Source organism: Drosophila tropicalis, unplaced genomic scaffold (genome assembly GCF_018151085.1).
Source record: "Drosophila tropicalis isolate 14030-0801.00 unplaced genomic scaffold, ASM1815108v1 contig_443, whole genome shotgun sequence".
NCBI lineage: Eukaryota > Metazoa > Arthropoda > Insecta > Diptera > Drosophilidae > Drosophila > Drosophila tropicalis.
This window is the reverse complement of record NW_027172907.1, coordinates 4,300,978-4,433,987: the sequence shown is the minus strand read 5'-3', so window position 1 is coordinate 4,433,987 and position 133,010 is coordinate 4,300,978. Positions and strand designations below refer to the sequence as shown.

The 133,010-nt window shown below is 35.5% G+C and overlaps 8 protein-coding genes and 2 pseudogenes across 10 annotated transcripts; 2 read left to right on the top strand and 8 right to left on the bottom strand.

The window, feature by feature from the left end:
* The first annotated feature begins 17,488 nt into the window (after nt 1-17,488).
* LOC137574211 (mitochondrial import receptor subunit TOM7 homolog pseudogene) lies at nt 17,489-18,004 on the top strand (annotated as a pseudogene).
* Nucleotides 18,005-18,447: 443 nt separating this feature from the next.
* On the bottom strand, nt 18,448-20,450 carry Act79B (Actin 79B). Its single transcript, XM_068286553.1, has 3 exons — nt 20,369-20,450; nt 19,295-20,245; nt 18,448-19,210 (listed from the first exon to the last, which is right to left on the bottom strand). The coding sequence occupies exons 2-3, from the start codon at nt 20,217-20,219 to the stop codon at nt 19,005-19,007; spliced, it is 1,131 nt and encodes a 376-aa protein (XP_068142654.1). The 5' UTR covers nt 20,220-20,245; nt 20,369-20,450; the 3' UTR covers nt 18,448-19,004.
* Nucleotides 20,451-24,164: 3,714 nt separating this feature from the next.
* P5CS (Delta[1]-pyrroline-5-carboxylate synthase) lies at nt 24,165-39,188 on the bottom strand. Its single transcript, XM_068285846.1, has 12 exons — nt 38,967-39,188; nt 32,950-33,114; nt 32,292-32,432; nt 32,042-32,149; nt 31,769-31,936; nt 31,481-31,669; nt 31,120-31,315; nt 29,682-29,923; nt 26,406-26,663; nt 26,112-26,337; nt 25,176-25,454; nt 24,165-24,518 (listed from the first exon to the last, which is right to left on the bottom strand). The coding sequence occupies exons 1-12, from the start codon at nt 39,063-39,065 to the stop codon at nt 24,256-24,258; spliced, it is 2,334 nt and encodes a 777-aa protein (XP_068141947.1). The 5' UTR covers nt 39,066-39,188; the 3' UTR covers nt 24,165-24,255.
* A 5,289-nt stretch (nt 39,189-44,477) lies between these two features.
* On the bottom strand, nt 44,478-52,680 carry Chs2 (Chitin synthase 2). The gene is given in 13 exon segments (XM_068286248.1): nt 44,478-44,696; nt 44,699-45,807; nt 45,867-47,034; nt 47,036-47,097; nt 47,916-48,165; nt 50,575-51,129; nt 51,204-51,379; nt 51,452-51,658; nt 51,799-51,925; nt 52,050-52,219; nt 52,314-52,350; nt 52,352-52,553; nt 52,630-52,680. Coding segments are annotated over 13 exon segments (4,206 nt in total). The 5' UTR covers nt 52,680; the 3' UTR covers nt 44,478-44,603.
* A 793-nt stretch (nt 52,681-53,473) lies between these two features.
* LOC137573815 (organic cation transporter protein-like) lies at nt 53,474-56,123 on the bottom strand (annotated as a pseudogene).
* A 2,313-nt stretch (nt 56,124-58,436) lies between these two features.
* LOC137574139 (organic cation transporter protein-like) lies at nt 58,437-60,782 on the bottom strand. The gene is made up of 6 exons (XM_068286278.1): nt 60,541-60,782; nt 60,219-60,477; nt 60,049-60,152; nt 59,206-59,984; nt 58,955-59,136; nt 58,437-58,879 (listed from the first exon to the last, which is right to left on the bottom strand). Exons 1-6 carry the CDS (start codon nt 60,747-60,749, stop codon nt 58,658-58,660), a joined length of 1,755 nt encoding a protein of 584 aa, XP_068142379.1. The 5' UTR covers nt 60,750-60,782; the 3' UTR covers nt 58,437-58,657.
* A 569-nt stretch (nt 60,783-61,351) lies between these two features.
* On the bottom strand, nt 61,352-68,874 carry LOC137573839 (uncharacterized). The gene is given in 8 exon segments (XM_068285893.1): nt 61,352-62,253; nt 62,318-62,411; nt 62,477-63,965; nt 64,030-64,461; nt 64,536-66,558; nt 66,629-66,756; nt 66,758-66,969; nt 68,689-68,874. Coding segments are annotated over 7 exon segments (4,704 nt in total). The 5' UTR covers nt 66,955-66,969; nt 68,689-68,874; the 3' UTR covers nt 61,352-61,912.
* Nucleotides 68,875-69,111: 237 nt separating this feature from the next.
* PolH (DNA polymerase eta) lies at nt 69,112-71,994 on the top strand. Its single transcript, XM_068286232.1, is given in 4 exon segments — nt 69,112-69,606; nt 69,673-70,169; nt 70,228-71,102; nt 71,105-71,994. Coding segments are annotated over 4 exon segments (2,583 nt in total). The 5' UTR covers nt 69,112-69,171; the 3' UTR covers nt 71,881-71,994.
* SLC22A (SLC22A family member) lies at nt 71,983-75,984 on the bottom strand. Its single transcript, XM_068286233.1, is given in 6 exon segments — nt 71,983-72,137; nt 72,139-72,285; nt 72,348-73,299; nt 73,709-73,812; nt 75,204-75,429; nt 75,499-75,984. Coding segments are annotated over 6 exon segments (1,707 nt in total). The 5' UTR covers nt 75,738-75,984; the 3' UTR covers nt 71,983-72,098.
* A 5,775-nt stretch (nt 75,985-81,759) lies between these two features.
* Nucleotides 81,760-119,955, bottom strand: mub (poly(rC)-binding protein mub). 3 transcript variants are annotated; one of them, XM_068286573.1, is made up of 10 exons: nt 119,058-119,955; nt 106,462-106,518; nt 106,270-106,386; nt 105,842-105,935; nt 105,597-105,760; nt 105,416-105,535; nt 101,663-101,803; nt 97,913-97,997; nt 97,519-97,801; nt 81,760-91,573 (listed from the first exon to the last, which is right to left on the bottom strand). In XM_068286573.1, exons 1-10 carry the CDS (start codon nt 119,154-119,156, stop codon nt 91,489-91,491), a joined length of 1,245 nt encoding a protein of 414 aa, XP_068142674.1. In that variant the 5' UTR covers nt 119,157-119,955; the 3' UTR covers nt 81,760-91,488. The 3 variants fall into 3 exon arrangements, with proteins under 3 accessions (XP_068142674.1, XP_068142675.1, XP_068142676.1); XM_068286574.1 differs by lacking the exon at nt 101,663-101,803; XM_068286575.1 differs by lacking the exon at nt 101,663-101,803 and having other exon boundaries at nt 105,842-105,923.
* Between the last annotated feature and the right edge of the window lie 13,055 nt (nt 119,956-133,010).

Below are 133,010 nucleotides of genomic sequence, written 5' to 3'. Positions count from 1 at the left end.
TAAAAGCAGCACTGCGCAAAGAATTTGGTTCGAAACGATCAGCAGCTGAGATTCATAGAATATTATCGCAACGTTCTCAGAAAAGAGAGGAGACTTTGCATGAATATTTGTATGCGTTAATGGAAATTGCCAAACCAGTGAATTTGGACGATGAGAGCTTGATAGAATACTTTGTAAAGGGCATTCCAGACTCACAAGTAAATAAAGCTATTCTATTTCAAGCCAGGAATCTACAAGAACTGAAGTTTCAAATAGAAACGTATCAGAAAGTTCGTGTTTCACACAAGTCGTTAAACAAGTTTGAGGCTCAGTCAGGAGGAAAGATTAATCAGGGTAAAATAATTGATACATCTAAGAATCGGAAATGCTATAGTTGCGGTGATACATCACATATCAGACGAGACTGTCCGAAGAACGACCAAAAGTGTTTCAAATGTGGTAAAGTAGGACATCGAATGGCACAGTGCAAACTAGAAAATCCAATTAAATACGAGAGAAATACAAACGTGGTAGAAAATGAAGATGTAGTAATACAGCCGTCAAGCGAATTTACTCCGTCAGGGTTAGAACTTAAAAACATCGTATATTCTAACGTTATATTTAAAGGACTCGTAGATACTGGCGCTGGATTATGTCTTATGCGAAGAAATATTTATTTTATGATTGGATCGAAACCGTTATTAGGCGGAGCTAGACACTTAACAGGAATTGGCGACAGTAAAGTGTTGACTTTCGGTAGTTTTATCATACCAGTGAAAGTGGATGGTTTAGTTATGAACATAGAATTCCATGTAGTGCCAGATCAGGATATAAGTTTTGATGCTATACTGGGTCGAACGATATTGAACACTGTCAATATAAATGTAACAGCAAATGGATCTAGGTTTGCTATGCGCAACGATATAGAAGTTTGTCACACCCATAGTATGTCGAAGAGAGAACAAAATGAGTCAGATATTCAGTGGGCAGGAGATATTGGAAATATCTTCATCACAAATATTGAAGACAGGGATAAGAGTCCAGACATAAATCTTTCGCATTTAAACCATTTGATAAAAGGGGAAGTAGAGAAATTAATTCGGAACTACCAGCCAAAAAGAAATGCAAACGCACCAGTAAGCATGAAAATTATATTGAGCGACGAAATACCTGTGTATCAGCACCCGAGGCGTTTAGCCCTTTGTGATCAGGAAATTGTTGATAAACAAATTCAAGAATGGCTAGCAGAGAAAATAATTAAAACCAGTACTTCTGAGTACGCGTCGCCAGTTGTCTTAGTCTCGAAAAAGAATGGTCAAAAGCGTTTATGCTGTGACTACAGGAAATTAAACGAAAAGATTCTTCGTGATAACTTTCCCATGGCTCATATGGACAGCGTTTTAGAAAAGTTGCAAGGTGCCAATATGTTTTCAACTTTAGACTTAACAAACGGATTTTTCCATGTACCGGTAGTAGAAAGCTCTCAGAAATACACTTCTTTTGTTACTCAGAGTGGACAATATGAATTCCTGTATGTCCCTTTTGGTATTTCAAATTCACCAGCTGTATTTACAAGATTCATAATGGTTGTGTTACGAGATTTGATTAAAGCAAACGATTGTGTAGTATACATGGACGACATCATCATTCCAAGTACAGGTATCGATGATGGGTTGGCCAAGCTAAAACGCGTACTAGACGTGTCAGCCAAAAACGGTTTACGAATTAATTGGAGTAAATGTCAGATGCTACAACGAAAAGTCCTATTTTTAGGGTATGATGTGGAAAATGGTACCATAACGCCGAGCAAAGAAAAGATTAGAGCTGTTTCGAATTTTCCTATCCCAAATAGCAAAAAGGGGTTACAAAGATTTTTGGGTCTAACTTCCTATTTTAGAAAGTTTATTGAAAGGTATGCAGTAATTGCGAAACCGTTGTCCGATTTAATGCGTAAGGATTCTAAGTTTGAATTCAAAGATATACACAAACTCGCTTTCGAGGAACTAAGAGCTGCGTTGACTAAAGAACCTGTCCTTAAATTGTTTAACCCGAAATTGCAAACTGAAATACATGCGGACGCTTCAAAATACGGATTTGGGGCAGCTTTGTTACAAAAGCATCCAGAGGATAATTCATTTCATCCCGTTGAATATATGAGTCGTAAGACAAAATTGTGCGAAGAAAGGTATCATTCTTACGAACTCGAAGTGCTTGCTATAATTGGAGCACTAACCAAATGGCGTGTTTATGTCCTAGGATCTCGATTCACCATAGTTACTGATTGTAACGCATTTGCTATGACCATGAAAAAGAAAGATGTTCCTTTGAGAGTTGCTCGTTGGGCTATGTATCTTCAAGATTTCGATTATGTTATCGTACATCGATCAGGTACTCAAATGAGGCACGTCGATGCGTTGAGTCGTTTTGCATGTTGTATGCTTGTTGAGGACACTATTAAACATCGATTAAAAGAAGCTCAGTTGGAAGATGAGTGGACCAAGGCAGTAAGGACGCTAGTCGAAAAAGAAAGTTATAAAGACTTCTATATAGAGAACGAGATTCTCTTTAAAGACCCTAATTGTGAGTTGATTGTAGTGCCTTCGGCAATGGAACATGAGATTATTAGACTTGCACATACCCAGGGTCACTTTTCCGTCAAGAAAACGCAAGATTTAATCGAGAAATCATACTATATTCCAGAATTGAGAGATAAGGTTATTCGTGTGGTACATAGTTGTGTGGAGTGTATTGTTGTTAACGCAAAGGCTGGCAAAAGAGAGGGATATCTAACTTCGATAGAAAAGGGTGACAAACCACTTTGTTCTTACCATATTGATCACGTCGGACCAATGGAACTTACAAATAAACGGTATAATTACTTGTTGGTTATTATAGATGGTTTTTCTAAGTACGTTTGGTTGTATCCCACTAGGAGCACAGGCGTAGATGAAGTGATACGGTGTTTAGAAGTTCAAGCAACAAATTTTGGGAACCCAGTACGATTGATATCTGATAGAGGCGCGGCTTTTACATCGCATATTTTCAAAAAGTATTGCGAGGATCACGACATCATGCATTTATTGATTACCACCGGAGTACCGCGAGGAAATGGGCAGGTTGAAAGGATTCACAAGATTGTTATTCCAATGCTAGCTAAAATGAGTTTAGATAATCCAGCTTCATGGTATAAATACGTTGGGAAAGTTCAGCAAATCATCAACGATACGGCACCTAGAAGTACTAAGATAGCTCCTTTTAGGATCCTAACCGGTATTGACATGCGTAGATCAGAGGATGTAAACCTTAAAGAACTACTCGATGATCTTCTAATCGAAGAACTAGCAGAACACAGAAAGAAAATACGAATGGAGGCAGTTGAAAATATAAAACAAATTCAGGAGGAGAACAAGAAGTCAGCTAATCTAAAGAGAAAAGAGGGAAAACGATTCAAAATAAATGATTTGGTTGCTATTAAGCGTACCCAATATGGCGTTGGTCTGAAACTCAAAGGAAAGTATTTAGGACCCTATAAAGTAACGGCAATTAAAAATCATGGTAGATATGAAGTAGAGAAAGTTGGACAGGCGGAAGGGCCTAATAGGACATCAACTGTATCGGAATATATGAAATTGTGGGGACCGTCATTCGGGTCGAATGTACAGTCAGGAGGGCCGAATGTGGGAAATGGTATTGAGAGAGAGCAATCAAAAGTGATAGAAGAGAGGAGACAAACGCGTAGTGGCCGAACATTCTAGTAGTAGTAGAGAGAGCAGGGCATAGGATCATTATATAAGTTGAGAGAGAGCTTGTAAAAGAGGCCGTGGTGCATTCGCAGAGAGACTGTCAACTGAGTCGCACGTCAAGGTCCATAATTCGTTTAGTGTTATTTCAATAAGTATGTTTAAATTCTATCAATATACTGAACTAAATTGTCATCAAGCAATTAAAATATTAATAAATAAATAAATACGTAACGATCGCTAAATGAACGCTACATTTGAATTTGGTAAAAGTGGTAAGTACATATACATATGTATGTACATACATATATATCTAAGTATATATCCTTTATGAATGGCAACACACAATGATGCCGGCAACTGCACAAAGTATCAATATGAATATAAGTCACACAGTCGCCCGTTAGACATTTTCAAGTGCCGATAGAACTGGTCCACTTGGCCTTCTTGGCCTTAAACCAAACATCATTTTATTTACCAGAACATTGACATATGATTTGAAGTTCTCTTCACATTAAGAGCTTCTGTGGTTCAAAAGATATGTGCCTACATTTCAGCTTAATGACATAAATTGCAACAATTTCAATAACATCTAAAACTTCATGATAAAACAAAAAATATTTATAATTGGAACTTGCAGTTTACTTGGCTTATCTTTATTTGGATTTATGACTCAATTTTAGAGAAGACACTGCATTAGATGACCCCCAAAAAACTCTTAGTTCACTCTTGTCTGTGTGCAGACAAAGAAAAACCCCTTTGGCATAACGCCCTAATTCCTCGACCATAGCATCAGTACCCAACAGCAGCACAAAAAAGTGATAACTTTTTGCTTAGATATTTCACAAAAGCAAATTGAGTTAGTGTCTTGACCTACTCAATGGGGCGATTTTGTTTGTGATTTGTGCCTAGAGGCACAAACAACACAGAAAGAAAACATTTTCACGGAGGCAGAAACGCACACACACACACACAAACACACAAACAAATACACACATTGACAGCGAGGAAAAACGATTGGCCATTTAAGAGAAAACGAGTGCGAAAGCAAAACCTAAGAGTAAAGCAGTGAAAATTAAGAGAAAATTTCAAAAAATTCAAGCAGTTTTACCTACCATACAACAACAAACTCGATTCTATTTTGTGCAATTTGCAATTTTCAAAAGAATTTTCCTTATCCAATTAAAGTTTTCCTATGAAAAAAACTTTGTTTCTTTTTCGGTTTTTTTTTTTTTGGATTTTTTTTTTTTTTTTTTTTGTTCGTCTATAAACATGTTAAATTAATGTCAAATTGAAAACAGTTCCTGAAGCAACTTGTGGTAACGACTTTGAGTTACCTCAAAGTATTAAGAACAAAAAATGGAAAATAAATTAACATGGATTAATATTTTGCGTAACAAACTTAACTGAAAAAGTAACATATAGAGCTTCACTATTTTTTATTGAACTTTTCACATTGTGTGTCGAATGCAATGCAAAGTTGCAAAATTTTATTTAAACATTTCATTCAAGTTTTTGCCTATTTGCAGAGGATCGTTGAGTGCATTTTCTCGGATTACGGAAAGAGTCGGTTGATTGAAATTCATAGAGTTGAGCATGTTTAAATATAAAAGGTGACTCAAATGGTTCAAGTTCTTACCACTTCGTTTCTGTGTCAAGAAAAAGTATTACGAAATTCTTCGATAGCCATTTATTTTCAAGATAGTTCTAAAGTAACATAAAGGGATTTAGGGCTAGCTCACATCTTGAGACTAAAAACTAACTTCACATATAGGTATACCCGTCAATGCCCATACAAAGCTTATAGTTACAGGGCATCCTCTTTTTTTTTCGTTTCGCTTACGTTTTTATTTTTCCAAGTTTATGCAGTTTTTGGTGTTTCACCAGCCTGGCCCATAAATGTCAGCGTGGTTTGTTTATAAAAGTTAGCCTCACTCCTGTGGAGTGCATTGCACTTGTTGGTACAACTAGGCGTATGCGTATTATTATATTTCGCATACGCCGCATGTGGCAAGCCACATTTTGTTCGTTGCCATTGCCGTTGGTCGCCAGCTAGCTCGCTCGCTCCGTTTCATATATGTACATATGTATGTATGTATATATGTGTGTATTAACAGCGATGCAACATTTTGAGTTCTGGTTTTTTTGTTTTTGCAATTTCATATAACAATTAAAAGCCATTAGGGCTAACAAAAAGTCGTTGCAAACAGCTTCAGAGCATCATCTTTAACACATTTTCACCCCCACAATCACTCCATACCAAACCCCCCAATCTCCTTTCTACAATATGTATTGTTTCGCTAGTTGTTGCATGTTGCATGTTCTTGTTGTTGCTGTGTGATAATGGCGTGTCATTTGCATTTTGCATGGTCAACATAATAGTGACAAGATATACGTGCCATCAGTGTGTTTGTGTGTGTCTGCCTTGGTGTGGGTGTGATTGCTGTATTGCGCGCTATACTCTTTATTTTTTCCTTTTCTCTTTTTTGTTTTTATCAGTTTGTTTTTGTTTCTCATAATATATACATACATATGTATTTACCATTTGTATTAGATGGACATAATGTCAAGGCTAAATGACAAAAAAATGTCTCTCTACAGAATGGCGGAAACCTGTTGTTAATTCTAGGGAGTTTCGTTTTTTACCATAATGAGGCAAAGAGTTTTGCAAACAAATGTCAACATTTACCTTTTTTTTTTTTTTTGTATAATGGTTTAAGCAAAGAAGAAACATTAACAAGGTTCAGTTCATAAAGAATATATTCAACAAGTAAAAAAAAAGCGCCCTAAACTCTTCTCTCTTTTGAGTAAAATCTTATGAAGTACTAAGGCCACTAATTAATGTATGAATTGCGAATGCTTTTCGATGTCGCTTGCCATATTTCGCTATAAACGAAAGAATGGTTTTTGTTTTTTGCTTAGGTTAAGAGCAATAGATGTCGATTTAATTTCAAATTCAAAGGTGACGTCAGAATCATTTTGCGGTGGTGCTTCAGGTTACTAAATACTCCCAAGTATGTAGTTAGGTCTAATTGTTCGCTGGTAAGTGGCACTGTCTTGTTTGGCTCACCTGTAGGCTAAAATGAACACATCCATATGGCAAATTAAAAAGAATTGGAAGCATCTCACGAAAGTGTTAGACATTTACAGTAACTTAGCTGCATTTAAGGCCTAGTAATGCCGCCTGTCAGTAATCCAAAATCAAATACATACATACATATATACCTGTTTTAAGTCAAGTAAACATGAAATTTGTATTTTTCACATAGGTGGTCACTTTCCGGACGTCATTTGAAGCTTTTAGCCTTCTCAAGTGGCAAAAAACATTTGCCGAGTGCCGAGTGGACAAGCACTTAAAGAATTGATTTCAGACAAGTATAGGCAATTTCAATTGTAAATATAACCAATATTTCTCTAGTACTTCAATGGCAATTTGTCTAAAATATAATAGGAAAAAAAAAGAAATACAAAAAATTCTGCCAAAAACTAATGAATAACAAATGTTGTCAATTAACTAACAGCAATTTACATAATTGGCAATTTAATTTTTATTAGTTTATTGTTAACAGATTATTTCAAGGGGATTGCTCGAGGCTTGAAATAGCAACGTTCAATATAAATGCAATTTTCATGAGTTTTCCAGAAATATTTTCATAATAATATCTAAGCATCGTCCACTTGGGATTCAAGTGCTAAAAGTTTAAAAACTAATTAAAAAATATTTCAGTTAAATCAATTGCATTAAATTAAAATTAAATACAAATATATATGTATGTGTATATCCATTCAACCCAAAGCCGTATAACAATTGAAAATGCCAAAATAATAAATAAATGCATTGATATATTTAGTTATCACTGACATGAATTTGCGGTCAAATCAATGCCACTCTCGATGTTAAAATTGCAAAATTTTTCATTGTGTGTGTGTGTGGCAAGTAGCAAACGATGAGCAGTGAGGCAGCAATGCTAAACGAAGCGAAATACAAATGAAAGGGTAAAAAAAAATAGTGGCAGAAAATAAAAAATGAAACACTCAAACCCCGTTTTAATATTAAAAACGTGCAAAACATGCCAATAATGCCATAATGCAAAACAAAACAAAGCAAATAAAAAAACTGTAACAACTTGAACTGAAAAAAACAAATACAAAGACTGAAAGATAAAGAGAGTGTGAAAGGGAGATAAAAACCGCAATCAATTTTTGTTTTTGTTTTTTTTTATACAATTTTCATCTATCCAATTATAAAGCGACTGTTATATGCCCTATATCAAAATGGTGATATTAAATTTATAAATATTAGATAGTAGACGTTAGTTTGTTCTGTTTTAAATCTGTTCTAAGTAAGAACTTCTAACAGTCCCCAGATACCAATGAACCACTATATTGACACATGGCATACATTTTCTTTAGATTGAAAGGAATATTATTGTGAAATTGTCGAATTGTTGGCATTAGATTTCAGCTTCTGTCAAGTTTTGAGTTTTTCATCAAACAACCGACTATTTAGTTAATGACCTAAAAGTTTGCTTTGATTATTACACACAAATATTCTTCTGAGAATAACAGATGCAACAATCACACATAAGAATTATGGAAATTGTTGTAACCATTTGAGCGTAAGGATATGATCAAGAAAAATAACGATCTATTTCTTAAATACAATATATAATAAAATATGTTGGAATAACTTTATTAAATACCTTTTATATAATATCTAAATTCATGTAGAATACATATTTAAACTTGTTTTTGAATAAAGAAACAGAAAATATTCTATGCCAGGAACATTCAACTAAACTCTCCTTTCATTTGTTTAAAAACTAGCTCTCAAAAATAGTTTTCAAAAAATTTAAGTTTCGGCAAATCTAGTGAGTTAGCATTTCAAAATGTTATTAGAATCGATAATACAAATGCAACTTTTCCTTTCCATTATACATATATGTTAAAAAAGCCAAACCATGCTGCCATGGCTAACTAATAGAAGGGTAACGCGAAAAAGAAGTAAAAAATATTGGCATTTGTATTGGATTTGCTGCAAGGGTCGGAAAGCTGTCAGTTCTGTTAACCACAGCAGGAAACATGCGGATTATGGCCACGTTAAAAACTGTTATTTATGGCCGACCGTCAAATAACCGACAACAACAAGGAAAACAAAAACCCACATCGAACCAACGAAAATTGTAAATCAAATTTTGTGCTACAAATTAATTGCATTTCTCTGCATTAATGGAAATACAGTCCACTTACCACCCCATCCCCTTGTTCCATTAACTAAATCATTCTGTCAGTGGAATTAATTATGACAGAAAATAAAAAAACAAACAAAAAAAAAAAAAAAAAAAAAAAAAAAAATCAACTTATATTCTCTCGTACCTCTGAATGGTTTTGTATGTGGGCGACAGCCATAATCAGACGGTACTCAATTTGATTTACCATTAACTAGGACTTATATAAAAATATATATGTGTGTGTGTGTGTGTGTAAAGAACATTCTGAGAATGGTTAGTTAATAAACCCATATAGTTGTTGAAAAATGTTTAATTGTTTGGCAATCGGCGGCATAAATGTAATTTGTTGACTATCCTAATGGGCGTGAGTAATTAATTTTTAATGGCTTTCACCAATGGGCAAAAGTGGCAAAAGAATTTTTGATTCATTGCATAGATTTTAATTGATATTGTAACTGAACTTTATATATATTTTTGCATGTATGTATATATATATATCTGGCATACATTGTATTTAGTAAGTGGTGGCTCTTAATTCAAAGCATTAAATCTACCAAATGTGGCAGTTATTTGCTGAATTGTTAGTGCCATAAAAATATATAAATTAAAACTTATTTTGTATAGTCTGGAACGAAATATGTATATATTTGAGATTGAAAATGTCTATCTTATTCAAAGAAAAAAGAAGCCGGGTAAATAATGTAGTCTATTCTAAAATATATTCTTCTAGATCTTCGAACTCTTATGGTGATCCGGTTTGAACTAAATTATCACAATTCATAAGATGCATTTGAACTGCCCTTCATTAATATCCCACAATTGAAATGCAATAAGAAATGTGTGTTTAAAAATTCTGATAAGCTGCTCTTTGCTCTTGTCTTGTCATATACTTTAATAATACTGGTCTAATGCAATAAGGTAATCTGTCATCAGATTTAATACCAAACTGGGAAAATAGTTGCATCTGTGTCGGATTGTCCGCCTGTCTGTCTATATGTCTGACTGTCTTTATGATTGTATCACATTATCCCTCTCAACCATTTACCTCAACTCTCTCGCATTACCAACTCGTTTGGGACTAAGCTCAACTTTCTGCTCCTGCTGATACCTGTCTCTGTTACTACTACCTACCTACCTACCTAGCTACCACTTCACCTAGTTCTGTCTCCTTCTGCAACAATAAACTGTTGGCCACAAAACAGTTGCCATATTTTCCCTCGACCTTTATACATTCTTCTGTACTTTTCTCTGCTGCCCCAGTCCACTAACCCTCAGTTGATTCTCCTTTCACTGCCACACCTTGTGCATATTGTGTGCAATATTAAAAGAACAAAACCAACAAAAGCAACAACAATAGCACACAGCAAACAACAACAACAAAAAACCCCAAGGAAGAGGAAAATGTTTAGACTGAGACCAAGTCTGGAATTTCAATAGCCAAAGCTTTTGTAACATGCAAAAAAAAAAAAAGAAAATAAAAATTTATATATATGTAAAGAGAGTAATACATATTTATATATATGTATTGAATATTAAATTCTGGCATATTATTAAAAACCAAGTCAAGCCAGGCTGCAACAATAAGAAAACCGAAATGGATAAAAAGAATAAAAGGAATTGTATTAAGAGAAAAGCCATGCTAATGCAAATTTATTAAAAAATAAAACCAACATTACCCAAACACACACATACTCGCACACACACACACACACACAAACAAAAGGGAGAAAATGTTAACGAAAGATTTTTTTATTTATTTTCATGTCCTTTGTTTTCTCATTGCGTTTGCCTGATTGGATATTCGGACCGATTTTGACCAAATTCAATTTCTTTTCTACCCGCAATTAAGCGATAAAGCGTAAAAAACACTTCAAAAAGGTTTCCAACTTTCAATTGTCTGTGTGTGTGTGTGTGTGTGTATTGAACTTTAACACAGTGAAAATTTATTTTTAAATAGTTTTCAAATTTGTTGCGCTTTGTTTTTATTATTATTTTTTGTTTTTACGCTGAAGTTCACTTTGCGGGCGCCTTTCAATTCAAATTGAATTTGATTTGGTCAATATTCATAAAATCAGTTGGTACCCCCTCCAATCCCATCCCAGTCACAGTCGTCGCCATTGGGGGAAAAAAAAATATAAAAACTTGTTCAACTTTTCAGCGGTTTTAAGCTGGAAAGTTTTTATTGGCGTTCGCCTTTTACCTCCAACCCCCCACTGATATTTTTTAGTCGAATTGGTCCGTTGCCTCGTTTGTGGTTTTGTTCGACTTGCAAATGAAAATAGTTTTTCCACCATGGAAATTGAAACTGAGCAGCATTCGGAGTCAAATATTTAGCCAAAATGCGGTTTATGTTGTTCAAGAAAATTAAAGGGGTGAAACCAAAAATACAACAATTTTGGCAGCTGGCAAAAATGCCCGGCACAAACGAAAAAGACCCCCACAGACTGAGGGGGCCAAGCAGAAGTCAAGCAGGAAGCAAGGCATTGGGAAAAACTTTTCCATTTTTCCACTTCATGTGGCATATTGAAGAAAATAAATATACATATAACTAACTATATATGTATATAAATATATATACATACATACATATGTATGTACGGATGCAACAAATTGTATGAGGCACCAGCAGCGCACTAAGCAAAGCAAATTGAGCAACCAAAGTCAATTTTTTTTTGTATTCTCCATAGAATCTGGAATATTTCTATATATATATGTATATACAATGTGGAAAATTGTTTGAGAAACTCAATATTAAGTGTTTTGGGTCAGAGTATCTTCAACTTGGCCATGGAGTCAATTTGAAGGCCAGTTCAGTGCTCTGCATAGCGCAGCAGGACCAAACACAAAAGAAAACATTTTCCAAAGATAAGGCCAATGCTTAATTAAACCCAGAAACAGAAAACTAATTTGAATACAATGAATTTTCAAATACCCCCTAGACTTTTCTTAACCGCCTTCAATTTGTTCTTGTATTAGCAAATACAGCAAACGAATTCCAAACTTCAATTTGAATGAAAAAAGAATTGCAATCTCTAATGATTAGATTGACCATGCATTTTAGCTTTAATTAACATATCACTTCGTGGTTAGTTGAGCAACGCTCATAAGTATGCTACATTTTGCATTAAGAATAGCTGAATGTGGTTGAAAACAAAGTAAGAGGATGTTTAAATTTATGCACCATGCAAATGGGAAATGTTCATACGAGAAAATCCCCATAAAAATAAAGTGTCACATGAGTCAATATTGCGACCAAGTTCAAGGAGGTGCCTCGAAGCAAGTATTGTCAACATTTGAAAGCTTTAAGCAGCAGAGACAATTTACATAAGACCTGAAATGGCTTAACGTTAGTAATAAGGTGGAGTGGCATACATATAAGAGTGTCAGTACTATCTCAATCTCTCTCTCTCTCTCGTGCGTGTGTGGGTGTACTTATGCCGATATGGGGCGGATTTGTATCATCACTTAAGCGATTGCAATGCATTTAAGGGAATAAATTCAAGAACTGTAAAATTCACTATTAAACGAAACGAAAAAGAAAATTAAACATTGAGTGTAAGCTCATTCACGTTCATTCCCTCTTTGTTTTTGTGTTTAAGCGATCTCACCGAAACTGTTTACTAGTTGGTCATAATGTTTAAGCATCATCAGGCACTCGGAATATGTTGAAACTTATTGCCAATTGCACTCTTCATTGCTTCATTGGATTGCATCATTATAATCTAGCTGAATGAAAGAAAACATACAGAAAGAGAGAGACGAAGAGAGTGAGATATGGAAAGTAAAGCAATGCAACGCATCATCAGCATCGTTGATGAGCATTAAAAACCGCTCGCTTACACATATTCTCTTGGTCCATGGTCCCATATTCATGCCATCCAACAACCCATTTTAATTCTCCATTGCTATTGCCAATCCCTTGTGCATTGCCATTGGAGGGTGCGCTGATGGTTGAAGGAAGTGCTGAAGGAGCAAGAGGAAGTACGAAGAAAGAAGGGGTGGAGAAGAAGTTGGGAGTAAGGAGGAAAAAAGTGGCTCCAGGAAATCTCCTGGCAATTTATTGTAATGCCTTTGGTATGCATTTTCTTGCTGCTTTTTCTTTTCTCTCTTTTTCTTTCTTTTTTTTTTTGCAATAATCACTGCATTTAATTACTAGCAAGCTATTAATTGAATTAGAAATGCACACACACACACACACACCCTTCTCTCTGGAGGAAGGCAGAAAATAGATAAAGCGAAATGCATAGAGAAATGTTGTCAATGTTGGATAAAGAGAGGAGGAAAAAAAACGATAGGGCAAAACGAAAGGGAAAAAATCGTATTTTCACGTTGCCATGGCTGGCTAGATGGCTGACTGGCTGACTGGCTGCCTGCGTGCTGCTTATCACTGAAGCAAAGTTTATGAACCCACGCCTCATATGTGTGAATGTGTATGTGTGTGTGTGTGTGTGTGTGTAGGCGTGGCCATCATCTGCCTTTTACCTTTATAAATAAGCAAAGAGTCAAGGCATCAGCATCAGGCAGATGTGTCGTCCTGTTGGGTTTGTTTTCTCCCTTCTCGTTTTCCCGGTTTCTTGTTTTTTTTTCGTTGTGTTTCCACTCCACTCCCTTTTTTGTTTTCTGTTTGGTTTCATTTTTTTTTTTTTTTTTTTTTTTTTTTTTTTTGTTGTTACCTCGCCACACTTCACTGGTTGCTCCTGTTGCCTGATGATGCTTCTGATGCTGACAAAGATGCGATAATCGCTTCATTCATGGGCCTTAAGCCTTAAAGAAGCCCACGCAGAACAGCAACAACAAAAACAACAACAATAACAAAAGGGGATAGCAGGTGAAAAAAGCATGGAAATGGCAAGGGAAATACCTGTGTATGTGTGTTCATGGCTGTGTATGTGTGTGTGTGCGGGTGTGGGTGTGGGTGTGTCAACATGAATGAATGAGACTGTGACTGTAAATGGATCTGTATAGATGCGATCACTTGTCGTTAGTCAAATATGCTTTCTCATTAAATAGTTTTCCATGCATTCAGGTTGGCTAACATTTTTGCCATATGCGATTTGCATTGAAATATGCTTAAAGTTTTTTAGTTGTTATTGTTCACCCTTTTTGTCAGTTGCAGTTAGTTTGTTGGCCAAAAATGTTTGCCTTACAAAATTTAAATTTGATGTGCTGCTGATGTTGATATATGTATATGGATGGTTCTGCTTCTGCTGATGTTGATGATAATGATGATGATGATGGAGTCGAAGACGAAGTCGAATGTCTGTTGCGGTCAGCTGTTGAGAACGGATTCGGTTTGTTTTGGACTTTTGGCCCCCACCGGTCCCCCTTTTTCTTTATTAATTTCCTGTCTACATGTGGTGCACCTCAAGCCGGAAAAACAATTTGTTAGATTGTCAAAAGCATCGACGAGCCCGAGCTAGAACCAGAAAACCAACCCAACAGCATAACTCCGACACCGAAAACCAACCGAAACGCAAACTCAAACCCAAACACGTATCCAAAAACCCAAGACCAAGTATCAAAGACATAGAGAGAGAGAGAGAGAGAGAGAGGGGAGAACATTCATGTCCAAGTTTCACCCGCCATCTTCTTGGCAAGTATATATAACTCGTTAACTTTTTGGGTTTTGGCTTTAATGTCAATATTTGTTTTTGTTTTTGGCCAGAATTTCCATAATCAAAATGGCAAATATGTTACCAGATATTGTGCTGTACATGCATATTGTATATCTACATATATTATCGTATGACCATCAGTATCTATGGCATTTACTTTAGGCATTAATCAGCAAATTATGTTCTTATGGTGAGTGTATTAAATTAGCATAAAATCAACAATTGCCGTTCACATTTATACATAGTTACCGAGTACAAAACAAATTTCCCCAAAATGAAAACACCAAACACAATCACACATGCACAAACACATATACACACAAGCAATGAATGAATGAATCAATGAATGAGTAGTCGAGAGGGAGTTAAAGGGCAAAGAGAAGAGGGGAGATGCAGTCAAAGTCTGGCATATAACTCTATGGACTGCAATTAAATTCAATTTAATGCACAGACACAAATGCCAAACTGAAACAGGACATACGAAGCACAAAAAAAACTAAAGAATCGACCCAAATGATAACCTATTTTTCACTAGAAAATTTTGTTTATATCGAATGCTAGATTTTGAACATTTATATAAATGAAATTTTGTACTCCCCAAAACAAACATTATTCAATAGAATTAATTGTGGTATTTTATTAGAAAAACAAAACTTCCAAATAATTTGGCTAAAAACATGAATTCGTATACTCTCTACCATCATCAAGACTTGCAAAAAATAAACACGCTTGCGAGGGTAATGTACGTACATACAATGTGGGTCTACTTTGTAGGGAATTGATATCAGAACGAGCTTTGCACTTAACTGGCCCATTTTATATTAAATGCCTGCCAATGGCGACCGAATTGAAATACGCCATGCAAATACAAAAAGAAGAGAAAACAAGATGAATTCCTGGTTGCTCTTTGCTTCTGTCTCTGGGTAAAAACCTTTTAAAAAAAAAGCCTTAAGTTTATATAGCGTTAAATTTTTGGCTTCAGATAAGTTTCCGTTAAAGTTAGCAAGAAAACTTAAATTAATTACAAGCATTAACTAGTAACAAGCTTGTTCGTAAAGGTCACGCATAAAACTAGTTAAGAATCATGTAATAAGTTATCATGTAATTAGTTAATCAAAAAAAAAAAAAGGAGTTTAACCCTAATAAAACCGAATAATATATAGTTTTTTGAAACTAATTCCTTTCTGTAAAGACTCGCAGACTCTATGCAAATATAAGCTCAATGTGTTATTTAGGAAATTTATAACGATTCCTGTTCAATCTATGCAAATTAATCCTATTATCAGTTGAAAGTGATTCACTTTACCTCACCCATTCTCTGTTTGATAAACTCTATTGGTATACCCGATTTGTTTTTAAGTGCAGCAACATAGAACACAAAATCCCAAAAAAAAAAAAAAAAAAAAAAAAAACCATCTGGGTGCCTGAAAAGCGGCGATAGTCGTAGTCCTAGTTTTTCCTTCCTGTCTCATATCTCTTCTTTTTTTTCTCTCTTTGCCTCACTTTGGTTCCCTACCCACACCAATCCTTCTTTCTCTCTCTCTTTCTCTCTCTGTATATGTATGTTGGCTATTTTGGCACTGATTGATTGAGTGGCGATTGCTAAAACCCGCCTACGTCTAACGGCCAATTGTTGGCACTAATTTCTGTGTTTCTCTCTGTTTTTAGGGTGTAAATAATGAACCGCACTTGGGGGTTTTCGGGTAAAGTGCCAAAAAGAAAGGCCCACATATACATATACATATGTACATATGTATATGTGAGTAAGAGAAAGGGAGAGAGGGAGAGAGAGAGAGATGGGTAGAGTGGTTAAGTAAATGGAGCGTCACTAACAAAAGAGGACACATGCGAGGACATACATATCTACATAGATGTAGACGCAAACATATATACATACATATACGATTCTGTCAATATTGCTGCGTAATTTGATATCCATACAAATGAAAATGCAATTAACATTCAAACGAGAAACGAAATCATTTCAAATATTCATACATTTAAATTTTACTATACAGTAAAGAGTTTGAAGCTTGCCGATTCTTTAAAGGATTCAAGTTCCATTTGAAGTTTCACACTCAGTCAAACTAATTAGGCTATAGTTTTTGGCACCTGTTTTTTTTTTTTTTTTTTGGCTCTTCCTCTCTCTCTGTTTGTAGTTAGTATTTGTGAAGTGTGATAGGAAAAACCGACAAAAGTTTCTAACGAGAACGAACGAACGAATGAAGAACTTGTCAGTTGCTTGCCTTACAAACATTTGTCCAGTTTTTCAGTTTTTCCGTTCTACTTGAGTATGTTGTTTAGTAAACCAACTCAATGGAAAAGTTGCCAAAGTTGTGCAGTACATATATATTTTCTCACTTTCTCTCTCACTCTCTCCATCTATACATGTTTCTATATTTTTATATATATATATATCTACTCTACTCTGTTTTTGTATATGTATATGTATCTATGCATATGTTTTGTGTATGGCATAACGAGCATTAAGTTCCAATGCTTCTTGCCATATGATACATGACATTGCAAAGACATCACATCATGAACAAGAAAGAGAAGAAGACATATGCACGCGGTCATATAGTCAGTTAGTTTTGAAGATAAATCATCAGTTAGAGACACTTTAAGACAGAAACACACACACACACAAACTATCTCTCTTTTTCTCTCTCTCTCTGCACATTGCTTCTCTTTGCACACTTTCAAAGTTTGGCTGTAAGTAATCAGGTAAAGCATGTGTATTTTTCACACGTTGAGAAAAGTGATCAGCGAGAATAAAACTTTCTCTTGGAAAAATTACTTTCACAAGTTGAAAAAGAGAGAGAGAGACCGAAAAAGACATACTTTTTAACAATTGATTCTAGTCTAAATTTTAGTAGGCTTGGAGAATAGACAAGTTAAATTCTTTTGCCCATAAATTTCATTTCACAATTTGATCTAGACCTGGTCACAAGTAAAACAAAGTTGTTCCTAAATAGACATATTCAAAAGAAAAATTACACCAAAATTAAAAAAAAAAAACGAAACTTTTCGAAAACAAATAGATTTCTACATTGTGAAAAAAAGATACAATCCTTAGCATAATGGAGATTCCTCCTGAAATCAGGGAACGTTTGGAGACGGTTTTCAGTGTGACCCAGACCATATTCCATTGGGGATTTGTGCCATTTGTTCTCTACTTGGGATTCTCGAAGGGAGCCGATCCAGGTATGCCACCAATAAGCCTACGCAATCTTGTATGGCAATAGAAGAAGAAAATTTGGAAGAAGTTTAAAGAAGAAGAAGATACTACAACGAAGAAGGATGAAACGAACGAAGAAGATGAAAATTTGAAGGATGAACGACACGCCCAACCAGATGCCTCCCACTTTCGCCCTCCCCTCATTGCATGTTTCGGTTGCAACTAAAAAGGAATAAATTTCTGTTTGCTGTACAGTAATCTTTCGCTCTTTTGTTTTCTTGTTAGTGTCGCCAATTTGATAAAAAGATCAGTATACCCTTTTTTTTGGTTTCTAGCAATAATATATGACAGGCGAAGAGATGAAATTGCGCAGTGTTTGTTATAGATACTTCAATTGCCTGTCTAAATGTCTGGCACAATAAAAGTTTCCTCTCACACGCTCTGATTGACAATTCGCAAAAATATAAGAGAAAAACAAAAAAAAAAAAACAAACAAAACAATGTAAGAAAATAAAATGGAATAGAAATTTCTCTGCTGCCTTTTTTTCTTTGCCAAGGCTTAATTAAAAAAGTTTCTCTGAACAAGCATTTTGTTTTACCTTTTCGTTTCCTTTGTTTTTTTGTGCCTTTTTGATGGCATTTCTATGTCCAAATAGAAATTGATTTCCACTCACACTCGACATCCATAAAAAATATCGATATCCAGATGTATAAATACATATATATTAATATATAACATACATATACCTTTTGTATTTATTGTACAACCGATTGTCTTTTTTATTTTTCTTTGGTTTGATTTGTTACGGTTTGGCTTTGGTCTTGGTTATTTTTGTTGATTTACCGGGAACATAAGTTTTAAAATCCAAAAAAAAAAAGGTGATAAAAAACAATAATAAATAAATTAATTAATGAATGCTTTGCCTGCTCGTTTTTCTTTGTTGTTCTCTTAATGTGTGTGTGTGTGTTCTTCTCTAAGATTTAAGAACTTCTTCAACTAAATGTAAATTTTAAAGATACTTGTTTTTTGGTTTTTTTTTTTTCTGTTTTGTTTGTCGCTATGTTTCATTTGTATTGAATGGTTTTTTTGCTATACATTTGGCCTAAGTGAAAATGAATCTTTAATTTATACTATATATATAAATATATTTAAAGACATATTTGTAAGATGTTAATGGCTTTATGATGCAAATAGCTAAGATGTTGTTGTTGCTGCTGATGTTGCTGTTTTTGTTGTTGTTGCTGTAGCTGATATAGCTTAGAAGCATTTGCGGTGGACAATTCCAGGGCCGGATTCATCGTATTCCTGCTTGGAGATCCACATCTGTTGGAAGGTGGAAAGAGATGCCAAAATGGAGCCACCAATCCATACAGAGTATTTACGCTCTGGTGGAGCAATAATCTTAATCTTAATGGTCGATGGAGCCAGAGCAGTGATTTCCTTTTGCATACGATCAGCAATACCTGACAGAGAAAAAAAGAAGAAGAAAAAATTAAATCAATGAAAAAATTTATATGAAAATTTTGAATTCGAGTTCGAAAATTTACCTGGATACATGGTAGTACCACCGGACAGGACATTGTTGGCATACAAATCCTTGCGGATATCAACATCGCACTTCATGATCGATTGATAGACAGTCTCATGAATACCGCACGATTCCATGCCCAAGAACGAGGGCTGGAAGAGGGCCTCGGGTGTACGGAAACGCTCATTGCCAATGGTGATCACTTGACCATCGGGCAACTCATAGGATTTCTCCAATGAGGTCGATGCAGCTGCTGTGGCCATTTCCTGCTCAAAGTCCAGAGCAACATAGCACAACTTCTCCTTGATGTCGCGTACAATTTCACGCTCAGCTGTGGTGGTGAATGAATAGCCACGCTCGGTCAGAATCTTCATCAGATAGTCAGTCAAATCACGACCAGCCAAATCCAAACGAAGGATGGCATGAGGCAGAGCATAACCCTCATAGATGGGAACAGTGTGAGAAACACCATCACCAGAGTCCAACACAATGCCAGTGGTACGACCGGAGGCATACAGGGACAATACAGCCTGAATGGCCACATACATGGCCGGTGAATTGAAGGTCTCAAACATAATTTGAGTCATCTTCTCGCGATTGGCCTTTGGATTCAATGGGGCCTCAGTCAAAAGGACTGGATGCTCCTCTGGGGCCACACGCAGCTCATTGTAGAAGGTATGATGCCAGACCTTCTCCATATCATCCCAATTGGTGATGATGCCATGCTCAATTGGATATTTCAGGGATAGAATACCACGTTTGCTTTGGGCCTCATCACCCACATAGCAATCCTTCTGACCCATACCGACCATCACGCCCTGATGACGGGGACGACCCACAATCGATGGGAACACAGCACGTGGAGCATCATCACCGGCAAATCCAGCCTTGCACATACCGGATCCATTGTCCACCACCAAAGCTGATGCTTCTTCGTCACACATGTTTAGTTGATATAAGTTTCAAAAGGCTACAACGAGATGAGAATTGCCAAATATCAGGACATACAATCCTTAAGCAAATGAATAACCAAAAAAAAAAAAAAAAACACAGCAAAAAAAATCTAATCCACTAGAGTAGACGAAACACTCACGACGTGTAAATCCAACAGCGACAGCAATCAAAGTGATTCCGTTCTGTGTCTGAGTTCGGCATTTAAATAAGTTGCACTTTCCTAGTAACATGTTGATGAATTCATGATCTATGTCTAGAGGCTACAGCAGGGACAAACGTTGGGAGGGGAGGATTGGAGGTTGGGTGCTGCATACTGGGTTGGATACACATCATTTCGATTGTCAAGAAAGTGTAGCATTTGGGGTACTATGCAAGAGATTATGCCACTTGTCAGATATAAACGAAAAATTTGAATTCTTTTACAATTAGTAATAACTTTTTATTCATTACAAACGGGATTCCAGAATATCAAAGCATACTGAGATATTATGTAAGTAAATATGAACATCAATTTATCAATTTCTCGACCAATCAGAGACCAGATGTCTTTCTATTTAAGTAATATTTATCTTATTTTTCTTAGAACCATGATTAATATTATGATTAATAGCATACTAAGACACAATCTAAAGTAATGTGTCTTAGTATAGTATATAGTATACTTAGTAAATCAAAAGTCTTAATAGCAATTGTTATACATTTTCTTATCCTTATCGAGATTCCCCGTGCTGAGTAAATTACAATTTGAAATTGGTTTCATCGCAATTTTCATTTAATCTACTTTGAATATATAGAATATTTAAATCTCAGTTAACTCAATTTATATAATCTTATAGAGTATGCAATTGTTCTTTATTTCATAGTGCAATTCATCATTCTCTGTCATTTCGTTTTCATTTAAATTATGCCTCTTTCTCTTCTCATCTTTATCATCTGTTGTTGTTGTTGCTGTTGCTGTTGCTGTTGCTGTTGCTGCTGCTGCTGTTGTTGCTTCTTTAGAATGCATTGCTTTTGACTTCTGAATATCTAAATATGTGTTGCAGGACTTGTATAGGCATCTGTTTTCGGCCGTTTTGTTGTTATATTTTTAAGTTTTTATATAAATAAATTACCCCGCACGATGCAAAACAATGCATTTACCCACTAAAATTTGCTCACATTTACACAAATACAACAAATTTGTGCCAATGATGTGACAAAATAGTAGAGGGCCGGATGGATGATCCAACAAAATGTATTAACAATACAATATTATTTTAATACCCTTTCATATACTTTTATGATTGAAATGAAAAAAAAAATCGAAATGGAATTTTAAAAGAATGAAGAATTCTTGAATGATGGAAATTTATTACAATTACAAAGAATTTAATATGGGACATTATAAAAAGACAAAGAGTAAGCATTATAAACATGATATATAAATATATTTTCATAGAGCCGACCATGCAATTTTAATATACCCTTCCTGGGCGAGTGCATGAGAATAAATAATTTTGCATCTCTCACTCACTGAGACATCATCTGTCCATAGATGGTGTGGTAGTCCGAAAAGAATTGCCGCCTGCCGTTTTTGTTTTACAACAAAGAAACAAAAACAACAAGCAAACAAAAAAAAAAAAAACAACAAACAAATAGAAAATTCTATCAACATGATATACAAGTTGACGCCGTGTAGATTTCATTGAATTTCGAATAATTTTTATTTAAATTGTTAGACCAAAAAGGAGGGCAAACAAAGGGAAATGCATTTTTATATCATTTGCTGCCTTGCCATGCCTAGCCATGCCTTGATATATTGTGGCTCATTCTATGCACTGCAATTTCTCGGTTGTCTTTCTTTGTCTGATATGATCTTAACGTAATATTAGCTATGAGATTTATGTATATTATACTAATTAAATGTAGCACAAAATGCTTTTACATTAATTCCCCCCACCAAAACAAAAGAACTATATTTGTCCCCTTTAAAGATGGTGGGGGGAGGTCCTCCTAGAATTGTATGATGAGGGGAGATCTCAATACTGCTATCGTTTTAAATTGTTTTTTGTTGTTTCTTTCGTTCTTGTTGCTGTTGTTGTTTCACCTTTTTCTCCAAACTGTGTAAACTTTTTTTAAGTGCTTTTGGTTAGAAACTACATAGAAAAAATTTACGTGACTGCAACCAGAAGCAGGTACAAGAAACTTTCACGTATCATTGTCTGTATGCGCCAGGAAAGCAGTTGAAAGAGGTAAAAATTATGCTTGGCCTTGTAACTCAGTCGTACCACGAATAAGTTAAGTGAGTTTGTGTAGTGTGAGTGTGAGTTTTCTGGGGGTGTGAAGGTGAGTTCCGACCGAAGGGGTTACTTAGAAGCAGGAGTAAGATAGTATAGATAAATGAATGGGTTGATTGCATAGTTTTTGTAACAAAAGAAAATGAAGTAAGTGCTTAGTGTAAAGGTGTTGTTGTTTAACCAGACCTTAAGGCTCAGTAAATAAATAATCATTGTAGATTTATAAAAAACAATAGTTATGATGGCTGTCAGTTTGGCTGGTTGTTGGCTCACAACTGTCCTGGCCTTTTATTAATGTGCAAAGTTTTCTAATAGTTATTAATACAGCCAAGTTATTTCACTCACTATGTCTGGTAAGTACTTTCGAATACAGATTAAACTATAAAATATTCAAAGCAAACGCTGAAAATGTCAAATAATTGCAAATATTTTAAAAATTAAACTCTATTAATCATGCTTTCGAATATAAAATGTTAGATTTAGTCTTCACCAAATGAAATAAAACTTCTAAACTAATCAACCCACTCTCTTTACGGTCATTATGCACCACCGTAAGATGTCACTAACTGACTTGAGAATGGCAAATGGCGAAAGCTGACCCGCACTTCAAATAGTTTTCCCCACCGTGCACTTCTATCATCTCTTAACTCTCAAACAGGATTTCGTGGTGTTGGTGGTGTGAGGTAGGTTGGAGTAAAATAAAAATGCGCGTTGACAAGGGAAAGTACCACCTCGACTACAATTCACCAAACGGAGCCATGTTTGGGCATGGGAATGGGACCGGGAACGGGAATGGGATGTCTTGGCCTTTTGGCATGCAATGCAGCGTGCGGCACTAAAATAAACTTTTTCGGCCAAAAGTGAGACAAGACGGCGACAAGAAAACTGAAACTGAAACTCAAACTTAGAACTGAGAACTGAGAGAACTGAGCTGAGCTGTGCAACTTGCCCCAATGCACATAAAAATTCAAATACTTGCAACGCGGTTGCATACCAAGTGCCACAACCATTTTACATTTAATGGCTAATTTATGAAATTTTCCAAAAACGAACAAGCGGAACAATAAAGCATTTTGCCTTTCCTTACTTCGACCCCAAAGACCTTTTGGTGTGTGTGTGTATTTTTTTATACTCTATATACATAAAATAAAAACCTTAAGTTTTAATTTTAATTTAATTTTCAATGTCAACTAGAAAAAGTGTGTGAGAGAGAGAGAGAACGAGAGGTGCAGAGGTGTAGGTGGGTGAACTTTTTGAAAAAGAAAAGTTCCCAAGACAAGCGCTGACAGTTTACCAGCATCGTCAGTGGCAACCAGAGAACCAAACCAAGTAACCAACTAGAAAACCAACCTCTTTTCTCCTGCCCTGTCCTGGCCATGCCTCCCCGCGGCCCCAGCAAGCTGTCCTTAGTTCTTTAGTTTATTAATTACACAAGTTGCCTGGGCAAATATTTTTCACTCAAATTAATTTCTCCCATGTGGCCGCGACGGCAGCTGTCATCCGACCTCGTTTTTCCTTTCCTTGCCTTTACTGTTGCCGCCTTAGCCTTTCCTTAACTTAATTACCCTTCACTCAAAATGCAATAACGTGAAGAAAAGCAACAACAAAAACCCAGAGAGAGAGAGAGAGAAAATAAATACCCCAACCAACAGCAGCGACTTAAAAATTAATTCAATTTTTATTTACAAGAAATAATATACATATTATTATTATTATAAAATTACATATTTTTGTTTGCATTTTCTTCGCTTCAATCCAATGGCAGTGTCTCATGCAACCAGGTACGCTGACCGCCTTCAGCGAAATCAGCTGCCGCATGATCCTGTCCATTGAGTATCCATTTGGTGGTTAATAGACCCTCTACACCAACTGGGCCACGGGCATGAATGCGTGCCGTTGAGATGCCAACCTCGGCGCCAAGGCCAAAGCGGAAACCGTCCGCAAAACGTGAACTGGCATTATGGAATACACAGGCGCTGTCCACGCTACCAAGGAATTGCTTCGCTCTGGCATCTAAATGCAAAATGAAGGAGTGTGTGTGTGTGTGTGTGAAAAATGTGGAAAATATGCGAGTATATACATATGGGAAATTGAACCAAAGAAGTGCAAAACATAGTGCAAGCCAAGTTGAGTCGAGGTGCGACGCACAACGGTTGAGTGTTGAATAAAATTAATTTCCCAAATGATTTAAATTTTTCGTTTTGGGCCAAAGGTACAGAGTGTGAGTGAGAGAGGGGGAGAAAGTATTTTGTATTTATGGCGACAAACAATGCATTGAGCACATGCAGCACACCACTTGCATGCCACATGGCCGCAACTTTTGTTTTGCGGGGCTTGGGTCTTGGTTTTTGGTTTCAATTTGCTATCATATTTTGCATTTGGCGAATTCTCCAAAACAAAAACTGTCATTGAACACACATAGCTGGCATAGAACAAAAAAAAAAAAAAAAAAAGACAGGTGGAAGCTGCCTGCCAATGGCAATAACCAATTTTTCGATAAAATATGTACATATACATACATATGCATAGGGGCACACGAAAATTTATAGCCCGCACATTGTGAATGCTCATTAGTTTCAACCTTGCCCTTTTGCACTTCTTTCCGCTTCGATTGCAAGCAATTGTGAAATTAATTTTCAATTGAACAATCGCAAAAACTCTCTGGCTTACCATTTTCGGTAACAATGACATCGGTATGCCCGCTGCCATATGTATGTATGTGATTAATGGCATCCTCCAAACTGGGTACAATCTCAATGCAACACTCTAGGGCCCCATATTCATGCTTTAGACTCTTTGCCGCCGGTGGTCCAAAGGTCAGTTGCTGATTTAATCTTGGTCCAGCATAGATTTTAACTCCCTCACGTTTAAGCATGTTGCAGACATCAGTGAAAATGTCCCCGCTCATTAGATCCTCGTGGATGAGTAATGTTTCCATTGCATTGCAGGCTGTGACAGGTGCCACCAAAATGTGCGCGAGTACCGAACACCACCGACAACGATAAATTGAAAAGAGAGGTACAAACAAAACACACACAAAATGCAATTAATTTTTGTTCAGCATCAAAAAATAAAAAAACATGAAAATACAATAAGCATTTAGGTGGAAAATTTTGCAATTAAAAAATGTGGGTGTACTTTCAGCCAAAAACCCACTCCCCGTGGCAATAATATAAACTTCTATTCTAGGCAATTGAAATGTTATTTAATCGTGTGTGGATTCAATAGAGCATTATATAATTAGATTGACTTTATAATCCCACACCCTTCCCATCTATTTCAATGTCCCTTATGAAGTTAGCTAGCTCAGACGGTTCCATTCATCGCCTTTTTATAGATATTTTTCGATTGGAAATCTTGAACTTCAGTCACTTACTAAGAAACCAAGTCATTCCCTGCGATACCTTGTAAACTATATTTGTATATTGAAAACTACTCCTTTTACAACGAATGTAAATGGATTGTTCTAGTTTTAAGTAGTTTTAAAAGTCGCAAAATAAGACAATTTACAAAAGATTCTTAAGATAAGTTTTTTTTTTCTTAAGAAAGTCCTCCACTGCAACTTAAGTTTGCTTAAGTAAATTTCTATAAATTACTAGCGCTTACCTGCTGGATAGTCGCATTTGGCATCACGTGCAATACGCAAAGCCTTTTTCAAATCGGCATCTTTATCGATATAAACATGACACACACCTTCCGCATGACCCAATACAGGTATATGCAATGATTGCTGTTGTATGCTACGTACTAATTCCGATGAGCCGCGTGGTATGATTAGATCAATGTGATTTTCCATGGACAGCAGATCGCTGATTTCTTCGCGAGTTGAAACCTATGAAAAAAAAAAGATGATTCAACCATAAAAGATCAAATTTAATGTGATATTTTTTGTTAACTCACTAAGGATACTGCATGTTCTGCACCAACGCTGGCCAATGCCTCCTTAACCAATTCCATTAGTGCTTTATTACTGTAGGCAGCCTCTTTGCCGCCTTTGAGTAATAGACCATTCGCCGAGGCCATGGCTAAGGCAGCCACTTGAGGCAATGAATCTGGACGGGATTCAAAAATGACCAATAGCACACCAATTGGCACTGTAACCTGTTTCAGTTCCAAATTCTCGGCCAAACGTGTGCGACGTAGGACACGTCCCACATTCTGCAAAAATAAAAGCCAATTGACAAGTCAGCAATACACAAATCACATTACATGCATTATATGCCATGTGGGTCCAGAGCCATAAAATAACTCAATATTTATGCGACAATTTTCCCGCTCCCTGGTAATGCCCCTCCCACAGCCATATAAAATCCCAAGCGTCCATTTTTAGAGGCATTTGCTGGCGCAGTTTTACATAAATCAAGTTGCTCATCTTCATCGTAATCTTTATTTATTTTTAATGGGCTGCTGTCCGAACGCCTTCGCTTTCGCCTTTGCTTTCTTTTCCCTCCCAACCCCCCATCCAGCTGAAAATTGGCTGCAGATAACACGAAGAAGATTGCGGCTGGGCTGCTGACAGCAGTTGCCTGCCCTCGTTTGCATAGAATGGAATATACTTCCCATAACCATAACCCAATGTTGCCAAACCCCAATCCCTCTTGCTCTCATATCTTCTCCATTTTATTTTTTTTACGAAAGGGCAGCAGGACATGAAAAAAAAAAAAAACAGAAAAGGAAAATCTAAACTCAACTCAACTTGCGCTCTGAGTAAATTTGGTTATATGGTCATTATTATTGACTTTGGCATTGTGTAGGGAAGTAAAAAACTTTAAATTATATTTACTGAGGACAATTGGATAAGTCATGGCTAAAAAGAGCGAGAGAGTGAGAGTGACTGCCAAGGGTTTGGCTTGGTGATATAAAACATGAAAATTTAGTTTATTAGGTCTCTGTAAAATATGCAAGAGTAATAACTTTCTCTTGCCTACAAAATGATGAGAAAGTGAAAAGGAAATTAGAAGTTAAAGTTTAGCAACAAGAAAAAGCATTAATAAAGGGACTTCCGCTTGAAGATGTATACATTATTATTATTTTTTTTGCTTATATATTACTCACATACATATGTCAGTATACATTTTATTGCTTATTTTGATTTTAATCTCATGCCTTTTAGCCATTATTAACTTTCCTTCAATATAAAACGTTTAAGTTTGTTCACACTCTATGTCATAGGAGGGTTACATTGGCTAGATCAACATTTAGAAAATATAACGAGTAATTTATAAACTGAGTAAATTAATAGATCAACAAGTGAATTATTTACTTTTGTTCTTTTTTGGTGGACTTCTTTTTTTATTTCATTTCCAATTTGGTTTTTATTTTTTCTAAGTGCTCTGCTCATTTTGTTGTTAAGTAGTAGATTAAACTCATTTGATAATGAAAGGGATCAAGTGACTTTAGTAAACAAGTCTGTTAAATGGAAAAGAATATTTTTCGGTCAAAGTTATTGAAATTTTTGAAAGCCTTGTAGATATTAACATAGATAAATTTCTGTTTTGGTCAGCCGCATTTTCATCTCCTTTTTTTTTGTTTTGGTATCCTTCTCTTGCTTTCGTGGAATTTAACATTTATTGAGTGCGTTATGGCACTTTCTTGTTTATTTGCCCTCACACACATACTGACGCACACACCGGCACACATTCAAATACAAGTACATATATATATATTTTATGATTTTTTACGCTGACGCCATTTTGTGTCACAATTTCGCTGCCATTTTTACAATAAACTCCATGTCCTGGACGCGCTATGGAAAAACTTTTCTTGCCACAAAAAAAAAACAACACAACTGGAAAAAAAATTAAAGGAAAAACGAAAAACACACACATACACTGGGGGAGAAAAAAAAAGTTTTGCGTTTCCGCACAATCACATCCAATAAAACGGCTGGTTGAAAGGTCCCACCACACCCTCCACCACCGCCTGTCCCTTCTCGACCCATTGGAGTACATTCAGTAGTAGTAGTCTAACCTTCAACTGTTCTGCTGTTTCCTAAATCCTTCTTCAGACCCCGACACCATCTCAATATTCCATCAACTCTCTGTCTGGGTCTCTCTGGCTCTGAGTTTCTAGGGTCTTGGGTCTGTGTGGCTGGTTAATGTCATTGCCAAGATGCCATATATGGTGGAGTGATGTGTGGGGAGTGGAGTGGGGAAAGGGGGAAGGGAAACTGTCTTTTATCTTCCACATGCTTAGACTTTTCTACCCATTAGGGTTTAGTTACATAAAATTGGGAATGTTCAATTCGATAAAATACTATTCAAAATACTTATAAGCTAAACGAATTCGTTTAGTATTAGTCCATCGGAGAAATGGAATAAAGCAGACTGTCACATTCAGATCTTTAAATTTAAAAATAAACAAAAATGTTTCCTAAAAGATTTCAATTTAAAGTCGAAAGGGTTTGTAAGAGTTTTTATCACTTGAAGAATTTAAAAAAATGCAAACCTAGATAAATTAACTGATTAGAAATTGTCTACAGATTTTCATATTTTTTAATGGAATGAATATAGAATACCGACTTCACATTATACATATAACTTGCCATAACTTTTCCAATTTTAAAAACTTAAACTTTACAAAATTGCATAAATTGTATGTATGTGTGTGTGTTTTTTTTTTTTTTTTTTTTTTACGAGGCATTCCCTAGTCTACAATTCAGCAAGTGCATTATCCTTACTAGCTCATACTTTGCCCTTATTACCCTCTCTGACCCTCTGGGATGTGAAAAACGAGTATAAGAGAAAGACAGAAGAAGGGAGTGTGGCGGGGTGTGTGTGTGTGTGTTAGTTGAGAGGGTGTCAATTTTTGTTGAAGTGTAAAATTGCTTGGAGATTTCATAATGTTGTTAAAGCTTTTCCGAAAGAGCAAAAGAGCAACTGCATATGGCTCATAAAATGATCAATTCTTGCTAAACAACAATTCCCCAAGACAAGTGCACAGAGAAGCTAACTCAATTTTTCTAAAAAGAAATAACAACACCAAAAAAAAAAAAAAAAAAAAAAACAAGAAAAAGATTTTCAATTTTCAAACAAAAAGAAATTAAATAACAAATGCAATTTTCTCACAACTTGTCATCAGACAAGTTGAATGCCCAATTTTTGCGCATCCTTTAGCTGCTCCTTACTCTGAGGGTTTTTCTTTTCTTTTTTTTTTGGTAAAATTAATTTCCCTTACCTTGTGACTATCCTCGGCAATTTGCTTCAGGCCAATGGACAAGTTCTTCAATTTCGCTGAAGTTAATGACAAACGCGATAGCAACGGCTTGGCCAAACCATTTTTCTTTGCCTCAGCCAAATCCTTGGCATTGGCATCGAGTATGAATTTCTCACGGCTAACCAAAAGATCGGCCAATGTGTTAACAGCGCTGGCACGTTGGCCAGCAGTCAGTGCCTGCATTTGACGGCTCCCAGTGCGAGCTGAAAAGAAAAAAAATGAATGCAAAAACGAATAAGGGAATAAGAATAGAAAACTCGGCAAAACGTTTTACAAGTTGTGCATCTTTTCAATTAAGTGGCAATTTTTACCACCTGCCACTAGAACAGCAACTGTGGCGGTGGCAGTTGTCTCTAATAACAATTAAATTAAATTTTATCCACAACATTGCCATAGCCAACTTCACAGTTTAGACTGGTTAGCCACTTAAACTTGCTGCCGCCCTGGGTGATGAAGCCACTTAGCACAGAGGAGTACACGAAGAGGACCTCCCAAAAGGACTCCTCAGTCACTTTAACAAAAAAAAAAAAAAAAAAAAAAGAAACCTGCACAAAACATGGCAAACCGGAACAAGAACACAGCAGAGCATCGTGACCCACTTTGACATCATCTCCTGCATCTTCCTCCCTCTCTTGTTTAGCCTCACTCTGTGTGTGTGAGTGTGAAACTTTAATGGCCATTAGGTTAGTCCAAAACCACTTGTCATTCGCTGTTAGAATGACGTAAGCTGAGAATCTACTACTAGCTCGTTCTTTGGTGGCAACTTACACGAGACCACACAATGTAACTAAATAACTACGCACAAATGAAGTTGACGACTAGAATATCTCATACACTTGGTAAATCCTTTCTGGACCGAATTAAAATATGGTAACTAAAATATATTTCTTGGATCTGAATTCATTTTTAGTTCCTAGGTACGTGTTGTCCATAGACACCTCCTTTTACGAGGATCCGACACTGAGCTGAACAGACAACAATTCATATTTTTTGTGGTAACTTTGACCACGCTGTATTTCGTACAACCCATGTGGCGGATACGTAATTTCCCATACTAAATCTTTATTATTTCAGTAAACTTTATATGGATTTGATCTTTCATAAGTTCAACGAACAAACAATATTATTTTTCGCATAACTTTTTATTCCTTTAGAAATTTGATCAATTGTGGCCAGTTAATTTGATGCAGTCTAATTGCTTTAGAAATAGTTTCTAAGGTAATAACTTTTTGTGCATTTCTTTAGATTATAACTCTAAGAAATTGTTTCCTTTTGTTATCATACTAACTAGAAGTTCCTAGTTAATCTATTGTCTTTGTTCACGGCCATTGTTAGAGATTTTCACAGTTGCATTTTAACTCATTTTAATTAGTTTTTTTTTTTTCTTCTTAAGACTCACCGTTCTCGGCCATCACTTCGACGGGCACTGAATTGGCACTTTCCGTTGCCTCGGTAAAGAACGTTCCAACCTTTCTACCGCCAATTATTGTCTTAATGGCCTTCTCCTGCATACCATTGCAAATTACAACGCTAACACCGCGATCTAATGCCCAAGTGGCTGCTTTCACTTTGGAGTCCATGCCGCCAGTGCCCACCTAGAGGAGCAGAAGATGAAAGAGCAGGATGAGAAATAAGGAAAGATAGGAAGAGTGTCAACACAATGTCATCTTCTTGTTAAAACAAAGAAAAAAAAAAATACAGATTTGAAGAGCGATAGAGTTTATTTACTAGGTTGTTACCTATCTAATTGCTATCCTTACCTTTGACTTTTTTCCAAATTCAATGCTGTTGCTATCGTCGCTTGTGTAGGTGTGCATTAGCTTGGCACCATCTTCCCATGGTGGCTTATTGTAAATGCCATCGACATCCGACATAAGGATTAGTAAATCCGCTTGTACTTCAGCGGCCAACATGGCCGACAAACTGTCGTTGTCCTTAATGGGTATACCCTGAGACAAAGAAAGACAGAGAGAGAGAGAGATGCAAAGGAAATAGTTGTCTCCAGTCACGTGTCTATGGCATAGATAAGAACACCTTCATGTACGTACCCTTCTTGCACCACCGGCTGGTTCATCGTCACGTATAAACATTGGTGGCGAAACGGCATCGTTCGTATTTATGATTGGCACAATATTTAGGCTAATTAATTCGGAGAGCGTGCAGAAGAGATTGTTGCGTGTTTCCTCATTGTAGAAATCCGGTTTGGTAACCAGCACCTAAAATATATACATACATACACACACAATCCAAGTACAGACAACTCACTCTGTTTTAATTAGACTAACGCATGTTGTTATGCGTCCTATGTCCCTACTACTAACCTGTGCAATCTTGACGCCATATTGGGCAAACATAGCATCATAGAGAGACATAAGACCCGACTGACCCACCGCAGCCGCCGCACGTGGTTCCAGTGTGGCGCCATCGAACTAATAAGCATTGCGTACAGATACAAAGGGAGTGACAGGAAGAGAGGCACAATGAGAGAAAGTGCGGAAGCGAGCCAGAGAAGGGAGAAAAGGAAGAAATGTTGAATTGAAATTGTATGATGTGCAATTGCGCGAGGGTAACCTCTTTGCTGTCCTTGGGATTAAGAGTCTCACGCATGGAAAGGGACATGAGCAGCTCCTGTGCTAGTTTCTGTTTTCCAAATGCTACAGCACCGCTGGTGACCATCATAACTTCGCGTCCCTCTAAATGACATTCGGCTACCTGATGGATAACAATACCGACAAAAATTAAATGTGAGAAGATTAGGTTAGCTAATTTGAAGATTTTATAATACATAAGAGGTTAGTTGAAATTAAGCAAAGATGGGTTAAGGTTAAGGATATGTTACTCTATTGTTGAGTTTAAGGAAGGTTAAGCGCAAGGTTAAGAACAGTTGAAGCTAGCTTAAGTTAATGTTAGTAAGCTTAAAATAAGATTGAAATATTGAGCTAAGAATTAAAACATGTAAAGACAACAGTAAAATAAGGGTAACTAAGGTTAAATACGACTTGCGTAACGTTAAGATAAGGTTAAGTACAATTGATATAAGATTGAGTTAATATTAAGAACAAATTGAATATATGTTGTGGTAGATGTGAAGAAGAAGGGTTTTAGACTAGGTAAGTTTACATCGTTAATTAAGGATAGAGAAAAATTAGTATATGTAAGCTTGAGGTATGTAGAGGTAGGTCAGGATGAAGTGAATTCCTAGTTAAGAACAGGTTCCATCCATAATTACCTGCTCCACAATGGATGCCAAACGTCCCAGAGCTAATCCATGATTATCCTCACGTGTTATCACAGCACTTCCCAGCTTCACAACCAAACGTCGAGCATATTTTAACTGACTACGTTCCGTAAATGTGGGATGAGATCTCTCCAGGCGTTTCTCAGGCGACACCAACTGCAGCAAAAGAAAACAGTTAGCCAAAACACATAAACTCATTCGAAACAAAGCCAGACAAAACGAAAAAAAAAATATCAAAGAAGTTAAATTCGGCTATGCCGAAGTTTATATACCCTTGCAGTCCTTGACAATAATAATTTCACATGTTCAAAATTTGTTTTCTGCAACTCAATTCATTAATATACAAACAAAACAATTTTACTCTTCATACTATGTACAATTTGTTCTTCTTCTTCCCTCATTCCCTAAGCAAAACGCACGCATACACATACAGTTTATGTAGCGTTGCGTCTGTGTGTGTATGCATGTGCTCTGTTGATTTGATGATGACGTAGTAGGCAGCAAGCAGAGCTGCCGGCAGCGATTGAACCGATTTATATAGACTGTAACTTGTGTTCTATTTATCCGATCAGGGTCAAATTTTGGGATCTGAGATTTTATATCAAATTCTATTATATTGGTAAATTTCATGGGGATACTCCAATTTTTGCAAAAATTTTTGTTCCAGAGTTATATGATATAGTAGTCCGATCCCAAAGATTTTCATACTTTATCTCACCCGGGTAAAAAAAAGCTCCCAAAAAAATTTCATCCCGATAGCTCTTAAGATGGCTGAGTAAAACGCGTACGCACCGACGGACAGACGGACAGACGGACAGACGGACATGGCTATATCGACTTAGCTTCTCATGCTGATCAAGAATATATATACTTTATGGGGTCGGAAACGTCTCCTTCTGTGCGTTACAAACATCTGACCAATTTTATAATACCCTCTGCAAGGGTATAAAAAAAAAAGAAACTCCGACATTAAAATGGCTTATCAATGACAATCGGCAAACATGCGAGGTTGTAAATTACGACAACAGAAAAGCACAACACAAATTTCATAAAAACAAATCGAAAGCCAATTAATTAAATAGACCAATCCAACCCAATAACCCCCGCCTCTCCACCATCACACACGACATATTGGCATACCCACGCCTTTTTTTTTTTTTTTTTTTTGACGCTCACTCAGCGAACTTAATCAGTTTGTGTTCCGTGTGTAAATCATAATCACTAAATTGACGGCCAAGTCTGATTGTAAATATGTGCATTATAAACAGACAAGAGCGTATAAAACCAACAATAATAACAACAACAACAACTAATGCCATAATTCTCAAATAATTATTATGATTCTGTGTGGGGATAATTGGTTTTTTAGCCAACGGTGCGAGCTGCATAATTAATTAGAAATTATGGCTAATTGAATTTTACACTTTGTAACATAAATTGATAAATACATATTTACACATAGATTTAGATATATTTCGATGCATATATATAAATATAAGTATATATATATATAGATAGATTTACTTATACTATAGTATATGTGTTTACGTGAATTCATGTATTGCAGCAGAGAACGTTTCCGGGTAACGGAAGAAACGTATTTACCTTGTGTTACATTCCGGAAATATTAACCAAACTGTATGAGAAAACTTAACAGCGAAATGGTGCCAAGATTGACACTTACAAAAAAATAAAACTAACTGAAAAAAATATATAAGCCAAAAGTGCTTTTAAAATCCTTTAAAATGATTTTTCAAACTGTTTCTGTTTAAACGATTACAGCTTTAAATATGAATATACGAAATGAAATCAAATTTCAATAGATTATTTATAGTAGTTTACCTTATAAACATATGGAGAAATGGAGAGATAGTGTGGGGGAAATTACCCAACTAAATGTCTTTTTGCCCCATCACCTAGCAAAAAGCTCTGTACACAATCAATGGAGACCAATTATGATGAAGAGGAGGAAAAATTTCTATCGTGGTTGTATAATTTTTCATATAGTCACCGATTTTGATTGGCATTTGGCAAAGTCTTTGATTATTGAGTTTATAACAAATGCACAATTAAATTGCTCAGTAAATTGAATTGGGGACGTAAATATTATTTTTCCCCTCTGTCAAATTTTTGATGGGGCAAAACGGGGAATAGCTCAATAAAATGTACAAAATGTTTATTTGTTTATTTTTGTCGTTTTACTTAACAGTTACTTGGCTATTTGACCGCCTTCAATTATGGTTGTTATGCTTTTGTTGTTGTTGTTATTCTTGTTGTTGTCGTTGTCATTGCTGTTCGTTTGTTGATTGTTATTATCACAAAAAGACGGTTTATTTGTTATCGCAACACAAAAGCGAATGCAATCAAAATAAGTATGTTTTTTTGTTTTTTGATGACGCGATTTTTTGTCTTATTGTCTGTCTGTGACACATGTCGTATGAGTGATATACATTAAGTTCGCCCCCACAGAGCAATTAGTGTTAAGGTCAAGGATGTAACCTCTTCTTCTTTTTTTGCTCTTATCGTATAACTTGACAGTCACTCACAAGTGTCAATAATTGTTTGGTCAGTTTAAGGGGTTAAAATTAGTCTCTAAATAATGGACAAGAATAATGATTATCTAACAAACAAACAAAAAATGATCATTATTATACAATAAAAGGGCAGGGAATTTCATTTTTATCATCTGTTGATATCTTTTATAATTTCAACTTAAAGCTAAAGAATATTCCCTTACTGTCTGCCAAGCCAATGTTTACCCATATCTTTATTTGGCCATTCATTTTTGTTAGGACTGAAACTAGAGGGCAAAATAATTGGCAATAATAGACAGTTAAGTTATATGGGATTCACCCTAAGATGCTAGAGACTAAATTATGTTGTATAATTTTCAAAAGCTCTTTATGAAAATGTGGCTAATTTATGTCCCTTTGCCCACACAAGGCGTTCTTTATGAATTTAAGTCGAATTTCATATACTCTATATTAAGGGCAATTGTTTCTCTCGTTTGCCAAGTAAAGGAAATCAAATCAGATAAAAGATTTGCAACAAGCACCTAAAAAAATTACAGCAATTTTTCAACGAATAGCTGGAAAAGAATTAGTTGACTTCTATATTATTAAATATTTAATAATTAAAACAAATCTTTCTGAAAGTATACGTAACATACTTTCAGTACAAAAGAAGACCATTGAAGAACTAACATAGAAAATCTAGAGAAATTCACTAAGAAATTCTTATCTTCGAATGGCTATTAATACTCCAACTGTTAGTAAAAGGAAAATTCTCTCCAACTAGCACTGAAGCATGGGTATGGTGAATAGACAAAGTCTTTTTGGAAAGAGTATTAAAAATAAGAAATATTTTACGGCCAGCTGTTGATCTATTGAATAGCGTTGTATAAAAATTACAACACTTTTTGTTTTTTTGCCGCTTGTTGTTTGTACTTTATTTCGTGTGCGTGTGTGTATGTATTTGTCTCTCTGTTTCTCTTACTCTGTTTCTCTTATTCTCTCTACATGTTTATGATGTGCCTTATACACGCACAGTGAAGCTCCACCGAAAAGAGTCAAGACCGAAGGCGCCATAACTGCCAACACGTGTCAAAATGAAAACGGACCAAGGGTTGCCAAGGCTTGAAGAGTATATAAGTGTGTGTGTGTCTGTGTGTGTGTGTGTTTGTGTGTGTGTATATGGCTTTGTATATAGTGCACTGAACGAGTGTAGGCAACGAGGTTAGCCCTCGCCTCGACCCTGACCTAGCCAAATCGTTTTGAGTGTCAAAGGCAGGCCAGGCCATTGAATGTCGGACATATGCAAATTGTTGGAGAGAGTGGCCTGGCCTGAGGCAAGCAAAAAATGTTGATGCATGTACTATAGAAAACAGGGTAGGCCAGAAGGCGGTAGAGACGTTAGAGTGTTCCTCAAGTTCCCATTGAATAGAATATTTACACCATTTTCTCATCTTTTGGTCTTCTAATTTTTTTTTTTAGTCCCCTAACTTTCTCTTGCTATTTCTCTCTCTCTCTTTCTCCCTCCAGTGGAATTTATTTTAACACGTTTTTCCATTTGCCTGCCAGGCGCCAGCTGTCATGCTGTGACAACATTTTATCAGCTCTTGTCAGGGATAGTAGTAGGAATAGTGTTTGCTTTTCTATTTCTTTCTATCGTTTTTTTGTTTTGCTTTGTTATTATTATTTTTTTTTTTTTGCTTGTTTCGAACAAATCTCTTTTGTCTTTTGCCTGCCTCTGTTTTGCATGTTGAGTAACATCAAACGATGAGAGCTGCAAATGATTTACAAGCTTCCCTCCCTTTCTAACGTTTTCGTAAGGCACCGGGCAACAAAATTATGAATCCTGTTTTATCAAAGAGCATAGAGTTGAAGGTTTATCTATATATGTATGTTTTTATTAAGATCAGTCACAGTATGGAAATCTAATCAAAATTAAAGGATTTTTTTCCATCTCTCTTTGAATGAAATTAAAACTTCTTAGAACTGACCGACCAATTCAAAATTTTTTTAGTAGATCAATTTGTTTTTCATTTAACCCTCATTGAATTAAGCGTAATAAATAAAAATTCGTGTTCTTAAACTTTTTTTTAGATTAGAAATGAAAAGAAAATACAATATGTAGGTTATCCCTTAATGAAAATCATTTGAATTACATTAAAGAATTTTCACAAAACTTTTACGTTTATATTATTAAAAAGTATCTTTTGAAGAATAAAAAAAAAAAACAAATTTGATAACTTTCAATTTGATTTTTGATCAAAACTCAAAGGGCAAACGTTTTTCATGTTTGACAGTTTAATATGGCAAATGTGAGATCTCCTTCAATTAGCTTTAAACCCCAAATACATAGACCCATTTTTGATGTCCCATTTCTGTTTACTTTATGGTTTTGGGGTCTCTAAAAGCCCAAGCTGTTGCCGTCTGCCCACACACACGCACATACACACACACACACACACAACAAGCAGACCAAAAAGGGGTTGTGTGCTTGCCTCCATTATCGTTACTCATAAAATAAAAAGGAAATCTTGAACTATATAACAACTTGGAAATGGAATTGCTTGTGTTGTTTTGATTGAGTGTAGAGTGTTGAAGAGGTGGAAGGGGACTTTTCGAAGCTGATTAAATTTTAGTGCCAAGGAAAATTTCGTAACTAATCTATTGAGAGAGGGTGAGAGAGAGGCAAATAGGTATACCCCACTTCAATGGTCTGAAATTGAACCAATTTTTAGTCCCTTGCCTAAATTGAGTGTGGTCATCGAAAAAAAAAAAACGCAAAAAAATCAGCTGAGATTCACGCTCAAACGTCATGCCGGTTATTTTCCAAACAATTCAAATATATATAGGTTCTTTTGCTTAAATATATATACATAGGTGTATATATATTTGTAATCTATTCTTATCGGTCAATGCAAATATGGAGTACGTGTGTGTGTGTGTGTATGTGACTACTAGTCTTGTCTGGTCAATTATTTTCGGCATCTGAGTTGAAAGCAAAGTCCAGCAAAGTTAAAATTCATATAAGCTGGACTTTATATTTGCTAGACACTTAATCTATATAAATGAGCAGTATTAATAGGAACTGATAATGTCAATGAATATCAGATATTGATTGTAATTTTTGTACATTGAGTTAAAAGCTAGAGTTCCTTTTTCTTCTAAAGGCACCCTGGTACATTGAACCGGTTAGAAGTGGTTTTCTCTCTCTCCCTCTCCCACTTTTCTCCCTCGTCGTGGACAAAGTGCAGATTAGCCTCCCAGATTGTTAATCATAAATCACAAGGTTCAACAAACGGGAGAAGCACAAACATTATGAAGATTAATACCCCCAAAAAACAAAAAAGAAAGAAAATTATGATTTTTGCATTGCATTCGTTTGATTTTGTCACTTGTATATTCTTTTTCCCTTCAAACAACTCGAAAAATAATAAGCACTTATGTAAAAAACCAAAAAAAAAAATTAGGCTGGGAATCGAATTGAAATCTTTCACTCACTGGCTGTCTGGGACCATGAGAGCTAACAGCTCGCCAGGCATTGCTCGCGAAACCATTGCGTAATCCATTGGCCAAGTTAAGGCTATTGCGCAGCATCATCTAGATTGAGAGAGATCCTGGATCTATTTCGATGACACTTGGAAAATCAAAAAAAAAAAAAAAAACGAATAAAAGGAAGAGATTGGTTTTTTTTTGTTTTGTTGAACCGCACCGTAAAACCCAACGAGTTCTACTGAATATAGAAATATAGACGACCAACTGATGGACTTGTTCGTTCGTTGGTAGGTTGTCGTGAAGCTAGACAGCCCCTCGACTCTTGCGTGTACTCTTAAACGCAGTCACACACACACACATGAAGAGTGTGAGTCTGAGGCTAAAACTGATAATGGGAAGCGCAAACATGTGTAATTGTAAGTGTTCTCATTGCGATTGCGATTAAAATTTTGTATGGCAAACTCCTAGCCCCTACCAATTCTCTCTCTCTACATACATGTATATATTTGCCTCTCTCCCGTCTCACTGCTCGCTTGTTGTGATTCAATTAGGAATGTTATCAATCACAAACACTAACACCAAGTAAATTTTGGCACCAACACCAACATCAGCCAATGCTCTGCATTGAGATTATGGCAAACATTTACAGACAGTCGGACAGATAGACAGATAGATAGACTACTGACAGGGACAGCGAGCGAAAGAGAAAGAGAGAGCGATTGCGACTCAGAGAGTGAGTGAGCAAGCGATAGACGAGTATGTTGATAGTAGTAGTAATGGGCCATGAGGCGCTTTGGTGGTTGGGGGTGGGATGGTTGCGGGTAGCGCTATTATATTGTTCTGTTCGGCCTTATCAAGTGGGGCACGAGGGAGAACCCTGTGCAGGCCGGCTTATCTAACGGTACAGTGTGTTTGCTTAGCCATCGGTTTTATTGTTGCTTTTGTTCTTGCTCTGGTTGTAAATGTTGCACTTTCTGCACTCAAATATAATTTATAGATCTTTTTGCAATTCATATAATTCAATTGACAAAGAAAATATACTTAGAAAAACAAAAAAAAATATCAAAGAAGTTAAATTCGGCTATGCCGAAGTTTATATACCCTTGCAGTCCTTGACAATAATAATTTCACATGTTCAAAATTTGTTTTCTGCAACTCAATTCATTAATATACAAACAAAACAATTTTACTCTTCATACTATGTACAATTTGTTCTTCTTCTTCCCTCATTCCCTAAGCAAAGCAACGCACGCATACACATACAATTTATGTAGCGTTGCGTCTGTGTGTGTATGCATGTGCTCTGTTGATTTGATGATGACGTAGTAGGCAGCAAGCAGAGCTGCCGGCAGCGATTGAACCGATTTATATAGACTGTAACTTGTGTTCTATTTATCCGATCAGGGTCAAATTTTGGGATCTGAGATTTTATATCAAATTCTATTATATTGGTAAATTTCATGGGGATACTCCAATTTTTGCAAAAATTTTTGTTCCAGAGTTATATGATATAGTAGTCCGATCCCAAAGATTTTCATACTTTATCTCACCCGGGTAAAAAAAGCTCCCAAAAAAATTTCATCCCGATAGCTCTTAAGATGGCTGAGTAAAACGCGTACGCACCGACGGACAGACGGACAGACGGACATGGCTATATCGACTTAGCTTCTCATGCTGATCAAGAATATATATACTTTATGGGGTCGGAAACGTCTCCTTCTGTGCGTTACAAACATCTGACCAATTTTATAATACCCTCTGCAAGGGTATAAAAACAAATAAGAAGGCAGAGATCTTTGCAACCCCCAAAAAGTAGGCTATGAAAAATTTGGTGATATTAATATTCTCTCAAGTTTACGATGTAAAATCAAAAATACAGAATTGATTTTAGACATAGAAGCTTTCAGTTTATTTTACTTACATAAATTGTGTTTCATTTCTAAATAAATTTTTTAAAAAAACGCTAGCTTAATATTTCCTTTTTTTTAACATTTACTTTTTGAAATGCTATAGCCTTAATAAATTTATTTTATTCGATTGAATACATTTTTTTCCCCCTTTCCATTAAAACATTTAAACAAATAATAATAATTTTGTTATTGTTTTTTGTTTTCTGCTTTTAATAATGCTGAAGCATTTGACACTTCAAATTTAATTGAACTTTTTTTTTTTTTACCCCCTCTTGTTAAACCACTCACCTGACAAAGTGAGAAAGAGAGGGAACTACAATAAAATAATATGATTATAAAACAAATTATTTAAAAGCAAGAGAAGAACATGCAAAAAAAAAAAAAAAAAAAAAAAGGTTGAAATAATTGCTAGCAATAAGAAATTTTAATTAACTGACAAAAAATTCAAGCGAGTTCATTTGAAAAGTTGCAAGTGACAATACTAAAGACATATGGAATGGTTTGGTGTAGCCGTTGGCATAGGGCAAACTGAAAGAATACAGGATACTAGGGATACGGTTGATAATCAGTGCATATTGTGTGCAAAATATCCTGCAGCTTTTCATTTAATTATTTTTGCAAGCAACAAACGATAAACAAGCTCTGGGAAATGGCTGACAACGCAAAAGAAAAACTGAAATAGACGACTAGCAAATGCCCAGTCAATCATATAGAGGGGTAAACACATTCATTCGTATGGAAAGAAGAGTATGACTTTATGATACTCTTCTGTATCAAAAGCTGATTGCATTTTCTTGCCTTATGCACGATTAAGAGTCGTTTGTTTCCAAAGATTTAATATATGTATGTTTAATGCATTTCTTTGCCTAGCTCTGATTATTTAGCGCACCTTTGAAATAAAAAGAGAGTTTCTATTCCGGTTTAATGTTGTGTTTGCTGGCAACCAGAACAAAACAAAACAAAACAGAACAGAACAAGAGGCATGACAAAAAGCTGTTGCCAGGCCACTGAACTGACACCCTGACATGAAATTATGTTTCATAATTAAATTACATCTACAACAACAGAAGCAAAATAAAAAAGCAAAAACAACAAAAAAAAAAAAACACTACAATGGAGAGTTGAAACAAGTTCAAAATATACATTGTTAAATATTTTTGCCCATATTTGTATATATTAATAATAATAATGTTGCCCATAGTCCTTGGTTGGTCTTGTTCTGGTCTCTTGATTGCAATTGCAATGCATAGAAAAGCCATAAAATACAATAGCAAAATGGCCAAAGGGCTGGTCGACCACATTGACTGCCTGGGGTCAGATAAGTGCAGAATTATGTACCCAGGCCTTTTGCCTGTAGCGGCGGGCAAAACAAAAAACAAAAAAGGAAACCAGGCCACAACTTTTTCAATCGAATTTCGTTGTTTATGTTTTGTTGCCACAAACGTTTGCACAAATGTTGGGCCATTGCATTTGCGTTTGAGCCAGCAAGGAATGCTTTTTCATATGAATATGAATTTATTATGCCAAAAACCCATAGGAGGAGAAATACAAGAAATAGTTGTCAACTCTTGTGCCTTGGTTTTGTCTTTTGGCTGCCCACAAAAAAAAATTTTAAGAAGACAAAGAAGCAGGACACTTGTAATTGAAACTGGCCATAAATTTTATACATAGAAAACTTGGATACATTTGTGGCTCATGTGTGAATTTTCGTTGCATTTTGAAAACACATACAAGCAGGCCACACATACATACACAGACAAATACACTCACAAATACCCACAATAGACACAAAGGGGCAAAAACGCATTCAAGTCTGAAATTGTTTGCATTTTGCGTATGCAAATTTTTGGGTTTTTGTTATAAATGCCTGAATGGGCATTTCCATGGGTGAAAAACAAAAAACGAAAAAAAAAGAAAGGAAAGGAAAAAGTTTACTCTGATCAAAGGAGTGCCGAGATATTAATTGATTGAATTGAAGGCAAGACAAAAACAACAACAAAAGAATTACTCTAGATTGGCATTGATTTTGTAGCTCTTTGGAAATGAGTTCAACACAAAAGTGTTGAAGTGTAAAATGAAGGAAATGACTTCAAACTAAACGGATATTGATAAATTTTCGCATAAATTTCATTTGAAAATGTTCAAGAACCTAATTGGTTTCAATTTAAAGTTAAGCCAAGTGTCGGTTTGTTTTTACTTCCAATTAAAAATAAAATCAAATCCCAGCCCAAGCCGATAACTGAACTTATTCCTTGATGAAAATTTATTCATCTTCTTCCTTAAATATACAATTTTTGACTTATTTGCCGTTCTATAACCAAGTCAGTGTGTCTCTGTGGCAAAAGTTGCTTACGAACTATTGAACTTTCAAATAATAAAGTTTGATTTTACTTACACACTTGGGCAATTTAAATAGTCGGGGCCAGTTTGCTGCTCATCGATTTTATATCTTTTTACATGATAATCGGATTTAAAAGCACTATTAAGTCTTGGCTTGGCTTTGATAATAAACCTCATGAAACGAAAATGCTTAAAGTTTTATATATCAAATCTTTAAAGTACCAACTTCTTTGAGTTTCCAATTTGTTGTGTGTTTTTCCTTTCATACATATGTATGTACATATGTATAGTATATTTAAGAATTGTTTGCCCACCTACCTTGAAATCAAAGTAATTTGTCCTTAGAATTCCTTTGCTTAAGTCCCTTCTTTCTTACATTCATTTGCAGTTCGTGCTTTATTTTTTACACCCTACACAGATTGCATTTGGTTTTAAAGCATTTGAAAAGGACAAAACCACAAGTTGTGGCCATAAGTTTTTACTATGGGTTGAGTTTCTTCGTTTTTAATATATGCGCATTGCCAAAGTAAGTCCTGCTGCATGTTGTGTGTCCTTCGTATGCGGTTCTACTATACTTTTAGCCTGTCAGTTACTTTTCCTTTTTTGTCGCCCTGAACACCCTCTGAAGCTCTAGCTAGGGCAGTAAAAAATTCACTTACAAAACACTTACGCCGACACCTAGCCACGCCCACACACATACACAGATATAGCCGCAAAGAAACTTGTGCATTGCAGCAGAAACTTCATCAAATCCAAGCTAATCACACTTTGATTTGCATTTTGTAACCAAGAGGAGTGAACTTTTTCAAGCAAAAAGCGCATCTCCAAATGCAGAGAAGACAGAGAAAGAGAGAGAAAGACATAAATAGATGAAGCAAGGAGCAGAGAAAGGGAGAGAGAGAGAGCACTTAACTCTAAGCGTTGCCTAGACATTGATGAATGAAGTCCGCCCTATACCCCACCATTCAGCAGCCCGCTTGTAATTATGCTAATGAGATGTCTTCAGTGAAGGGAAGAAAGAGGAAGGAAATAAACTTGGCTGCTTTTGCCACTTGAGTTAAATGCAATTAATTATATTTTTTAGCCACTAAGCCCTTTACAGAGTTAATTAATACAATATGGATAGATAGATAGTAGGTACATATAATATAGTTAGTAATACAGATTAACAATGCATAGTAATAAACATATTTCATACATCAATATATTATCCATGATTCGGCTACAGAATAATCTAAGAATAAGTTCAAAAATTGTTACTCCCAAGAAGAGAATTTAAAACTGTCTGTAAGATAATGAATTATTGTAGGTAAAAAAAAAAAAGTGGGTAACAAAAGATTCATCGAATAATCGAGTTAAATGTATTTGTTTCTCTGTCTTCGTTTCCTTCTTCTTAGAACTCTGTGTGTTCATAACCATTGTTATCATAGATTTCCAAATTTGGACGATTATTGAAACTAACTTTTTCGCCGTCGTCGTCGTCGTCGGCGTCATCATCATGGGAGGACGTTTTCCTGTTTTCGGTGTTGGTGTACCACCCGGCATGGCTGCTGCATTCATTTTTGCCTCTGAACGACGCATTTGAAAGAGTTTCACAGACTTTCGATTCAATGCCAAATTCTTAAGATTTAGTTCATCTTCGCCAAAGAAACGCCTCTCGAAATTCATAACCAAATTACTATAATCAGTTTGTTGTCGATTTCGTGCTGCATGCAAACGATAAATAGTCTGACGTCTAACCAAACTCTCACGATGTTCACCATCATCTTGCTGATGATGATGATGATCACTATCCATTAGGATTTCCGAATAATTTGGCTCATCGTCTTCATCATCGAGTCTTCTGGGTCGTTGCAATCGTCGCGCTATATTCACAGCACTACCCTTCAGCTCGAGTACGGCATCTTCGTCACTGAATTTGCCACTCGAACGAAACCAATCGACTTGTGTTGTTGCCAATAATTGTGACATGGTGGCAAATCGATGAAAAAACATTGCTACAAATTGTATAATCAATATAAATCCAAAAAATATGACAAACAGTAAACCAATCGGATCCAATTCCTTATATTGACGATAGATACCAACTTGCAAATTGTCACGATCGAATGTGACAAAATCTGTAGGATCTATAGGCCATTCCAGATGTAAAAATTCCTTTTTCAATTGCAAAAGGAATACAATTAAAACAAATATGGCATTGATCATAAGAAACGCAAAGGCGATTAGATTACGTAAGTCTTTTAAACCATCGGCCATGGCTTGTTTTTGTTCTTTACTCAATTCGAGTGGTTTCAAATACTCTTTGATTAAGTCCCGCCAAAATCTTTGCTCAATTAGCGATATTTCACCTAATTCGGAATTAATAAGTAGTGGATCATTTAACCAGCCGGGTTGATAAAGTTCAGAATCTTCTGTTCTTCTGCCATCTCCACCAGCATTATCATCTTTAACAACTGGCGCTTCTCTGGTGCCCCAGCTAACATCGTTCATATTGAAAACGGAATAGAACATAAGCAACATATACATTGAGGGAATGGTTATATAATATATAACACCACAAAGTAATGCCCAAAACTCTTGCGGATGCACAAGACCTGCAATGACACAGCATTAAAATCGGGTTTTGGTTTACTTAAATTCATTAAAAACTCACCAGCTATAGTAATCTGTACGGCAACCAATAGGAAGAACAATGAGGCTGGAGCCAAGGGACCATCTTCCAACATCTGGACTATAATACCTATCAGTACCGCCATCATAACTAAACAATAAATGGCACTAATAACAAATGCCAAGAGTAATTGATATTTTTGTTTCAAATAAACGCAACTCAAAATGAAGAGTAATAAGGGAAAGAAATTCCATAGAAATGCCGTCCAAATATCAATGGTAAAAACAGCCACAAGCGCTCCAACCATCATTAGGAATATGGTGCCAGGACCCAGAACAGTGCCAACCATAAGCATACTTTGATACCACATATATAAAGTGGATATGGAATTATTTCTCTTCACCACCTTATCGGCATCGGCCAGAATATCAAAAATATTTGCTATAGTCGATGGTACCCAACGACGACGTTGATTATAGAACTCATTAAAGTACTCCGGCGAATGGGTATAAGCATCGGAGGCGGCACAATACTCAACACGAGAGCCCTGCTTTAGCAATAGGGTGCATAGCCAACGATCTTCTCCCTGATCATATTGGACCATTTTCATAGGTTCGGCACTCACAAGCGTATAACGTTTCATTACACTATTCTCCATTAGGGCACTAGCCCGAAAGAGACTAAAACAACCGGGACTGCAAAGAACACAGCCGATAACATGTTCGGTGGCCTTTTGCAACCAATGACCGATGGCATATTCGAAACGTTGATACCACACCATAGGACCACGGCCAACAGGATGTATACGTCCGCAGGCGGCACCCAATTCATCGACAGCCTTCATTCGATCGATAAGCAAATGAACAGCACGTGGCTGAAAATCAATATCTCCGTCCAGTGCCAAAAGGAATGTATTCTCGGCAATCACTGCCTTACGGCGTGGTGAGAAATGTTCCGTTTCCATAATGCGATAGCCAAGTAGATAATACATATACATGACTTGCGACCAGCGTTTCTTGTGACGAATTTTATCCTTATTCTTCAGATGGGCGACCATTTTTGTACGTCCCGGCAGGGTCCAAACCAAGCGACCACCATATGGAGTTTCGATTTTCAATGGCGGTTTAATTCGAATATTCACACCATAGACCTCAAATGCCGCCTTATCTAGGGTCTTGGTTAGGGTCTTTACATACTCATTAACTGGGGGGATTTCGTTTATTCTGGCAATAGCGTTCATCCAGCACAAAAGCGTCATCAAAGAATATGTTGGCTGCGCAAAAGAAAAAAAAGAAAAACCAAAAAAAAAACACCACATTAATAGGTATTCAAGTCGTAAACTTGCTACAGATTTTTTGGCCCAACGCCATTTTGGCATTCGATAAAGTCACAAAAATAAAAATCTCACAATCCCAGCTGCATAAATTTGAAATCTGACACTTTTTTTCTTCCATTATATGGAAGTAAAATAATATCTAAATAAAGTATGTACATATATTCTATGTATATGCATAAGAAATCAATTTAATATTCTTAGTATTTGTTTTTGCTTGTAGCTAAAATACATATTTGGTTTGATTTCAAACCAATTTGTAGTACACAAAAAATAATAGAAGAATATAAACCGCTTTTCCTTTTGTTTTTGTTTGGCTTGGCAGAATGTTTTTTGAGCTCTTTTAACTGCAAATTACTTTGAAAAAGTGTCTAAAATCTCTCCTTTAGTTGTTTTTGATGTTAAATAAATAAATGTAACTTGACTAACTGACCATTTAATGTTTGTTGTATTCCAAGCCAATAAAAAAGAAAACTTTGATCAAAAACTAGAAAACTGTTCTATGTGAAATATTCTTAGGTATGCAAAATGATTTCAAAGTCCTTGCGAAATATTTGTTTTATGCATTTGCTGGCTTCTGGCTGCTCTAGCTGCTGCTGCTGTTGATGGTGAAATGTATGCAAAAAAAAAAAAAAAAAATAAAAAATAAAAAGCAAACTTTATGCAAATCATAAAAATAAAGCAAAAATATTGTAAAATATTGTAAAATACTCCAACAGACTTGATGCTGCTGGTAGTGCTGGTGGCACTTGACATACTTTCCAATTCATAGTATTCATCATCCGCTTTGCCGCCATTTAGATGCGTTTTTGCCATTCGACGTGCGCATTGGTCCTCATCCAAGCGTATAATTGATTTGAGAAATTCCATCATTTCCTCTTCGGTTTCATGCCACATTGTGGCACAGACAATCAATTGTGGAATTTTATCCTCCTCCTGTATATCTCGGCTGGCATTTATGTCGCTGGCCAAAGCCATTACTGGATCACGGGGTGTGGTTAGGTCGCTCTGTGTATAGGATAAAATATGACAAAATTTTGAAACAAACTCTTTCACACAAACAAAAACAACAAAAGATAAAAAAAAAAACAATAAGAATTTAATGCACTTGTTCATTTTTAATCCTTTTTTCCCCCTATTTCTTAACCAATATCATGTATGTACATGTGTACGTATGCGTGTGTGGCAAAGCGAGAGCAAACGCTGGAGCACAAGAGTGAGGAGAGGAAGAGAGCTGAAGCAGCAGCCAAACTTAACAAAACGAAGATTAAATAAACTGAGCTGCTCCCTGTACAGGTCTTTCATCTCTTGCACTTACCACTAACATTGACAGCTTTCACATACATATACATATGTACATACATATAAATGAATAAAGACCAGCTGGTAATTAGTTATTATTAGTTGGGAATTTATTTATTTTATTTAATATGCGTGTTGACATTGTCGCGCAATCGCAGAAAAAAAGGAACACATGAAAGTGCATAAGAACTAGTAGAAGTGGATAACGGAGAGAGACTCTCTTGCTTCACCGCCTCACCATTAACATAAACAGTTCTCCCACTCTCCCGCTTAGCTAACAGCGGATTTCCGCGAAAAAAAATGGACACTGTTAATTAACATTAGGTTTCCGCTCATAAATAAAATGGCTCCCAACAAAATGTAAATTAACATCACATAACATTACTCTCTCCATTTTCGCTTGCGCAAGATGGTTAACATTTTGTTTTTGCGAGTGCGTGTGCGGGTTTGTATTTTAAAAATTAAATAATATCGTAAATTAATAAAAATCAATCACTGATTAGTTTTCAATCGATATCGCTTGCAATTGTATTAATTCGGAGCAGAGGAAGAAAAATCTTGACTTTGTTGAAGTAGAAGCAGAAAAATTAACCGCTTTCAAGTGATTGTGCAAATGTGAAGGAAGCGTAAAAGAAGTGAATAAGTGAAAGCAAGCCTCAAAAAAATTAATGTGAAGGAAGCGTAAAAGAAGTGAATAAGTGAAAGCAAGCCTCAAAAAAATGTGTTTTTTTTTTTCTAGTGAGTGTGCAAATGTCGCTGCGCAGTCGCGCATAAAAAGGAAGAGGCAAAAAGTGAAAGCAAATGTCAGCAGAAATGTTTATGTGCGTGTGTGTGTGTGCAGTGGTAACGGAGTTTTGTAAGCATCAACTGTATGAGAAAAAAGGTAAGCGCTAAGTTAACGTTAAAAAACATAATACGTGCCGAATTTGAAAAGAAGGAGAGGAAGAACAATAACTAAATGGCTTTTTTCCCCTTAATTATTTCGACTGTCCTTTAAACTTTAAGTTTTTGATATGCAAAAAAGCTGTTTATGTACACACATAGAAATGTATGTTTGTATGTTTAGTAAAGATAGAAACGACTTCATCTTAAGATGGCGATGACGTCATCGCTGAGCAGCGAACATTTCAGAAAAAGAAAATGTAGGAAGAGACTTAAAATGTGGGTTATTATAAACTTATGATTTATTTTTCATAACAAAACGAAGTGAAAAAATTTATGAGGAGATTAGAGAAGTCGAAAAGTAGGAAAAAGTAATAAAGAGAAAAAGAAATTTAATTACTGTTCGTATAATATGTATGTATGTATTATAGTGCAGAATATGTACATATACATATTAAGGCCACAAAGAATTGTCATTATCCGAACTTAATTTTCTGATCAAATGTTTTTGGTTTGTTTTTCGTTTAAAATCAACATGTCTGTCAATTTATTTTATTAGAAACAAAGAGAAGGGGGGTAAAGAGAGGGGTAAGTACATACATATGTTTATATTTTTGTGTAAATAGTGAAGAGGGGTTGGCTTTTGGAAAATCCGAATTCTCTCCAAGCCGTTTACCTCCAAATTACATTACGACCTTTGTCAATGCTCATAAAGCAATGCCAATGCCATTCTAATTTATTCTTTTAAAAATCAACCTAAATTTTAATTACTTTAATGTCTTTATGTTGGCCCTTTTGGGCTTTATATATGTATGTATACAACTGTACCCACTTTTAATTAAGTTTACACCCACGTAAATACACACACACTAACATACTCATACGCATACGCATACGCATACGAAGAGAAACGCAAACATTTCCTGAACTTTGCAGTTTCCCCGTCATTTAACTTAATTACATTGCTGCCCTGACATTTGAAGCAACGCAAACGCACATCATCCAGCCAGGCAGAATGTACCGAAAATAGTCAAAAAGTTCCCTTCGTAATAGAGATAGCGAAGAAGGACGAATGAGGACTAGATGGAGTAGGTGAAATGGTAGAGTCGTCGACGCAAGGAAACTTGTCGCTATGATTGATGTTAACGCCTGATTACAATAATTCATTAACACGAACATCTCCACAATCTCTGCATAATGAGGTTGAAAGTGAAGGATGAATAACTTACTCACCTTAATGGTTAAATACTCATCACTCCAATCGACAATTCGTCGATTCATGATGGCACACTGATCCACAAGTAAACCACAATACCATGGGCATACAAATAACTTTTCAGTTTTCGCATTCCTATCATTTTTTGGTAGCCAAATGTGTAGGCAAATCCAAATCTGTGATAGCCACCACAATGGCCATATCCACAGAGCATATTGAAGGCAACGTTCACCCAATCCATCGATATTCTCAGCCAAAGGTCGTAATGTTAGATAGTCGGGAATTAGACGATGCAAAGCGCAAGCATCCGCAGCACGAAGTTGGGCCAAAAATGTGGCCAAAGCCACAGTTATTGGCACTGAGAGCGTTAAAGGCAGGGCGTAGCTGAACTCTTGTATCTTAATTTTGCAAGCAAATTTACAAAATATGTGACACAAATAGGCGGAGCCAACCTGCAGGAGTAGAGCATAGATGATGGCATTCGGATTGGATTCAATCGCGTGTTGTGACACTTTGCTGACAAAGACATTGGTGCTTCCATTTGCGGCTATATCGTGCTGGGTATTGGTTTGCTAGCGAAAAAAAAAAAAACGGACAACAAATTAAATGTGTGAAAATCTCAGTCCAAATGTCACTATTAACCTACCACTATGGTTATTGAATGCGTTTGCCAGGCATCGATGAATAGACTAAAATATTCAGTAAATCTCTGACCATTTAAAAGAAATCCCATCAAGGCAAAAACCATGATTTTGAGGGGTGACAAATATAGATATAACTGATAGCGAGAACGAGTGCAACGAATGGTACGTATAATATAGGCTTAAGAAAAAGAAGATGTATAGTATATACAGAAAGAAGTGACAGTTGATAGCAAATCGATGAATGACTCACCTATTGCATCATGTGTATTGGCATAATTCTCCCACCAACGAAACGACACAAGAAGCAATGGAATAACCAATAATTGCAACTCCAATTGCTCAGACATTGATGGCCAGATTAGAAAGACACTTCCCTGTGAGAGCATGGCCAAAATTGAGATGCCATAGCCGAGCATATCCATTGATTTCCATTGCAGACGTGTTCCTGTCAGCAAATCTGTGTGTGTGTATGTACATGTGTGTTGGGTGAGTGTGAAATGGCAATCAATTTAATTGCTGTCAGATAAGATGGAGGATGGCTATGGCTGTGGCTATGGCTATGGCGAGATAGAATGTTCTTGTGGTTGTTGTACTCACTGAGTATACCGGGTATAAAAGATACACAGCATCCAAGCATTGCACCGCGCGTCATATCCAATTGGGGCAAAACAATAAAGGTGAGCAGGGCCAAACCGGCAACATGAAGCAGTTCAAAGAGTGTGACCTACACAAGAGCAACAAGCAACAAGAGAAGGACGATTGGAAATATAGAGAGAAGTATAAGGGACCTGCACAGGCTTTGGGCTCATCAATCTCTTTTCGCTTCCTTTTTTTGTTGTTGTACATACCAGCGTCATTTCTAGACCAGTGGGTCGTTGCTCTCGCTTAAAAATGCATATGCGCAACGAACGCAGGAATGTGAAGACTTCTGGTGCAGCAAAGGCAAAGATCAAGGCCCAAACCCAGGCAATTTGTTCCTGTTTACTGCTAATCGCCGTCAAATCGCCATTAAGTAATACTTGCATATGGCCAAAAGAGATTTATTAAACAATATAATAATATGTATGTACATACATATGTATGTTGTGTGTTATCTGCAACCTTCAACTTACAATATTTGCTGCACACTTGCACCTTTTTGACTGACGCTATTCGTGGAGGCCGTATTCCCAATCATATAGAGATAAAGCAACTTGGCTAATACACTTGATATCAGTACGATGGCAAATACCAAGAAATAAACAAAGACTTTGAACAATTTAAGACAAAATTGCAATTTTTTCCAATCGGCATCGCTTCCGCTGCGATTTTTTTCCGGTGGATCGACAAATAGATTCCACATGCGCAATTTTCTAAAAATAATAATCCCATAATTTTTGTTTTTTTTTTTTGTTTTTTGTTTTTGGTAATATTGGATTAAATACCAACCGATTGCGTTGATTATAATCACTTTCATAGTCACCACCGACACCGCTCATGTCTGCCATGAAGAAAAATTTATTTACAACTAAATAAATTTAATAGCAAGCCCGGCCAGGCACTTAGCCGATTGTTTGCCAATTGGTATATTGGTGGTTCCGAAGATAACAAGCCTTGTGCTTGAACTTCCTTTAACTGCGACGATATCAAAAAAAAAAAAAAAAAAAAACATTGTGACAGTGCGTAAGTTGACAAGCATGTCAACAAGTCAACTTATCGACAATACTATATCAATTGCAATTAAAGAATCAAAGAAAATGCCATACGATAAATAAATATATCTATGTCTGGGTGTGTTCATTTGGGCTTTCGTTTATCATGCCAATTGCTACATGTGCTATAGTGCTTGTTAAAATGCACATTTTGAAGTGCTGCTCATAAATATATACATATATATATATATATATATATATATATATATATATATATATATAAGGGCATATATATATTTTTGTTTTCTCGGAAGTTACCTTTAATATATAGTTGATTGCTATAAAACCACTTAACCGCACTTGTTCGTGTAATTAAATTTCTATATATGTATCAGTATAATAACTAGAAATAATTCAGATTCGTACCTCCCTCTTCCAGCCAAGAAAAAACTTTTTTATAGCATACATTTAGGCAGCAATACGATATATTGCCATTCAATAACGATAACATTTCATCATTATCGTTTTGCTGCCAATTTAAAGATTTAAAAGTCTTTTTCTTATACACTTGCTTAAACACATTTTTCATATAAAATATAATGGACATTAATAAACTAACTTATTATGAAATAAATGAGAAATTAAAAAAAAAGGACAAAAAGTACATTTTAAAATCTACAAAAATAAAATCAACAAATTGCGTAGGTTTCGTACTTAAATGCTAATAAAAACAATTTTCTTTCTAATATAGTTTTCTTGGACCCTCATCTTGGGCCTGTTGCTCCTCCTCACCCGCTCCGCCTCCGACTCCTCCTCCTCTTGTATGCCTTTTGCGATTCAAATCGCGTGCCTCCTCCATTGTGGTGGGCAGAACTTTGTCAGCCGTCTCGGGAAAACCCAATGTAAAGAAACCACTTATCAAAGCAAATGTGGCAAATAGAATTTGTGGCGCATAAATATAATATTTGGCCAATAAAGGAGTTTGTGGTGCCAGCATGGAACCAATTCGTCCCACCATCGAGCACATGGACAATAAACTATTGCGCACATTGGTTGGAAAAATTTCCGAAGTGAAAAAGTATAAAATTTGAAAACTACATGTAATGGCCAATTTGCCAATGAGAAATAGAGTCAAAGATGCAGCATAATTATCTGAAAAAAACAAAAAAACAGATTAGATTGGATTTTACTTGATGTCTCTTTGTCCTTCTCCATCTCTCACCTGGATCAATTGCCGCCGATGCTCCCATGCAGACGGCACAAACCAACATGGAGGCACAAAGGGAATATCTACGCCCGAAACGATCCATAATGACGAGGGGCAAAAGTAAACCTGGTATCTGAATGAAACCATTCAGCATGAAATTCGTGTACTTATTTCCACCCAAATTAACTGAATTCAAACTCAACCCAAGTGCAATTAGAGTGTGAGTGAACCAGCAAAGGCAACAATTGGCAATGCGTAGCAAAAAGAAACGAATGGCCTTCATAATAGGATATTGACTCTCATTCGCTTGACGCAATTTCTGACGATTGTTGGCCAAAAGCTCATCCAATTGCTCCTCGGGCAGGGAACGTTTATTGCAACGGGCGGCACGTCTCAAGACAGCAGCTGCTTTTTGCTCCGCACCCTGGCTAAGAAGCCAACGCACACTCTCGGGTAGAATCCATAGGAATAATAACTGCAAGATCGCCGGTGCATACAATGCCCTCAGAAGCCAACGCCAATGTTGCAACTGGGATGCCAAGAATCCCAAAAATGCCTCACCCAACGAATAGAAAATGGTGATAATCGTTGCAGCAGCGACACGACGTTTCGGACCCACCAGCTCGATGGCCAACAAAAAAAGCGGTTGGAAATAAAGTGCTACCCACGGCCATATCAAGAAATTCAAAGGACAAAAACATGTAATAATTGGTCGAAAGGGATCGTATGACACCCATTAAAGCACTTAAAGCCCCTCCAATGGCCAACATGGTGCGTCGTCCGTATCTAAAAGGAAACCAAAAAGCGATGAGCTACACTCTCACATGAAAGCTAATTCGATGTTATACTAACCTATCGGCAAAGTAACCACCGATTGGGATGCCAACAAATTGTCCCACATTGTTGATGGTTCCAACCATCGAAAGCATCCATTCATCTTTGCAAAAGATGCCAAACTAACCAGACAGAGAGAGAGAGAGAGAGAGAGAGAAAAAAACAAAAATTAGCCAACAAATCAGTCAACTATTACATAAATCCTTACCTCTGTTGATATAGTCCGCTCCTCGTCACGAAATTTGTAACCATTGCTACAACTTTGTGTTGCATTCCTATTAAAATATTCTGCCGAACAAAATTCTCCCGATGTTTCAGTTATATTTTCCACATATTGATGACAAGAATCCCATGCAGAATTCTGATACGGTATAGTAAAAATTAAGCCATGGGGCCTCATACAAACTACTTGGACTATCACATTGTGTTATATTGCATCTAAATTGAAACGAAAGTCGAAGATATTGAAGAGTTTTTCAAATTAATATTTCATTAGATCCCACTCACCTTTGTACCACTGTACTAGCCGTAAATACATAAGAAATTGAAAAGAAAGCATTGAAAACCATGGGAATACACAATAAGATATAGTTAATGATCTGATATCGTCCAAATTGGCCAATACGCACAAGAATGGCATCCAGAGAGTTCTCATCATCATCATCAAGTTGACGATCATCTGCCTGTTGTTCCTCTGTCTGTCTCATATGATGACCATATGAGGGCGTATGATTTTCCTCTCCTTGCCGTTGCCGCTTTGTTGTTGGTCATTTTAAATAGTTTCTCTCGAGCACGTGTTTGAATGCACTTTTTTATTATTTTGTGTTACGTTTGGTGGTTTAACGGAGTGGAGCTAAAGCAAAACACGTATTTTTTCTCACGCTCACGCCGCCGATTCACGTTATACTAAATTTATAAATTATTTGTGTGTGTTTTCGTTTTCATTTCGAAACAAAAAAAAAAAGCCGGGGCTAACTTTGGCTGCGCAATACCCTTTGTATACGAACATATGTATATAGTTTATATGGTCGGAGATGCTCGCTTCTATACGTTGCACAGTTCCGAACAAAATGAATATACTCGTTTTGCAAGGGTATAACAAATGTTCTTTAAGTTATTTTTATTATGGGCCAAACAACGGTGGCGTCGTTGCTACTGCTGGAACGAAACGAAACGGCACGGTGCGGCACTTCGTCGTCGTCGTCGTCTCGTTATGGGAAAGGCAGCCCATTGACTGACTGAAATCGCCAGCCGACTCGACTATATTTAGTCTATCTGCTTCGCTCTGCTCTTCCTACTTCTGCTCCTCTTTCTGCTTGTCTTCCATAATCAGTGTTTGATATAGTCAGATAGTCTCTTTATAGTGCCCTTATCATCACTTACTCCACATATACATATGTACATACGTAGCTGAAAGCCAAGTAACAACTTTTTTGGGGTTTTAATCTTTTTTACGTTTCAACAACTGGTTTTACTTTTTGTTTTTGCTTTTATTAGCTTGTAGTATTAGCTTATTGAATGACTTGGCAATATATATTGATTGGGTATCAAATTCGGATGGTTGATGGATTGTATAGATGAAGTGTAAATTATGTTTGTCAATTCGATAAACACATAAGTAGCCCAAAAAGAGCTGTTTTTCGTGTCTATCTGTTTGTCTACTGACTGATTACTGAGTGTTTTCCCCTCCCCCATCTTTATTTTACCCTTATCTCTCAAACTATTTGCACAATGTCATTGACTTTGGCTCCACTTGAAGTTTACATTACAATTTTCAAGATTAAGTTGAATAAATTATGTGAGAAAAAACTGAAACCAAAGAAAAAAATTGCATTTGATTAACCATTATAAAGGGTAAAGGGGACATGGGCTGCAATTGGGCTTGTGAGGTCAATTAATCAATGATTTGTCATGAAAACAAATGAAAATGCTGAATGAATTCATAAATTATTTACCTTTTAGAAATAAAATAGTGACGCGTTTAGTAGTAATTGAAATAACATAAATCATTGGCAATTCTGAATGCTAAAACTAATAATAAGTAAAATACTGTTGATATGATCAATATATATTGATAAGAACAGATGAACCTAACCTAACCTACATATTAAATTGTAATCAAAACCAACAATGTAAGAATTGTGATTAAAACTATTTTCAAGGAAAACATGAAAAAAAGATAAAGTAAATTGATTTAATAGATTATTGATATTCAGATTATTTTAATATTTAGTCAGAAGTAAACTAGTTTTTAGACTAAAGGTAAATTTCAATAAAATCTATGTTTTGAAATTCATCATATATGTATATAAAAATGTCTCTGAATAGGGATTCCGGGAGAAAGAAAATAACCCAATCTTCATTCGTTGGATTCAAAATATGAACTGATTTTATTAACAAAAGTATGGAGTTTATATAGGGAATCTTAGGCTCTAGAAGGTAACAATTGTTCTTAAAATATTTTATTCTAATGAGACTCAAATCCCACGTTATCGGGGGTTGAAAATTATTATTATCTTGGGCACGGCTTCGGCCACTTGACATCCTGCCGTTGTGATCTTTTGGGTTAGTTTAAAAATTACAAGTGTTGTTCTACAATGTGTAGGGCTGATTGTAATTCTAGTCATATGCTAGATTAGTTGTTTGTGACAAAGGTACAATTTTAGTATTATGTTTTCTTTAGTGCATCTAAATTGGTGAAGCCGCTTCAGATGAACACGATGTTTATTCTTAAACAGTCTCAGTTTTCAAAAGTAATTTGTTTTAACTGTTTATGGTTAATAAAGCAAACAAAATAATGTTAATAATGATAATAAATTTACTTTTCAAGTGTAAATCAGAAATTGTTCATAATCAAAAAACAAAAGTCATTCATAAATTGTGTTACTATGCCATAGGATTTTGAAATAAAAAAAAACCAAACAAACTGATAACGAACTAAAACCGAATGCTTCTTATCTTTTGTAAAATTTCAAAATTTCCTAATTCAAGTCTGGCACACAATTTCAACTTTTGCTGTAACAAAAATGTTTTGAGAAAAAATAAACAAATTTTCCCTTTTTAGTATTCAATTTAAAACGTTCAGTGGAGGGTTTCCCATTGAGGATGTAAAGGATTCCTTTCCTGACGAACGATTTTTTATCTCTTAAACTTTAATTTCGACCAAATTAACTTCAAAAATTTAAAATCAAGATTATTTTTGCTTAAAAGTGTTGTAATTTTAGTTGTTGGCATTATTTGAGAGACCGATATCTTGGTGGAGCCCCCCAGAGCTAAATGGATTCAACTTTTCTTAGGATGACTGAAATTTTATATTATTATTATTGAGAATGTTTTTTTTTCACCAGAAAACTTAAATTTAAACATTGTTGAAATTCAATAACTTCTAGGTATTTGTTATAATACGAAATTGAGACTTGTCCAACGATATTTATGAGCCAACTAGAATTTCAAAATGTTCTATGGAAAGAAAAAAAAAACCAAGCTTTATTTACCTTAATTAGCACAAAACGACAATGTAATTTGATGATTGAATGAGCCACTTTAGACTTCTTCTTCCCATATATTGAATCATTTTGCGTTTCAATTGACAAATTGATAGAGAATTACTATGTATTGTTTATGTATATATAAACATTTTAATTTGATTGTTCATGTGTCCATAGTACATACAATATAAGTGTATGCTTATCACTTAATGCAAGCTCTCTCTGTCTCAGCCACTGTGGCGGGCGATTACTAATAATATTTACAATTCGATAATGATTTTACTGACGATATTTAATTAGACGACACTTTTTGTTTGGTTTTCCGTGATTGTGGGTTTATTGCTTTTATTATTGTTGCTGTTGTTGTTGGGCACACTTCTTCTATCTAATTCACGAGCCTCGGCCAATGTGGTTGGCAATGTTTTGTTTGCGGTCTCGGGAAAAAGTAAAGTTAAGCTCGAACAGATGAATGCAAATATGGCAAATACTAAATGTGGTCCATATCTATAATAAATAAGCTACAAAAAGACAAAGTCAATATAATTCTGACTCCTCGGGAGGAGGAAAAAGTAAGAGAGAGATGGGATACTAACCAAAAGAGGCGTCTGTGGAGCCAACATAGAGCCAAAGCGTCCGACCATTGAACAAAATGAAAGTAAACTATTTCGACAATTTGTGGGAAAGATTTCCGAAGTAAAGAAATACAAGACCATAAAACTACCAGTGGAATTCATTTTGGCCAGAAAATATAAACAAGACGCAATCAGTGGGTAATCTAGAAAAAAAGACAAAAAGAAAAACTTTTAATTGATCCATTAAAATAAGAATCCTAGTTCTCTCTCACCCTCTTCGAATGCCATCACCATAAGTAAAAAGACTCCACAACTGGACATTAATGAGGTTAAAGCCCATCTTCTCCCAAGTCGATGCATTAGGATTGTTCCAAAGATGATTCCAGGTATTTGCATGAATCCAGTAATGCTAAAATTTTCAAATTTATTGCCACCACTCAAGCTATTCGAATTTAAACTGAGACCCAAGGCCAGTAGCGTGTGAATGAACCAAACGAAACAGCATTGAGCTATTCTCCAGCCGAGAGCGTGAATGATTTGCTGTACCGTATAATGGCCACCAGAAGCAGCCGATTGGGCAACCAACTGACGATTCGATCTCATCAATTCACTTAAATGTTGTTCCGGCAAAGATTTGTGATTCACACGAGCCGCTTTACGTAAAATATTTTTGGCATCCGTTTCCTGCGACTGACTCAGCAGCCAACGGACACTTTCCGGCAGCAGGCAAATAAAGAGCAAGTGCAGCAAAGCTGGAGTATACAACACACGAAGTAAGATCCGCCAATCTCGTATATATGATGCTAGATAACCCAATCCGGCCTCAGCTAAGCCATAGGTAAGACTTATGACTGTGGCAGCCACAACACGATGTTTGGGACCCACCAGCTCAATAGCCATTAGAAAGGCAGTGGGAAATAGAGTGCTACCCACGGCCATATCTAAAAATTCCAGGCACAGAAAGCTATAATAATTTGGGGCATGAGAACGTGCCAGGCCAGCAAATGCGCTAAGGACTCCAGTCACAACTAGAATGGTCTTGCGGCCATATCTAAAAAGGAAGAAGTAGTCAAAACGGAACATACAACATGGGAAACTATATAACAGTAGCTCACCTATCGGCCAGGTAACCGCCCAAAGGAATACCCACAAATTGTCCAATATTATTAACCGTGCCTACCATCGAGAGTTGCCAACGATCCGAGCAAAAGATGCCAAACTAAAGAATCAAATGATGCATTTAGTCCCAAACTGGTGTTGAGTAATCTTCTCTCCCCTAACTTACCTCACTGGCAATGGTTCGTTCATCTTGGCTAACTTTGTAACCTTCTTCACAGGGTACTCGATGCCTACGATCGAAATTCTGAGCCAAACATTGAGAATCATTTTGAAATGAAATTATTGTCTTTACAAAAGCAAAATGGGAACACTGATCCCATGCAGAAGCTGTTCCCATTCCCTTCTCTTGGGGAATCGTGAAATTCAAAAAGGATGCTGAAGTGGAGTAAGTGCTCTCCAGGCTATCACACTGACTGATGTTGCATCTGCAGGAATGGAAAGGGAAATATTGATAAAGAGAGAGGTCGATTTTTATCCTGTTTCCCCACCTGTGTTCCACACTGCTGGCTGTGAATATATAGGAAATGGAATAAAAAGCATTGCAAACGATTGGTAGACACAGCAAAATATATAGGCATATCTGATAGCGACCAAATTGGCCAATTCGTATGATAATATCATCCAAATGTGTATCCTCTGTTGTCGTTGTTGGTGTTGGTGTTGGTGTTTTCTCAACAGGGATTTTCTCCAATTTCATGATGCTAAACTAAGCGCGTTTCTTAATTGACTAACAACCGACTGGACTGACTGAACAATGACTGAAGATGCTTCGTTAGATGCTTCTCAAACATTGCACGAGAGCACCGAGACCAAAAGTGGCGACAGCAACGCCGCCTCTCCATCTGGCAATTTAAAAGGTTTGGATTAAGTAATTGAAATTGAGATAGATACATGCACTTCTCGTCACTTGAATAGATCCCACTCAAATTTCAATCTGCATTCGTCTGGATTTTCCTCAAGTATAATGTTTGATGAAATATATATGTACATATATTCTATTTCAATACCATTTTTTTACTTTCAAAATATTTCTTAATTTAATAAGACTTTATCAAATTATGAGATATAATCTCACAAAGTCTTTTCTTTTCGACCAAACTTCATTAGGTAGGTGTTTCTATTCAAGTTAAGCGGGGCATATACAGAATTATGTTTGCAGGTGAATAAACTTGATCAATGTCTTGGCTCCCCTTATTATTATTATAATATGATAATTATGTTTTTGTTTTGTTTATTGTTAAATGGGAAAAAATATCACTTTATTTAAAGACAAAAGAAAAGATAGAATGTGTTTGTATGTGTATATAAATATAAATCGAGTACAAATATACATATCTAAGAATGCTAAAGCTTAATTCAAAGTGGATTGTGAATACAGACAAAATAGACAGAGAACTGCAATAGTCGTTGTTCCACAGAGAAATATTGAACCCGATTTGTTTGGTTTTCTTATAATTATTACTTTTGAACCTTCTTTTTTTTTTGGTTTTGGTGTTTTTATTTTTCCAATCACTTGTTCTTTGTAATGGGTAATAACTGGTTTAAAACTGGGCATAAACTGCTTTAAAGCGCCAGTGCCACGCCTCCACGGAACAAAAAAGCGGGAGAGAATGATTTTTACTCTTAGATTACAACCTAAATAAATCATGTTCTAAACTGTTGCGTTTTGTGTATCTACTCTTAACTACAGATATATATTTATATATATATTCATATTATATAAAGTGCTAAATATATATATATAAGTATATATAAAGGTTTACAAACAACTCTAAAATATATATGGAATCAATCTTATCAAATTGCAATACGTGATAATTTAGTTTGTGTCTGTGTATCTGTGTTTGTGGGGGATAGATATTAGAGATTATACATGGGATTACTAGTTGCATCGAATAACTGAGTGCCAGTTGATTCGATCATTGATCTTAGCGCGATACTTCGCTGCTTGGCCACAGCTTTGCGTAGCGTCAATTCAAATACATTCTCCTCATCAATATTATCCATGGGTAAATGTTGTCTTTCTCCTTCCTCTTTGTTAGGACCCTTGAATACCAACTCTTCATGCTCATAAAGGACACAAGTTTCAGCAAATTCCTTGGCAAAATATTGCGCTGTGTTACGATTTGTGATCACCTCACTGGGAAAGCATTGTAAAAGTTCTTCAAAACTTAATTCCGCAACCAAATGATTAAGAATTTCTGCAACAGGATCAAGACAGTTTAAAAAATATTTCAAAAAGATGACGTGTCTGATGTTTCTTACCAGTCAAATGAGCTTTCCAATTCGTTAGAGTTTCTTGCTTGCTGAGAATCTTTCTTAGCAAACTCTCCCAATGTTTGGGCGTAAAGCCACAGGACTGAAAGAATAAAAAAAAACTTAATTGAGATAAAAAACTATTAATTTTTTTATGATTTTGTCTACCTTTCCATATTGCCATAGATAGGCTGGACAAAAGCTCATCATATAGTTAATGGCCAAATTTTTTGGTAAAATGATAACCAAGAAACTATCAATGCCCATTAGATTTGGTGTCTTTTGTATGAAAGCCAAGAATTCGGATATAATTTCACGATCCACCTTACTCGATGCCAATAGAGATTGAATCTTTAACGTCAATGTGAGTAGCTCATTGTGCCAACTAACAAAACGTACTTCGAATTCACCCTCGTCCTTGTTTGGATAACTAAAATCAGCCCGCTCAAACGGTGGCAAGCGATTCAAGTACTGCGGACGCTCCAAAAGGCATGGAATGGGTCTAATATACGATTTAATGTGTCTATCGTATTCGTCGCCCACATCGGTTAACTTGTAATCAGGTATATAGGGCACGTAGATTAGCTTACTCGTGGACATGGGATCATTCAATCTCATTTGATTCGGCTTGGGACAGTAGTTAGGAGCCATTCCCACCATATAGGATATACATTCCATGCGCAAATTAAGAAATTCCTCCCGACTCGATTGTTGTTCGATATCCGCGGATTGTAGATCGGTAATGAGATCAGACAGACATTTCAGACGTCCCATATACATGCGAAAAAGAATCTTTAAACCCTTGAGATTAATTGCAATTTGATCGTCATCGGTTTGTGGATGCGTTAGCGAGGCATTCGAATTTCGTTTCTGAAATGGCGATAGCGATTGATGCTCCTGCAATTGGTCATAGACAATTCTCTGCTGATGCCTGCTACCATTCAGCGATAGACTTAAAGACCGATCCTCGCACGAACTGGATAGCGAATGATTATCTGCTTCACTGTGGAGCGATGGAGCTCTCGAGCTGCTGCATTCCTCATCGTAATCATCATCCAATTGTGGGGGTGTCTGTGAGCGAATGTCATGCGTCTGCTGGGAGGCACTAACATCGAAGAGATCATAATAATAGACTTGCAGGATGTTCACAAAGACCTTTTGTGAGGTCTGATAACCCTTTTGTCCAATATGCGAGGCTATATAGTTTAGGAATAGCTGAAGTATAACATCCAGACGCAGAGTGTGCTCAATGCACAGGGCATGAATGAAGGCATCGCTAATGGCCTCAATCAGAGCGAGTTGCTCATTGGCCAGCAGGATTGTCTCACAGAAATCAGAAAAGGAAACAATGGCATTTGCAGACGAGGAGTTTGTCGGAGTCGATGGTTTAGTTTTGGCTTGATGATTTCTTCGATGACTTCGTTTTCCACCGACTCCACCACGTTGACTCCCAATACTTCCACTTCCTGTAGTCCTTGCGGCTTCCTGCTGACGTCTCTGATAAATCACAGTGCTGTCGTCAAAGAGGACATTCTTGTGCCGTATCAAAGCTGTGGCAAGAGACCGCCGCGTCGATTTGGCTATCACTTCTTGGGCCAGCAAATAGTTGGACATGCGGCAGGCTGTAACAGCTAATAAGAGTGACTCATCAGGCGATCTGGAAATGGGAAAAAGAGAGGGAACAATTATAGATTTGAGACGGGAAAAAATAAAAAACTTACAACTTGTTAAGGTATTTCAAATAGTTAATCAATTCGCCACTCATTGCATCAGCCACAACGGGAGAGCTTAACATTATCTGTGGAATATCTCCGGGCGCATGTTTGATGAACATGTTGAGGAATTCGAGTGAAAGTGGAACCTGCTTGTAGCCCTGCTGAAGAACACGAGCTGGTGTGAAAAACGGCTGAACTGTCTGATGAAGAAACGATGATTTCAAGCGATCTGTGCCCAGGCCAAGTAGAAATAGTTTCACCGTATAGATGAGGCCAGTTAGGACAGGAGATTCTTTGTCCTCCCGCTGCTGCTGCTCCACCTCCTCCACTTTATCGATCATAAACTGATCAATATAATTCTTATAGATATCAACTAATTGGAGCTGGCACATTTTATAGAAACCTGTGGCCTGCAGATAAACATCCTGTTTGGTAGAACTGCAAAAGAAAAAAAAAAAACGGGAAATGAATCGATTTAGTCGATTAAGCGTTTTTTGTTATGTTCATCTTACCGTATAGAGAAGTCGGCCAATTTTCGGCAATTGGCCATAAACATCTTACGTAGCTCCTGTTCCCTTTCCATGCCCAATCTTTCGCATTGTAGGGTTAAGCTTAATCTCAGCATGACATGGGCCTCCTCCATGAGATCATAGAAATTTGAACTACTCGCACTTCGATAGGATTCGGCTATGCCTTCGAGATCTTCTATAATATGTTCAACTCGTGGCACTTCTAGATTATATAGAGTCCATTCGTTTACAACATTCGAGGATTGCGCAGCACTTGAACTTCTCAGCAGACTGCTATGCTTTGCCTTAGCTTCAGCCAAAAGTCGTGCAGCTATATTCTTTTTTGTCGTCGTAGCAACGGTCGTTGTTGATGCCGAGGATGCCACTTCACCCATACTCCGACGCTTGTGCAGGTCCAGAGCTGCATTTGTAATTAGAACCAATTGCTCTCGATTCACACAGACAAATTGAACATGCATAAAAGCAGCCAGCCCAATGACTGCAATGGGCGAACTAATCTCTGGAGCAGATTCCTCAGGGAAAATGCCACCAATCGATGGATATTCGAAACGATTGTGGAACAGTTTATGACCCACGCGAGAGGTATGAGTTTCCACCGATTCCGAGGTAACAGCAAAGATCACATAGTCATTAATGTGCACCTGGAGAACAGGTGCCGTAAAGCTATAACTGGCAATGGGCTTCTCGTTCTCACTATACCATTTTCCCTGGGCGGAAAACTGATACAGATAACCATCGACACTGCTGGCTAAGACCAAGCAATGGCCAATACAACGTTGATGTTGCGACGATTTTAAAGTTCGTCGATTAACATGCTTGAATGTGGTCACAGCACTTGGAATCTGCTGATTACCCATATCATATTCATCTTCCTCTTGATCCTCTGACTGACTTGACCTCTGATAAATCGCCCTCAGATCCATGCAGCGTAATATATCCAGGACGCGAGATTGTGGCTCCGACGTTTTCATGCATATTTGTAGCAGTTTTCGGATATCATATTGTACAGAGGCATCTTCCAGATGATGGGATCCGGCTATGCCACGCACATTCATGGCCTTGGCTTCGTTGACTAGCTTGATTTTGATTTCACCAGCTCTCTGAGGGCTAATGATGATATCTTGATTATCCTCACTCGACTTATTCTCACTCTGATCCCACTGAGAACGCAAATCCGGTTCAAATTCTCGTCCATAGGCACTATTAACCAGCTTGGCCACATTGAAATCCAACGGAGATCGTCCAGCCAAAGCGCCTCCGCCGACACCATTTAGTGACTTGGGAGTGCTCGATTGCAGGGAATCACTGTCACAACTCTGTTGGCTATGAGTAGAGCTCAGTATTCCGCCACCGCCGCCAGGACCTCCACTTGTGGGACCACTTGCCTTGCTGGCCAAACTCAAGGATTCCGAGAGAGGTTCATCACCTGGACCACCACCTCCAACGTAATCATTGTCCAAGCAACTGTCATCCCTCATTTTAGTGGCCAGGGCATCTATCACCTTAAAGGCCACACAATAACGATGACTCAGACAGGCTATCACATTCTCCGCCAAACACAGACGTATGGGCACAAAATTCAATTGGACAAAGAACTTAAAAGGCAGAAAATCGATGAAAGCGAATCTCGGTTGGGTATTTTCATGCACACATTGGGTATATTCATACAAATAGATTCTATCCCTGCTGCTCACTATGATATTGCCCGACGTCTGACAACATTGCACCAATTCTGGGGGACTTCTCAGTGGCAACTCAATCACATCGATGCTCTCGATTAGCGGTGTCTTTGGTGTTGTCATTGATGCTATCCTTATAGTGATGGGCAGCTCATTGAGCCGACTATCGGGAAATTTCCAGAAATTTGCATAGATTCGTACAAACATTTTAGTGTCATCCTCGGAGCAAACTGTATTGCTATTGCTGCTTGAAGTGCAGCTAATTGTAGATGATGAATGCACTGGACTGCCAGCCTGTTCCTTTTCCAATGTGAGAAGATATTTACCTGGGGAGAAGATAAAAAGGTAAAACATTCAGTTTGGATCTCCAGATATAATCTCTTTTGATTCTTTTACCTGCCTCACAGTAGATCAATTGAACTACCTCACCCACTGTGGCCAAGGTATGCCTAACGGGCATCCTTTCATCACCACCACCACCAATTCCATTAGGATCGCCATCAGCAGTAGTTGGCTCCCCCATGCTGATGGTGGTCCTCTGCATCCTTGTCCAGATGAGGGGGCTGCTGCTGCTTTCCAGCTAGATCATAAATCTCAATAAATTGCTCAGCACTGCTAATGGCAATCCGGTTGTTGCCTATTAATGTTGCTGCCAATATCTCGCCATTCAGGGCATAAGTCTGTTGCCTGGCGAAATTGTAGGCCTGCAGTATCTTTACCATGATGTTGTGGAGTCACTATAAAATGGCCAAGAAAGGGGGAATAACACTTTTTTTATTTTTCACTACAAAATTTCAAATACAACGCCCCAAAGAGAAGCGTCGTGGTGACTTCATCGCCGGGCGTACTCAGACTGTCTGCTGCTGAATCAGTCAGTAGTCAGTGAGTCTCAGTGAGGAAGATATTCTGAAAATGGTAGTGGGTGAGCTAGACTTGTAACTGTGTGTGTGTGCGTGCGAGTTTGTGGGGGGCGGAGTGAAGCACTCAGTCAAGTGGTTGTTGTATGGGTATGTCAACCATTAGCATAATTGTTGTGCCTTTTATGCTAGAGAAATGGGAAGAGAAAACGGAAGAGGGAGTGGAACTGAAGGAGGCGAAAAGAAAGCAGAAAAGTGTTAAGGCAACAAAGCCTGAGGTCAGGGCTAACTCTGGTCTGGCACTGGATAGTTTTAATACCGTGCATTGACAACTAAAAGTATGCAACAGTAATGTCTAAAATTTAAAATGAAATGACATGATATGAAGTTGGTCTTCCAGTCTGCACCTCATCATTTCATATTTTTATAAATATAAAAGAGGCAGCAAAGAGAGAGAGAGAGAGAGAAAAGAGGGTATCCCCAAGTCGATCTTTACAATCAAAAACTAGTCTGCTTGTAAATTTATTGTTGAATTAAAAGCAATTAATTTTAATGATACTTCTTCTGAGCTAATCATTTCAATTTAAACTATACATACATATCTATGAAGGACCTTTGTGGAGTTTCTTGACATATTTACCATAACTTGTTAACTGTGAATAATACGAAAGTTTAACTGATTATCTTTGTAAAAAAGGATTCATATCATGATTGTAATATTCTATACAAAAAAAAAAAACTTATTGTAAGCCAAAAAAATTCTTTAGTCAGCCCTGCTGAAATTCTAGTTGTTGTCCATCATAATGTAAATAGAGAAAAGAGGAAATTAGGTCACAACACGCCCTCACAATAAATATCAACTTAAGCCCGGATCTCTTCCCCTTGTTCACCTGTTGGCCCCCCCTACCCTGCTGCCACCGCCCCATCATGAGCTTGAATTGATTGCCTTGGCTTGACTTGGGTTTGGTTTTTGGGGTTTCGGTTACATTAGGTTGGATTGGGTTAGGTTACTCCTGACGTGCTTTTGGGTAATTAAGTCATATAAACGCAAAGCAACACACTTACATACATACATCAATCAGCACCTGGAATGCAAATGACGTCACAAGCCGGCCAAGTGAAATACCACCCCACACAAAACAAAAAAATCATGGGTCGAAGGGGGAACCGGAAATAGAACAAAAAATATATGTGTATATATATTTTTGACCAGTGACCAATAACCGACAACCGAGAGGGAGCGATAGACCGCGGCCAAAGGCGGCAAATCAATAATAATCAATTCAAACATAAATAATGCGTTCATTAACCCAAATCAGACGCTTGCATTGGAGAGAGGGTGTTGGCTGGGGGACATAAATGGGAGAGGAGGTTGCATTTTAGGCAGCAACAAAAAACAACGAACTCGACAAAAAAATCAATAAATTTTTCGTTTGCCAAAATAATTTTTATATAATAAAATTGCCATTTGGTCTTTCACTTCTTTTGTTACTAAAACTTGACTATTAATTAATAAAAAATTTTTTGAAAAATTTAACAACAAAAATTATTAAAATATATTTCCTTGTATTTTTTTTTATTTCAAAATTAAACACTCACATTCCTAAATTGAACTTGTTTTTAGTTTTTAATTCTTCATTTTAAATGCCCGCACATTTTTGATTTTGTTTAAAATTTGATTTATTTGTTTATGTTTCTACGGTACGTTGTGTATTTTTTTTGTTTCAATGAATTAAAATTAAGAAAAATTAAGTGTGGCCACAGGGCGGCTAACAGGAAAATACTTTATGCGGGCCCAACAGCTGTTTCTGGCCTCGCGCAGATCTGGCAACGCTGTTGTGCACATTTGTGGTATTCCTTCCAACTTGGTACAAAATTAAATTTAAAAAACTGCTTAAGAATTAAATAAATATATGAAACATGAAAAGAAACAAAAAAAGGAAGACAACAAAAATAATTGAGTTTTCCCCTTAATTTTATGCAATGCTAATTTTTTTATCATGATTTGGCCACACTAAAAACTTGTTGCGAAATTAAAAGGCGCAAAATTAAGCGGCAATTCAGAAACTCGAAATTTAATCAATGACATCGTCTCGGAATTTTGTCAGTCCACAGAATAAATATGATCGGGTTATTCTGCTGGTCGATATGGATTGCTTCTTCTGCCAGGTGGAGGAGAAGGAACAACCGATCTATCGAAACAAACCCCTGGCAGTGGTCCAATTCAGCAACTGGAGCAAAAACGGCGGCATAATTGCTGTAAACTATGCGGCCAGGGCCAAGGGTATAACCAGACATATGCGTGCCGATGAGGCCAAGGATCTGCTACCGGAAATTGTATTGGTCAAAGTGCCCAATATAAGGGATAAAGCAGATACCACCAAATATCGCGATGCTGGCAAGGAAGTGGCCAATGTCCTGCAAAAGTTTACAAAGCAGCTGGAACGTGCCTCGGTGGATGAAGCCTATTTGGATATCACAGAGACGGTTGATCAACGTCAGAAGGAGCTACAAACTGTAAGAATCAGCAGCAGTTTCTTCTCTAAGTCGTCGTAATCGTTATCCTCTTGCTCTCCCTGTTAGGGTGCTTTTACACTGCAACCGCAGGAGCTGGTCAACACTTTTGCCGTGGGCTATGACAATATGGGTGAATATGTCAATAAAATAACCAAAAGATTCTCCAATCCCTATATGGATGATGAACGCTTTCAATTGGTGTACGATCAAAATGATTTACCCTCTGTGAGGCAGAGTGATATTCGTCTCCTGATTGGAGCCTGCATAGCCGGTGAGGTTCGGGCCGCTGTAAAGAAGGAAACGGGCTATGAATGCTCCGCGGGAATAGCACACAATAAGATATTGGCCAAACTTGCCGCTGGCCTGAATAAACCCAATAAACAGACCATTCTACCGCTGGACGAGATTCCTGGTCTATTTGAGACATTGCCCGTGGGCAAGATAAAGGGGTTAGGTGGCAAATTTGGTGAAATCGTTTGCGAGACGTTGAGCATTAAATTTCTTGGTGAACTTTTGAAATTTTCCGAAAGTGAACTACAAAGGAAATTTGATGAAAAGAACGGGTAGGCCGATGAATCTAACAACTTGTACGGATAAAGACTTTTTCTTTTCATCTTATAGCACTTGGCTGGCCAACATATGCCGTGGCATTGATTTAGAGTGTGTCACACCACGTTTCTACTCAAAGAGCATTGGTTGCTGCAAGAAATTTCCCGGACGGAATAACATCACCGGTCTGAAGACACTTCAACATTGGCTGAGCGAACTGGCGACCGAAATTACGGAACGTTTGGAAAAGGATGCCATTGAGAATAATCGACGGGCTAAGCAAATGGTTGTGCAATATGTACAAGATCTTGATGGCGAAGAGGTGGCCAGTTCACGGTCGAATGCCCTGCCCAATCACTATGATAAGGAGACATTGGCAAATATATCTCTCGATTTGATTAAAGCCAACACCAAGACATTTCTACGTGCCGGCAGTGATGCAGCTCTAAATAATTCCATTAAATTTCTGGGCATAAGTGTGGGAAAGTTTGAAACAATTACAAATAATCAAAATAAATTACAAGAAATGTTTGCCAATCAAATGGCTAAAAAGCGACGTGTTAGCGGAGAGGAAGAGCAAAAGCAGGCCCAGCCCAAAGAGAAGGAAATGGAGAAAGAGATGGATGCGAAAGTGAAACCGAAAGAAACAGAAGAAGCAAAAATGAAGAGTTTCTTTGCCAATTATTTGCAAAAGCCAAAAGCGGATGACCAGAAGGTGGAAATGAATTTGAAGCCGAAAGCCCAAGTGAATGAACAGACGGACACGGTGGTGATGGTGGAGAAGACAAGCTTCATTGACGGTTACAAATTGAAATTGAAAGCCCTTAATGCAGTTAGGGAGGGTGCAGCAGCAGACTCCTCAACGCCATCATTGACATCAACGCCGCCAGAGATGAAGGAAAGTTTCTTTGCCTCGTTTCTGAAGCAACAGAAGGAGGAAACGTCTAAAGAGAAATCACAAAAAAGGATGACTCAACGGAAATGCAAGGTTTGGCCGATGAACTTGATGCAATTGAGGCCAGCAGCCAACCAGAGCCACCGTTAACTGAAGAGGAGCTACAGCCATCCACATCGACGAAGCGGAAATTTGAGCAAATGGAGACAAGTAATAACTATAAGGAAAGTTATGCTGAATATGCAACACCCGAATTGCGTACAGACCTCATTATACCTCTGACTAAATGCGACGAATGTGGAGCACAATTGCCCAATGATCCGAAGACACTGCAATCCCATCGAGATCATCATTATGCTCAAGAATTGAGTCGTCAATTGAGAGCCGAACAGCGTGAGGAGAGGGAAAAGAATCGGCCCAAGACTAAACAGTCGCCAACAGCACCTACTCCACCGCACAAACAAAAGGCCAAAAAAGGCACAGCAACAGCAGTCGTCAATGGAAATGCTTCGATAACTAAATTCCTGGCGCCAACTAATGCTGCAGCTGCTCCTCTTCCACCTGCCAACAGTGAGTTTCCCATGCAGCAATGTGACGACTGTAAAACATATATCAAATGTGTGGATATGCCAGAACATTTGGATTATCATATGGCCAAGAAGTTGCAGCGTGAACTCAATCAACAGGATATGCAAGCCAAACGGCCAACATCCTCACCAGGAGCAGTCAAGAAACAGTCGTCAAATAAACTAAATGCCACCCTGTCAAGTGCCAGTGCCTCTTCAAAGGGGAATCGAACCATAGCCCAGTTCTTTAGCCAGATTAATTAATCCAAGCCCGGCCAAAAACGATGCTACAATTAAAGTATTACCAGTTTTTTTTCTATTGCCTAGTTTTAGGATAAGTGTTTAAATAAATACATTAATTTCGAATTGGTATATGTACATGTATATGTATTTCTTACCTTGTATATATGAGCTTATTTTGTCTTACAAATGTCTTTGATTCGGTTCCTTAAAAGCTAAATCTTAGATTATATTATACTTCATTATGCAGCCGTTAGATTTAAATCCTTGGCCTTTGAGGGTTTCTTTTTTTCCACCAATAGCATCGGCTTCCTGCACCGTGGTGGGCAATATCACATTTGTCGTCTCCGGAAAGAATAGAGTGAGGCAGCCACTAAAAATGGCTGCAACAGCAAATAGAATGGCCGGGGCATTGGCATAATACTTGGCCTAAACGAGAGGGGTTAATAATAATAATAATTATCTACTACAAATCCAAGTTGAGCACTTACCAAGAGGGGCGTCTGTGGGGCTATCATTGAACCAAATCGACCCATCATGGAACAAAAACTGAGCAAACTGGTGCGTATATTTGTTGGAAAAATTTCCGATGCGAAAAAGTAAAGCACCTGAAAGCTGGCCGTAATGGTTAACTTGCCCACCAGGAATAATACCAATTGGAGGACATATTGATCTCCCCCCGTGAAGATGGTTCCAATGCAGCATAGACCACTGAGCAGCATAAGACCGCAAAGGGAATAACGGCGACCAAAACGATCCATTATGAGGAGAGGCAAAAAGAAGCCAGGAATCTCCACCAGGGCAATATATGCAAAATTATTATACTTATCACCATCCAAAAGGACCACATTCAAACTCAAGCCATAATAGACCAGAACATGAACAATCCAGCACAAGGAACAATTGGCAATGCGCCATTTGAAATTCTTGAAGGCTTCTCGTATGGGAAATTTACTTTCCTGTGATTCCTTCAACTTATCTCGATTCGCCATGACCAGTTTGTCCAGCGAACTCTCGGACAGTTTTCGCTTATTGACTTTGGCTGCCCGTCTCAAAATACCCTTGGCCCTCTCCTCCTTGCCCTGACTGAGTAACCAGCGAACACTCTCCGGTAGAATCCAGAAATAGGCTAACAATATCAACGATGGCATATATGTGATTCGCAGAAGGATACGCCAATCTGGGAAGGCTTTGGCAAACATGGCCAATGCAACTTCACCCACAGCATAGAATACTGTGATGACACTGCAAGCAAGGACACGTCTTCGTGGACCCACCAATTCGATGCCGATCACAAAGCAAGTGGAATACAAAGTACTACTCGTTGCATTGTCCAAGAACTCAAAAACCAAAAACCAAATATAATTTGGCGAATACGAACGAGCAATGCCCAGCAAGGCGCCCAAAATGCCGCCCAGGGCAATCGAAAAACTACGTCCATATCTAAACACACAAAAAACCAAAAAATACTTTTATTAGACTAACATTTAATATAAAGTTGAAGTGTTGGGTCACAATGATCATGAATGAATGAATCATTTGATCACTCACTTGTTCAATTACTCAATGACTAGCTTATTCAGTTTTTTGCTGATCCGATCTATTACCACATATTTTGTATATACGAGTGAACGAGAATGAGCGTGAGCGTTTGAATGAACAACACAAGTAGTAAATAAACAAGTAAGTCAATAGAGAAGTAAATAATCAATGAATGGAATGAGCAATAGTTAAAAAAGTGAATGAGAAACAAAGTAAGTAAACAAGTGAGATTGCGATCAAGTTTACTGAGCGACCCAACACTGCAACATTTACACATGTATATTTCCGCATAAATTTGTATATATATTACCGATCTGCCACAAATCCACCAATTGGGATGCCAAAGAATTGTCCCAGATTGTTTACTGTGCCAACTAGCGATAATTTCCATTCATCATCGCAATAAATTCCAAACTACACACACACACACACATAGGGGGGAAGAAAGAAAGGAAAATTAGAAGATTTAAACTTGAGTATGGAAAAGTTTTATTTTTCGGTTCGTCAGGTCAACAATAGATTGAAATTTCACAGTCGTCTCTTACATTAAGTCTTGTTTACATACATTTAGATCTAAATCACCCGCTACCTGACACTTTGCTTGCCCTGCTTGCCCCTCATCACCTGTTTTTTCTCATTGGATGGTTATCTTTTCATATGATCATCTTAATGATCATCATCATCAACTGACTTGTCTCTCTGTCAGTTAAGTTTGTCCAATTGTATGATAAAGCACCACTTGAGCAATTTTGACTAGCTACTTATGTTAAACAACATAAATATTTACCTCAACTCTGATTATGATAACGAACATATGTACATATATATAATTCGACGGAAGGCCATAATAAAGGTCTCTAGAGATTCGCTGATTCACAGTTACTATGAACTTGAAACTATTGATAAATCAAAACGACTTGATTTAAGAGGTTTTTATAATCTCAGAGAGAAAGAGAGAGTGCTACCCCTCGGACGTTAAATAATATTGGTTCTTGACCACTATCAATAAGTAGAGTAAAGATGCAATCAGAATTTTATTTCAAAAGGTTTCACTTATTAGAATTTGAGTTTTAATCCAAGAAATTTCAATTGTTATGGAACCTTTTTTTTTATGAGCAAAACAACTGTCTGTTTCTGTTATTAAGTTAGATAAGTTTATTGGAAAAAAATTTTTACAACAATTGTGTACTATTTAAACAATTGTCTGCAGTATCTATATCTTACTTAAGTAAAGTCAGTTTGTTGTTGTTGTTCTTAAAGTTAACTGATAGTTGGTAAATGGTTTACAGCAAATAGTTAAGTAAGTTGAAAATTTCATTAGTAATCCAATTTTCCGTAGGAATTATCCCTCATATATAATAATTTATATGTACTATATAGCTATTTTATGATTTTCTTCATATCTTGAATTCAATTACACCACACTTGGGCCCCGATAGAGTAAACATTTTGATTGCTTTATTTACCCGATTTGGCATAATTCCTCCTCCTAATGCCTAGTCAGTGAACGTGAACTCAACTTGTTAGATTAGTCTGCTGATTAGAAAGGTTTTTAACACCGCCACCCCCCCAAAGTGAAATACTTGAGTTGGCCACGTTGGTCCAGAACAAGAGACAGCATGTGCTTGAAATCGGCTGACTTATTATCAAAGTCCACATAGAGCAATTCATACACACACACACACACACACACACACACACACACATGCACACGAAAGTCTGGAGTGTGAATATGATGGTTAGTCGGTTGTCGTTTGTATTGTGGTCGGTCCCGTCTCTCTGATAACTCGCACTTTGATACTCACGTCATTGGAAATTGTTAGTTCATTATCGCGAAATATAAAATTATTGTCGGGACATGACTGAACCTCTTGTTTCTGATAATAATCAGGATCACAAGTAGAAGAGGATGCATTCTCATTCACATAACGATTACATTTATCCAACTCTTTGCCATTATGTGGTATACTAAAATCTGTCCAATCTTCATTGTATTGACTTGCCGGTGAATCGCATTCTGTAATGTTACATCTGTTGATGATGAACAGAAACAAAGTAACCCCAGGATAACAATAAAGTCGTCTTTATCTTAATCTTTACCTGTGCATCACTGTGCCAGCTGTAAAGACATAAGTCACCGAGAACATGGCATGAAACATCATTGGTAAACATATCAATAGGAATATCATCAATTGGAATCGTCCGAATTGTCCAATATACTTTAAGATGCCATCTAAAGTGACATCCTCTTGATCCACCACTGACGGCACATCCATTGTGGCAGTGGTGGTTGTGTTTGACGTTGGCGGCGACGCCGATGAAGTTTCGTTTGCTGTCATTGTTAAGAATTTCTTTTTTTGTCTACTTTAAACCATTAACTTGAATCATTCACAACTTCATCTAACTGCACACTCAAAACAAAAAAAAAAACCAAAACTAAAGCAGAAAGTTTATTTTGGCTCAAGTAGTGCGATTTCGTTGAAACTTTTATGTCGTATTTTTTTGTATTTTTTTACACACATATATAGAATTTATTTTTACACCCCAAAAACCACCGTACAAGTTACGCGTTGTGTACCACACAAAATCACTTGACCAACTGTGTACACGTTTCACACGATCTCTCCGATCCGTCGACGTTCGCCCACCGGCAGCAGCGGCAGCCCCACCGACGACCCCATGAATGAATATATATTTGCGTGTGTGTGTGTGTGTGTATGTGCTTGAGTGTGTGAATAATGAGGAGAATAACTTTGGGTGGATGAAGGGTAACGGGTGGTGAGCATGAGGACTACACATTAGTCCCCTATCAGCCATGATAAGCAGCGCGCCTATAGGAATTTTTCATACCCTCTACTCTCACCCTTAACAGGTTAACTGGGTGTATTTGGCCTGTAAATATCTTGTAATTTTCCCAACAAACACCAAACAACTGTGTGAATGTGAATGAAAAATACAATGAAATCGCTTTAAAGTTGGCCATAAAATATCTTTAAATGTTTCTTATTTCTATAGAGAATCTATTCTATCATATGACAAACATGCTACGGGGTATGGTAAAGTCTAAGCAGAACTCTTTCTTCATTTTGATTATGTCTCAACTTGATTTTGATTGGGACTGTAAATGCTTTTTATTTGGTTTGGACCAGCTATAGAATGGTAAGTAGTGCCCAGAAATAATCGTAAAATTGACCTATTTATAAACTTTGTGTAATTATATTGTGATTAACATTCGTTTATTTCTCTTTCGAAATGGTTGCAATTGACTAGCCATATAAGAATTAAATATAGACATAACTCTAGACTCTAGATTAATGAGTTAAAACATGTCGAATAACAATTGATGGGTAGATCTAGCGAATATATTTTTCCTGGTATTCGAACATAACTCAAAATTTAATGAAAGGGACAACGACGTGACTTTAAGTATTTATTTTTTATTATAGAAAAACTTTCAAGTGTCAAATATTAATTTAATTTATTACATTTAATTTTATAGCAGATATAGCACTGCTTACTTCAACTCGTCCTTGAACCGGTAAACTGACTAGCTATTACAAAAAATATATCAAAATTATATGGTACAAAATATCTTGATTTTATTTTATTTTGTTTTTCCATTTCACTTTTACTCTTCCTATGTGAATTTGCAAAAATATCGCTTCATATTAAAGCAAAAATTTCTGGGGCAATTAACCTGTTTTTTTTTTTTGTGTTTTATTTTTTTTAAACGTAACAATAGCTTGAAATGAATTTTGTTTTGTATACAAGCAAAGCAATACAGTAATATTGAGCTCTGAAGGCCGATGGCGATAAAAACAAAACAACAAAATGACAATGGGACGAATATATGTGACAGCAATATTGAGTATACGACACGTTGGACAAGTGTTATTCCTCTATTATTAAAAAATTTATGACAAAAAACTCTATTCATTCATAACTTTTATGAAATTAACAAAAAATCAAAACAAAATCCAGTTATGACAAATAAAAAACCAACAAAAATATAAAAAAATTAATCCAGTAATGGTAACGACTTTTGTATACCATGCACCAAGTACATTTGTAATTTTCATTTTTCACATGCCTTTTTATCACATAGACACTCTGGCGCCGCCAACAGTCAGCTTGGTTTTCATCCGATTTTTATGAAATTTGTGAGAATGATAGATATTGAAATGCCATATTAAGGTGCGAATCTTCATAGGAGAATATAGATTAACAGGAAGGGAATCAGGGGGAATGTACATGACTACATAACGAATTTCATAGATATAGCTTATTTGTTCTATTCTTCGACAATTTAAGTGTTTCTACAAACCGATATGGCCAAATCGAATCGGTTATTGATGGTGATCAAGAATTTATATATCTAATGCGGTTCTTCTGTTTTTTGCATGCATCTGGTTGAGTTCGATAGACAATTTTCCAGTAGAAGCCGACCTAAAGATACTCTATACTCAATTCCTATTCATTGCTCTCTTTTCCCGGTTACCGTTACTACAAGTAAGAGTAAGGGGGTAATGACATAAAAAAACTCCAAAAAGGGAAAACAAACAATAATAAAATTAAGGTTAAATTTTGTTTACGTTTTTAAACAATTCATTAAACACATTAATTATATTCATGTGCATTAACAAGCGGAAACCTGCTACTATTTGTAATAAATATAAATTGCACTTAATTTCAATCATTCATTTCTCACACTTTTTTGGACGGGTTTTTAAATTCCCTTTTTATTTTGTGCTCAATTGAACACGTCGAAAACTGAAAACTGGAACCGATTAAAATGTCAAAAGTTTTAACTGGCCCACCGGCCACAACTAAAGTAATAGTTAGTTAGTTAGTTATGTTCAACTGTGTGTTGGAATAGATTAAAGTTGTTTCTTCATAATGACGTCTCGCAGAGAACTGAAGAGATGCGAGGGTTACTCTAGAAATTGGTTGATCTTGAATAATGGAATTCAGTTTGTTAACGAAAACTATTAAACTGTCCTACGCATAATCATTCTGGTGACGTTCTTCGTCTTTTTTTTTTTTTTTTTTTCTTCTTATTTGCTTTTTGGCAATAGGCCAGCCAACTAAATCATTTTTGGTTTGGTAAAAACATAAAACCAAAATATAAAACACAATGTTTCAAATTCATTATGGAACAAAGCAAATCACGTTTTTGGCACATGCATTTGGTGCCCTTTATGTTTGTGATCACGAGACAGTCTAATGATCAATCCATGAGTAGGAAATTTGAGGAAGACGAAAAAAAACTTGGATATTAAATCATTTTATTCTTTTACTAATTGCAAACGAATTTGTGAAAATATTTTAGAATTCAGTTCAATTCACTTGGATCATAGATATTAGATATTATTGATTTTAGTCAGAAGAATTACTCTTTACCAAATGGGAGTAGAGATTGAATTGTTTTTAGTATTTTGAAAGAGAAATAAACCAAAAAACTTGTTACCTTTTAGAGTATTAGAGTTGGAGAAGACCTTAATCGATATTATTCAAGTATTTATATCTATATGGGTATATAAAACAAACAAATTTTTGACTCCTGAATTGTTTAATTAAAGTTTTAACACAAATTAACCATAATCATTGACACACTGTGCGTATACGTTATGGATGGCTAAATAATAGGTGGCAAAAGGTCTAAGGCGGGAAATTTACCACTGCTTAAACCATTATACTTACCATATTTTATTATATTATTATCAAAAGAAAAGTCATCACGTTTGTTGTGAACTTTTTGTTTGTTTTGAATATATCTAAACACATACCTTTATTTAATGAATTCAAAAATTGTGTTAAATTCTTTTTTTTTTTTTGTTTTTTTTTTTTCCTTTTTCTTTTTTGTTATGTTTCTCGTTCATTTTTTTCTTTTTAATGCTCTCTTTTATGTTTTTTTTGTTGTTATCTTTATCATTTTACGTTTTTTCTTCTTTGTTTTTATTTTTTGTTTTTTTTTTTTTGTTCTCTCCTTGGATTTTGTGGTACATTTTTGTTGTTTTGCAAATTTCTCAATATTTTTGAAGAAATTATCCACTTTTCACAGAGTTTTATCTTTTGCTGTGAATGTTCTGTGCTCTGTCATCTATTTTTGGTAATTATATAGATTTTGTATGACTGTTTTTTTTCTTTTTTGTTTGCTTTTCATTTTTTATATTTCTATCGTCATTGCATTTCATTAGATCTTAAGACGATTTTATTTTTCATGTTTTTGACCCTTAATTTCTTATATTTTTGCTTTTTTTGGTTGTTGTTTTCTGAATGTTTTGTTTTTTATTTGTTGTTGAAGTAAAAAGTTGACTCAAAAAACATTTATGTAGTAAAGAGAGAAACAACGCAACACATCATTTTACAATATATGTATGTATGTATGTATGTATATGTAACGTATGTTTATGTGTATGTATTTTCTGTACCTACAAATACATATAGATCTATCGATCAATCGGTTGTTGTAGTTGTTGTTGTTGTTGCTGTCATGAGTGTCTTGATTTGTCGTGATATGATGGTTATATATATTATTATGATCCTTATGTATGAGAACTGAGAACATTAACTAACACAATCTGATTTAGTGATTTCTCTCGCCCTCTATTTCTATTTCTCTCTCTCTCTCTCTACGTCAATTTCTTTATCCTCAATTGTTCATATTTTTGTTTTTAGCGGTATATGCTTGTGATAGGTATATATATATAGATATATATATATATACTATATTCATATATATTTATATACATATATGAGTTTATGCATTGGTGATAATTATAATCAGTAATAATCAGTAATAATAATAATAATAATTATAATCAGTTTAATTCATTTTGTTTAAATCTATAAATTCAATTATAATGCACTTAACTTTCTTCATTTAACATATTTTACGATGCGTATGTATGTATGTGTATGTGTGTGTGTATGTATATGTATATATGTGTGTCTATGTAGGTGTTTGAGTGTGTGGTTCAAATTCATCTCTTGCTTGCTTGTCATCCTGTTACTGCATACACATTGATTTTATCCTTTTTTTTTTGTCCTTTTTCATATATATGTAAATATTTTTTTTGGTTTTTGTTTTAATATAATTTATATAGAATTGTAAATATGTTGTTTTTTTGTTAGTTTTTTTTTTTTTTTTTTTTTTTGTAAATAATGTTTATTATATTTTTTTTTTTTTTTTTTGTTTTGCTTTGTTTTATTTCAACTTTTTACCATTTGCTTGTACATTTTGCGAATATTTTTCTGTTTTTTAATACTTATTGTAATGCAATTATGTATGTTGTCTGTGTGTGTGAGTGTAAGTCTGTGTATGTGTATGTTGGATTTACTCATGCCTTGATCTATTTGAGATAGAATTTCATCATCAATTCAATTAACGCTTTCAAGTTTAGTGCTGAATACTAAACTTTCCGTTGGCCTTCTTCTTATTTCTTTTTTACACTGAATTAGTTTGATCTAGTCATATAACTCAAACATCTGAAAACACACTCGGTTAGTCAGTCAGATTGCCAAGACAAAAAAAAAATAAATAAAAAAAGTATGTGAATTGGCTGAATGAAATTTTGGAGATAAAATGTGGACACATCTCTCTCTCTCTGTCTGTTAATAAAAGTAATTAAAATTTTAACAACTTATTTTTTCTTTTTAGTTCGCATCGGAGCAAGAATGTCAAAGATATGACATCGGTGAGTTCAGACGAATATAATATTCGATATTTGATTTGTTTTTTTTTTTTTTTTTTTTTTTTTTAATGTTGACCTTCTTGAGATATGTTTTAGAGTTACTTAGCAGATGTCTGCAGAGAGTTTTTCATAGATATAACAGCCATAATTTGCTTTAGGTGCCTAAGAACCTGAAAGGTAATAAAAAGTCAAGGTCAAAAGGAAGGGGGCGAAACGTCTAGTGTATCCATTAAAGTAGATATTGGCAGATAAAGTTGCTGAAATTGTTTTCTCTAGTCGATCCATTAGTTGATGGAAGACTTTTAAACTTTATTTAGTTAAAACTTTGCATTATGACAGACAGACTAACGAGAGGCTTCACAATTAGGATCCAATTAATTGAGATCCTTTCTCCGCATTTGTGTTTGTGTTTTGGTTTTCCTTTTTTTCGAGTGTAGAAGATGAAATTAGTTGTTGTCGTGTCATTTTCCTTTTGCTATTCATTTTCTGTTTTATTTCGTTTTTGCTTTTGTTTTCGTTTTTTTTTTTTTTTTTGTATAGAATTGTAATACACATTTAAGAATTAGTTTTGCTTTTTTGTATTTTGTTTTAAATATTATTGTTGTACACAGATAAACAAGATTAATTTCACCTATGGTATAGGTTTTTCTTTTTTGTATTTTTTCACTTTTTTGGTTTTTATATTTTATTTTTATTTTTTGCTAGCCACATTAAATACCCTTTTTTATGTGTTTGTATGTATGTGTGTGTGTGTGTATGTGTATATATATGTGAGAGATTTTCTTAGTATGTTTTTGTTTTTTTCATTTTCATTTAGTTGCTAAAAGTTTTCTCATTTTTTGTTTTGTTTTGTTTATATGATCAGTGCTTCATTTCTGTTTAGAGTCCTTTATGTGTCAGTGTTTGTGTTTATGTGTAAGTGTGCAAAAAAAAAATTACAACTAATTTTTACTCAGTGTAATTTTGCTGTTTCTGTTTTGGTTTTCGTGTTTTTTTTTTTTTGTGGTCTTATTTGTTGCTGCATCTTTCTACACTAGACTACACACTGTGCTAAGCATTTCACTGTTTTACTTTATCTTGAGTTTTTAAGTTTTCTTTGTTTGTTTTTGAAAATTTCCCAAAAATTGGTGGTTTTGAAACCAACTGTTTTTCATTTACATATATATATTTTTTTTGTCAATATCTTGGTTTTTTGTTTCCTAATTACTTTATTAATTTGGTTTTTTCTTTAACAAAGAAAATTTTGACAAATGATAAAGGATACAAAAAAACAATTAGGCAAACAAAAATTTGCACTAAAAAATTGGCACTAACTTTTTTATTTTTTTTTTTTTACTTTTGGTTTTTTTTTTTTCTTTGTTTTTGTTTCATTTTGTTTATCCAACCACAATTGTAACGCAAATACATATACATATTTGTTCAAAAAACAGTTTGCTAGATACATTAGGCATTTTCTTTCTTGCGATTTACCATTTGTCATTCTTTGTTTCTTTTTATGTTATTATATTTCATTTATCATTTTAACATATTCTCTGTTCATTTTATTTATTGAAGCTCTAGTTATATGATTGCCTTGCAGTTTTTATTTTGGTTTTTTTTTTTTTTTTTCTTTGTTTTTTTTTTTTGTGTTGTTGTTCTTTGTGTGTACGAGTGTTGTTTGTTATTTTTTCTTTTGCAATTTGTAAATATATTATTAAATATATTTATATATATTATTTGCATTTGTGGAATCAGTTGTGCAAAATAAGAAGAAGAACCAAAGCATAACGGGGAAAAACGTGGAAAATCGAGTGAATTAGACTTGTTTGTGGTGAAATTAGTGCTTAAGAGCGAACAAAGAATAAAACCAAAAAACAGGCTACGCAAACAAAAATGTGTGGCATCTTTTAGGCGCATGCCCCCAGATGCAGGCAATGTAATTTCTTGCCCCTGGCCTATAGAAATGAAAATTTGCAGTTTTCAGGATTCTCTTAGACAATATATACTCACATATATGTGTAGATATATATGTATTCACATATACTGATATATTGAACCCATATTATGCATTTCATTTCATTTGCAACCATTTTTTTTGTTTGTTTGTTTGCCATTTTCCTGTAGATATCCTTCACATATTTGTTGTTGTCTAGTTTCTTTTGTTTTTTTGGCACACTTTTCTTACATTTCACTTGTTTCTGTTGTCGGTTTTAGCAATGTTTTTTTTGTTTAGTTTATTTCTTAATATTGATTTTGTTTTTGAAGCTTTTCTTAGCTTTGTTTGTTGTTTCTTTGTTTTTTGTTTTGTTTAAATAAGCTCTTTAAAGTGCTGAACTTGTTGTAGCTTTTTTGTTTGTTTTAATAATTGTGTTTTGGTTTTTTTTTTTTTTTTTTGGTATTTTTTTGGTTTTTTATATTAGTTTTATTTATTTCAGAAAAATGAAATTCCATTGAAATTCGTATAATTCCTATGTGTTGTTCCCCCCGAAGGAATAAAGAGCAAAAAACGAAAAAACATTTCCATTGTGTGCTTGTGCTTCGCTTTTATCTGCTGCTTTTATTTAATTTTATATATATATATATATTTGTTTGTTTTGTTTTTGGCCAGTTTTTTTCTCTTACACTTCTTATCCTTTTGCTCTTTACTGATCATTTGTCTATTATTAGTATTATTATAATGTTTTCTTTTATCGTTTGGCACAGTTTTTGTTTGTTTTCTTGCTTTTGGTTTAGCTACAAACATTTTGCTTGGGCTGCTGAGATTCCATTCTTTTTGTTTTCCATTTCTTTCCAACATCTTAATTAAGAGTTATGTTTTTTTTTTTGTTTAGTTTTATTTAATTTAATCTTATATTTTAAATATAAGTTGATCCCAATTGTTCAGTTTTATCAATTTAATGCTGCAATATCCATTATCTTCATGATGATATAGATTCAAGTGTTCAGAGAGAGTTGTTCATCCATAAAGATAGATATATATATACACATATATATACATATGTATATGTATGTGTACACACAAATATACACACATATGTATAGAGAGAGTCTTACGATTAGTTTATCCATTTGTAGTTAATAATTTCTTGTTGTCTTGTCATTAATTACACATATACAAACACACACATATACAACATGTTAAACAGAGATTTTTTTTGTTGATATCTTTTTATTTTTTTTGGTTTTGTTTTAGTTTTTTTTTTTTTTTTTTTTTTAGTGTAATGCGCCAATTTCTTGCCTTAGCCATGCCAATCTCTATAACTATTGTCTGTGTAATGAATTTTTCTTTTGTTTGCCATTCTTTATATTGGAACATTCTGTTTTAAAAAAGGAATTCGAAAATTTGCTAGAACCAATAGTCTTAGATGTACATATATGAAGAGAAATCCAATGAGACTCATCGAAAACGATCAATATGTTGTTCTAGTGTTGGAAAATGTTTATTGAATAATAATAATGGCCATATATAAGCAAGTTCCAGAAAGTTTCATAAATTTTAAATCAATAATGAATCAGCAAAAGTCTTCGGAAAAGAAAGATACATTTTACGATATCTGTATGTAGGTAGATAAGTATTTCAAACTTTTAGAGCTCCTTTTATTTAGCCTGCAATTGTTTACAACAAATCCACCGATACAACTGAATTCAAAAAATATCGTTCTAGAATTGTCTCTCGTTGGCCCAAGCAATTATCGAATGATTTCTAAAACGGAATGTGCTTTTTCTTTCTGATTTCGTATAGAGATGTAGTTATGTATATGTAGTTTAATCATTTATTTAGTGAATAATATTTTGGCCTTTCCATATATATATATGTATGTATGTATATGTACGTATGTATATATATATATATATATATGTCTGAGAAACCTTTGGCTAGTTTCCTTTAGTCTAGCCATGCCTATTTTGTTGTATTTTTATTTTTTTTAGCTGCTTCTTCAATTGCTTTGATGAATTGGAATACACGTAGTTTTATATCCTTTTATTTTGGCGGATTTTCGTGTGAGTCTTGTCGAGTCAGCTACCTCCTCTCTGCCCCTGCTATAGGGTGGGGGGAGAGCTATGGTAGGAGGGAAGCCGCCTCTATAAACAGAACAATCAGAATAAATGAAAATATGCAAATGCAATTTATGTATATGGAGAAAATATCCATCCATCTGTCTACTCTTGATTTGTTTGTTTTTTTTTTTTCGTTTTTAGTTTCCTTATGGCCGTCTTTTTGCACTTTGCTTTTCTTTCGTGGCTATTTTCATGTGGTTTTCCTTTTCGCTTGCCTTTGCCTATGCGCAGAATTTGTTTTTCTTTCAGTTTTAATTTTATTGTGTTTTGCTTAACAATTTCTAACACCAATATATTGATTGAATGCCTTTTTGGTTTTACATTTTAATTATTATAATATTTTGTTGTTTTTTTTTTTTTGTCTAAATTAAAACATTTTCTCTTTTATTTCGTATCGTTTTTCGCTTTTGCATTTCATTTTTTTGTCTGATTTTTTGCCTTTTTTTATTTAATTTGTTTTCTTTGTTTTTGTTTTTTTTTTTTTTTTGTCTCTTTTGGATATTAAATAAGAATATCTAAAATACCTTAAAATTTAGCTTCCTTTCTTTTGTTTTTGCCTTTTATATATGTATATAAATATGTTTGTTGTTTTTTTTTTGTCTACGATTTTTATTTATTTTTTTTTTTTTTTGTTGCTTTCTTTTCTTGCCTTTTTGGCAATCCTTTCATTCATTTATTCCATGCGTCAATCCATCAATATGTCAAAAGTGCCTTAAATGCTTGTTTTTCATACTTTTTTGTTTGTTTGTTGTGTTTTTTGTTTTATTTCTTACTTATTGTTGTAAAAATGTTGTGAGCAAATACACTGAGAGAAACATTTATATGTGTGTTCAATATAATGATATTGTTGTTTTGTTTTTTTGTTTTTTGTTTATTCGGTGTTCCAACTACTTGCAGCTAACTTGATTAGTTCAAATAATTGTTGATCTTTTAAATATATATATACATGTATATATATAAATATATATATATATATATCTCGTTTGTTATTATGATTTTCATGTGTTTCTTTTTGTTTTTTGGTTTTTATCTAAGTGTAACGGGCAACTCTACTACAAAGTGGTTCTTCAAATAGCTTTGAGCAAATTTTGTATATCTGTTGTTGTTCTTGTTGTTGTTGTTGTATTTTTGTATTTACTTTTGCTGGGTCGGTCAATCTCTAAAAGGGATAAGTTTCATCATCTATACATATATATAATAGTTCATAATATTTGAAAGTGTGTGTGTGTGTGTGTGTAAAAGAGAAAGAGTTATGAAGATCATGTGATGAAAAATTATAGAGAGAGAGAGAGAGGGATGAATAAATATTCAGGCTGATTAACATATTTAACTAAATTTCATACACAAATATTAACTAACAAATTGGTTTTCCGACTATATATGTATGTATATTATTACGGGGGTAAAGTAAAGTTGAGAAAATTCTTTATGGAAATTGAAAATATGAAAGAAAATTCACATTGTTGTTGCTTTCTTTTCTGTTTGTTGTTGTTTCTTTTCTAATTTTCTTCTTTACTACTCTCCCTCTCTCTATATATATACTTTATTCATCGTTTACCTTTGTGTGTGTGTGTGTGTGTGTGTGATGGGGCAAGAGTGAAATTTGCTTGGTTTGGTTTGGTTGTTTAAGGCACCATTAAAATTGCTTTTCTTACACGTATTTTTCCTTTGCAAATTTACAAGTTTTCAACAAAAAAAAAAAGTTTTTCTTAATATTGTATTTTTTTTTTTTTTTTTGTTGATGTTGTTACATTAATTACACACATATATTTAGTAAAAATTGTTTGCGAAATTTTGCATATTTTTTTTTTATTTTTTGTATTCGTTTTTGAGCTATATAATACACATAATAATTTTATACCCTTGCAGAATTTAAAGAGATAGATAGAGAGAATTTATGAGTCTTTCGATTAGAAAACTTTTTAAACAAAATCGGACAACAATTGTTCGAAGGACATATTCATCAAGAAGAATTTATCCTTTTAAGGATTGAACTAACAAAATATACAATCAGCTTGTTTTAGTTACTTTTTTTTTAGTTTCCTTTGTGAAATAGGCACTTTAAACTGCATTTCGGGATATAATACGAGACGTAAGAATTAAGGATCAATCGGATCAGCTTAGCTTAGGCTTTACTCCAAACTTCCGTGTCAGTTCTAGATGAAAGTGACATCTATGAAAAGGAGCAGCAATCCGCTCCTGTCATAACTGTTTTTAACCTCTTTTTAACTTGAAGATGGAGATTCAAAGTGCATATACACTATCAACTGCAAGAGTATAGAAAGTTCGGTGTACCGAAATAAAACTTTTCATTGGTTTATTATATATCATGTTTTCTGTTATCTTGTTAAATTTAATTTAATTAACCTTATCCCTTATAAACCCAATTAACCCGCCTCTAGTTGACCCGCCTACAATTAGCCGCCGTTGCTCTTAGTTTTTTTGTTTAAGTTTGGTTTAGTTTTGTAACTTGCGCAAAAATTTACTAAATATTTCAAATACAATTACATTACAAGTTTACAATAATAATATATTTAATTTATGTATATTTTATATATATATACGATTCATTTATATTTATAATACGAATTTACTATTCGTCATTTTGCCCATTTGCCTTTTGGTTTGCTGTGGTTTTTTTTTTTTAATTTATCGGTTTTTTTTTTTTGGTTTCTCAAAAAATGATTGCTTCAAATTGTTTGTCCTCAGCGAAAATATTTGTCACTAAAATCACCAAATAGTTTTTCCATTTGTTTCGCTTGATATATGTATGTATGTGTTGTTTTTTTATTTGTCGCAAATTACTTTAACTTTTTTTTTTTTTTGCCTTTTCATTTGTTGTTGCTTGATCCTTTTAGCTCTCTCGCTCGCTCTCGCTAGATCGTGAAGGCAGAGTGATGTTTAGTTTGTTTAATTTGTTTATTTAATTATTATGGTTATTTTTGCTGTTGTTGTTGTTGTTGTTGATCGTCTTGTCGATAGACATATGTATTTTCATTTTTCTTATGTGTTTTATAATATTTAATCTCCATTAACAATTTGTGTTTCCTGTAATCATGTTTTATTTCATAAGTTTTTGTTTTTCACTATCAGCAACAAAAGAAATTGGAATAGTTGAAGAAAATCTAAATACACTTAGATATATAAGATATATAAAGAAATTTCTCATCAATTCCATTTCATTGTGTGTGTGTGTGTGTGTGTGAGGGGGAAGAGGGGAGACAAAAATAAAAAAAAAACCAAAAAAAAAAAAAAACAATTAATTGTTTGTTTGCTTTTTACTTGTTTCTCCTGTGGGGATATGTTTGTCTTATATTTTGATATATAATATATATGTATATATATATGTTAGATTCTTTGCTATAATGTGGTTTAGTTGTTGTGTTGTTGTAACTGTATCAGTATCTGAGTATGTGTGTGTATGTGTGTGATTAATATAATTACAATATATGTAGGTGTGTGTGTGTGTGTGTGTGTTTTTGTGATTGGATATGTATTATTTAATTTGTATAATCAAAAAATTTGACACATTTTGGCCTTTGCTTCAGCATTATCTTCTTTTCTTAGTTGTTTCTTCTCTTCTTTAACAGCATTCTCTGTTTACATCTACATTCTCTCTGCGGTCTGCATTCTTTCTTCTCTTCACCTTCTTTTTTATTTGACACGTTTTAACTTTTATTATTTGCAAATTTCATTTCGTTCTTGCTCCTTGTTGATTTTTACTTTTTTCATTCATTCGTTAATTTATTTTTATAAATCGTTTTATTTGTGTTTTTTTTTTTTTTTTTTTTTGGTTTTAACTGCCCAAGCCTACTATTATTTATAACAAAACTTGAATAAAAATTTACAAATTAGTTTTTTTTTTTTTTAATTTTAACATTTTGAAAATCAATTTATTCTTTTCTTTCTCTCTTGGTTGTTCTTTTGTTTCTCTGTGTGTGTGTGTGTGAGTGTGAGTGTGTATATGTATTGTTTGTTGTTGTTTTTTTTTTTTTTTAATTTTTATATATTTTTTTTTTGTATGTTTTGCGTATAAATTTAACAGCTAATAAATTAAAATTATTACATTAAAATTTAAATCCATTATTTATTTATCTTTTTTCATCTTTCCTCTTCACTCTTCCTCTTCCTCTCTATCTCTCGTTATTTCTTTCTTTCTTTGCATTAGAAAAGTCTTTTTTAATCGCCGCAAAAAGTGCTTAAAAATTATTATTGTAATTTGAATTTGAAATAAAAACTATAACAATTTCAGTTAATTTGTTTTTTCATTTCATCATTTCATTTTCTTCTTTGTTTTAGTTAATAAAAATTTGGCTCAATATTTCAATTTTGTGTGTGTGTGTGTGTGTGTGTGTGTGTGTGTGTGTGTGTGTGTGTGTTGTTTTTTTTTTCAATTATGTAATTTGTCTATGTTTTTGTTTTTTTTTTTTTTAACTAAAAAGAAAAATTCAAGAATTAATTATCATTAACTAGTTGTTTAAATTTTGTTTAGAATTTCTTTTTATTCAATTTGGAAAAAAAAAGTTTAGAAAAATAAAGAAAAAAAAAAAAAAATTCATAGTCATAACTAGATTTTAATTTCAATGATTGACTTCTAAAGTTTTGTGTGTGTGTGTTTGTGTGTGTGTGTGGGGTGTGTGAATCAGAATTTTGCACATCAGTCTAAACATATTCAAAAATCACAAATACAATTTCGATAACAATTACAATAATAATATTATAATAATAATAATAATAATAATTAATAATCATAATTAAGACGACAAAAAAAGAGAATTAATTAATTTTAGAAAAAAAAAGAATTATTATTATTATCTGAAATATATATGTATATACATATATGTATATTTCTTTCTACACACACACATATACATATACATATATGTATGTATAAATGTTGTTAAAGCAAACAAAAGCAAAGAGTTTTAATTGGTTGCTCCTCTTCTTCTCGCTTGGCCAGGTTTTTTTTTTTTTTTTTTTTTTATTCTTATGTTTTAATTTTTTTTTCTTTTATGTTTCTTCGTCTTTTGCTGGATTATGTCTGCCTTTTTTTCGGTTTGTTTAATTTCTTTTTTGGTTATGATGTAAAACTTGCTGTCAATTGTTCTTAAAAATTAACTGCAATTGGAAATTTGTTGTTCTTTTTCTTTTTTTTTTAGTCATCTCATTTGCTTTTGTTTTCTTGCTTGTTGTTTTCATTTCGTCACATTTTCAATCTCATCATTTTATCATTTCATCATGTATTATGTATTTTGTATATGTATGTATGTATGTATTGTGTGTGGATATTATTTGTCTTCAATTTAAATGTTTTTGTTTTTTTTTTTTGTGGTTTTTTTTTTCGTTTTTTGCTTTTGACTAAACTTACAATTAATTGCTGTTCTGCTCTTACTCTCTGAGAGGTCGTCGCCTGCATTTAAGAAACGATCCTCGAAAAAACTGTTTAAAACATAAAAAGTTTTTTCTTAAATTGGTTTTCTTCTTTTGCTGCTTTCTTTGTTTGTTGTTATATTTTCTTTTTCAATATATGTTTGTTTTTATTGTTTGCTGTGGTTTTCTCTACATTTTTTTTTGTTTTGTTTTTTTCTTCTATTCATTCTTCTTTGCGGTAAACTTAATGACACAAAAAAAAAAAAATTATAAGAGTATGACATATATATTATATATATCAGAATTAATAAGAATCAATGAATAAATATATAACGCGTATGTATGTATGTGTATGTGTCTGTGTGTGTGTGTCTGTGTGTGTGTGTGTGTGTCGATTGGTGAGTTACTGAATATTATGAATGAAATTGTTGTTGTGTTTGTTTTTTATTCTTTTTTTTCTTCTGCTCTTTTCTTACATATTTGCTTTGCCTTTTTCGTTTTACTTTTGTTTTCTCTGTTTTGTTGTTTGTGTTTATGTTGTATTTTTCCTTTTTTTTTTTTGTTTAATGTATATAATTTGTTGTATTGCTTATAAATTAACATTTTCTTCTTTTTATTTATGTTTTTTATTTTTTGTTTTCCTCTTTTTTTTTTTTTTTGCTTAGACGTTTTCTCGCGCTGTCTAGTTATAGGTTGCGTGTGTGAGTGTGTGTGTGTGAATGTGGTGTATGTGTGAGTGTGTAGATGTAGATACAGCCCAGTCCCAGTTCCAGTGCCAGTCCCAGTACGAGAGTCTTTCCTCTTTGTCCCATGTTTTTGTTTTTTGTTTTTCATCCTTGTTTTGTTTTTGTTATCCTTAATCATCATTATTCATCTTTCCTCATTCCTCTCCTCGTCCTCCCACAGTTCTTGCGGTGCATTCGAATTTGAAGTTGTTGTTGTTGTTAGTTGAGTTTTATTGTGTATTGTTGTGGCCCCGCCGCCCATTTTAGTGTATGGGCGTTTTAACAATTGCACTTGGGGCAATATAATGGTAGCCAGGTATGGGCAAGCCAGCGGTCTCCATTGATATTCTATATAAAGAGAAAACCAAATGTTAATTAGTAATTTGTTCTTTATTTTTACCCATTTATTCTAAGCAAATTAAAAATCTCCTTCGAGAAACTAACTACAACACCATTTAATAATGCCGAACCCATTAAAGGATCATAGATCAATAAATGAACTCAGATTGATCCTTTTTTTCTCTTATTGTTATTTCTTTAGAAAATATATTCGATATTTTTGCATATATAAAGTTTTATATATATTTTGATTAGATTACTGAACCGACTATAACCAAATATGAATTGTGTCTCTAATCCCAGAATATGGTATAAGACAAACTCCTTGGGATGGAAAATTTATCCCTTGAAGCATGCAATGGAAAATTCTGATAATTTATAAGCAATGCTTGCAATAAAGATCATGTTTTAGGTACCACAAAAAACAAGATGTTTCACTAACTATTGCATATCTTTGGGAGCCATCCCATATCCCTAAAGATTTGAAGGTTTCTCCTCCACCAGTGTTTTGTACATGAAGAATGTATCTTGAGATAAAGTTATTTAGTTTATAACAAAACGCGAAAGGGATTTTGTTGTTTTACTTTTATTATTCCAATCATTGTTTCATTATAAATTATGTTTTGCTTGCTTGGTTGTTTTTTTTCTCTGTTTTTCTGTGTTGTTGTTGCTGCCACTACTGTTATGTTTTTGTTGTTCATTTACATATATATGTATATATATATATATATAATCGTATTCGTAGTTAGAATCGAGGCTACAGGTAAAGCTTTTCCTATATAAGTATGTATATTATTGTATGTAAGTATATGTGTGTGAGTGTGTGTGTGTGTGTGTGTGTGTGTGTGTCCCTAGGTATGTATATATAAGAATTAATTATTACATTGATCTTGTTTTTGCTTCTTTTTTTCTTTTGTTTTTCTTTCACGTCTCTTTTCGCTTCATCATTTGAAGAGATCAACTACATTTTGTATAATTGTGGCATATATAATATATAAGTAATTAGATTTCGCATAATTATATATACTTTTTTGTTTTTATATAGAGTTTTGGTTATAAAATCGTAAGCCCGCTTAAAACTTAATGTGTGTTTTTTGTATGGGATAGAGAATTAGCATAAAAGAGTGTATAAGTGTGTGTGTGTGTGTGTGTGTGTGTGTGTGTGTGTGTGTGATGTAAGAGTGTGTGTGGGGATAGGGAAAAAGAATAAATAGGAAAGAGAAAGAAATTATGAGAATTTCCAAATACTTTTAAAAACATTATATATATGTATATTTATATATATGATGTTGATTTCGACCAATTCAAAAATAGAATTTGGTTTACAATTTAATATATTAAAAAATAATAATCATAATAATAATCATAATAATAATAATAAGTATAATAATAATAATAAGTATAATAATAATAATAATAAGTATAATAATAATGATAATAATTGAGTTGTATAACAAAATTTACAATCGTATATATATTTATAATTTTCCGATAAAAATAATAGTTAATTTATATATGTATGTATATGTATGTATATATTGTTATTATTAATATAATATATTTGTAAATGTATGTGTATATGTGTTTAGTATATAATAGAAATGTGTGTGTGTGTGTGTGTGTATGTAAATGTAGAATGAATATCGACTTAGACGACAATCAAAGAATTAGAGACTTCAAGTCTAATACATTAATAACTTTTGCTTTCATATTTTTCACTTTTTTTTTTTTTTTTTGTTTCCTTTTTTTTTTTTTTGTGGCTGTTTCTTCTATAACCTTCTGCCTTCAATTGGCTTCAGTTGGTGATTATTCAAATACATGTAGTATATAATATACATATATATGGTAAGTAATTTTTACGCTCATTGCGTCGATTGCGTCAATTAGAGCGAATTGGTCCATAAATGGTCATTGTACACACTGGGATTGATTTTGCTTTTTTTCCATTACATTTCATTTGGATTACAGAGATGCATATAGACATATCTTGTGGGAAAGGGACAAGAAGAGTGTACAATGCATGGGGATTTATTTCAGTATTATTATTATTATTATTATTATTATTTATTATTAATGTGTTTTTTTTTTTTCATTTAGTTAAGCTTCTTACAGAAACTTTTCTTGACGAATGGCTTTTTCTTGATTTTTCGCAAAACTAACAACTAAATTCTAATATTACAATTAGGAGTGTATAGGAGAGTTGTAGAGGAGTATGAGGAGGAGTAGGAGAAGAGGAGGATAAAAAATACACTTTTATGTTGAATGTGCATAAATATTGAATTGGAGAGAGGATCGAATCGATCGATTGATTAATGGATATATATAAATATATATAAATGTATATACTCTATGATACAATGAGAGGTGAATATATAAGATGGAAAGATTAGATTGTAAATGAGTAAATACTAGGGGAGGAAAGGAAGGGGTTATATATAGTATGTGTGTATACATTCTATAAACTTGTTAATTCTTCATTCTCATTAATATTCGACTTACTATCTCGCTCTCTCTCTCTCTTTTTCTAGATTACTTGACTATGTATGTATCTATATATATATATATATATACTTCAAAAAACTGTTCTAAACTGGATGCGTATTGAAAAATTTGGCAAATTCTATAATTATTGTAGATAAAAGTTTATCAATGTATTCTTTTTTTTTTCTCGTTTTCTTGTTTTTGCATGAAAGGTAAGAGGGGGGGTATATACGGGTATGGGGAAGGGGGGTCGGCTTATCCTTTCTTACTGCTGCCAGTTTTAGTTGGTCACTTGGTCAAAAAATTTATTTGCTGCTATTTTGGATTTCCCTTTTTCTCTCCTTCTCTACATATATTTATATATATATATATCTATGTATCTATATATACATATTCGATACACACAATAATATTGTTCAAGTGCTTGATTATACATATATATATATATATATATATATATTATCTATATAGAGCTGCCCTACAAAATTCTTGGCTAATCCAATTTATATATAAAAAAAAAAAAAAAAAAAAAACTAACAACCGAATTAATTTTTGTTGTTGTTTAATTAAATATTGCTTAAGTCTATATAATATAGAGAAAACTACTACAACTTTCGATCGATACTGATGTATGTTCTGCACTATGCGCTATATATTATACATATATATAATATATATATATCGTATGTATAATCGTATATTTGTAAAAAACTGTCTTGAAAATGTTTCGAATACAAATTTTTGGATTACCATGTAAGAATACGCGAATTATTTATACAATTTTTTTGCACTCATCTTTCTTCATTTCTTTTTTGTTTTTCATCTGATTTTCCTTAGATTTTTTTCCAATCTCGACTTTCTTTTCATTTTTTGGGGTGCCTTTTTTTTTCTAAATCTATATCTATTTCTTCAAGAATCTAAACTCTAAAGCTGTCGCAACACTAATTCTTATTCTCATGATCCGAGAGATTAGAAACTATCTTTCTGTTTCGCTCTCACTCACTCACTCTCTCGCTCGCTCGCCCACTCTCGCTCTCCTAAGCAAAGAAAATCTTGTTTTTGTTTTTTGCGTTATTTTCTTCATACTACTTTTGCTCTGTTTCTCTCGTCTTATTCATCATAGTATACTTTCAGGCTTCTATTCGCCTAACTGCTGCCTGTGAGGGGCTTTTCAGATGAGTGGGCCTAATCCTAGTAGGGATTAAATTTATTACGCGGCTTCTCCGATTCACCAAGAGTTTCGGTCTGATGCTGACGGAAACGTGAAGTGGCATAATGGCCCTTGGCACGATTTACACCGGTTGTCTGTACCGGCGGTCCGCCGGGTGTATTGCCCCCCATTATTGTTACCCAATGTGGTCAGACTGAGCAAGTCTAGAGCACTCAAATTGGATAGGGCACTCAATGCACCCGGTTTGGTTAGCAACTGAAGGGCCGATGCCAATGGGCTGGCTGCCAATGCCGCAGCTGTCGCTGGATTGATCGCAGAGGCGGCCGCTGCGGCGGCCGAAGCGGAGGTTGCAGATGACGCGGAGGTGGTGCCATTTGTGGTGGCGTTGGTGGCATTGCCTGCGGCTGGTGCTGTGCCACCTGTGCCATTACCAGATCCTGTTGTGTTGTTGTTGTTGCTGTTGGTGGTACTGCTGCCATTGGTGTAGCTGCCATTGCTACTGGCGGTGCTGCTGTTGCTGCTGCTATTACTTCCATTACCACCGCCGCTGCCTCCACTTAGAGTCACTGTGAGGCAGTTGCCCGAGGCGCCACCGGCTGTGGTGCCATTTGTTCCGGTTCCGGCTCCAGCTCCGGTTCCATCAATGGCCGTTGCCCCGCCATTTTGTTGCTGTTGGGCTGCCTGAGCCGCCTGCTCTTGAAGATTGGCCTTCTGCAGCTCAACACTGTGAAAGAGGAGGTGGGGTATTCGGGATTGTTGTTGTTGTTGATGTTTTTTTTTCGTTTTTTTTTTTTTTTTTTTTCGTTGGGATTGGTGGGTAGATAGAAAGAGAGAGAAAGAAAGAAAGAAAAAAGAGGAACAAATTTTTGGGATATTGTTGTGAGGTAATGGTAAGTTTTTCAAAAATATTTTTTTTTTTTTTTTGTTTTTGGTTTTTTGATTTTGCGGAATTGAGTTGATATTATTACTTTTTTTATTTTTTTTTTTTTTGGTGTTATTTAAAAAGGTTAAGGAGGTTTTTTTGTGTGGAGGAAACGGAACGGTGGTACGGAGTTTACGGAGAGTTTTGAGTTTTTTTTTGGTTTTGGTTTTGGTGGGGCGTTCAATTTTTTTTTTTTTTTTTTTTTTTTTTTTTTTTTTGGGTGATAGGATAAGAAAGCTTTTGGTGGGCGGTTGTTGTGGTGTTTTTTTTTTTTTTTTTTTTCTGGGATGAAGAGATGGACCGAAAAGAGTGGGTGGGATAATTTGTTGTAGAGTCTTGTTGGGTTGATTGGATTTTAGTTGGATTTGGTTTGGAGTTGAACTGCAGATTTCAAAATTGAGATAGAAACAGTGAGCGACAAAGAGCAACTGGCTCGGCTGGCTGTCTCTTGGTTGGTTTTCTTTTCAATTGATTTATTTTTGTTTTTTGTGCTTTTAGAAGATGATACCAATTAGATAGATTTAATCCATAGTTGTTGTTGTTGTTGTTGTGTGCGTTCTTTGTGGCGCTTCTGTTGTGGTTCTTGTTGTTGTAAGTACAAAGTAGTGGTAGTTAAAAGTAGTAGGTAAGATAAGTACTAACTAAATTGTAGTTGTTGTAGAACTAATTGGTAGCAGAGTAACAGTTAGAGGAGCAATATGCGCCGCCTGCTTCTTGCTCGATATATATTTTTGGTTCGATCCTTTGATCCTTTTTGGCCGCTGCTGATCTTAGATGCTAATTATATATATTTTATATACATAAATAAGAGATTCAGAGAGAGAGAGAGAGATAGAGAGAGTTAAGCGCTAAGTGAAAGAAAAAGTTTTGTGTGTGTTGGTGTGTGTGTTTGTGTTTGTGTGAAGTTGTGGGCAAAAAAAACTATGGATAATTTATTGTTTATTTTCGCCGAATTGCAGTTGTTGTGTTTTTTGTTTCTAATAAGGTTGGGCTTACGACTTATAGACTAGATTTGATTTGTTGGTGTTGTTCTTGTTGATGTTGTTGTTGTTGTTGAGATCTTAACCTAACCCCAAAACCGTTGTTACATGATGTTTTTATTTCATTATTTTTTGAACGCGCCGCCGCCGCCACAGACTACTGAGAGGAGACCGCGCGCGACCACCTCCCTCCCCTCCTTAGACCTTCTTATTTCTTTTTTTTTTTTTTTGTATTTTTCTTTCTTTTTTTTTTTTTTGGTTTGTAGATGTCATTTCAATTCGACAAAATGTTATATTTTTAACGAATTAATCATGAAAATACATATAGTATAGAGCAATAGAAAGACAGAGACAATAGACAGAGGTGAAAGAGACAACACTCTCATCACCCAGCACTTACCTCATATTGATTAAGTATTGAGCCAATGCCACCGAATCCGGATTACCACTAATGGTTATGGTACGATCAGTATTGCCGCCCTCACGCTCCTCACAATTGGAGATCCTTATCATGGCCCCGGAGATTTGGCGTATTTCTGCAATCTTGGTGCCACCCTTGCCAATGATGCAGCCAATTAGATCATTCGACACGGTCATCTCGTGCTGCTGTTGCTGGGCACGATTCGCGTTTGCTGTACGCAATTGAGATCCGGCCAGGGCAGCCAATGCTGCTGGATTAGAGCCTACACATATGAAGAGATGGGATTAAGGATATTTTAGTGAGAGAGAAAGAGGAAGTGGGTCCCAGTTGGGTGTGGGCGAAAAGTGATGAGAGTAGGGGATGGATAACTTACCTGTGTGATTGATGCCACCAGTGCTGGCGGGATTCATTCCAGCTAGACCCAAAGCAGCCAAACTGGCCAAAGGATTCTTGGCAACCTGTTTTGCGCCCATGTGAAAGTGTGTTCGTTTGTGTGTGTGTGTGTGTGTGTGGTATTGGTGTGTTTTTATGAAAGGGAAGGGAAAAAGAAAATGGAATTAGTCAACTTAATCATGTTATATATATATATATATTTGTACTATTTAAATGTATTTTAATGTATTCATATATGTAGATAGAAAGAAAGAGAAAGAGAGAGATTGATAGTTTGATATAGATAGAGAGAAAGGTGGTATGGACATATACATATATATATATATATATATATGTATATATATATATGGTATCATGTTATTAATGGGTACTCTGATTAATCAAATATACATTATATATATATGTATGTATATATATATCGTTATAGGTATATAGTGTAGGCATATATAATAATATTCTTTGGTATGTTCTTGGTTGGTTGATAATAGTTAGTTTTGGAACTGCTTCTGGTTCTGGTTAGAGGAGAATAACAAAACACAACGAAAACAGACAAAAAAGAGAAACGAATGAAAAGATGTACAGAAAAAAAGCAACAAACTAATAAGAAACAGCGAATGAAATGCAAATCAAGATGAATTCCAAAATATATAACGCAACAAAGCAGAAGAATAGATAAATAAATATAAGACGATATATAATGCATATATATCTTTCCTTTACATACAACAAATATGTACAGCTTTTGTGTATGTAAGTGTGTATTGCGTGTATGTGTGTGTGTGTCTGTGTGCGTGTTTGGCAAATGTTAACTGATTGTTGTTTCACTAGGTTGACAACATTTATAAGAGTGGCGAAGCCAAGAAAAGATAAAAGGGGATAAGAGAGCAAGGAAGATATACGAAACGGACAGACAGACATAATACAAGAATAAAAGACCAAAACGTATAGAAGAGGTCCTCCCACATTTTATGACGAAAAGGAAGACAGACACAGACATCTAGATAGACAGATAAAGATAGAGAGAGAGAGAGGGGAAAAAGAGAGATATACATATGTACACACATAGAACATTCATTTGCTTCCATTCGAAAGTGTTTTAACTATCCAAACATTTTGATCTTTTAAACAAAAAACTATTGCATACCCCAAAGGGGATTCTTGATCTCGATCTTTTGCAAGCTTACTTATTGAACGAACTTGAATTTCACATTTGCAGTCATTATTTTTAAGGGAAATGCGATCTCTTACTCAACCTCTAGGTGAAATAATTATTAAGAGAAAAGTCCACCCGCCAAACAAGTTTCCTTTCGTCCATTTTGCTTTGGTATTCTCTTTGCAGCTCCTTTGTTTATTTGTTATTTTTCTGGTCAAAAGATTCCTGTTTAGCTATGTTCTTTCATATAGACCTGATTTTTAATATAAAAAACAAAGTTTTCAATTGAATTTGGCCTTCTCGCCTGCCGTCACCTGCACTTTCATCCTCCTCAACTTCTCCTTCTTTTTATTCCTTTTTTTCACCAATGACACCTACAGCAAATTACACAAACACACACACACACATGCAGATACGCACACATATAGACAGTTGCTGTTTGTATCCTTGCCTATGACTATACAGATATACATATGTATATACATTTATATAGTTTTCAAAGTTTGTGTATAATATTTGCCATATATATACATATGTATGTACATAGGACAAGCAGCAAACAGAGTAAATGAAAAAGAAAAGGACGTACTAGAGAACGCAATGCACACACATACACATACACACACGCGCGTTTTATAAATTAATCAAATCAAAGGCAACACTTGCAAAATAAATTTTGAATAAATACATAAAATTGCAAAACAAAAAAAACGTGTGTGGTATGTGTGCGTGTGCCTGGTTAGGGTAAGGGGTGGTAATGGGGTGGGGGTTGGGGGACACACAACAAATGCAATAGGGTAAAATCTGTTATAAATCATATACATATACATGTATGTTTGTATGTATGTATGTATATAAGCAATGAAGAGCAGCAGGACAAGAGAATGCGGCTAAGGGGAAGGAGGCCAAGGGTATGAATTTGTGTGTAGTTGTATCTGTATCTCTGTGTATGTGTCTGTGTATGAAACTGAAATATTTATCAAATGCGAAAATATGCGAATTTTAAATCAAACCAAATAAAACGAAACAAAACACGAATGAAACATGCGATTTGGTAATATTTTAAGTTAAAAAGTAAAAAAAGAACCAAACCAAACCAAATAAAAAGACACTGCACAATAAAGAGAATGTGGGGAAAAGGGGCAAAAAGTCATAGGAGTAGCAGGTATGGATTAATATTGTAAAAATTGTCATAAAACAAGGCAGGGCAGGGCAGGGGCGGAGGCAGAGCAGGAAAGGGCGGCATAGTAAGAACTTGAAACAATTTGCAAAAACTACAAACAAATTACAAAAACTTTAACTAGCCAACACAAAGAGGAAACAAGTAACACTGGAAATATGGAGACAGAACTATATATGTACATATATATAGAGAGAGAGAGATACAGGGAAGTAAAGAATGAAAGAAAGAAAGAGATAAGCGGCGGCGACAGAGGGCAATGGTAACGATAATAAGAAAAGGAAAAAAAAATGCATTTGATGGCTTTTGGAGGTCCCCAAGTTGCCTGATTTTTAGTATTCCCCCACACAACACAAACACACACACACACACAGAGTCAGAGTGAGGCAGAGACAGAGAGAGAGCGTGAGGAGGAGGAAAGTAGGTTTAACTAAAAAATCAACAACTTTGTATGGTCTTTAGGGGGTAGAGAATGTGAGCAGGGGGGAAATTGTGGTTACAAGGACTGTTAATGTTATTGAAATGTGGCCAACAGTTGCGACCAACACAGAAACACAAACACACGCACACACACACAGACACCAATGGGGGATCGTAAAAGAAATGCCAAAGGTAGTAAAAAGGTGGCAACTCTGGTGGGCGGTGGGTGGGAATAAAACGTGTGTGTGTGTGTGTGTATGGACAGGTAAGAGGAAAGTTTCATAGCACTAAAAAAAAAAAAAGGAATATATAACTAGAAATGTGAACACTACTGTGAAATAACATGGGTAAACGATATACACACACATACACAAAAGGACACACAACAAACAACAGCAGCAGCAACAGCAGCAGGAGAACACACACACACACAAAGGATGAAGAAATGTATAAGAACTGTAACAAAACTAAAGGTGAAAGGGGGGGTAGAGAGAGAGAGAAAGAGAGAGCAGGGAATTTAACCAACTACGGGGAGCGAAACAATTACAACTAGAGCTAACAATACGGGTGGCGGTGGAGAACAGGGCGTAAGGGCGGTGGAGAGGTTGGAAATGAAAGAAGGGCGGAGGGTAAGGGGAGCAAACATGCCAAATAACCATGCTTCTACAAAACATTTCAAAATTCTTTTACTTTCGGGAAACGGTTTCGGTTTTCGGTCATGTTGCGGATCATGTGAATCGATTGAGAGCGGGTTGAAAGAGATTCTTGGGTGAAACAGTGGGCGGTGGGCAGTGGTGATGGGGTAGGGGAATGAGGAGGTTGGAAAATAAAACCAGAGAATTATAGCAAAATCCGACAATTGCTTTTCTTTCTCTCATCGATTATGGGTTTGGGGTTTCTTTTTTTTTTTTTTTTTTTTATATAAATTTATTTATTTTTTATTTATTTTTTTCCTTTTTTTCGAACCAAAAACTCACATCGGGCATTTGCTGTAGGTGATGGTGATGTGCTGGCACCGCTCCTGGTAAATGTGCCCCCTTTAATAAAGGATCCGTAAGGCCTGAAATACCAGCATGTAGGCCACCGGTAGCCAAGGCCAGTGGAAATACTGGGCAGGTCTAATATGATTGGTAATATTTTTTTTTTTTTTTTTTTTTTAAGATTTAAACGTATTGCAATTGTGTTTGTATAATGGTGTGTGTTGGTGTGTGTATGTATGTGTGTGTGTGTGTTGGTGTGTGTCAGAATTATGGCCAAAGAAGAAAAAAAAAGAGAGCAGAAGAACAAAAATTGTTTACCAAACATAAATATCTCTTCCAATTTGTTTAAATACTTTTTATTGTTTTTTTTGAAAATTTTGTTTAATTTTCTTTTTGTTTTATTATTATTAATATATATTTTTGTTATGCTATGGAAAGATAAAAAAAAGCTTATCAAGTCGGAGAGAGGCTTTCGAACATAATGGAGAGAGATACAGAAAGATGGGGAGAGAAAAAGAGAGAGAGAGCAAGATTGGAATGAGGAGGATATCTAGGAGAGGTCAAAACAATAATTCACAGATTTTCTAAATATATATAATTAATAAACGATATTCGCAGGATATAAGACATAAAGGCAGAGCAAGAGATGGAGAGGGCAAGGAGAGTGGGTGGCGCAAAGTAGTAGAAGATGAAGTGGAGAAAAGGAGCAAACAGCTAAGAAAACAAAATATATATGTATATATTAAGACAGACAGAGAAACAGAGAGAAAGAGAAAGAGAGAGAGAGAAATGGAGGGAGTAGTTTAGCTGGGCGGATTCGTAGAGAGCGTCAAAAATATTGGTATTCGGGCAAACTTCGGCTGGTGACAGGGCGGGGCGAGGTAGAACAAACACCATGGAGAGAGAAAAAAAAAAACTGGGCTACATAATATACTCGTAAATCAGATGATCGTGGCTGGCAGTGGGACAAAACGGGGGGAGAAGTGAGAACTGTGGAGGAAGATCAACAAAAAGAAATGAAAGAAAGCCAACTTTTTCTTAATGGGCTCAAGAGAGGAAAATAGTGTACCAAAGATCTTAAGGATTCCAATGAAATGAAAGATGGACTAATCGTCATCTCAAAATGGCACAATAATATATATTTTAATTATTAACTGTGCCTAAAAGACTCAGCCAAAGCTCATGGAGGCATTTTCTAATGGATTGGCAAAAGATAAATAAAGAATAAAAAAAAAGTAGCCAACACCCATGAAAACCAAGGACCAAAACGAATGTGGAAAGGTTTTTTTTTTTTTTTGTTGGTTTGAGACATAAATGGAGATAGACAGGGGAGAGAGAGCGAGTGAGAGAGATAGTAAAATGGATGGTGATTGTAAAACTAAATTTTTGATTTATTTGCGACATTTTTTGCGACATTAATTGAATTTGATGTGACAACGACGACGGCAACAACAACAACAACAAAACTTTTTATTAGATTTTTCAAAAAAAAAAAAAAAAAGTAAAGAAAAATGAAAAACTTTTCCTTGTTGTTGCTGTTGTTTGTTGGCAATATCTGGACGCGAGGGTGGCTCTTATTGTTGATTGGTTGGTAGGTTGACTATTTGTTTGTTTGTTCGTTGGGAGCTCAATTAAAATTTTTTGTAATTTTAAGATAGACATTTTTGCTACATATCATATATATATTTATATGTATGTATGTATGTAGTATATATCTATAGGTTTTTAAAGTGATGTAAGGGCTCGGGCAGGACGATTTTTAAATAGTATGTTGTTGTTGTTATGTCTGTTTTATTCGTTCTCATCTAAAAAATGGCTTTTACTTTACTACAGACAGCAACAAAAAACGAATCAAAATAATGAAAAAGATTATGGATATACATGGATATATGTCTATAGTTGTTATAGAGAAGGTATATGGTAGGAATACCAAGAATAAAAAAAACATACGCAGGATTTGGTGATAAATATTTTGTTGTGGGTAGGGTTTTTCCTTTCTCATCTATATATGTATGTATGTTTTATCGGGTATATAATTCGATTATATAAAAATAAGAGACAATTGGTTTAAATTGCTTTCGTTTTTGACTGGCGCACTTGAAGGTTTTTTTAGTATATTTTGATTGTGGATTGTGGTTGTTGAAATCAGGAGGAGGAGAAGGAAAAGAGAGAGAGAGAGAGATTGGCGGAGACGTAGGCGGAGAGAGAGACACAGAGAGAGAGAGAGAGAGAGAGAGGGTGAGTGAGACTGGTGTAGTATTTTGAACATACTTCTCCACGCACGCTGCCAGCGAGCCCTTAGAATGAGAGAGGGAGAGAGTGATGGAGAGACACTAGGTGAGAATGAGCAAGATCGAGATTTTGGAGAGAGAAATGTCAGGAAATTAAATGAGAGTGAGGCAGAGCGAGGGAGAGAGAGAGAGAGATAGTAAAAATTTGTATATATTTGGCATGTTATTCTCATCATCAATCCCATGTCTCCTGCTTTTCATTCTTCTCTCCACATTCTCTCCTTTTCTTTCTCCCCTTCTCCTTCTCATCCTCCATCTCCTCCTTCATATTCTTCACATCACATCACTCACTCGCCTCGCCTTCGAAGGAGAACCCAACAAATTCCCGACAAAAGTAATTCTCGCGACACACGACAAGAGAGCTAGAGAGAGAGAGAGACAGAGAGACAGCTCTTTTAAACCTGAGAGAAGAGAGTGCAAAAAAGAAACTAAAAAAAAAAAAACACAAAAAATATAAATATATTTATATATATGTATGTAAAACAGATTTGGTTTGTTTTTTTTTATAAACTTTATAAATTAGATATTTTTGTCACTTTCTTAATGTTTGCTGTAAAATTTAGTTAGAATTAGTTTGTTTTATTTTTTTTTTTTTTTTTTTTGTCACCAACAATATGGAGTATGAGAGAAAGAGAGACAAAAAAATGGGATAAGGACGCAAAGAGGATCTTTAAAGTAGATAAGATATATCCTTCACAAAATACAAAAATGTGTGAGAGAGAAAAAGGTCGGAGGAAAATAAGGGAACCAGCAAAGAGTGAGCGAGAGAGAAACTCAGAGACAGAAATGTCAACATTGGTCGTCGGGTGCAAATTATAAGTGGATAGAGAGTCTATAAATATATAGATCTATATGGAGATCGAGCAAATCGATCCAGGACAACGAAGTAAAAGAAGAATATTTGGGAAATGGAGAATATCAAACTAGGAAGATGGCAAAATGATAACATAAAAGATATATCTATATATCCATAAGTAAAAAAATTCTTTGGGGGGAAAAGAAACGGAAGAAAGAAAAAGAAAGGCAACAAATTAAAGCTGGCAGAAAAGATGATAAATTATAGAGAAATATATAGGTATATATCTTTTTTCAAGGGGGGAGTCTGGGTCTATTATTCGGTTACAATCAGGTCCAGGAGGTTAAAGATATTAAAATTTTGAATCATTTAGAGAAAGAGACAGAAAGAAAGATAGAGACATATAGATAGACAGATATAGACAACAAAAAAAAAAAGAAATATAAAAAGAGAGAACTAGCTCTAGCTGCAGCAATTCTTTTTATATATATACATAAAACACTCTTTATCTTTTAAATTATAGTTTTGCGAATCGTTAACCAACACTGATGGATTAGTTTCTTCTTTTTTTTTTTAATATATTTTAGTTGTTATTTGTTGCTAGTGGCATTGAAGCATTGAAAAAGGAATAGATTGGGACAATTAGGAAAGGAAATGACCTACCTCTTGTGTGGGCACTGCATAGTTGCCTTGAATGGTAAAGGCCTGTCCATTGGCCAAAATAACTGGTCCAGTTACTTGTGGTTTTGGTCGATATGGGATGGTAGCACCGCGTGGCGGAGACTGAAATTAAATGAAGATTTCAATTATTTGCCTATTTGTCTAATTTGCTAAAATTGCTTACCTCCAACATGACAAGACATATCTGATAGATACATTGAGTAATCTGCTCGGCACTGCCACTTAGGGTAACCGCACGTTCTGTTGAATTTGGCAACATTTCACTGGCCACTTGTATGGAACAGCCTGTGGTTTGGCGTATCTCCTTGATCTTTGAGCCACTCTTGCCTAGAACACGCAGAAACGGTAAAAAAAAGAATGATTATATTGCCCATCTATCTCTCAGCGTGTGTGTTTCTTTCAACTTACCAATTAATGATCCACATTGACTGGCTGGCACAATCAATCGTATGGGTATTTGAGTTTTACCAACTTTGCCTACGTCATTGAACTGCGAGCACCACTGAAACGGGTCAGAAGTTAGTAAATGTGAACAACTGGGAGCACAACAACAATAGGGATTAAGTTTTACTCGGATATTTGGCGGATTAGGGCTGAAAAATAAAGGAAATGTTGCCCCGCCCAAAGTAGGCAATAAGCAGACCAGAAACTTGCTTTGCTTTGAAACATAAACCTAAGGGGCAAAGGTCCCAAGATTTCACAGCCCTACATCCGATGAATTGAATCAATTCTCTGATTCATTTTTCTATTGTTTCCAATCTTATAGTTCTGCTGATCACAATGATCATTATGTGTCTTGTAAATTTTGTCATTTTGTCATTATAGCGCACACATACCTCTTCAAATTTCTTTGTAATTAGCGTAAATGCCGAAAAGATTGCGCTAGTTGTACCAGACACCGTTACAATGCGTTCCGGGCATGAGCCATCCGAAATATTAATTTTGGCACCAGACTAAAAATAAAAGAGAGAGCAAATAATTATTTGTTATTATTCAATTCAGTTTATTCAAACCGAAAGAGAACTTACCTCTTCACGAAATCTGTTGACAATTTCACCCTTTTTACCAATAATACTACCAACTTCCTGTAAATATACAAAGAAATAAAAAGTGAGACATTATAAAAAGTTTTGAATACAAATATGAGGAGGAGGAGGGCAACAAATTTTAAATGATCTTAAACTGTTTTTCTATTTGACTTGAGGCTACTACCAACTTTGCTGTCTGTGTGCCATCCTTCTCTAGCACAAGCAATCCTTCAATCAGTCTTATGCCCACCTCTCCCACTTTGGCCCTCCCACACAAAGACACATCCAGACAACCAAACATTCAAAAGCACTTTATGTTCTTTATATGTATAGGTACATATGTATTTCCTTTATCCCTCTCTCTCTCTCTCTTTCTCTCTCTCTTTCTTTATCATTCTCTGTCATTTTTCTTTCTCAATTTTCTTTTTTTTTTTTTTTCATTTACGTGCAATGTCAGTGACGATGCTCAAATTTGATTAAATATTAAGTGATATAATACCAGAGGAGAACAAAAATATGTACACACACACATGCTCTCTCTCCCCCTTTCCCTCTCTCCCCTTCTTTCTCTCGTTCTCTGTGTGTAACTACTTTTGCATATTTAATTGCCACAAAAAGCAATTCACACCCAACCTACCATATACCTACCTATACATTACTCTTCAGAACCCATGCCAGAGCCAGACCCAGATCCACATCCAGACCATCCCATCCCATCCCATGCCCCTCTCTTTCCTCCCTAACCAACAGCACGCCGCCCCGATGTAACCAGTATACCCAAAAATCCATTTCCAATTTCTGTCAGAAGACTGACTGACTGTGTGTGTATGTGAGTGAAGTCTGGAGAAAGCGAGGGCAGGGCCGACGGGGGAGGTAATGAAATTTGCGGCCAGCGCTTTTACGCGTTTTAATTGATTGTAAATATCTGCACTACCACAGCAGTTCGTAACTTTGTTTAAGGGCAACAACAAAAAGGGAAACCAAAAAACAGAAAAACGTTACTTCACTCACCACCCGGAGAAAGGAGACAAAAAAAAAAAAAAGAGAAAAAAGAAGGAAAGTGGGCAGCCAACGTGGAGCAATCATTTAGGCTACTCCTCGTTTCCATATGATATCGGTAGCTTTAGGATATATATCGAAATTTAAACAGCTTCTATAAGGTAAGGATCTAGGAATGTAAAGGGGTATGTGAAATGCTGGGAAAGGATTCCCTTTTTGATCCTATCAAGAACTTTTGGAGTGGTTTTTAGTTTCAAAGCCGATATTTAGCCTCTAAGATATCCAAAACTATTACGAGTTTTTCAAAAATGAATTCTTTAGTTACCAATCGCTCTTTGATTCAATCAGAAATTAAACAACTTTATCTAATCACGGTGGTGCATCTAAAGGGTATTGCGATCTAAGGACTCTCTCTCTAATGCATTAGCCAACCAAAAATGTATATCTATTGTATATGCTATTTGGGCGTAATTGAACAAAGTTGTAAATTATTCCAATATATACTCAATATATTATAGTACAAACTTTACCTAGACCTAAAGAACTGAGCATTTGAAATTGCCAAAAGTGACTTTTATATACCCTATATCGATTTTTTTTTACAGTTGATTTTAGCGTTATATACTTTAAAGCGAGGTAAAGTTTCCTAAGCCAATTTATCTAATCGTTTCTCGTAATGTTAATGTTGGCAGCAAGATGAACTAAGAACTTTATTGGTTTCTCGACTTTAACTGACTGACTGATTGCAGATGACCGAAATGTTTATACCCTATGTACATATGTACATATTTATGTATATAGATATATACCTCCCAACTGAACAATAACAATGCCAACCTTCAGCCAAAAACCAAATAAAAAATACCAAGCTGCACTCAGGGCACTTGTGCTTCTATCTCACTCTGTTTCTCATTCAGTTTGCATTTTAGCCAAAAACTATTGAGTGTGTATGTGTATGTGTGTGTGTGTGTGTGTTAGCTGGCTCAGAGTATTCCCAAGCATTTAAAGTCTGGGCAGTTTGCCAGTTTTTATGTTTTTTTTTTTCGTCTATGTGCCACACAGTATATTCCATTTTTGTTTGCATTTTTATGCGCTGTTTGCATTTTCTGTTATTTTTTTTTGTCTGCCTCCATCACTCTCTCTCTCTCTCTCTCTTTCTCTCTTCATCCTTGTTGTTCTTGGGTTTTTTTTTTCAGTTTGTTGCTACTGGTTTCGGACACTCTTCGATAATATTTATGCCTATGACTGCGCCGCAACTTGGCAAACTAAACCGTTAAGTAAAATATGTAAAAAAATTATTATGTATATATCATATACATACATACACACATATATGTATGTATATGTATGTGGGCCTGCAACAACAACAAGTTTATTGTCGAAATTGCCATAATTATTGGCATAATTATCATTGAAAACGACAGCGACAGCGGCGGTCCAATTCGTTTATACCCCAAACCAAAATAATGATGGCCAACAAGCAAAATGCATTGCGTTTTTACGCCTGTCTGCGCGCACTTGTGAGACACAAAATTTTCATCTCTATAATTTATAGGCAAACTACTTTGCTACCCTCCCCAACCCCAACCCCAACCCGAACTCATCCACCACCACTCCTCTTTTGCTCTCTATAACCAATGTTAATACAACAAACACTGTTTAGGCCTAATGCTGCTGCTAACGAGAGAAGGCCATTCAATTCCCTCTCCTTATCCTCCTCCTCCTCCTCCGTCACTCATCATCGTTAATAATGTGAACAAATGCCGCTCCTCTACTACATTTTCGGTAACGCGAAGTTTACGCAATTTGCATAAATCCCGGAGAACGAACATGCTAAACACAGTTGGACCGGACATTCGGCCGGATAACAGGCGTAGGCGCACTCTCACTCACTGTGAATAGAGAGCAAAATCGGCACTTTCACTTGATTGAATTGATTTTACTTTAATCGAATACGGGGAGAGGAACGGGGGGAATAGGGGTGTGGGTGAATAGTTAGTTACTCTTGTCAATTCCAAAAAGGACACAACATGAATTGGTCTATGAGTGTTTCTGTGTATGTGTGTGCGTGTGTGTGCAATTAAATGCCAACAAAAAATTCCTCTGATTTGTTTCCTCCTTTACCACAATCCTCCCCTCCAATCTCTGCACAATGTAAACGCATTTTGCATTTCGAATTTTACAATTTGTATGCAAAAATCACTTTGTGGTTTTCATGATGCAAGGAGGAGGCAAATGTTGTTAGTTGGACATCCCCACCCCTCCCTCCCAACTTGTATTCTTTTGTTGTGTTTTGGTCGATTTGAAGTTTTTCGGGTTTTTATCTAGGTAAAATATGCATATAAAAAGTTTACATAGCCAAGTGGAGGGAGAAAATGAGAGGGAGGATGAGAGAGAGGATTCTACAATCTTATCTTGTCCCTACAATGAAATGGTCTTGTGGTCAATCAGTACCAGATGATGATGATGGTATGATAATTTATTTCATTGGGGCCCAAACAATTCTTAAAGAAAGAGCAACTCTTTTTTATGGTTAAAAATCTTAAGGCCAACCACAAGACTATTAGAAATATGTAATTATGTTACCCTAATTATCGGCCTCTTACAAAAAGAAAAAACGAAAAACAAAAAAAAAAGGGCAAAGAAAATCCAAACAATTGTGATTAATTTGCTGCTGCTCGTATATTTTTTTTCTTTTCTCTCATTCGTTGATTCGCTCCCTCTCGACTTATATTACCTACTATTTAATCTAATGTTATTCTCAGCGAAGCGAAAAATTTTGATAGGCCATTTATCGCGTTTTTAGGGCTCGTCAAATATCGCAAAGCAAGTGCCGAAAGATGAACAAGACGAATTTGATGAATGATGGACGGAACAATAAACATAACAGAAAAGGCATTAAAGTAGTCTCAAGAAATGGACCGACAGACCGACCACCAACGAATGGGGGACACACAAACAAATGGACGGACCGAACACAAAGCCAATTTGTGACGAGCTTTTTTTTCGATGTTAGTAGAGCAGCTAGCCAAGTCAGCCAGTCAGCCAGCCAGACAGCCTTCCATTAGACGAAACGGCAAATCCCTCGAACAAATACAATTCTCAGGTTTGAACAAAATGTTAGAGAAATACAGAGTATATTTTGATTTGAAGTTTTCTCTCAAGTCAAAGACATAACTTTCAATCTAATTTAAACGATATTGTCAAAAATCTTATTAAAGTTTCTTGTGAGGGTATCGGGACTTTGTCATGATTGAAAAGTTAGAGAAGTTTGTGTCTCGTTTGGTTGTTGTGTGTTAATGCGGCAGCGTTGAAAATTTTACAAAAATATATAAATTGCTGCAACAACAACAACAACGCCAAAACAATCTGACAGCAATTGCAAAACCGTGAGAACCATTTATGGGAGCTGCTGCTGCTGTTGCCGGTTGTTGCTTTTTTTTTTTTGTCGCTGGCAAAAAAGAAAAATGCAAGAAAAACTTTGCAACAAATGTGTTTTTGGAAAATGCTTTGCCCCAAGAGTCATGTGAGGGGAATAAGGCGAGGGGGAGAGTCACATATGGCACACATGTGAGTAGGTATCCCTGCTGTAGCTACTCCTCCTCCTCCTTCTCCCTGATATAAATCATGCTGTGCATTTGTCGCCCTGTTTTGGTTTTTTTTTTCCTGCCCCTCGTCTCTTTCTGTTACTGGCAGGCGAAAATGCAACGAAAAAACATCACCAGCAGCAGCAGCGGGAAAGAACAACAACAACAACAACGGCAGTATAAAAAAATACAATTAAATAATTTACAATTTGCCAGGGACAAGCCAAAATTGCAATTACTACATACAAACGCAGCAAGTGGCAATTTTTAATTTGATTAAATGAAAAAGAACAAAGTCTGTGTGTGATAGAGAGGGCGGCCAAAAAGGCACAAAGGGAGAAGGAGACAAAACAGAGACAGATGCAAAATGCCTGCCATCTGCCAAGACCTAAATGTCAACTTGAATTTAAACCTTCTATATAGTATGTATGTATGTATATATAAAGTGATTTCAATTAACAAGCAAGCAAATGCAAAGGACATTCAAGAGTTTTAACATCTTTAAAGTCAGCTCTTACTGCTAAGCAGACGGATTAAATTCAAACTTCCAATTTCATGCATTTTGCATCTTTCTATGCAATGATTAATACAATCTTTGTGTAAGATGCAACAATTTCAGAGCATAACCAAACAATTTGTAAATGGAAAACAATAAACTAAGTAGAAACTAGTTCATGAGGATTTTTGATAAATTATCGCCACATAAAACAAAAATGAACTTTAAGTTCTTCAAGGAAAAATCGATTTTAATCGTGGGTTGCACTATCGCACTCTAAAAGTAATCGATGAGAACGTCTATCGGACTTTGCCCAGCACTAGTTTTTTGTATCGAAGTAAAAATGCTTACGTAACATGGACATTTAACCTTAAGAAGTGCTTTTACACAACTATAGTTAAAATATCAAAATTAAGTTAATGAACAAATAAAAAAATACATAAATACCATTCAATAAACCTAAGTTAACTTAAATTGTAAGTGTTGTCTGCTAACTAATATCAATAATGGTAGAAAACTGCCAATTAAACTGCAATTTTAATCAATGTTATCTCTCTTTCAGTTCATACTTGAAGAAAAAATCGACATTTACATATCTAATGGTAAGTCCCTTCTAGATCTTTTTAATCCTTTCTAAAGTTTGCATTTTGGCAATGTTACTTTTGTGTGAAAATTGTAATTTAAAATGCTGCAAAAATTTTACTTGAAAAGTTGTCTAATGATATTTGATTTGTCATCTATGTTGGTTTTCATTAGCGACAACAATTTTCTTTGTGTGTGCACACACACACACTCACACACAGAGACAGACAGACAGACAGACAGACAAACCGGACAAAGATTTTTCAATGTGATCTAATTAAAGAGAAAGCTATTGCTGTTAGCTCTGTTGGCTCTCTAGCTCATTTCACCTTACCACAATTGGCATTCGAAGTATTTTTGTTGCTGCTTTTTGCTGCTAATTGAAGTAGAAATGTGTATTCGATTCTTGACATTACATGCCAAATGATACAGATGAAGGAGACAAAATGAATAAGAAGAAAATGAAGACGAAGACGAAGAAGAGGTAAATATTTTCCACCATTAACAACAACAAAAACAAGCAGCATATTATGCAATGCAACAATTCATATAGAATATTTGCCTATAGATGTATTTTATATATACCTATGTATATGTATATGTGCCATGTCATTTGTATGGGGTTAAAAAGTATAGTTAATTAAATTTAGACAAGTGCTTGAGAAATGTGGCGCACTATACTGAAAATTTGCAGCAAACATCATGATGACGATGATGATGATAATGATGATGATGGGGCAGATTCAGGTGTGTGTGTGTGCCGTGCAATTTCACTAATTAAAAATGCATGATTCAAAAATACACAGCAATAAAAACAACAGCAACAACACCTACCAACAATAAAGAAGAAGCAAAATGGCATACATAGATTGTGTCTCGACTCTTGGTCTCCCTCCAATTCAATTCATTCTAGGTGAGAGAGTAGTACTATAACGAATGAGTGACGGAGCAGCAACCCAGTTTTTTCTTTAGTCTTTTTTTGGGTTTTCTTTTCTATGCAATTTACAAATGCTTGCCAAGAAAAAAGAAGAGAAAAGAATGAGAAAATGAGAGGAAAAAAAAGAAGAAAAAACAACAACAACAAAGTGAAAAAGGCGTTTTTCAATTTTCACATTGTTGTCGTTTGCTCGCTCTCTACGGCTTGACTGCGTTTTTTTTTTTTTCTTCATAAATTAATTAACTGCCTCACGACTTCTTGCCAGGTTGGTTGGTTGGTTGGCTAGACGACAATGTCGTTTTTTGAGTCACTTTGCCAGTGACTGTGACTTTCACACAAAACTGCAACAATTGCGAAATGAAGAACAGAAAAAAAAAAAAACAAAAAACTAATAAGCCAAAGTTAATTAGAGATGGAGAAGGCAGAAAACTAGCAACTAGCTCCATGACTGGCCTTGACATGCAACCAACTAGCAGCAATAACCATGCAACAGCCGCAGCATCTCTCATATGCAACTTTATCGTCATCGACATCCACTCATCGCCTTCTCTCTCCCATCATCATTTAAAGTACAGTCTCGTCATCATTATTGTTATTATTGTTGTTCGTTGACTTTTATGATTGGCATCGCATTCATTGCCTCCTTAGCCATTGCTGCTTTTGCTGATTTCTCTTCAATATCAATTTGGCCCATAAAACAACCCAAAAATGAAGCAGGAACTAAATTTAAGTTGAAATATCTATGTAAATGTCTATATGTACATACATATGTACATATGTAGGTATATGTGTATGCAAGTGTTTTCGGCACGTTTTTCAATCGCAACGAAATTGAAAACCAAACGCAAAACCAAACCCCTTCCAAGGTTTAATTCATCATTATCATCATCATCGCCGTCTGAGAGACATTATAAGTCTATGTGTAATTGAAGAAGATTTATGACAGCTTTGTGTTAATTATTTCTATGCAAACTTTATTACCAACTGAGTAAGTAAGGGTATAAAAGAAAACAACAATTTCGGTTTCGTATTCGTATACTGCCAAGTCCGAGTCGCTTTAAAGGCTCTAATATTTTAACACAAACTTGATCAATATATTTTCCAAGAAAAATGCAAGTTCGAGAGGCTTTCAATTGAGAAAACTTTTAGTTTGGACAAACAAACACTTAGATAAATAATTTTTTAAAATTTTCGAAGAAAAACTTTAAAAAGAAGATGAGAGATTTCATTTGCTTATGCTTGAAATCATTTAAATGACTCTTTCTTCGTTAGGCCGGATAATTCAACAAAGAGTATTAAGACTTCGGGGTTATCACTTTATTATACTTATGGATAGAGTGTCTGGTGGAGTGCTCTTTTGCTGTCGAAAGCGTTTACAAATACAAATGTTTATTTAGGGATAAATTTCCACATAACTTGAGTTAAGCCGAATTGCCAGTTTCAACATTTCATTTGTAAAACGATAAACCATAATCATTTGGTTTTGTTTATATAGAAAACTGATTTTTAGCTCTACTTAATCTTGGTTAAGGTTTTCTATAACTAAGTGTTTTGGTTTTATTTTTGCTAGCCGATTACCCTTGTCCATTAAAAACCATTTACACTAAATCCCCCAATCCCATTTAGTGCCTAAAAGTAAAAATGAACAACAACAAAAAAAAAAAAACCGAAAACGGAGATGAAAATATGAGCATGAACAGTAAGAGAAGAGGAGAAGACAGAGAGAAAAGATTTCTCTAAATAGCAGCTTATTTATTTAATAACAGTCAACAGCCATTAAAAACTATTATTCAACAACATTAGCCACGTCACAGCTAGGGACAGAGACAGAGAAACAGAGAAGGAGAGGGCACGAGAGAGACAGAGAGAGACTCTGTGAAATAAGCTGAGGCTGTCACGCAAATCCACAGCACAACAAAACAGCGCGTCAAAGTCGTCGTCGTCTCCTCCGTTGGAGCTTGAGATGCTGCACTTCACTCTAGATGAAGAGGAGATTGAATGGGGAGGAGGAAGTACGCCTACTGGTGGTAGTTGACTAACTGACTCACTGACTGACTGACATATGAATGTGTTAAAACCGTGCAAACGGGAGGAGGACGAGGAGGTAAATAATGCGTGGCTAAGCAGTCATTTATCTCACTTTAAAATTAAATCTTAAATAAAAATGCCAATTTAACACGATTGATTCACACAATATTCAAAATAAAATACATATATTTGAGTGTAAGGAGGGAGGAGACCGCTGCATGTTGATGCATTTTAAATTTAATCCAATTGAAAGTCAGCGACAGGTGCAAAGATAAGACGACATAATGAGCGAGAGATATAGAAAGAGAGAGGGAGACAATGAGAAGAGAATCAGACGACCCAGACGAAGACATTTACATGATGTGTAGTCGAAAATTGGCAAAAAGGCCAACAACACAACAAAATGGGCTATAGGACAACAACGACGACAACAATTTATTGCAAAAATAGACACAGACAAAAGGCAAGAACAAAACGATATAGAATAGAATAGTAGAGAGAAAAATGGTCTTGAGTAGAGGACAAGGAGGAAGATGGCAAGAGGCAGGCCAGGCCAGGCTAGGCTAGGCCAATCCAAGCAAAGGCACTTACAGAAAGACAAAAATGTCTAATGAATAATTGCGCACTTTTTGGCTTTTATTCAGCTAGTTACAAAAATAAATACAATATATTTGCTGTAAAAATGTAAAATGCGATTTCACTGGCAGTCGGTGCGGTGCCCTCCCTCCCTCCCTCCCTTCTTCTCTTTCACCACCTCGACAACAGAAACAGAAACAATTCCCTTCTCTCTATAAGGATTCGGGCAATAAATTGTAAAAACACTTTTGTACAGACGCCGCCACCGCTACGAACAGCAACAACAACAAGAACAACCACATAAGTCGTCGTCGTCTCGGGTCTCTTTTTGATCGATAGTTATAGATTAGCATGATTTATGCGAATAGCTGCTGCTGTATGGTACACACACACACACACACACACATTCTATACAAACGTATGTACATAGGAGAGTATATGTAAATCAATTTTTGATGCTTAATGCAAATCAAGTGCCTAACACAGCAGGCGGCAGCGGTCTCTACACACACAAACCCCAAAGCCAAAACGAACTTAGGGAGAGGGGGCGAGAGAGAGAGAGAGGTGTAATGTCAACTGCGTTCAGGCAAATTCAATTGATCGGTTTTTCTATATGTAGTCATATCCGCGTATTGACTTGTTCAATTGGCCATGCAAAGAGAAGTGAAGGTATTGAATGTGATTTGAGGAAGGTTGGCCGAGGTTATGGTTGCTATGAGGGAGATAAAGAGTGAAAGAGGTGGGAGGGGAGGGCCATACAGAGAGATTCAGCCACTGAGATAGGTTCTTGAATCTGATAAACTATTCGCAACTTTATATTTGATAAGTTACTTTCTTTAAACTCTCTCACTCACTCTCTCTCTCTCTCTCTCTCTCTGATGGAATTTGAAGATTTATTTAATTTTCAACCCAAAGCATTTTGATTGATTGAAATTTTGTAATGACAATAAATATAAAATTTAAGTAATTATTTCAAGAATGCAGATGACAATTGTATGTTTGTGTTTGTGTGTGTGTGCGTGTGCGTGTGTACAGAACAAATGAAATTTACTTTTCATATATGTTTATCACTTATTGATATTAAATGCATTCAACATTTCAAAAATGTCAAATATTTCATTTGTGTGTATTTAATATCACTTGAAATTTATGGCAATAAAAAAAAAAAAAAACCAAAGACAAGAAACAGCCTTTTATTGTCAGTGAGTGAGAGAAGGAGAGAGAGAGAGAGAAAAAGGGAGAGGGAGACAGTCATTATGTTAATTATTGTAGGAGATACAAATATTTCAATACAATATTTAATATTAATTCATTTCTCTTTTTGTTGTTGTTGTTGTTGGTGTTTTCAACTGGTTTAACTTGTTAATGCATTCGATTCATTTGAACCTTTAATTGATCAACATAATTAATACCCTGTGAGAATCTGTTTAAATACTATAACTTAATTTCTATAACTTTTTTTACAAATGATTCATCAAATGTTGAACTTATGGAAATTTGATTTGTTTATAGGAAACTTGATTAGTCCATAGACATTTATTTGTTTTTGTTTTTTTTTTCGAGGGGGGATGATGAATATGCCAGTAGCTTTATCTGCTCAACAATTGATTCAACAACTTGATGTTGTTGTTGTACTCCTGGTTTTTTGCCCCTATTATTATTATTACTCATATCTGGAAGCCATAATGATTGTTTAATAGCCGCGCAATGCCCGCGCGGCGCATTCGTTTCGATTCGCATTTTATGACTTTATATATATTTACTTTTATTTATTCCGATTCTCGTTCAATATATATATATATTATATATCGTTCCTACTTTAATTTGCCATTAAATGGGGTGGGGGGGATGTGGCATAATGCGTGACGTGGCGTGTGTTTAATTTTAATTTGCATAAAAAATTGCACACGTTAATTTATAATTTCATTGTTTGTTTTCCTTCATGTTGTGTGTGTTCCCCCCCCGTTTGCCTCTTTCTTCTCTTCTCTACTTGGTACTTCTTTTTGGTGTTTTTGTTTCATATGCTATTGCTTTTCTTTTTATTGATTTTGCTGTGCATTGGCATATTTATCTCATATATAATATATAGTGGAATACATACATATCTTTATATATATGTATATGTGTATATGTACATATATACTCTGAATATGTCTATAAATATTTAAAAATGACAGAATCCAATGGTGTGCATAATAGCGTAGATATTTTAATAGACATGTGAAGAGGAGTGGGAGTGGGTTGCCTTTTTCCTTTTTTGTTTGCTTTTGTTTCTTTTTTTGCCTTCTGTTTATGGGTTTTGCATTCGAAATTGAAAACAAAGTCAAAATGAGATGTCAATATTGTAAATTGGATCTTTTAATAATAAAGTAGGAGACAGATAAAGAAGAGAGGGAGAGAGGTGATGGAATGTGAAACTATGTTTAATCATATTTCTTTAAACAAATTTTATTTTGTCTAGACATACGAAAAAAAATAACTCTTTCTCAATAGAAACTTTAAAAATTTTCTTTTAGACTTTGATAATCCTAAAGCAGAGTATATTCAAGTTCAATGAACAATTATTTTCTCAAGATTATCTAAGGATTTAATATCTTACTGACAGTTGATTCAGCTCATAATCCTCATCAGTTTCCAACTAAAAGGCAAGCAATATCGAAATTTCTCAAATCAAAATCAATCGCTACTAATGAATAAATTTAAAAAAAGATAAACAACCACCTGACTCAATCCTTGAAGTGTAAGTTTAAAATGGCCCCTATATTCGTAATTATTTATCAAAATGATAACGAACTTGTCACTTTAAATTGCATATGCCTGGATATTAAGAGTTTTGACATATAATTTTCTCCCACTTCGCCACGTGGGAAATGTGCATTACACGCGATGGCCACACGACACATTAATATGTTTTATATCAGGAAAAGACAAAAAGGAGTTGGCATTCAATTGCAATTCATTTCACACTATACATAATTGAATTTATCCATATGCCTTATTTATTATTGTTGCTTTTGTTGTTGCTTGTCATATTGTAGTTGTTTGAAATAATACTTTTTGCAGCATTTTTGAGCTGACTGTTTTTAATTAACCACCCAGTCAGAATTTTTTGAAATTTCTGAACACAAGAGAATCTGTTTCAAATCCTTTTTCTATTTATAAAAGGACTTGTTTGTAGCAAGAAAATGATTTCTTGTGACCTTTAATCAGTGTTGACTCTTTTTTGAGTTCGAATCCTTTACTTTAAGCATATGAAAAAGTCTATATCAGTCAATCAGGCCCAAGATAGACCTTTGAAGGTTATTTTTGAATGATTCCAAGATTATTTAGGGTTGTCACAGCTGATGCCCTTAAGATATGAAGTTAATTACAAGAGATCTGTAGGACTTACCTTTCCTTGCATAATCAGCCTTATTGTGAGTGTCACCGATGGATCCTCGTGTTTGATAGGCGCTCCGCCCGCACTGCTGCTTGTGTTATTGTCTTCCATTTTTATGCTGTTTTTTGTTTTGCTGGTTGTTTTTTGTGTTTTATTGTTGTTGTTGTGATTGTTTAATATATATTTATGTATATATATATATATATGTTTTTTATCTGCTCCTTACAGGTAGAGTATATGGGGTTATGTTGATCTCTGTTTGATTTGATCTATTCAAGTAGATAGACCAAATTTATTCGATCTGTTTTGTTTTTTTTTTTTTTTTTTTTAATTTGCTTTTACTTTATTTGGTTGTCTTTTTGTTTTTTTCTTTTATTTTGTGTGGTTTTTTCTTTGTTTTTTTCTTCTTTTCTTTACTAAAATGATTTTAGTTATAGTTTGTAAATATAATTTGCATTGATTTTACTATATATATATGCATTTATATATATATACATATATATTGATCATACATACATATAGATTTTGACTACTTGTTTAATTAGTTTTTAAGAGTTGTTCTTGTTGATGGTTATTTGTTTTTATTTGAAAATTAAATTGGTGGTGTCTTTTGCTAGTCGTACTACGTTTTTTGTTGGCTTAAGCTCGCTGCGTTCTGTGTGTTTTTTTTTTTTTGTGTATTACTTTTTCTTCTTCTCCACAAGAAAATGTTTTTTTAATTTTGTTTTGTTTTGGTTTTAATATTTTTCCATAAAATGCAACAAACAATCACTGCTTTAGATTAGTATTAGATTTATTTTAATATTTTCATTAAGTTTTCTTTGTTTTATTGTTGAGCAAAAATACTGTGTTGCTTAGCTGCTGCTGCTTTTCTTTTTTAATGAAGATTATGATGATGATTTACCATTTACTGCAAAGAGAGAGAGAGAGAGAGATAGAGAGAGTGATTTGCATAATTAGTTTCGGTTGCTATTTTTTTGTTAATATACAAATAGAATTAATAAATTTTCTACTTTGACATAAATCATTTTTGTTGATGAATTTTTTTTGTTATTTTTTGCATTAAATATTCCATTTTCAAAATTTCATATTTACAATATGAATTTTTAAATTAGCTAATTTATTTTTGGGAATAAAATTCTTCTGCAATGCATTTAATCAAAATTGTTGCCCCGCGGGGAGGTATCAGGGCAAGAAGAAGATGGGGGAATGGCTGGGCTGAAGGTGGAGGAGGGGGCTGCTATGTACAGGAGTTGGCGACTTCCGGCACTTTGTTGAACCATCGACAAGGGGGAAAAGAGAGAGGGAGAGACGGCGAGAGAGTGAGATGTAAGGTAGGCCAGACACTGGCGCGCCTCGTTCATCATTATGCCCCCTAAATCCCCTTTGCCACCACACCCTTTTGCCCTCTACACCCGGCACCGCAATTCACATGCTTATTCCTCAAATCAGATGCTGCCTCTGCTGCCTGTCCTGGGCCGGTTTGTAATTTTGATATGAAAAACAGAATTTTCTGATTCTTTTTCATTTCAATATATTTTGGGTTTTTTTTTTCGCTCTCCCCCTTTTTTTCTTCTTGTTCATTTTCATTTTTGCGCGCGCGTTTTTCGTGCAATATACAACACACAACTTTGAAACTGCGCCAAGTTTTTATGCATATTCCAAATGCTGCGACGACAAATATATACATACATACATACATACAAATATATATATATATATATGTATATTATATATATATATATAATATCGATGTGTTGCTGTTGTTGTCGTGGCATTTCTTACGCTCGAAATCACTTCATGTGCAATTTAGTACAGATATATACAACATATAAAGCATTTCATATGCATACACACACACACGCACACACACACAGATACAGAACATCATCTCCTTCTACATCTTGTTCTTCTTCTGGTGGCGGCTCCTGCTGCTGCTACTACTGCTCTGCTCCTCATCCTCCCTCCACCACCTCCAACGTTACCCATACGTTTATATCACAAATTCCCAGCATAACTTTACATATATGTACATTTGTTTGCCAGAAGGCAGGAATCATTCCCAGGGGCTACAAAATATTTGCACAGGCCAACGCGATGACTACCCAAAGCTTCTATCTTCATCCTTCCATAGGGCCGCATCTCGCCCCACCCCATCACATCTCATTCCTCCCTCTCCTCGCCCCTCTTGGAGTTGTTATGAAATTATGCGCACTAATTCCCCATGTAACAGCACAGACAGACAGAGATAGCTAAAACGGAGAATGGCTGGAGGGAGGGATAGTAGTAGTAGTAGTAGTAGTAGCAGCGCATTAGTTCTGCGAGGACTCAGCTGCTGACTCTCGCTAAAAGATTTTTCGGGGTCCAGCAAGAGACTACTCTACTCTAGGAGGAGCAAAGTGATAGAGAATGCGGGAAACAACGTTAACAAAATGCGCATAATTTTGGTTGCAATTTTTTACTTTGACATGGATATACCTCTATATATACAGTTGCGAACTTAATAATAGCACCACTTGCTAAGGTAATGTGTTCAAAGGATTCCTAGGCTTATTTTAAGGTTCTAGGAACATGTGAATACGTTTTTGAACGTAAAATACTTTCTACTAATAGAAGCAGAAAAAAAATTCTATCAAAATCCAACGTTTTCAAAGATTTTTACAAAAAACCTTGATATACTCAAAAAATACCCGAAACTAAAAATAGCACCACTTTTCAAATATTTACTCAAAATTAAAAAATAACAGAAAAAAAACAAAATTTATTAACAAGTTATGATCAGATATTAAAAATAGTATTAAATAATAAACTTTATACTTTGTTGCATTGCCCTTATTGGCAATAACCGCAGCACATCGTCCTGGTATTGAGTCAACCAGGTCTTGACAGCATTTGACCGTTATTTTTGCCCAGGACTTCTGGATTACTTCCCAAAACTTCTCAATTTTTGTTGGTAATGAAACAGCAACTGCTTTTTTAATATCAGACCAAAGATTTTCAACGAGATTTTGGTCTGGTGACTGTCCCAGCCACTCAATTACATTCAGATAATTCGCTAAGCACCACTTCCTGGCTTTCTTACTGGTGTGCTTTGGGCTGATGTCCTGTTGAAAGGGTCATATTAGCTGTATATTATCCTCAGCGTATAGTGGCAACACCGTCTATAAGAGATTTACATGAACTTGCTGATCCATAATCGATTTGTGGACTGATATGTAACCGACACCATAATAAGACTAACAGCCCCATACCAATGACACTGATTCTAGACTCTAGGGTGAATTTGGAGTTGAATTCCAGGTTCTGTGGACGCCAGACGTATGGTCTATAGCCTTTTCTACGATATTTTACAATTTTATTTTCATCAGTCCATTGTACGTTCCTCCAGTTTTGGACAAGCCAATTCTCATGATCTTTGACCAACTTAAGGCGATTGGCATTATGTCTAGCGTTCAAAAGTGGAGGCTTTCTTCGACTGGAATCTTTTGAATTGATCTTCCGGAGGTAGTTGCGAACAATTTGGACCCTAGTTTGGGGCTGAAAGTCCTTTTTAAGATCTGTTAGAGCCTTAAAAGAATCCTTATTGCTCTCTCGCATTAAGGGACCGACTTCTTGCTGCTTCAGTCTTGGCTTTCGTCTGCGAGTTGAAGGCTTCTGTTTCAAATAGATCGCTATTCGGATCACTCTGTTGGAAGTACCAACCAGTTTTCCATCTTCAAGACCCGATTTTTTCTCCAAAACCTGGTTTTGGATGACGTTTCGCTTTTTTCCCGGGGCAGTGTTTTCCCCGACCCATTATATCTAAAAGTCTCGGATATTTTGTAGTACTGTTGCTTTTAAAATCGACTTTGAACCAGGGACTGTTAAATATGTGTTTTTTGCTATGCAATTCTGCGAAATTTAACGGTATTTTGCAAAATACTGCAAGTGGTGCTATTTTTAGTTTCGGGTATTTTTTGAGTATATCAAGGTTTTTTGTAAAAATCTTTGAAAACGTTGGATTTTGATAGAATTTTTTTTATGCTTCCATTAGTAGAAAGTATTTTACGTTCAAAAACGTATTCACATGTTCCTAGAACCTTAAAATAAGCCTAGGGAATCCTTTGAATACATTACCTCAGCAAGTGGTGCTATTTTTAAGTTCGCAGCTGTATATATATATATATATATTTGTACACATATATAGTTTCTCGTTTTCTCTTCTTGCTACCAAGTGCCACGCCCAATTATACAGTTGTTGCTTTTATTCTCTGTGTAACATGAATATTTCCATTGGTTCAAAAGTTAAGACTAGTCAAAAATAAAAAAACAAACTAGATACAATTGTCCATGCAAATGAATTCTCTGTTTTGTTGGTAGTTCCCCCTTTTGGCTTGGCTTTTTTCCCTACATCGACGTGTCTATGGGCATCATCTTGTAAGACAAATTAAGTGGTTGGAGCAGTTTTGAAAATGTCAAAAATGTCAGAAAGTATTAACCACTCAAAATACAAATTTTATCTTTAATGAACGTTTAACACATTTTCGAAATTAATATAAGAAAATTGTGTGTATATTTAGACCACACACAAAAGGCAGAAAAAGATCTCAGTATATATGTATGTAAATATAGGGTATCTTCGATTCATCTGAAAACTATATAAAGAAATGGAGTAAGGTTCAGTTGGGATTCAATTTTGCTTGATGATAGTTTGCTATTAATAAGAAGAGTCTAAAACTCGGTTAACAAATTGATAGAGCAAAAGTGATGAAGAAGTGAATCGATTTAAAGTTGTTGGCCATATTAAAAATCCTATGTGATGTTAATTGAACTCCCCATATAGTCTTTGGACTGTGTGGGTAATCCTAAAATGACTTTGGTTATCAAAATAATATAATTATGATGTATGAATGTATTTATTTATATTGGAATTGGTACAGAGGTACATTTGTGGTTAACTCGATTCAAAGCTATTTGAATTTCATTTTAACTGCACAACATTGTATCTCACAATAATAAGATATAATCTCATAATGCTGATATTCCTGGAATGTATATATGTATATTTGACAGCTTTAAACCAAGTGTATAGGCAATATGCAAATTGCTTGGTCAGGTGTATGACAATTGTGTCATGTATGTAGAAAGTCAGTAGAGTCATAGCAGCAGGATATGCAATTTAGCTTGATTTGAAGATAATTCTACCCCTCGCCACCTTCTTGCATTGTCTGTCATACATGTTATACCCCCTTCTTGTTTACCAATTCCATACACACACACGCACATACAGACACATGCATACGAGATAGAGATGTACATGTGTATACACATGCCTATATAGCCGTAGGATTCGCACAAACAGCGTTTTAATATCCAGTACATACTCCCGCAGCGATTTCTTGAGGTTATACACAAGGATGGAACCACAGAGAGGAGAGCTGTGAAGAAGAAATAGGAGCCGATGTCGGTGCCGGTGCCAGTGCCGGAGGTGACAGCTCTGGCTGGCTGGCTAGGAGGGGGGCTTTCAGTCGTAAAACCAAGACAGCGAAAGGCCACAACACAGAGCAGAACAGACGGAGACATAACAATGAAGAGACTATGGGAAAAAGCAGGAGAAGCACGACATAGACATGCAGAAAGGAGAAAGAGAGATGGAGAGCGAGAGAGTTAGGGGAAAAGAAATGGAGTATAATAAGTTCCGTTACAAGCTCTTTGAATTCTTTGCATTTCTCAGAGCACGCAGAAAGAGAGAGAGAGAGAGACAGAGGACAGACATGAAATGAAAATATCTTCTTTCCTCTTGTTCTCTGTCTGCTGCATTGACATTGAATTGAATCTCCTTTACCAACACAACGTCTTTAATTTACAGCCTTAAACTCCCAACTCCAACACCAACTCATTATCAATCATAGGACACACACACCCACACACACACACGCACTGAGACTCAGACAGTAAAGAAGGATAAACGTCTATAACAACGACTCCTTCATCAGTTTTTAATGACTTTTCTTGTGGCTTCTTTTTCGATTTGTATCTTTCTGGCTCTCTCTATCTTTATGTCTCTCCGTTTCTCATGTTCTCTTTGGTGTTTTTTGGTGTTCTTGGCCCATGCATAACTAGTTTTCCTTTAATTAACTTGCCAACATGAGCGAAAAACCAGTTTGCTTTCTAATTTCCCTCAAAAGACAAATACTAAGCACAGGATGAAGGAAGATGGCAACAGAGTTTCAATTTTAATCAAAAGCCAAAAATAAAAAATCTGTTGCCTACTTTAAGGCCCATAACTTCAAATAGAGTTCTTTCTCTCTCTCTTTGTTGTTCTGCGAGAGGTAATATGAGAAGAACTCTTGGATTATTGCTTCATGTGTTGTTTTCCTACTTTCTTTCTTTCATTTTCTTTATGTTGTCTTTTTCATTTCTACTTTTCGGGTGTTTTTTTTTTCCCCCTTTTTTTGGCAAAAAGTTTTCAATTGGATTTTTTTCTTTCTTTCGACACACTCACACAAACACTCGCAGTTAGTGATAGAGAGAGAGTGAGCAAGAAAAGGAGGGGGAGAGAATAAATGCTAAATGCTGTACGTGACACACACTGTGAGGTCACATGACGATGATGATGACGATGACGACGACGACGACGACGACAACATCTTTTGGCCTTAAAAATGCTGTCATGCGTTCCAGAGAAAGACTAAAACACAGAACACACAAGAGCGAGAGGAGCAGTGAAGAAGGATGGAAGGATGGATGAATGGATGCAGAAAGAGGAGGGAGTTAGGTACGACTTTGTTGACGGCGTTGACTTTATACGTCAATTTTCGTGCGGAGTTTTCGTTTATGGCATCAAAAAAACAAACATCAACAACAGGCGCAGGCATAGAAGAAGAGGCTGAGGCTGACTGCCTGAATAGCTGACTGGTTGGTTGGTTGCTTGCTTGTTTCGTTCGTTCGTTCGTTCGTTGGCAGGCTTTCACCCTGTGTGTTGCTGCCTGCTGCCTGCCTGAAATGCCATTTCTAGTCACCAACACTCTCATGTCAAGTTGTCGTCGTCGTCTAGCAAAGTCAACCGCATCATCATCATCTCATCGCCTCATCATCATTGTCATCATCAACAATTTTTCCTGTATTCACCTTTTTTCTTCGTTTTTCATTTTTTTTTCTGGGTTACCTTACATTTTTTGCTGTACCTAAAGCGACAGCAGCAATCATTATTATCAAAGAGTTGACATTTTCCATTTAAATATTTTTAATTTTGAATGAAACTTCGGCTATAAAACTTTGCAACATTTGTTGAATGATTTATATTTCGACTGATTGAAACTAAATAACAGGATATATTATAGTCGATCTAAATTTGTTTTGTTAATTTTCAGTGTTTGTTTCGTTTCGTTTGGGTGGGTGTTGCCTTTCCGCTAGACTTTTGCTCATTAACACTTTTTAATTGCCCCCAAACACAAAAAAGCAAAATAAGGGAAATAGGTAAACTCTCCCAATTGCTCTCTCTGTCTTCTTAGACAGAACTTTAAGTGTAAATTAATTTTTTAACATTTAATTATGCACATGTGCTTTATATGGGGGTGTGTGTGTGTGGATGTGTGTGTTGAGCCCAAAGGGCTGGCTGAAAACTGGGAAAACTCATTAAATTGCATAATTATGTGTACACATTGCAGCGGCAGGCAGCAACAACAACAACAACAAACAAAACGAAACGAATTTATACCGAAATGAAACTTTGTCGCTTCGTCTTTATAATAATATTAATATTAATAACATTCAACATTAAATCAAAACTTGAACCAAGCTCAAAGCAAAGCACAAGAGAAACAACACTTGAAAATGGTCAAGAAGGACACACACACACACACACGCAGAGAGGGAAAGAAAGAGAGAAGGAGGCATAATGCGGGATGGTCCCTTGGTCACACTTAATAATATTTTTTTGTGGGAGTGAGGAGATTTGAAGTGGTGGGCGGTCTCATAATTTGATTTATGATGCGGTTGAAAGGCAATAGTAGCGCAACAACTGGACCCCAAAGGCATCCCAGTTTGAGGGAGAATGGGAAATGTGAAGGATATGCCGACGGCGACACCTGGCTTGGATATAAAGTCATGACTTTAACTTGAAAGTCTTTTCAACTGTTTCTTTTCAAGTGAAGCCGTACTGCCTGTACGTTTTTTATAATAGCCATAAACCAAAACGGTTAACGATAAGCGATATTCAATTTAAAGCTCTCTCCAATAAATCGTTTTGCTTTCGATTTCTGTTTAATATTTGATGTGAGGTCGCATTGAATTCAAAAACTCGAAGATAATTCCCTTTTCTGCCTATATATCTCTTGTATCTTGAGTCCTGAAACTGGCCCATAAAAGTAGACTATGCAAAATGATTTGTTCCCCAATACTGTTTTACCGTTTCTCCAATTAGGGGTAGGTTATGAATTTATACAATATTATATATATTAGTTTCACCTCTACTCATAAACATCATTCACATCTGCAGTTGTTTTGCCTAATAAAAACGCCCACCATTCCCATTTAGAGGAACAAAGCGAAAACAAAACAAAACAAAAAAAATAACAAAAATTAAGCCAAAGCCAATGTGGCAGAAATATTTAATTACCCCTAACATAAAATGTACAGCAAAAGAGAGATGGCAAAAAAAACATTTAATAATTGCCGCCACCGTCGCCCCGTCTTCTAGTGGAAACAATGGACATGCCAAAATTATAGCATACTTATGTGGGCTAAACGCACATTGAAGGAAGGAGGAATGACAAGGACCAACAACTTAGTTGGCAGCTTTGGAGGGAGGGAGAAAGAGAGCGAGCAAAATGCCGAGTGCCATATTAATTTGTGTCAAATAAGTAAAACGCAATTAAACGCACATGTCAGCGAGTGGCAAATGGCCAATAAACTAGAGAACAAAGAGACGGAGAGTGTGAGGGAGAGTTGAAGAGTAAGAGAATTATAGAATGAACACAGTCAACGGATGGATAGATGGATGGGTGGATGGAGCCAATGGGTAAGGAGTATGCGAAAGCTTCGACTCCGCCCCCCATCTACGCCCACAATAACAATCAATAGGGACAGAGATGGGGATATGAAGTGAGGACTTACATAGATGAAGTGTACGTTGTGTTCTGTTGTAGGTATGTATTGTATAGACAAATTGCACAAAATCCCTTAATATGATGACCTATTAAAATTATGCCACATGAAGAAGAAGAAGGGAGAAACGCACGCACACAAACACATACACACATACAGACACATATGTTCGTGTATGCGCGTGTGTGTTGTTGTTAGAAATTGCCTATTACATATTATAAATATAGTTTCCATCTCAGCATGAAATTGTTTTCCTCTCTTATGTTTTTTCATTTATTCTTTCTGTTAGTTTTAGTTTTACCAGCGATGAGGGGGGAGAAGAGGGAAGAATTTGGAGGTAAGTCAATGGTAAAATGATTTTGCTTTCTTTCTTTCACATTTATGATGATGATGATGATAAAGCAATTATGGTCTATAGAAAGTCGCTTCAATGCTAAAGTCAACAAAATCAACCTCAACCTTTTGGGGCTAAAGTAAACTAAACCTGTCTAAATCTATATATGTACATATATATACATATATTTACCTACAAATCACACACACACACACACACACACATAATGTCTCTTTCCTTCTGAAGGAAGAATATCTTTAATATTAATGTTTTATATGGAAAATCTCTTGCACAAATTCCAATTTAATTTCCAATTACTTATGGCTTAACTGGGCCTACTCCTTTCTGCCTGGGCTATAGGTTTTGTCATTTTGAAAAGTTTATGTTCTTCCTCTTCCTTCCTCCTCCAGTAAATATTAGAAAAAGGATTTGCATGCCAAAAAAAAAAAGACAGAAACTTTGCTCAGGGCCTGTTGTTGTTATTGTTGTTGTTGTTTTCGTTGTGTCTTGGTGTTTAATAACTAAATTGTTGGATTAATAAATAAAGTTTTTCTCGTCATGTCCCTAAAGTAGTAGCTGCAGCAGCAGTAGCATCATATATCCTTTTTATGTAGCAAACGTACATATGTAAATATAAATTATAAACGAGCAAATTGCTTACAAAATAACCTTTTGGGCCAGGCAGCAAGAGTGTTAAAATTTAAATTTGATAAGCTCTCTTGGACCCTGGATCGCCTTGGTCTCCACCCTTGAATCACTCTCTTTATGGTTTGTCCAACCCAAATTTCACACAGTTCAAATCTATGTCTATGTATTTGTGTGTGTTTACTTTGAGCTTTACTTCCTCCCTACTCTTATGTCTATTTTATGTCCAATCATCAGTTTTTTTCAACTGTATATTCTAATTAAATGTCACTTTATATTTTCTGACATAGAATCATCAAAAATAGGTAAAAAATATAAAGGGCTGGTGCAAAGTTCGCTTCTGGCCATGTCATATAACTATCATTGCATCCTTTGACATAAACACAATCACACACATACATGGTTACATCCCAGTCTTCATATTATGATGACAACAACAAACAGAAAAAAACCTGTACCAACATTTTTTGTCACTTCATTGTTGTTTTGTTGCATATTGTCCCGGCCATTTGTTGTGACACGTTTCTTTGTTTCTCTCTATCCCTCTCTCTGTATTATCTCTATGTATGTAAATGTATCCTTTATACCTTGTATATATATATGTATATATATTGTACATGTGTTTGTGACATAATCCTTAATCCTTCTTCTTCTACTTTATTGTGCATTTCACATTTCAGTTTTTCCAGTTTTTCCAGTTTTTGTCCTTTTTAATTCTGCTTTGTTGCGGTTTTTCCACCCATCTCCTATTCATATTTTAGTTCATCATTTTGGGGTCAGCAAAAAGAAAAAATACAAAAATTCAAACAACAAATAAAAGTAACCATTTGTTGATGCTGCTGATGATGAATCATCACATTTTTAGTGCATACAGTTTTAGTTCAAAGAACTCTAGGACAAACAGACTACGACTAGCATAAATACTCTATTCAAAAACAAGATGAAGAGACTCTTAAAAAAAGGACTAATTGCTTAAGATGTGTGCTTAACACGTGTTTGGTTTTTAATATCAGAAATTAAAGGCAACAACATTTCAATTTGATATGACACACACACACACACGCACACATATATGGCATTTGGTTAAAATCTTTCGCGGAAAGTCACTCCCAGGAGAATTTCCTTCGGTGGAATTTGAAGAAATTTCCAGAGAACTAAACATCAAAAACATCGTGTGACAAATATGGCTTTAAACAAAATTCAATCTATTTGTTTATTTATCTGTAATAAATAAACTATGTATATACAACCATATCTTGGGAAATGTTTATGATAATTATTTATAAATATAAGAAATGTGAAACTATATAAGATTTTTTGCCTAATTCGTCTTTCAGAACAATCGCAATAAATAAATACAAGAAAACGATTCTATATATATTTAAGATGTGTGTGTGTGTGTGTTTTTGTGTGTGCCTCTTCCGATTATCAATACTCAAACCTAATTTCGCAATTTCATTTCATTTGCCTCTTCTTTCGCACAGCGATTTGGCGGCGATCTTCTTCGGTCCGTCAGTCGGTCGGCCGTTCTGTCGTTTCAGTCTGTCTGTCCTATAATGCGGTCAATCACATGATGTTGTTGCCGGCTTTTCTGTAATTACTACAACTGTGTTTATTTGTGTATGTGTGTGTGTTTGTGTGTGTGTGTTATATGGATAGATATATATATATTCTTTTAGCTGATTTGCTAGCTGTATGTACCTGGCTACTAATTACAAATTGCTCTATGCTACCAGAGTGCAACAGAATTCTTGCGTCTCATAAATTAAGTAGGCCACCCATAGACAACGGAGAGTGCCCCCAGCCCCTTCCTTGTACTCGCCACCCCTCTTTGCTTTAATAGTTGGTTAGTTGGTGGTACTAGTGCAAAAAACATAGCGAGAAAGAGAGCGAAAGATGCATTTGCACAGCGGGAAAGGTTCAACTAGACGACTGAGGCGCATCTTTATTAACGCCCGACGTCAACGGGGCGAAACATTACATACACACATACCCAAATGGAAGGGAGGAAGACAGGGAGAGATAGAGAGAAAGAGACATATATAATTACACCTGGTACACCTGTCTTAAGACATCGTCGTCATCGTCATCGTCTGCTTGAAAGAAATCTTATTAAAAACAAAAAAAAAAACTACACACTATAAGTTGCAGTAGACGAAGAAAACGAAACGAAATGAGAGGAGGAAAAAAGAGAACGACGAGTGAGAAGATGAAAAAAAATGACTAAAAAAAGTAACACAAGAATTATGGCCCAGGCATGTTTGTTTCTACATTTTTGTTTGTTTGTTGTTTCTGTTGGTGTTGTTGTTGTTGTTGCAGTAGCGGAAGGCACCGTTGCAAGTCGTTGCATAAATTACGGCCAACTCTTACCGCTTCACCACCTCCTCTACCTGCTCATCCTCCTCCCCCTTGTCTTCCTTCTTCTTCTTCTTCACTCTATCTCATCACAATCTTTCGCACTTTTTTCTATTTATCCCTCCAACCCCCACCTCTTTCTCCTTCTTAGAGTCTTCCTCTCTCTTCTCACTAGTCTTGTCTGGGGGCATTCGCCTTTTTAGCACCCAAAGATGATTATGCCGAAGCATGAAATGCGATTTGCCGCGGCATCATCATTATTACAGCCCAAGCATCAAAGAACCAAGAGAAGTCTATATGAAGGAGAAGCAATAGAAAGCGATAGAAAGAAAGGGAGAGAGAGAAGGAGAATGCGCAAATGTGCTCAGGCAGTCTGCGGTAATTTCTCAAAGAAAATTAAATAAAATTGTAACAAAAGTGTATTCACAGTAAAATAAAAAAAAAAAAAAACAAAAATTCATCTGAAGCATTTAAAATAGAAACAATAAATGTACTAAATGTATGCTGTAGAACTTTTCGTATCTTTCAACAACAGTTTCATTCAAAACTTTCATTCCAAATAATTTTTTTTTCTCTCGCTTAGCTAAACATTAGGCCCCTAACTCGATATAGTATTTATTAGTCCCGATGCCAACTATTTGAACTAACTTTAAAACAACAAACAAAAAAATGCATTTCAAATAAAATTGGAAAAGGTTTTCAGTAAAAAGTTATAAAGAACTTGCTCTAAAACAATTCCTAGCGAAATTTGATCGTGATCTGTTCTGTAGCCTCGAAAAAAGCAAGAAGCCAAAAGCTCCTAAATATATGCTAAGGAATTTGCTACTGTTTATATTTCAGGATGAAAAACACAAAAATCCTTTTTATTGCAATTCAAACTGTGAAATCAAAGATTGAAATCAAAGATATGCAATTCCGAAATTAAATTCTAATCAATTTCATTTAGCCTGAGTGGATCTAACTGTATGTATGTTTGTGAGTGGGTTGGTCGGTCGGTCGGTCTGGCTGTGTGTGTGTTTCTGTTTGTTGGTCTCTCGGTTGCTCGGTGGTTCCAACAACATTTCTAATTAATTAGCTAATTAGCAAAAGAGACCTCAAATGCAGTATGTAGTTTCTCCAGTAGGAGCAGCAATATGTTTTTTGGCAAAATAGCAAATTTTGCAGTTAAAATTTGAAGCGTTTCAAAGTTATTTTGCACAAACATTTTGCCTATTAGCTAGAGAGTCCGGTTTATAGAAGTCCGTCCGGCTTTTTCTCTCTCTCTCCCTCTGCCTTTTTCTAACTCTCTGTTTGCCTCGTTCGAACGTACATGTACGAATTTTCGGTCAAATGTCATCGAGAGGGCGTATCCACATTTCAACTTTTAGCACATAGCAACATGGAACGCATGGAGGGGAAGAAACAGGAGAAAGAGGTGACTCGGTTGTTAGGTTGGGTTTAAAAGCTTTTCATTCTCGTCGCCCTCTTTCTCTCTGTCTATCCCATATCTCTTTCTTCTTTATGCAACAGTGCATTTTGGAAAAGTATCTCTGACAAGCCAGCCA

Bases quoted from the DNA above. Each gene is read 5' to 3' on its own strand.
- P5CS (XM_068285846.1), bottom strand. From the start codon at position 39,065: ATGATGCTGCGCAATAGCCTTAACTTGGCCAATGGATTACGCAATGGT. The intron at 32,150-32,291 runs GTTACCCTCGCG...AATGCTTATTAG, and splicing joins ATCCCAAGGACAGCAAAGAG to TTCGATGGCGCCACACTGGA. The intron at 25,455-26,111 runs GTAAGCGCTAGT...CACCTGTCACAG, and splicing joins CAAATGCGACTATCCAGCAG to CCTGCAATGCAATGGAAACA.
- LOC137574139 (XM_068286278.1), bottom strand. From the start codon at position 60,749: ATGAAATTGGAGAAAATCCCTGTTGAGAAAACACCAACACCAACACCA. The intron at 59,985-60,048 runs GTGAGCTACTGT...CTTCCTTTTTAG, and splicing joins GGCGGTTACCTGGCCGATAG to ATATGGCCGCAAGACCATTC. The intron at 58,880-58,954 runs GTTAGTATCCCA...GTCTTTTTGTAG, and splicing joins CTCCACAGACGCCTCTTTTG to CTTATTTATTATAGATATGG.
- Act79B (XM_068286553.1), bottom strand. From the start codon at position 20,219: ATGTGTGACGAAGAAGCATCAGCTTTGGTGGTGGACAATGGATCCGGT. The intron at 19,211-19,294 runs GTAAATTTTCGA...TTTCTCTGTCAG, and splicing joins TGGTACTACCATGTATCCAG to GTATTGCTGATCGTATGCAA.
- mub (XM_068286573.1), bottom strand. From the start codon at position 119,156: ATGGAAGACAATAACACAAGCAGCAGTGCGGGCGGAGCGCCTATCAAA. The intron at 101,804-105,415 runs GTAGGTCATTTC...CAATCATATTAG, and splicing joins ATGCAGTGCCCACACAAGAG to ACCTGCCCAGTATTTCCACT. The intron at 97,802-97,912 runs GTAAGTTATCCA...TCATATGTGTAG, and splicing joins TGGTGGCATCAATCACACAG to GCTCTAATCCAGCAGCATTG.